Source organism: Embiotoca jacksoni, unplaced genomic scaffold, assembly GCF_022577435.1.
Source record: "Embiotoca jacksoni isolate LCO1_2020_lvr unplaced genomic scaffold, fEmbJac1.0.p SCAF_3, whole genome shotgun sequence".
NCBI classification, from domain to species: domain Eukaryota; kingdom Metazoa; phylum Chordata; class Actinopteri; family Embiotocidae; genus Embiotoca; species Embiotoca jacksoni.
Genome location: NW_027185381.1, coordinates 10,965,534 through 11,093,800, shown reverse-complemented (window position 1 = coordinate 11,093,800; position 128,267 = coordinate 10,965,534). Strand labels below are relative to the sequence as shown.

The following is a 128,267-nucleotide window of genomic DNA, read 5'->3' as shown; positions in this document are numbered from 1 at the left end:
TGTACTTGCAGTTTGTTTGGATGGTGGCTGATTTGAGACTAAATACTAACACACTGGAATTGTAAATAGGCTAATCTAAGGAGCTAAATGCTTTAGTAAGTGGATGACATACATGTGTAAATAGTGTTATAGTTTGTTGATATTATTAAATTATCTGCCATTTTAACAACTTTATTAGATTCTCCGGGTCTTTGGCGGAATATCAAACCATCCTGTATGTGAAGCGTAACCACCCAGAAAGTGATGGTAGTACAACCAGCAGCCTCTCCGGCAAATCCTGCAGAGCCAACATGTCAAACTGTATCTTTAACAGTTAGAGCAGCAGATCTCCAGGTTTTTCCCTCACATGCTGACATTCTCCTCATGTACTGAATCTGTTACAAAACAAACTGGGCTAGTCTCTCGGCACATGGTGCTCCAGGAATAGCTGCAAGTGATAACTAGCTGAGGTTTTGTAGCAGGTGTCCCGTCACCTTCGGCATTATGCATGTATCATACCTGTGGGTGGAGGTGGTAATTAACTGTTTTGCCATTTTTAGAATGCTGCCATGACAGCTATCCCTGTTTCCTTTTTTTCTCACCTTTATTTTCTCAATAACTGTCACCTACTTCCAGTTCCTGTTTCTTCCTCCTGCCCTCTAGCTATTTGTTATTACATTTTTCTTTCTGTTTTCTTTATTTTATATAGTAAGCATGCAGTGTTTCCATAACATATAGTAGAGGTGCAGTTGACATAGAAACCGCTTACACTCATGTGTATGTTTGTGTATGTGTTCATGAGGTCGGGGGTGGTCTTGACGGGCTGACAGTAGCATCCATCATGGTCAGATCAGGTCACAGACTCTGCCCGGTGGGCTGTGGCCTGCAGGTAACAGCAGCTGCAGCACAATGTCTCAGCTGTCATCCATCTACAGAGTGTCAGCGTGACAAGTCAGGTCCACATTAGTCTGCAGCAGTTCACAGGGACACCTGCTGCACATAAAATCACCCCTGCTTTTTTGCTCTAAGCCTGAAAATGAAAGTTAAATTGTAGCTTGATTGAGGCTGATATCCTGGTCTGTGCTGATGGCACTCTGTTTTTTTGTCTTCAGTTTGTGCCTTACTATGTGTATTCACCACGTTTAGAATTTTTAACACAGGAAGGCAGGAGATGACAAAGGGTTGGAAGAACACCAGGACTTCCTGGAGGTCCAAGTCCGCAAGCCATGTAGCCACCATGTTTTGTCAGTGGTGATGGAGAGATCTCTGTGATGGGTCCCTTTTCCCTGAAGGAACAGAGACTCAGTCTTGTCTAGGTTGAGTTTTAGGTGCTGACCTAACATCCACCCTGAGATGTCAGCCGGATGTGACAGATCTGTTAGTTCACTGTGTCCAAAGCAAAAGACAGAGCAATGAGTGTGAGGAAAGTCGAGAGGTTTTCTAAAGCAGCATGAAGCATTTTTGTCACTGCAAGGAGAGAAATCTCAGTTGATTGGCCTGTTTTTGAAATGTGGAGCTTATTCTGTGAGAGAAAAGCAGACAGCTCGATCAAGTGCCTTGGAGAGAAAAGGAAGAGGAAGAAATGTCTTTTTTGATGCCTAAGGGGCCCATTGTGTGTGTGTGTGTGTGTGTGTGTGTGTGTGTGTGTGTGTGTGTGTGTGTGTGTGTGTGTGTGTGTGTGTGTGTGTGTGTGTGTGTGTGTGTGTGTGTGTGTGTGTGTTTTTAAAGGAAAGGAGTGGGACAATGCCCTGAGACTTGAGATGTGTTGATAATGTGTCTCGGGAAGAAGAAGAGGTCAGACTACACAGACTGGAGAAGTGAGAAGGAGGCAGGATTAAAGGAGCAGGTGGTGGGGCGGTCAGCAGGTCCAAGGCGAGGGTGGGGAAAATTATTGAATTGCCTCACATTAAACAGGTGTTATCTAATGTGCCTGTCCCCTGCATGCATGTCAAATTAAGATGATGATTGCCCTCTCTACTCCACTGCCAACACTCCCTGACAAATGAAGTAATAAAATAAAAATACTGCCATGGTGAAATATTTAATAATCAGTGTAGCAGATATTAATGTTTGAAAGTAGAAGTGCGATATCATCAAAAGGTGAGCGTTAGTTTAAGAGGGAGATGACGTTTGAGTGATGATATCTGAGGTCTGCGAAAGCTCTTCTCTCGGTCTGTTATTACACTGGAGATGAAGAACAGAGAGGAGGTAGACCAGACGTGACAACATTAACATGCTACTGTAAATCAGTCATGCTTCTGCCTCTTTTAGGGCTTTCTTTGATGATCATTTACAAGGCTCAATCACTTGTTATCTATAAATATCTTCCGCAACTTACAAAATATGAGTGTCTTAATTGCATCTTTGAGTATTTGCTTCAATTAATAATCTTCTGTGCTGAAATGCAAAGTGATGAAACACAAGTCCAGCTCAGGTGTCAGAAGAATAATTGACCAGCATGCTCGGCCTGTGCTGTGATAAATCTACCAGACCAACAGCACTGCAGCACATTTTAATTGTTACAGGGCTGTGGGTTTATGAATGTCGATGATCAACTTGGCCATAACGGATGTTTTATTGAATTAGACACACAGCACCTCAAGAGTGACACACTCTTGAATGACCCACTCCCACACACACATACTTCCCATGTCAAAGGTAAACGCTGTAACCTGGCAGTCAACTTGTGCTTCCAAACATAAATATGCCAACATGAGTGAGACACTGTCCTCACGTCATGCAGACTCTTATTCTGCGCCTTTAAAAGGGTGTTTGTGTGGTTTCCAGTGGAGCTAAAACAGTAAATCGAATGACAGTGAATAAGTTGCAACTATTGATGACTCTGTATATTTGCAAATACTTAATGATAGAAGCAAAAAAGCCAAACATTTACCCAGTACCAGCTTCTGGAGACAATATTTCTTGCTTTTTGTAGTTTAATAGTTCTAGGAGCTCTGTAACAAATATACAATAATTTACTTTCCTGCTATAGATATATACTGTATACAAATATTGCTATAAAAACCAACACTGCTAAAAAGAACACAACCTTTATGACAAAGTGTCAGAGAATTAGTCCACAAATTCAAGAAAGCGCTGCCTTTTGTTTTACAGACTGAAGTTACAAATGGAACAAACTTGGCAGCCAGTGTTGGATGTAATATTTACATGATGTGATGGGAAGACCAGATATCAAGGATTTGTCTATACTACAGGCAGGCTTAGAGCAGCAGCCTATTAGGTTTCCATTGATGTCTCCAACGATTCAATAAAAGATAAGGCGCCCAGATCCAAAGCACCGCTTGCTTCTTCCATGTCCTTGGCTCAGGCTAAGTCTCATTCATGTTGGCATATTTATGTTGCGAAGCACAAGTTGACTGCCAGGCTACAGCGTTTACCTTTGACATGGGAAGTATGTGTGTGTGGGAGGCAAAGAAAGTTCATCCACTGTTTTTGTTCTAAAGTTGAACAATGGGACAGTGTGCACTGTGAATATAAATGTGTCAGTCGTCAGAGATTTTTACTGGACTTTTTATACCCTATTAGCTGTCAAGGTCTTTGTGGTCAATGATATAAATCACTGAGCAGGATTGCTTTATGTCAATATTGGAGTTTTAGCCGTTCTAGGAATGTCTAAATTTGTCTGCCTGCCACTTTGTTCTAGACAAAAGCTATTGAATTGATAATTGGTCAATTCTATCCAGAAATTCACAGCTTTTTGAGGGTAAATCCCAAGGCTTTTGGTGATCCATTGACTTTTCATTGAACCCCTGAAATATCTCAACATCTGCTGTATGTGACAGATTGCCATTGTATGTACAGCAACTGTACTTTCAAGTTTCCCTCTGGTTAAATTAGAAAACCTTTGTCATCTTCTGACTTTCCTCTGGTGCCATTTTCAGGTCAAAAGCTCTGATTGTCCAATACTTTGGTTTTTGAACAAATATCTGCAGAACTAATAAAATTCCCATCAGCCTCAGCTGTACTTTTGTGTTTACATATGAGCTCATGTTAGCATACCTAAAGGCTAAACTAAGATGGTCACATGTTTACAGCATGTGTCATTGTGTGATGGTCACGTTTAGTTTAAAGCACTGCCGCCTCACAGAGCTGCTCGCAGGCTATAGACTTGTTTTATGATTCCTCACCGGTTACTTCCATCAACACTTTTAATGGATTTTAAAGAACCAATGTTGATGTTGGATATTTCTCGATTTTCCGATGCATTGCGATGTGGAAAATGGAAGATTCCCATGCATATACTGTACTTTGGCAGTCCACCCAGGCAGACAAAATCACTTGATTTAAATTAGAATTATGTCACTCTTTTCTTTTTAAACTCGCACATTTTTTTCTCTCACGTGTCTGAGTTGCATGTGTTGCAGTAACTTAGTGGGGACTAGCAGCTGAAATACTCACAGCTGCCATTCTGGTGTCTACTGATAGTCTCTGTGTAGGGCATTGAGGGAACATCGTATGAATTGTAGTATCTACTGAAAGTCTGCACATCATGGCGCTTAGGGAAAACCGGTAAATCGTAGTGTCTACTGATAGTTTGTACATGAAGCGTTTAGGGGACATCTGTAAATTGCAGCCACAGAAAATACATAAATTAACAGTTGTTACCTTTTCCCCTTCTAAACTACATTGAGATACATTGCACAGTCAAACTTTGACAGGTGACTCGTAATCAAATTGTTCAACCAGATATTTACACCTCTAAATATTATATCCCATCATGATATAAGTATATACATGACTTTGTACGTACCCCAAAGTTATTGTATCTCCAGAAGTATACAAACAGTCATAACCACTGACATTCTCCTTGTAATTCATATGTAAATTGCTCGGCCCTGATTAAGTCAGCATTAAGTTAATGAAAGTAAATAGTAAATGTTCAGAGATGTTAATAGTTTTTGGGATGAGTGTGTGAAGGATTTATGGGAGTTTGTTGACATTAATATGTGGGTGTGTCAGAGCAGCAGTATATTTAACCCGTATTGTTGACCTTCTCTGCATCTTCCTGGGCTCTTGTTTTAGACATTTAACGCTTTCATGAACATATGCTCTTCTTTAAAGACTAAAATTATTCCCCACTGCACAGTCACAGTAAACTGTGTTACTGCTTCTTAGCAGTGCAGTCAGTCGGTAGTTTGTTAACTAGTCCATGACCCATTATCATCGCTGTAGTTGTGTAACTTACAAATACAAGTAATGCCCATAAAAGCAAGTCATACTCCCAACAGAGCTGCAGTAAATCTCATGGTAGACCTGTTGGCTTCTCCATTTTGATGAATTATCCAGCTGCACAATTTCAGATGTCGTTATTGGTCTGCTGATATCACTGCAGCTTACATCAGGCAAACAACTCCGACTACTCACGAAGGCTCCTGAGCAAATAAGAAGGCAATAACATTAGATGAGCATGCGGCCATGGTTTAATGACAAGGATCTAATTATCTTTTAATTTACCCCAAAATATGTGAACAATCAATGAGTAATTTCCTGTTGAGATCTAATTTTACCAGCATTTTATGGCACCCTACAGAAAAAACATATTTATTAAGCTCCCATTTACTCTCAGTGGATATTGGAACATAATGTGAGTAAGGTCAGGTGTCTGACTCCGTCTGCCTCTCTCTGCTCCTCTCTCTGTCATTTCTTGTGTCTCATTAGGTGCGTGCTCTCAGGGCTATTGATCTCTGGGAGACGTTAATTGCGTTATCAGAGCTCCAGTTGTATCCTTCAACATAGTAAACACAGGAAATGAGGATATGAGGCTGATTATGTTTACCGTTTTCAGTCATGTACCGGCTCGAGCCTCTGTGCTCGGAAAATATCAATCAATTCATGTGTGGGCTGTAATAAAAGCTCAATGCACCATTTTCTCATGGGGGACAGTTGTTGCTTTCTGACATTTTTTGTATTTCTATTATAATGTGACTAACCGTTTTCTTCTTTGTCGACTAATGTGACAAAAAAAAATGTCAAATAATCTTTCAGTCCATTACAGTTTCAAAGGATGCATCGTTCCAACTTTTGTATTTCAATCCCAAATTCTGCATATGTTCTTGAATAGACATGTTGTTAACGCCCAAGTGTTGAACAGATTGAGATTACTTCTTTATACAATAAAAAAAACTAACATAATTTCACATCACTTTGTAAATGTAAATGGCCTGTTCAGACACCATCATTTGTTTTAGGTTTGTGAAAATATCAATAAAAGCAGGAAATAATCCCATTTTAAAAGATGCAACCAGGATTTGTTATGCTTGCTGGCGGCATGGCTCTAGAGCTGGCAGTGTTGGCCTGTCATTTAATCAGGAGGTCAGCAGTCCATCCAGATATTGACTGGATTTCATTGAAATTTTGCTGTGTACATAGAGGATCTTAATTACTTCTGTGATTTTCTGATTTTAATCTACGCCTCCAGCATGTCACAGTTTTTACTTATCCTTAGAAATAGCTCTCCATTTACTGGTTGGATCAGCACAAAATGATGTCACATACATTCTTGATCCTCAGAGGATGAATATGAATGTGTCTAGCTGACATACTGTCATGCCAATGTTTGGTAAACTTAAATTCCTATTGACTTTCCTATTGTCTAATTATAACAGCTCTACTTTATCTTGTATTAAAAAGTCATGTCACACAGTTGTGACATTCAGTTGACTACAAAATCAGTCACTTAGAAAGTGACCTGTGTTACTGACATTAACAACGGTTGTATGTAATCCAGGGCAGCAGCTAAACTTCAAGCATTAGTCTGGATTAGTACGACAGGCAGTAGTTGCTACAGCTTTGTTTAACTCTAAGGTGATTTCTGTCCTCTCGGCTGCTCTGTTGTTCAGCTGTCAAAGTGCAAATTCTATCAGCAGGAGTTTATTCAATCCAGTTCTCACCAGCCTGGAACCTGTGGACCAAGAAAATGGAATGATTTCCCTTCCTTTCACAGTGTTCACACACCATCCAATTAGAGCAGCGAAACACAAGGGAGAGAGCAATGGGCAGGCAGCGATGTGGGCAGTACAAAAGGACAAAAGAAGAACGGTAGTGTGACAGGTTAAAGAATATAGTTGGAGAAAGAAGAAGACAAAAGAGGAGCAGAATACGGTGTCTTTGAGTACCATCATGCTTGCTTGTCCATAGAATTCCTTGAGTGCACGGTTGACCTGAATTTATGTATAGTTTTTAATCACTCAATCACAATTAATGCTGATATTACTCTGCATTTACACGTGTTTTCTATATTTTGCGAATTATATCTCACCATCTCTACTAGAGCGAGGACTCACATAGTGGCCACAATTACCTCTCTGAAGTTATATCTGTATCTGTGCATCTATCTACAAGAATTTCACATATAGACACACTAAAGATATGTTTGAGATCACAGTGTCTCCATCATACAGAGCACTGACCAGTTTAAACTTCTAATATGTATTGATATCAGTGTCAAACATCCAGGTTGGGCTGTAACCTGTGCAAGTAAACATAAGGAGGTAAAACTAGTTGCACCTTTTTTTTAATGCGTGGGCATGTCCAACTCGCATGAACCTTTTCATGATATCCATGTTTGCTGAGTTTTCTGATCCACAGCCTCATCATTGAAATTAGTGATCGCCTTTTAAATTAGTTTGTTCTTTCAACTGCATGAGGGCTGAAAAAAAAAAGAAATTTCGACCAAACTCATTTATAATTTATTTATATTCACTGTGATGTGCAAATCATCAATCAAGTTACAAGTTTCAAATCTCTGACAAACTGGCTTCTTTCAAGCGACATTATGCAACTACTTTACCCAAAAACAACTGCTTCTAAATGAGCCTGATGATACACTTACTTGTAATGGGGAGAATGGGACCCTTGAGCGGCTATGATCTCCCATGAGGAGTGTGTAATGGTTTATGACACTTCGTCACACACCAGCAGCGATGGGCTTTTAGCCAGCTATTAGAAGAAGCTATCTCTGTATTCTCTGTGTGGACATCAAGGCAGATTTGGATTTACAACAGAGGTGTAAAAGTGAAGTGCACCCTGAACCCGTAGGGGCACCCAGTCGCAAATAAAATACTAATTCTTTTATAATATGGCTTTAAAGGAAGGAACAAGCCGTATGTGTGTGTTGAAAAATGTCCAGTGGTAAGGTGAAAAATAGGTGACTTGTGTGCTTGAATGTTTTTTCCTCTCTGCATCAGAATCTTTTCTTCAGCTTCATCTGTGTGCCATCAGAAAGATTTCCACCAACATCCTGCCAATGCATCAACAGCTCCCACCTGAATGCAGGTTAACCTGAGTGAGCAGAGATTTTGTTATGATAGGTGTTGGTCCTTCGCACACAGCTGTGATGGGAAGGATTTACACCTTTCTCTTCCTGCAGTCGATTTTAAATCACTGGGTGGCTCGGTTTCTACTCGACTGATCGAAAGTGACAAGATAACATTCACTGTTCTTTGCTGGTCTCCTAACAGGTGGAACAAAAGTAAAGCATTGACAGATATTTTTTTAGGTTAAGTGCCGAGCTGTCCATAATATTGCAGCAGAGCTGAAAAAAATCTTACTGTTCAGCAGAATTAGGGTTTAAGTTATAATGTACTTTAGGTCATAAGAGGGGGGAAAAAATGTAATCTGCAATAAAGGAAAAGAAACCATGTCAGCCACACAAGACTTTTGATCGCTAAAATAAACAAGCTCTCCTTCAGTCTTTAAATAACTTGGGGAAAAAAAGGGAGGTTTCATCCTCCAAACTACCTTTTAATTTATTGGGCATAAACCCATCTCCATTCTCACTGATCAATCAGGAGCTGTTCCTCAAGGCCTTGGAGTGATTCTGGGGCTTGTGATAGCGTTGCGATTTAAAACCAACTATCAAAATTATTGACTATGAACACACACAAGTATATTTTCTGCAAATGAGCCACCACGGAATTCAAACACCAAACGCATCGGGACATGTGGACTGTTAGGACATAAGTGGTATAAGATCGCCTTAAATGAGGGCTTTTGTCTTCACATATTTCCTCCCTGTGACTACTGACAGCACAGTGAGCCGTCAGATGTCCACGACTCTCTTCAAATGTCATGGCAAACGTGAGCTCCACTTATCTTCTCTACCGACAATCATGGTGTCAGCTTGTTGTTGTTGTTCTTTTTAAATCGTCACAGTATCTTGCACCGTGATCTGAGACCAGTGCCAAATCGGCGTGCTACATTTGATTGAAAGGGTGCTGATAAAATCAAGACAGGCACAGGTAACGAAATAAAGACAATCATGTATCCATAAGAAAAAGCAATTTAGATATTACCGCCAGACACAAACACTGTGCTCTGACAAAAGCACAGTCTGCCTTCTCCCAGTGAATTACCAAAGCTAATTGCCCCTAATTAGAAAGCCTTGATTAAGGTGCAGCTTCTTATTTAGGAGGAAACCAGCAGTGATGATCCCCCTCTTAGTTTCTCCATTCAAGTTGTTCATTTTAGTATTAATTCCTTCTTTATTGTTCCTGTCAAAGGTCCTTATGCATAAATGCAAAACCTTCATCTAAAAATAAGCTTCTTCTGGATGACTTGCTGAAAAAATGGCTTCAATAACTTCCAAATCGAACTTGCTGCAGCTTATATTAATCACTGCTTCATGCAGTCTTGATATCTTTATATGTTCTCTGGTGCTGTTGGCTGAGGAAGCATCTTGGTAAGATTGTTTTTAATCCTCTATTAAACATTGGACCAGCAGCCAATCAGACACAACTGGTGTGTTTTTTTGGGGGGTTTTTTGCTGGGGGGTCGGTCATTTCCTCAGGGTGTCCACACTATAATGTTCATAAATAAGACAACTGTGCTTCCATTTTGTGAGATCCTGTCTTACAGCAGTGACACATTGTTTTAATTTACACAAAGGTGACAACTTTTAATTCTCCATTAATCTTTACAATAGTGTTAAGCCAGGAGCACTACTCCTGAAAGGCTTGCAGGGTGTTGATCATTATTATTTTATGACGCATGCAACGCTGTAACTCCCATCCTTTCACACTGAGGATTTTCTACCAGCAGCCAAAAGGTTTTCATCAACATGAAAGTAAAACCTTCTAAGTGTCTATTTCATCATTTGGAGGATCTTCCTTTTTTCCTCATTTACTGAGATGAAAGGCCAACCGATTTCTGCTATTTTTTTATACAAGTTTTTTTTTTAAACACAAATGCTGCATTATCAATTCTATCTTTATGTTTTTATTATAATCCTATTATCTTTTACCTTTGAGAGACCGTTGAGATGTGAGATGTTTGTCATCTCACTGAATAAAACTGGAATGATAGCGCCCTCTGGCTCTAACAATCTACATTACATCGTAAAATAATTGTTATATCATCAAATTTAGTTGTGATTTCTTTAAACCTGTGGATGCATCATCACTCTGCATGGACCTGAAGCAAATCCTGCACATTTACCTACATCTCCACATGTTATGTGAAAATCGCTTTGGACATGCCATCTCCAGTTAAAAGCTTATGACAACGTGTTCTTTCATTTTCATTTCCTTTGAGATCCATTTTTCATATCAAGGGGAAGGGGCCAGGTTCCACTGAGAATAAGATTCAATTCAAAACCTTTAGCGCATCATTTAGGCCAAGAGGGAATAATCCTACCTCTGTAAAATTGCTACTTTAAAAGGCTTTGTTAGCCTCTGTGCATAATGGTTTTGATGCCGCAGACCAGCAGAGAAACAGAAGGATAAAACGCACTTTAACTGTGTTGTTACCTGGAAACATCGGACTTTACAGGTTCGACATCAAGATCAGTGGCTATCGAGAGCTCTTAAAGCTGGAGATCAAACGTTCCTGGTTCGCCGTATCATTTAAAGACACGCACTTGCTCATGTGTGAAACTGATAATTATTCAAAGCATGGGACAGAACAGGATAAAGACACGTTAACGTGTCAACCACAATGTCTATCATACACTTACTTGGATTACAGATTTAGTAAAAGAACCAAACATTTGCATGAGAAGTTTAAAAAATTATTTATAATATGATACAAGGATATTTTGTGCAAGAGGTTGTTGGGGCTGTGAAACCTGTACATTATGAACAAAGCACTTGAAATTCAATAGCAACCTGAAAGCCGAGCATGGCTGTTGGGCCATGATTGTGTCAAAATGGCTAACTGTCAAGATACAAGCTGTATTATACAAACGGTTTCTACCGGTATACAATGGCTGTATAGGATTAGATTACATATTTATATAAAGTGCAGAAGAAATAAACACTTGAAGTGCTTTGTGACTGAATGTAAACCCACCACCACATGCTGAAAGCCGTCCTATCACATGGCCAAGTGGTTGGGTATAAACAACTTAAAAGACTTGGCAGGGCAATATCACAAACTGTTGGCCATAGCTCAGCGGCAGAATATATACTGTAATACAAAATGTATGAAAGGGTTACCGACCTGTGCAACACATTGACTGCTACAACTATCAGTTTGAACAGTCGTGAAATATGTTATCTGAAATTCCCCTTTTTTTACAGTTGCAAATAGACACTTGTTTGCTGCTTTTTCTACGCGAAAGCATAGCACCACAGGCTCTCCACTTTGTTTCTCCACCACTGGATATGCAATGGCCTGAAATAGTTGAGAGGATTTACTTCTATTTCAGGGGAATAAGACATCTTTGACATTAAAGATATAAGAAAATATATGCACTGTTAGTGACTAGATTACATGGTTTGTATATAATAATTCTGGTTTGTCACTATAATGTTTCAAGGTTACAAAAAGCAAGTGAATTCAGCATCACAGTTGAGTATCAAGAATACAGGAGAGCAAAGAGGCATCAAGCGGTCGGTCAGACTCTGTCCAGCACCTCTCCATGCTAAAACACCAGCATCTGGGGATTCTGGGGGATTATCTAGGTCTGCTGGGAACCCTGCGAAAGACAACAGGAGTTGCAGGTATGTAAGGGTAAACCATAACATTCAATGTCAATGTTGAAAGTCTTTTTTTTCTTTTTTAAAAGCTACTGGATGTTAATGTTCAGTGACTTTGGTCCTTACCGAGTTGGTTCTTTTACGTTTCCAGCAGTCTGGATTGAGTCTTTTCTGCTCCTCAGCCAGAGCCTTGGCCTCCATGGTGTACATCCTCCTCTCCTCACTCTTCATCTTCTTCCACTTGTCACCCAGGATGACACTAATGGCCCTGGAGCGAAAGGTTAGAGACAGAGCGAGACTGTTTTTCAGATTATTTTTTTTTACTTGATAAAATCTCTTTGTTTTCCTTAATCATTTCATCTATTTCCTTTGTTGTTCAGGGAACATGAACAGGTCCTAGTTCCAAATGAAGAAGTAAAAAACAACATTCAGGATGTAATATACCAGGAAAATGAAATTGCACGAAAGGTTTTACAGACTGTTGTACTGGTGTTACTCCTGCAATGAAACTACTTATGTTGGCAAGCAAACTGAAAGAAAAATAGCATCATAAAAACAACATTCACTGTCTTCTATCTTCTGGGAGATAAAGTGATCTAGGGCTTGTTTGAAATAAGTGCATTGATCTCGGGCTCTTAAATAGTGTTTGTTAAAAGCATTAGTCCTTCAGGTTCTTTGACCACTAGTTCACAGTTGATTCAGGCATTATTACTGTTCATGCCCAATTTCAGAATCACTTCTTTACAAATATTCTTAATGATCTAATTGCACAACTGACAGCATGACCCAAAGAGTCCCCATGCACAGTTTCTTTTTCCAAGTTCCAGTGTTACTTTATCCTCACCCTTGGGGTTTCAGAGGCTCATGATGAATTCTCTTTGTGTGATACTACAAAGCTGCACATGCTGTATAATGTCATGGACTTTTAATATGTAGCTCTGGGCCTGACAGCTCCAGCCTGATCTACTTTATTCCATCGAACACAAAGAGTGCCTCTTAGTTTTTATAGTGGGTTAATCCACGCTTTTCCAGTCATTCTGTATCAGGGAACTTGGTAGATTCCAGTCCTGAAAAACACATGAAAACTGAGGGACATGGTAAGATACCCTGGAAAATTATTTTGGCACTCTCGTCTTTCTCTTTTGCTGAAAGAAAACTGTCAGATCTCTGCGACGGCCGGCATCTGAAATCACAGCTGTGTTTGGGAAACCAGATGAAGTTCGAATGGTTGAATGTACCCTGAATCATGTCAGGTTATTGAGAGTTGGAGTTCAATGAATGGGAGCCTGGTTAGACATGTCTGTGTGTTTGCATGCGTGTGAAAATATTTTCTAATTTCAATTAAGGTTTAACTTTCATAATATTTGTTATGGCATGACCGCTGAATATAGTCGTGGATGAACATAGTTCACCATGTATTGTCAATATAGGTAGTCTGCTGTTGTAGGTTGTTTGCATTTCACCACTATTTGTTTTTGACACACTACACTGTCTTAAAAACCTTTTTACAATAGTAAGTGAATGAAAAATTGTTTGCTTGCCTCCGCCAGTACTGAACACGTTACTTTATTTCCCCACAGTAACTGTCCTTATATTCTGTCATTTACTTTGTATAGTTTGTCATTCAAGTCTCCCTCAGCCGCTGACCTAAGAGCTGTAAATCAGAGACTAACTTCAGCATTGTGTTGCGTTTTTAAAGATCAGGCTACTACACTGGCCCTCGTAATACAACAGTCAATGTGACTCATAAGAAAGGGGAATTTACATTTTCCCTACAGTCAACAGTTGTCCTATAATTACAGAGCAACAGATTAACATCCAGCACTGCGTATCATTTTAAAAGGTACCAAAGCTGATTTATAGTTGATGGGATGGGTTAAGCCTCCGCCAGTACTGAACACGTTACTTTATTTCCCCACAGTAACTGTCCTTATATTCTGTCATTTACTTTGTGATGCAGGTCGACATTGAACTACACACAAATAAATAGCACTGGAGTTCCATCTCTAGTTGCACACTCTCACCTAGTTGCTGAGGCTTTGTACAAGGTAGTGTGTTACTTGCATGCTTGAGCAATGTGGGTCGTCATATTATGGTAGCATTAGCGTAGCATCCTGTGAGTCATCGAGGCGTTGGATTGGTGGAGATTGGTCGTATCATTGAGACAGTCGACCCTTGCGGTGTGTTTCTGCAATATTATGGCACTTTGTATGGACTAAAAAACTAACTCCTAAAATTATTTCGCAGTGTCTCGTTACTGAAAATGACAATGGCTGTGCTAATGTTTACTCATTATTATAGTGATGATCGCTGTCGGCAGAAGCTTTGCAGTGTAATCACTTTGTTAGATGAGGAGTACTGCAGGTTGTTATCCTTAACTTCCTGAATGTTAAATTCACTCTCAACAAACTGGAGTCAGAAACATGTTGTTCAAAACACAAACAGCCAGTCACAGTCTGAAAGGCCCCACGTGAAATCTCTGTTGATGGCATATCTCTAACATGTTACATTTTTGTGCTGCCTCACATTAGCTTTGCAAAGTATAAATACAGCCCTAAGTGCACAAAACAGACTTTAACAAAAACACTGCCTTAAATCACCACCAGTTCTCTCTGCTACTCTTATGCTCGGTTTTTAAGATACTTGGCAGGTAAATTATTTCAAGCATCTTGAAGTACCTGCTACAGTTTCTCTTTGGATTTAGTCTGTCTCGCTGTCCTCTGTCATACCAACTTGTTCTAATCGTCACTAAATATACTTTAGTTCTTTATACTTGTATATTTGAGATTGTCGTCATGCTGCAGAATACATTTGGGACCGATCAGACACCTTCCTGATTATCCTGCGTGCAGGGTCAGAACTTAAACCTCTACAGTGCCGAGAATCTTTGCACAGTACTGTGTAGTTTAAGGGAGACATCCACAGAGAGGAATGTGAGGTCCTTATACCCATCTGACACACATCAGCTGCATGTCATCAGCTTTATGGGAAAATGTCCTGGAACATTATATCTTGAAAAGAAGAGTACATGGAAAATCATATAACTCGACTACTCGCTGTAACATTGCTCTCATAGTTTGTTTACAGTTTGGCAACTCTCCGCTTCATATTTATTTACATCGGAAGAATGACATCACAACCCCTATCAAGGCCCGGTGGAGGGGGATTGTGTTAAACACATGGCTAATAAAAAATAAAATGTGACACTGATAGAGACATTAAACACCAGAATTAGAATTAAATTCTGCTTTACAAAAACCCCCAATAAGAAACACATAAGTAAACTGGATCACATTGACTGTTGCTCACCTGTTGTCCTTGCCGGGATACATTTGAGTGTACTCCACTCTGTACTTCTTTGCGAAGAGCATGAAGGCATTCATTGGCCGCTTGCATTTTGTAGGCGTGGCACCACTGGCCGTCCCCGAGTTGTGGCTCTTGTTTGATTTGCTACTGGAGGATTGTGGCGAGCTGGAGCGCTCAAGTTTATCACAGTCTGGACTAACAGCACCCCCACTGGACAGGGAGGCCCTGCGCTGACGAGCCATGCTGCTGAGAACATACACTGCTGAGGAATCTAGTGGGGTGAAGTCATAACTGCAGGAGACAGAAAGAAAAAGAGAGACATGTTAATATTGCATATATTTAATCTGTCAAATTATCCCTGTAATTTACTTTTTTTCTCATGTTTGTACATGTGCTGCTTGTTACCAAAAGTATTACATAAGTAAGTACATTGTTACCTATAAACTCGTTTTTCTATTTAATTTCTCTTGCTCCAAAGAACATTTTAAATAAAGAATGAAAAAAGTTCTTATTTCTGTGATGTTTGGTTCATTCAAATTTATTTATAGACAGGGGGAAGATTAGATTCTCCTTGTGTGGTATAAGTTTGCCCTGCAAAGCAATAGTCACATTAAAAAGATGAGTTGCTCAAAAGGAGAGGTAAAAAAAAAATACACAGCAGCAATGTTTAGATGTTTAATGTCATTTCTAGACAGACAGGAATATCTGCCTCAAGTTTCATGAAAATTGGGCTACATTGTGAATAGGAGCATCATTAAATCCAAATTAAGCTGTTGAGGAAATTATTAAACACTATAAAGTTTATATCTATGCATTTTCTAAAAGGAAACACGGCTATAGTTAATATCAAACTTCAAATCCGATTAAATGCTTAACCATGTGTTTACAGACTGACAGTTATCCACATGAGGAAAACAGTTGTTCACACAAATAGACAGAAGTGCAGACCTGGTCGACCCTGGCAGTGAAAGCCTACTCTGGATATCTCACACCAACCTGTCTGAGAGCAGCAACGCCACATCAGTGTCCGCCCTTCTCTTCTTTCAGCGCTCTCCAACGAGAACAACGTTTACTTTTTTTTTTTTTGCCTTACTTCTTCCTCTGAACACCAATGTTCTTTTTTTTATCAGGAGTATCCACTCCAGAAACATTTCTTGGGTGCTTATTATGTTTTCCTGCCGTACTGTTAGCTGCTGCAGCCTACTCCTCTTGTCGCAACTGTTGCTCCCCTACATACAGAGAAAATATATATCCCCTAAATACAGAGACATTTACCCGATAGGCTTGATCAACACTGTGAACTTATTTGGCAAAGGCTTGAACGTAACGGACTTTCATTTATGTGTAAAAGTCACTATGTACTTCAGCATGAAGTCTTAATTTGAGAGTGTACCTTCTGAAAGTATCAAAGACGACTGAGTCGTCACAGTTAATGGCATCCGGGTGGTTTGGTGGCAGGCACACATCTCCCAGCTGCATCTCATAGCAAGGGATCCCATGGTGCACCACAGTGAGGCTTGGATAAAATGAAGACCACCCTAAAAAAGACAGATGGTATATTACATGCTTATTTGAACACAAAACAAGATGGTCTGCATTAAGCAAATATTATTTGTCAGTGGAAGCCTCAGTTGGCAAAGACTGACAAGACTTGCAGCGGCATATACTGCTCAACAGGAAGGAAAAAGGTTATCATACCTTTATTTTTGACAAAAAATGGGTGATCCAATCGGCATTCAGCTGTTAGAAGACCTTCATCCGGAGAGCCCGGGTCAAAGGTCAGTTTAAGAGCTGCCTGACCAAAAGAAAGCGTCTCTTCGTGGCTCACCAACTTCAGTCCATCTGAACCATATCTCTGTGAATTCAGCAAACCAAATTCATTATTTAGATGAGCAATGCAAAGTCACTACCAGAGAGGAAATAGTGTGGCGACAAGCAAGTGTCTGATTGGCTGAGAACTTGGGTTCTGTCATATTTAATAAGACCATCAATTCAAATTATCCATCAAGACTCATTTTTGCATGCAGTTCCTGGATTTCTGTACTTTCACTGTCAGCCATCTTGTGGTCCGTCCAAGCAATTTTAATGTACAGCATACAGACAACAACAATAATTTCCTTATCTAGTCAGATTATTGTTAATTAATAAATTACATTATTTTAAGACATATTAAAGTCACTATTGTTTGCCTTGCCTTGAGAAAGGATGAGGATGGCATCATGGTTTCATCATCTGAGTCATCATCTGAATCCCGGAGTTCATCAGCCTCCTGCCACTCCACATTAGGACCTCGATGGAAGCGCAGGCGTGTTCCTGAATATCAGCATAACAATGTAACATGATGAATAAGCAGATGTATGTTAATGCTGCTGAGAGAGTGCTAGAAAATGGATGTAATACTGCTGTTTGAACACCAGTGGGAGCATTTCTTTACAAATCTTTGTAAATCCTGCTTATCTCAGCTGGGAAAAAATGTTAACAAAACAATGGTAATCAATCAGTGTGGCTTTGACATCCAAAACTCATCATTAAAGAGTCGGACCTACACATGCAAAAAAAAAAAAAAACATGTGTGGCTCTCAAGTGATCCAATTTAAAACAGAATGTGTAGTTTGTATTTCTGTTTAAACATTACTGAGTGACTTCACTGTTTTCCAAAGAGCTGTACGTGTTTACTCCAGGCTGTGAGCCTTCATGCTGTGAGACATAATTCCAAGGCTGCTGTTTCAAGTAATTCCTCAAAAACCTCAGGGTTAACTTTAACACGTGTGAGTGAAGTGAGGTCGGTGTGTGCATGCGAGCACTGGTGGACGCCTATGTATACGAGTGTGTATGCATGCACCTTTTAGGAAGCAATGCCAGGCTGTAGAGGGCCAGGAGTGAGACCAGGCCATGTCTTCGTCATCAGAAAACGAAGAGGACATTGAGAAAACCCCAGACTCAGATTCACTGCTGGCCTGTTGTAGATAATAAGGAAGACTCTTATAATGACATCAGTAAAGTGAATAGTTTCAGACTGCATGTTATACATTATTTATTAGGACACCATCGCAGAGCCTACAGCAGTGGATGATTTTTTAGTTTTTCAGAGGTTGGAAGTGAAAGGTTACCCTGACACGCCTGCGCTCCCTGAGGTGGCCTCTGGACGGGTTGGGTGCGCTACTGGCTAATGGGGGCCGGGCGTAGGAATGTAAACTATTACTGTTGCCAAAGATGTGAACTGGAGACGACCTGAAAATACATTTTAAATCAATTTAAGTCAATTGTTACTTAGTAACAGTGGTGATACATTTGTCAAACATGAACATTATTGTGAATACATGTATTGGTCATATTGTATATTTTAAAAGTGATATTTTACCCAGATCAATGTACACCTGTGAAAGGATTGCTCACCCAGGATTACGTGAAACTGATTTAACAAATTCCTGGTTATAATGACGTAAACATAATGAGCTTTTTTTTAGTCAAAAACTGCTAAAAAAAAAAAAAAAAAATCAACACAATTTCTGGGGATATTTTGCAAACACGTTTTCGAAATTGTATCGCTAACTTGCCAATCCTGCTTTGTGAAATCCCCCCAGGTGTACTGGTATTGACTTATGTTACAATATGTGTCCATTTGTCCTTGTTTATCTCATATTATCTTAATATTTATTCAACGTTGCTGATTTTCGAGTTACTAAGTATTTGTACAAACCTCTTGTGTGGGGTGTCCTTCAGCAGAGGGCTCTGAGGACTGGTGGCAATGTTGGCCAACTCAGTGAGCCAGTTGGTGCTCGGGGAGCAGCTGAGCTCCTGATGAGACACCGCTCCGACCTGAAACAACCCTGGAGACCTCTGGTCCTCCTCCACCTCCTGCAGCTCTGGCATGTCATCTGCGTAGATATCACAGTTGTTTTCATGCTAAATATTGTGCTAAAGCCCAATTTGATTACCAGTAAATGCTGCTGGTTTAACATTTTACCATAATCCATGTGGCACCCAGGTGAAGGCAGGTCCTCGTTACACTTGAGCGGATCAAAGGACTCGTCCATTCTCACAATGTTCTGCTGGTTCCTCTTTTTTTTATATATATATAAAAACAGGCTACAGTTCAGCTTACTTAGCTTCCATCATCATAATCTGACACATCAGCTGGTTTTTGGCACAAAAAAAAAAGAAGACAAAATTAGAGCTCTCACAGTCAAAGTTAAACTGCTGCTGACGTCTGTTTACAATTACATTTTGTTTAGAGTTATGAAATTACTGAAAAAAAATGGTGTCTTTGTAATTTCATACATAAGTAATATAGTGGTACATGGATTCTTTTTTTTATATATATATATAGTAATATGGTTTCATTGGGACACTGGAAAGATCCATGGAATTAAAACAGAATTCATATAATACACATATAAGGTGCCAAAGATTTCTGACCGCAGTAAATAAAAAATACCCTGAACATGTCGTCATTTCATGTTATAGCGTCAATATAATGGAAAAGGTTGGCAGTCTTTAGGGAATCCTTTGTCTCTGAATCGACACAGTAAACCACGTCATGTGACTCGCTGCGTGGAGGCCTTGTTTATAAACTTCAAGAGGATTTGGCGCATGCGTACCAGCACTCATTCATTCATAACTGCGCAGCCAAAGTGAAAAATAGCAGATATCCGTGTTGAAAAGTGGCGGATAGAAGCTGGAAAACACCAAGTTTTCAAAAAAACGTGTATGAATATCAGTAAAAAGTTCAAATATTTTACGTTTATTTAAATTTGATGGTTTCTTTGGCGACGTGCAATGCAAGAAAAATCGATATAAATGTGTTTTTAAAAACGCTGTGAGCACCAATTGATTCCAGGTTAGAGGAAGAACCGATCGGTGATTGTTGTTCTGACAGCCGATAAAAGGTCGCTGCTCGTTCTCACAAAGCGCCGCTTCGACTTCACCAACGCGGATACGATGATAACATGTCGTTAACGAAAAAGGCTTCAAAAGTACGCGGTCCGACCAGCCGGCCTGAAGGCCAGGCTTAATCTTTCCCCTCTCCTCAAAATCGGCAGCGGAGTCCTCAGCTCAAACAACACAGGCTTTCGATTCTAACACTGTAAACAAAAGAATGTCAACAAGTTGAGGCATGACGCAACCTCTCTGCCCCGTTCAAAATGAATGACACCAAAACCTCTGCAAGTCCTCAAAGGACCCTTTCACGCGAACCGCGCCAGCTTTTACGCACGACAGGATTTTGTTTTTAGTGCACAAAACTGTTGTCGGGCGGCTTTGGTATCGCCAAAACAACAAGCGTCGTAGCGAGAGAGGAGAAAAAAAAAAAAGAACATTGTCGACCTCAACCTGTCGGTCGACGTCAAATAAAGGCGTGACAACCTCCCTAAAACACCTCGCTGTAATTGCAACGACATGGATCACACCGAGATTGAGTTAAAAATTTGTTTGAAGCTTTTATTTCTTCGAAAAAAAGTAGTCAACTTCCCACTTACCAGACCTGTCGCCATCAAGAACAAACTCTGGCTTTCACTCGAGGGGTGGGAATGAATGTTTCCAGAGGAAGCCTCCTATTGGTGCATAAGAACGTCGATAATTAAAATCCCGGTATTCTATTGGCCAGTAAACTTGAGAAAAATAAGGAAGGCGGGGACTAGTTTGTTGATCATCGTATCATTGGATGAAAGTATATGCCTGTTACTACCCAGTAACAGCTGATTGGCAATAACAGGAACAATACATGGTTATTTTTTAATCTGCAATGTTGCAACTACAGCAACTATACCCCCTGCTTTCGAGATTAATTTCTCTATTTTGCAATGAAATCATTGCTTTAACTTTATACAAGATCTGAAGAAATTCAGGACTGTTTGGCTAATGAATGAATGAATGAATGAATGAATGAATGAAGGAATGAATGAATGAGTGAATAATGAATGAAAGGCTTTGAAAGTGTATCTTTCCCTTATTGTAACAAATAATTATGTGACACACACATATAAAATGTCCTTTATTGACATGAAAAGTGAAACATACAGTACTTTTAGCCAGGATTGTGGGATTTGCCTTCAAAAATTACCACCAAGAGGGGAATAAAATCATTGTGTTTTAATGTCAACCCAGTTTTAAACATCTTAAGCTGCAGACAAAATACAGAGGACCTCAATTATTGATTTAAAAAGAGAGGGAATGAAACAGAAAACCACTTTAGAGTTCTGTTGAGTGGGAAAACAGTATAAGTTGTTGGCAGAGGTAGACAGCAATAATGGATGTCATATTAATGTATGTTTCACCTACACAAAAACAGTATGACTTAGATTTTACATTAAAACACAGCAAAATCAATTGTCTCAACACATTGCCTATAATGACTACAGTCTAGCGGGGCAACTTATTAAGTTAAAAGTGGGCCTATATAATAACGGTAAATACTCAGTTTTAAAATTGTACAGCAATGTGTTGTATATTCTTACAAAACTATCAGCTATCTGTCTGAAGTTAGCTTCTTTTTTGCAAAAGCATAGTATAAGGCTAACAGCCACAAACACTTACCAACAGTGATATTCACTTTATGAGCATGTATTCAAGGGATTCAATCGTATGATAAACAGAAATGCATTTTTGTAAAAAAAAAAAAAGAAAAGAAAAGAAAAAAAGTTAAGGTACTGCCAAGTCTACAATCTGTTGTAATGAAAGTGTGAGATGTTATTCAAACCAACGCCCTTGAAAAATTGTTTGTCCTTTCTAATGTTGGGGCTCTTGTAGTTGGGGACAGTGTGACCCCAACTGTGTCAAGAGAATGTGACACATTTGCTCAAGATTAGCCGGTAAGAAATTAGCTTTGGCATCTGGTTTTAACAAGTAATGTTTCGAAATCTGCAAAGAATATTATACTGTAGGGTGTAGCGATAACACTGTGGAGAAAAGGTGGAAGTTAATTAAAAAGTGTTCAATATACAAACAAATAATGCACCCGACACCGACAAGTAAAATGTACACTTACATTTTTAAGGTGAGAGTCGTGGGAAATGTAATTTAAACAAGCTTTAAGCAACTCTGCTTTGGCTTACTTCAGTCATAACGCACTGTGGCATACTACTAAAATGAGACTTGACTCAAATGGGAATCTGACGTAGTCTGACTTATTCATCTGACACTCGAATGTTGTCATGTAGTGGATATTCACATTTTTTTTTGTAAGAAAAGCTGTTTAAATGGTTAAGGGCAAAACATCCATACAAGCCTTTTTTTTTTTTTTTTTCCATCCACCCATTCATGGTCCATTGGAGCCACCTCATGCACTTTGTTGCTCAATCTCAGGGCTACTTCCAAACAGGGTCACCAGCTGCTCCTCATAGTTAGCAATGTTTCTCTTCATGATGTCCATGCACGGGCCCAACAATCTCTCGAAGGCTTGAACGTCCATTACTGACAAAGAACAACAGAGGCAGACATCATTTAAAGAGGATTAGACAGAGTTATGTCAACTAATAAGTGGTATGCTAGGAAATGTACATGTTGGACACACTATGGGAATGAACCTAAAATTGCACATAATGTACCCAAGCATTTGACTCTCCCCACAGCATAGGCGGATGCAGCTCTGGGCTTGTTTGTAACAAGAGCCAACTCCCCAAAATACTGGCCCCTGGAGCATGTGGCGATATCCACCTCCTCTTCCTCCTGATCTTTTTTTGTCTGGCAAGAAAGAAACACAAATTGTAAGACAACAGAAAGAAGCTCCAAAGTACTTATTAGAAGTTTGTTCACACTTAATAAATATAAAAGAGATGCTGTGCAAAAAATACCCGGCTTCTTTTCATGTTGATTCTAACTTGGCCAGACTCAACAATGTAGAAGCAATCTGCTAAATCACCCTGTAATACAAAGCAATGATGTAAATGTAAATGAGCAACAGAGAAAAAAAAAAAGAGTGACTCAGTGTTTCTAAATGTGAAGCAGAAAATAAAAAGACCAATCAAACAGATTCCTCACCTGAGCAATAATCCGCTGTGCATCGTTGTACACCTTAGTGGATAGCACGTCTACTACCTTCATCCTCTCTGACAGCTGTGGGTGACAGCATATTTAGTTGGCAGTTGTTTTTGTGTGAATGCGTAGTGTGCTTTCTTAACACCAGAGCATAAAGCTAATCTTAACCTCTAAAGATGTAAGCAGTGGTAGTGTTTCGATGAATGCCTCATACAGCTTCCTCTTCTTGGCATTGTTCTTCACTATGATCCTCCTGAATGTCAGACGATCCTGAAACAGATTTCAGATGAAGAAAATCAGTTTAATTCATTTTTAAAGTCTCAGTGTATTCTGCATTGTTATATGTTTGTATATGCACATATGACAAGACAAATATTATTCAGTATTTTTATATCAAAAGAATTGTTTTTCTCTTCCTGTAAAATTTTAAAGAGCATTGAGGATGACTCATCTTGAAACTGATATTGAGGCTCTTGTATCAGTGCGCTATACATGATAGAGATGTGATAATAACCACATACATTATGGAGAAAGAATCAAGAAATGCCCAGGAAGTCTGGTATTGTCATGATTTCTTTACATTTGCCCTACAGATCTGGACTGTTCTGCTGCCTGATCACCAAACAATAACTCACATGAAACTACAATTTGAGGTGGGGACAGTAGGGGTCACTGTAGGCCTGATTTTAAGTAACCCAGGCATCTCAATAAAATAAAATAAAAAAAACACCAAGCAGCATTCATATGCTGGCTCTCTACTTTGAATGACAAACTTCAAAAATCTCTGTTGTAAATCATTTTATAAAGATATAAACTCTAAATTATAATTTCCGGATAACACGTTTAGATGACAAGATGCAGTGGAAGACACAGGAAACATTAGCAGCTACCAAGGGCGCCCCCTAGCTGGAAAAGGTTTCCTTTCACCCAAACAAACAAACAAGGATCAAACCTCATGGTAAAATGGTTAGTGGAGTCAGGGTGGGCACCTGGACTCAGAGCTCCTACCAGGCTGCCACAAATTTGTTTACACATTTAATTCCATTAATTTAATTCCAAAATCTGACTTTAATTAAAGCTCCTGCTAAAGTCTCCTTTTTTGTCAGAGGCCCTTTGGCAGCACTGTCCTTCCTGGACCTCAGCCCATCGTTGGTTTAACTGGGCTTCCTGCTTGTTCACAGACTCAAACACACACTGCAGTTGCTCAGGTCAACAAGGGTAACCTGCCCCATCTGCACACACGATATGACATAACAAAGCTGTTACACACACTTTAAGGACACGACCCTCACTGAGTCATTAATACACAAGCAGCTTCACAGTAAAAAAAAAAGCTCAAGTAGCAACTGAATATTCACAACAGCAGTTCTGGCCTTAATTTATAAAACAGTTCAGTGTTGTTTAGGCAAAATAAAAAGATCACAGCCAGGCGGGAAGAGCAACTGTTTTCATCTCCATGATGGCGTCAGCACTTTCCACACTTTGCTTAAACAGACAAGATTAGCCTTGTTTGTTTGTGCTGATTTGATAGCTGAGCTCAGTTTGCACTTTCACTGGCTTAATATATGCATTAATGAACATTTAAAATCATCCAGGGGCATGACTGGCGCGCTCCCACTTTTCATTGAATCCGTCAGGTTTTATAGAGTGTGTAACTCTCAGTTAGACAACATGATCTCACTCTGTGGCACAAGGCAGCCACACCGCCATTGACAACCCAGGGTGTTTATTAAAATCATGACAACTGACAGCACAGCATGCTATAAAAACCTGAGTGCGGAGCCAACTGTGCTCTTGCAGGAGGATGTTACGGTTTACTCACTAGGCACCAAAGGGCTCCAGGCGAGGTGGCGATTATTGTGGCTGCCCTGGGGGTGTTGTACATCAATGCCAATTCTCCAAAGCTGCCTCTGTTGTCATAGCAGCCGACCAGCTTGTCCGTGCCCTCAACTTTCACAAAAATGTTAAACGTCCCACTGAGAGAAAATACAGTGGAAAGATAAACAATAAGAACAAATAAAATACATAGCAGCCGCATGTTGGCATCTCCTAAAACCTTGATTTTTAGGTATTACTTTTCAAATATTTCAAAAAATCTACAACTGTAGGATGGGTTCAAAAGATACTGAGGCGGTAATGTTGTGAAAGGGATGTGAAAGACCACCTTTCAAGAACATAGAAGTTGTCCCCATCATCATCCTGATCAATGATGTGCTCCCCTTCTGTGCAGAACTTCTCAAACATGGCATCCAGCACCTGAGATATCTCTTCCTGTGATGGAGAGAAACATCAAAGCACAGACATTTAAAGCAATTGTGCAGAATCCAATCTGTGCTCTGTTTCCTCTACTTGAAAATAAATCAGGCAGAGTGCACTGAGCATGTGGCAAAAAGCTGCTGGCATCAGGCCATGTGCTCCTTTGTGTAATTTAAGAGATGGCAGGGCACAAACTAGAGGAGTGTTTATGGAATAATGCACTCACTGGATCCAAGTTCTTGAACAGAAGAATGTCCCTACACGCTTCTTGTAGTCTCTGTCTCTGCTCATCGGTTTTTGGGTGGGTGACCTGCAAAGTAAAACACGCTGCTGTGAAGTAGCCTAATGATGTCTGACACACAGAAGATTGTTGACCATTTTATTCAGATTCAGAGCTACAATCCATGATGTTTCTAAAATTCAACTGATAATGACAACTAGATCATTTCCTCCACCAAGGAGGTTATGTTTTTGTTGCAGTTTGTTTGCTTGTGAGCAAGATTGTGGAAAAACTACCGCGGAACTTGGTTGAAGGGTGTAGCATAGAGCTGAGAAAGAGGCCGTTAAATATTTGAGTAAATCCAGATCACAGGGTGGAGCCACAAAATATTTTTCACCTTCATTTTACATTGTGAGATACGAAATGCCATAATCCTAAAATCCAGTAGATAACGGTAGAGTTTAGTAGTAGTAGTAGCAACATGCGCCATTCTAGAAATACAAAGACTCCATATCAGACTCCATATTCACAGGTACCAGTAAATCTCTGGATACACGTGTACTAACTGAAACTTAATACAACAAGCAGTCATTATGCAGCACACAGGGACAGTTGTCCTTGTTGAACCAGTGCAACAGCTGAGATGTGAGACTTCAGCGAGGCACAAGCATATTTTGACGTAGTTTTGGAAATATATCCAGACATATGTATTGGTTGAAGTTGTGGATTTGCATATCATAGAGGAGTGGACTATTGGGCTTGATGGATGTGTGAGTGCCATTGTGGTATGGTTTACAGTTTACCCATGATTCTTTATCCTCCTCGTCTTCATCAGGATTGAACGCTTCAGCACACACTGCATGAAAGAGATCAACAAATGAATGAACTTCTCTTGCTGATAAATATCATTTATTTTGTCCATCCAGTATATTTTCTAGTTTTGGGGGTTCTACTGTATTCTATGGGTTTTAGAATACACTGTTTGATTTTATTGATGCATTTTTATCATTTAGTGACACTGTAAACGTCAAAGCTGCTTGTAATGTTTGGATTGGTTGCTGCAGTCTGTCGCTCATGTTGTTCATACTGAATGATTTGTGCCTGTCTAAGAGCTATATCTGGGTTTTTTTTAGTGTACTGTGGTGACGGACAGTGAACGGGTGCCCAACACCTTCGTTTGCATGATTTCATTCGCCAATACACCTGTTCCTATGTGAGTCGTAAACAATATACACATTTATTAAAACAGAACTTTTTGGAGGCGAAAAAGACACCTGACACAACCTCTGAAAAAATAAATGTTTATATTCAGGGGATCTATGGCACAGATGTCATCCCAGTCCAAAAAAAAGGCCAAATTCCAGTGATGATTTAACACCATTTCATTCTTCCTGTCTAGTATGGGGATTTGGGGGGTAGATAGCACTCCTACAATTTTTCTCTTCTAAATTTTAAGAGCAACCTGTAATAACCTATTTAAATCTATTTTTAATACAAGTACACGTTCTTTGGTTTAATGTTTACTGTCATTGTAGTGTCCTCTGTAGAAGATGTGAATTTTCCATCTGATGTAATAAAAGGTACAAATAATTTCAAATGTTACTGAGTAATACTCAGAAAAACATGCAGCCATCAGTCCTTGTACAGAAAAGCTCACCATTAGCATGAGCAAGAGATTATCATTAGTAGTACTAGTCCCAGTCTCCCCACTTACATCACACACTGACATTATTGACCAGGTGCAAGACAAAGAGGTTCCACACGCTCCAATAAATCAACCTTATTATAATAAGTGGAAGACAGTAATAAAAGACAGATGGAAAAATACTTCCATATTGCCTGTACTGGACCAAATCCAACGCAGCTTTAGTGTTCATGATATGATAAAGACGTTTTTTTTTTTTTTTTTTTTTTTTTTTTTTTTTTTTTTTTTTTTAATGCTTCTTGCACTGACACTGTTCAGAGTGTTTTCTTTTGATACAACAGGCTTTTATAGGCAGCAAATGGCAACTCACCTGATGCTCTTCTGATGAATCTGCTCATCACAGGGGCTGCAAAGAATAAAAAATACACATGAGCATGTTAAATTTCATCATGATGTAAATCTGTCTGGCAGGAACTCGGTTAATACCGTGTACATCTACAGCAGCACATGTGCAGTAGCCTATATCCTCTGAGCTCATTAAGGGTCCACATTCATCAGGATAAACCCTGAATACGGGCAGCTGCTTTGAAGTGGATTTGGGTCTTTGAATCAAATTTAAATGAGAAGAAAATTCAAATGTAAAACACTGCAAAAAAAAGTGCCAAGCTCCTGCACAATAGGTTGGTCTGAAATATACATTAGATAGGAGGTCTCATCTATTGACAGCCTGGCAGCCAGAGTTGATCAGGGAATCTCACTGGAACATTAACACACTGGAGGTGTGATGGGGCACAATTGTGACCCAAAATCACGACAACAGTAAGTTTTACAACTGAATATGGTGCATTTGTCCTCATATAACCACTGCAGCCAGCCTTGCAGACCCCACCACTCATTGGGATGCTGTGTCAGAGCGTGTGGGTTGCTGCTACTTGCTGCACCTCATCACAATCCTGCACTGGCAATTGTGTCCAATACGATCACACTTAAGTAAACACTAAACAATAGGGACGTCAAAGTCATGTTTACAAAGCAATACACAGCATGATCATCATGTAGTAGGCTTTAGCTTATATACCTTTATCTGCTTTGTCATATATTTTTTTTGCTACATAAGCTAATCAGGGTAGGCCCATCGGGCCTGCACCTGGACCAGAAAATATTCAAATGATCCAGAGGTGCGGCGTATTTATTAGGCAGACGCATATAAGACAGACAAAAACACAGTCTCATTTAACGCCACAATAAAACGCGTGTTCACAGATGAAGAGCAGGACACGTTTATGATCCATCATCAGCCCCCGTGACCATATATGGCAAATGACAGGGCCGTGGTAGATGCAGGGTGGCGAGCGCCGGAGCATCTCTGCGCTGCGCTCAATGTGTCTCTCTTTCGCGGAACAGAAGCCGAGCACCCGGCGACACATGCTCACAATTCAAAATAAATACATCTCATCCACATCTACACACAGCATCCTCCTGAGTTAATCGTTTTGGCCCACCTATGAATTCCTCGTCATCGTCGTCCTCCTCCTCCTCTCCGTTTTCCGAATCGATCTGCATGGCTTCGTCAATGAAATTGACCGCTTTTCCAGGTCTTGGGGCCGAATTTTGGTCATTGCCAAATGAGGCCTTTTTGGTCTCGCTGTCCTTCAGCTGGGTGAAGTACTGTAATGCAAACTCGAGCAAATCCCTGGGCTGATTCCTTAACACTTCCACGGTAAAGCTCTGTAACAGCTCCGTCAGTCCTTCAGGAATTTCTATACTCATTCCTGTTATCAGTCTATGGATGTGGACAAAACCGGTTTGCTGCGAATTTGAAATAATCAAAAGCCCACAGTGAGATGGAAAGAAAAAGCCGATCTGATCAGACGGGTGTAGTCTGGTCACCCAGTCAGCAAGCCTTCCACAGCGGATCCTCTCTTTTTCTTGAATGAAAATGGCTCTGGATTTTTGGTCCAAGCATCTTCTGCTGCTTCTGGCTACAGGAAACCCACGCATGTGACCCAGGAATCCATGGCAACCACCTATCCAGGGATTGCGTACGAGCAGCAGCAGCAGCAGCAGCGCAGAAACTGCAGTCAGTCGCAAAATACAAATTATGGGAGGGAGAAGCCCACGGGTATCAGTCAGATCAGAGATCGATTTTCACGAGAGATGAGACCACATATCCGAAGTCCATATTGAACCTTTTTTTTTTTTTTTTTTTAAGGTTTCTTTGTTTATTCTTACAGGCTTATTTTACAATAATTAAAAATATAAGAACATTGTGAAAATGATGTAGGCTACTTATGAAAATACAGAAATATATAATAATAGCCAGGCTAAAGACAAAAATATGCTACCATAGATTCATAAATATTAAATGTGGATTTTAATAAATTAAAACCATTTTATTGGGCCCATACATACTATATATATATATATATATATATAATAAGACTGAGTGAATTCAAATTATTCATTGGATTTATTTTTTAAGTTTTAAGACAAAAGCTCATTATAATAATAATAAAGCATAGAGTTTGCAGCCCATTTTTGTTCCAGAGAGGAAAATGTATAAATCTGCTTCATTTTTTTTATGACACAGAACATTGCAACTCCCAGGCAGATACACCAGAAAGTTTAATTACGGAATGAAAAATTCATGTAAAAAATAAACAGACAAACAAACAACTGTGACAAAAAAATAGTCTTGGTCTGAAACTACAGCCTGATAGTCATGACTTTTGGTAAACTTTTTACAGTGAAAGGCTTCAACAAATGATGCAGATCATTTTGGTTTTTAAAAAATATTGATGTGGGTTCAAATTTAGCTCTTCATTTACACTTTTTCGCAACAGAAGAAAAATATGATTGGATAAACACTCAACTAAACTTTATATAGAGTGGATAGCACTTTAAACACGTCATAACATAATTTAAAGGACTTTACAGCACAAGAAATCCAGCAAAAGTGACCTTATATCTGTTCATGGCAGCGCACAGAGATAAACCACAGAGGAAACAATGCATAGCTTCAGAAGAAATGCCAGAGAAGGTGAAGTAAAATACCCGTCTCTAGCATTTAGTCTTAGATTAAAGGACAGGGAAAAGTCTTTGGTTAGCAGATCTGAGCTTAGCGTTGTGATCAGGACTCATGGTGGTACAACTTCTGTACGATGACTGCCAAAGAAGCCTCCTTTGTGCCATGTTGTACAGATCAGCGTGTTGTGCTGGAGGAAATACAACCTCGTAAAGGAGCACATGCTAGATCTGCCATCAGCCCTCTGTGACTCCACTAGGAGACACCCCCTGCTGTGGCCCATATCTGTCACCTTTTATTAAGAAGCCACAGCATTTTCTCACTCTGGAGAACATATGGGAACACATCGATGGACTGACCTGTAGTGCCACAATGCTGCTGTTTAGTAGCTCGCTCTCAAGCTCGCCAGTCAAAACCACCATGAGCTGTGTGAGTTTATGTGGACGAGTACAGTACGAAGCCATCTTACAGTGTCTACTGGAAGAGTCAGCTGCAGAAAACAAGCTCTGCGCATCAGCCCTGCTCTCTGAACCGTGGATCCTGAAGGTTGTTTCTGCTTAATGCTTCTCAACAGACCAGTGGAGCTTGCAGCTGTGGAGTTATTAGACTTTAAAATGCAAAGAATTCCTGAACTGTCCTCATAGGTTGCAATAAGGCTTTTAAGACTGCAAAATGCACAATAGAACACGCGGCTCCTTACATTAAGGAACTGGCCTCTGCTGACGACCCTAAAGAAACCTGAATTAAGATGTTAGGACAGAAATTATGGGGTAACCCACTGTGCAACACTACAAGCACCGAGGAAGAGGCTGATAGCTGTTGCAATTTTTCATTAGCTCCATCACGAGGACTTAAATAATGTGTCAGGTGAGGGGATATCATGCAGTGTTCATTTTAAAATATTCAAATGATGCACATTATGAGCCAGAGGAGGTCCTCGTACTGCTTCATTTATAAGTTTGGAAATTTATATGTAAACTTTGGAAGCTTTAAGATGTAACGCTAAATAAGATCATTGTTTCAGCCTTGGAAAAGCTGTATAGATAATTTTATTCTACGCTTGCAAAGTCAAAAATTTTAAATAACTACATCAGAGGCGTCAGTAAATACTGTATTGCTGATATAGTGTGTGTATCTTGCTTTAAAGGTTGTGTTAAAACTATCTCCCTCAGATTTTCTAGTTGTGGGTAACAGTGTCACCTACTGGGCAAGGCATTACATTACAACGTATGGTTACAATATAATGCAGTGTCGCGTGTTTCAAGTGTGATTAATCATTTTGGAGTTTAGTGAGATCATCTATTAAGTGAAGGTAAACCCTTTCCTGACCTTTGTGTTGCCACCGGCTCACAGTGTGCTGGAAGACATATGTTCCATGAGGGCTTAAGAGGGAATAAAATGTGGAAAACAATCAATTCATTAGATAACTGCAGGGGAGAATAGGTCTACATCATCACTCTTAAGGAGATGCAGTGTGTCTGTATATTAAATGTCACACATCATTAGAAATGTGTAAAACAATATTTACCATAAGTAAAAAAAAAAATTCTTTCTGTGGGTTTAGTAGGAAATATATTTTGTAAATCACGATAAAGTCTTTCAACTTCTCACAATAGATGCATTCTGAGAGGAGCCCATTCTATTTGGCCTTATCAGATTTCTGTTACCAAACCACAGAGGAGCTGCTGATAAGAAATGTCTACCATAGAGCTTTCACAACAACTAAGTTGAGATAAAACTCCTTCGTTGCATTATTCTGATGTTGCGTTGACTGGAAAATAATTAAAACTACTTTAATAAAGTTGTGTTTCTACTATAAATGTAGATTTTGGTCTCCTATAGGCCTCATACTGCCCCTCTCCTCTGGCCTGCAATCAGTGCCGGCTCTCTCGGTCGATGATTGGTTCTGGCCATGGTGATCCTGGAAGCTCCCAGTCTTCTGCTGGATGGAGTGTCTTGCCAACACCTGGCTGCAGACTCCAAGTTGTATTCACACATCTGCAGTAACTACAGTAACAAAAGTAAAACCACAGTATCCTACTATTCTGTCAAGCTCATTTCCTATAAATGAAAGAAAATGAAAAGCTAAACTGCAGCATGCCCGGTGAAACGGCTCAGTGGAGACATACTGTGCAGTAGGAGCTGAGAAAACCATCCTTCAGAAGCTTCACCAGTAAGATCCACGCACACAGCCTTCAGGCCTCTTCACAAAGACACACTTCTCAGCAGACCAAAGTGGAATGATGCTCAATGCCACAAATCGTCTGTTTTGTTAACATTCATCTCTGCATGATTCCTCAAATCTTTTCAGTCTGAAATTATGTAACACCATTAATGAATAACCTTCACCACAAGAATAGAAAACTGTGTACGATTCTTACAGCTCTGCTTTCTCTGCCTCTCGTCTAAGTCAGCAGCAGCAGAAGACGACAGGTCCAGCAGGCCAGGACAGTTAGTAGCAGCACGGCACCATGGGTAATAACAAACCAAATACACACCACAGACAGAGCAGGAGACATCAAGGCTAAAAGCTTTCTCGGTTTGAGTAATGTATGGCGGATGAAATACTGGACAAGTGATTAAGGCATCCCGGTGAAGTTCAGTGTACCAATGCTATTAAGTTTTAACAAGTAACTTCATCGTTAAAGTCGAATATATCCTACTTCCATTGTATATCTTTGTCAAGTGGTTGATATCCATATTTCAGCTGATCTATTGATATAAAAAAATGTTTTGTTTTTTTTAACTCCCTTATATTAGCCCCAAAATCCCAATATTAGTTATGCTCTTCCCGCGTTGCTTTCACAAAGTACTGAATGACAGATACTGTAAGTACATTGCAGCTGCCCAATGGCTGTTGGGAAACTTCTGCACGCAACTGTACAGGTTCTTCTTTCAGTCTTTTGTCAGTTGTTTAAATCCATCCAAATGTCTGTTGTCACCTCACCCATGATCCACGATGTAATGTTGCTTATTCCCAATTACTTCTAAAAAACAACACATTTAGTTATCGAATCCAAGCACCTTCCATTCAGTTACACCAACACCAGACAGAAAATAATGCATGTGGTTTTTCCAGGAAACATTTATTTCATCAATAGACAGGATTCGCATCTTTCCATAAACAGGTCAGTTAAATATTAACAAATTTACAGTCATGAGGAATGTAATAAAAAAAAATAATTCAAAAACAAACAATGCTCGTCTTAAAAAAAAAAAAACCACGCTACCCAGGGACCCCACCCAGAATAACTTCGACCACGGCGGCACTGGACCGAGACTCAGGTCCAGTTTCCAGCTCCATTGTTACTCGCTCTCCTGTTCAGTGCTTCACAGTTCATCCTTGTCTGTTTTTGCCTGCGAGGAAAAAAAAATTAAAAAAAAGTTAAAAATTAACACCCAGAAGAGTCAATATGCCAACATCAGAGTTCTTCATTCTGCATCCTCAACATGCAACAAGTGTTCTCACTGTTTCTTCTTCATCTTCCTCATCCATAATCTCCTCTTTATCTTCAGAGTCATCCTCTGCTGGTTCTTCAGGCTCCTCCTCTGGCTCCTCCTCTGGCTCTTCTTCAATCTGTAGAAAAGTCACATGATCTTTCAAAAAATAATCCAACACAGTCTCCAACCATCATCAAGCTGATGCTTAAAATGTTTACAAAGACAGAAGACACTACAAAAAGGGAAGTGGAACAATTTCCGAAGCAAAAGCAGCACCAGGAGGAGGAGGAGCTGAGACATCCCCCCACCGAAATTAAAAGCATTGGCTATGCAAAGTAGTACAGGATTTGACAGCTGGCGTTGACTTGCCTGTTCGTCCAGGGGTACATTCATGCTGAGTCGGAGCATGCGCTCTATCCTGTCTCCATAAGCCTTTGTGTCGGCCAGCTGGTAGCCCGAGCGCAGCGTGGCCGTCTCGAAAAGAACCACAGCCAGATCGGACGCAGTCTGGTCCTCGGCATCGTCCTGAGAAAACAAAAATCACACAGCTCAGCTCCAACTGCTCTAATATGTTCAAAAATTTGCTCTGAAACCACATCTAGCAGGATGCTAAAAAAAGCAATAAATTATTTTATAACGTGCATAATATGGCATCATTAAAGCAATAGATGTCACAACGGTCAAACTTACATCAAGTCTGCTGAGCATCTGCTTGATTAGAGGATGTTTGGGGTTGATTTCTAGTGTCTTCTTCTGGCTGGCATAATAACTGAGGAAGGAGAGAGAGAGAGAGATGAATTACCACATAAGCTTAGAGTGCATTAGTAGTAGTGGCAGTAATAGTCAGACATATCTCTGCAATAATGAGCAGAGCCATCACTGGAAACGCTCAGGATTCTCATTACTAACTTTGTGGAAATGTCTTTTCCTGTCTGGTAAGCTTGTGCCTTCATGATCCTCTCCATGTTTCCTGACCAGCCGTACTGACTGGCAACCAAGGCGCATGGTGAATTGGTCAGTCGCTGAGAGAGAACAGCCTTCTCAATCTGTTGGAAAAGAAAAAAAAAAAAAAACTTACTAAATAATGTAACTGAATAGACAAAGCTTGGCCGTTGCAGTCAAAATTAAAAAAAAAAAAAAAAAAAAAATGCAGCCCTCCCGCAGCTGGTGTTTATTTCCCAAGCCGTGAATATTAGACCATGACTGGCTCTCTACCTTGTCCTTGAGGGCCTTGTCCTTCAGCCACGTGGTGAGAGGTTCATACTCCTTCTCCAGGGCCTCCCTCGTCTCCTTGGCCTTGTCGCTCTCGTCAAACTTGACACCCTCCTTCGCCACGTTCTGAAAGCGTTTCCCGTCAAACTCGGGCAGCGCCTGGATGCAGTACTCGTCCACAGGCTCCGTCAGGTAGATCACCTCGTAGCCCTTCCTCAGCAGCCTCTCTACGAAGGGAGAAGCCTCCGCCTGTGGAGGGAAAACAAGACGGATGATTTCAGCCCACCTTGTACGTGACGGCTTACGCTCCTTTTACCATAACTGAGCATTTCACCCGACCAAACATGTTCCCTCACCTCCTTCCTGCTGGTTCCAGCCATGAAGTAGATCTTGTCCTGCTTCTCCTTCATGCGCTCCACATACTGCTCCAGGCTGGCCAGGATTGTTTCACTGTTGGAGGTCTGGAAGCGCAGCAGCTTGGCGAGACGGGTCCTGTTGGAGTGATCCTCGATGACACCCAGCTTGATGTTGGTTCCAAATTCTTTCCAGAACTTATCGTTGTACTGCTCCTCTGCAATCTTCTTGATCATGTCCAAAGTCTTACGGACCAGCTTCTTACGGATGACCTGCACAGGCGCACAAGATAACAGTCTGAGTCACCTGATGGCGAATGCGGCTATAAAAATCGGTCACTGACCGACTATTTCAGTCTACATCCTTTTCCACTATGTGATGTGTGTGTTTGCTTTGTTCAAGTCCCCGCTGCAACAAGAGACAACAATCTGCAAGCAGCAATCTACATGCTGAAAATTACAACTTTTGAGAAAGATTTTGATCATGCAATTAGGCAAGCCTGCTTGGTTGGTCTTTCACTGGAATTTTAGGGCTCGCCTCCCCACATGGCAATGTTCCACTAAAACAAGGTCCCCGCTGCCGCTATTCTTCAAGGGTACCATCAAGGCATCCTGCGCTGAAGGCCACTCAAAAAGATTGCAATTGGGTTTAAGAAATAAGAGAAGCAGGAGCGTCTTCTACAGCAGAATGATGAGTGCAGCCAGACATACAGTACTGGAGGAAATCAATCTGGCTACGCAAGACAAGATAATCTCATATTCCCTTTAAAATATATGCAAGATTTTCTATTCCTAACCTTTCTCTTGAATTTACAACTGTAACCTGGTTGTAACCACCTCTATGTCCCCCTTTCTTGCCCTGAAAGGACATTCTGACCTGTGCCCTACAGAAAGTACGACAAGTTAAGCTTTCTTGCCTATTTTCTATTTGCATTAATTACAAAATTACTTTCAAAAATACTTCAGACAAGACAGTAAACTAAGGGTCATTAACACAAGTATTAAACTACAATGTGACATCTGAAAACAAAAATAAAACCTTGGTAATGAGACAGTGTTGTGTGTGTGCTGCATGTTGGGCTCACCTTGAGCAGTTTGTGCTGCTGCAGAGTCTCTCTGGACACATTCAGAGGAAGGTCATCAGAGTCAACCTGACAAAATAAATGTCCCTTAATCAAAGTGCAGGTGATGGTAAAGCAGAGGCAAAGCAGTTTATATTAGGACATGTTGTTTAACTAGAGTTAAATATAACCCACCACTCCCTTGACGAAGTTCAGGTACTTGGGCATCATGTCATTGAAGTCGTCTGTGATGAAAACTCTCCTGACGAACAGCTGGGGATAAAAAAAAAAAAGAAAGAAAAAAAGGCATTTATTTTGAAACTGTTTAAAAAGACTTCCTGAATACATTTTCTCTCAAAGCAAAGACAACTTAGCATAATACTGAACGCTGCTTAGGGTGCACCCACCTTGATGTAATCGTTCTTCTTGGAGCCATACTCGTCAAACAAGCCGCGGGGAGCTGAGGTGGGCACAAACAGGATGGACCTGAAGGTAACCTCACCCTCAGCTGTGAAGTGGATGTGAGCCAGAGGGTCATCACTGTCCTGTTGGGAGACAAACACAGTTCTAATTTAGAAAATTAAACAAACAATGGCAACCGCTCTACAGTACTGTTTAATGCTGGGCTGTTCATGTGCCTACCTTAGAGAAGGTCTTGTAGAAAGCCGTGTACTCATCCTCCTCCACTTCCTTCGCTGGTCTCTGCCAGATGGGCTTGATATCATTCATCAGTTCCCAGTCCCACACAGTCTTCTCAACCTACGACACACAAGAAAACAGTTCCAAAAATAAGACGAAACACATTCCTTTTAAAACAAATTGGACAAATCAGTTCATCAACTTGAGGCTGGGTAATAGTCTTTCAGTATCATCTTATTGTGTCAATATAATAAAGACATGAAGTTACCAACTCCTGTCTGAATAAAAAAAGCAAACCAGAGACTTTAAAACAGGATTTAGACCAGATAGTGTCAATTATTTTAAAATAAAATGTAAATACAGTCCATAACAACCACTTCTCCATTCACATCCTACCTTCTTTGTCTTTGGCTTGTCTTTGTCCTCCTCCTCCTCCTCTATCTCAGCCTCATCTTCAGCAGTCTCTTTCTCCGGTTCCTCTGCTGCCTCAGCATCTTCCTCGATGGGCTCCTCAACCGTCTCAGTCTGGTTATTGAGAAAGAAATGATGTAACTGCTTTTTCATTTCCATTTTTTGCCAAGTTTCATAATAATAAAAAAAAAAAGTGCATTGGGATCAAGTCTGAGTCAAAGTGTGGAAGAAAACTTGAGTAATCACCTTGCTGGCCCAAACGTAGATGGGGAAGTTGATGAACTGAGAGTATTTCCTGACAAGGTTCTTGATGGTCTCCAGCTCTAGGTAGTCTGAGGCCTCTTCCTTCAGCACAAGTCTAAAATCAGATAAAGATAAGCAGGGATTTAACTTCAAAGTCAATGTTATTCTAACATTTAAGAGTAGGGTGCTTAAAAAAAAAAACCTACATCCTAAGTCTAGGCCGATAAAAGCTGTAATTTAATAACTTGTCATTTATAAAGACAATATATGGACAGTTGTTCCATAATTGCAATGACATAGGTTTTGGGAAACGTTGAAGTAAATCCAACAGCAGTTTTTTTTTCAATGTTTAAAAAAAAGGAAACAAACTGGTGTATTTGTAAGTGACTCACGTGATGGTGGTTCCTCTACCCAGCGTGTCACCGCGGGGGTCTTCAAAGACGGAGAACTGGTTGGAGTCGGACTCCCAGATGTGCTGGGTGTCATTGTTGTGCTTGGATGTCACTATGACCTTGTCGGTGACGAGGAACGCAGAGTAGAAGCCCACACCAAACTGTCCAATCAGCTCTGAAGTAGACTGTCCCTCTGACTGCATCTCTGTCATCTTGTTGAGGAACTCGCTGGTGCCCGACTTGGCGATGGTGCCCAAGTTCTTTACCAGCTCCTCTTTGGTCATTCCAATGCCGGTGTCAGTGATGTGGAGCATGTTCCTCTCCTTATCAGACTGTGGATGGCAACAATACAGTTAAATAACAAACGGATGAAGAGGTATTATTTCCACCAATACAGATTGCCACATTCAAGAAATGTGAACCCCCGCTGTGTTGTGTCCATACTTTTATTTTGATGGTCAGCTCTTCATTAGCAGCCATTACATCCTCATTGGTCAGAGACAACAAGCGGATCTTATCCAGAGCATCCGAGGCATTGGAAATCAGCTCCCTGAGGAAGATCTGAAACAGATAACCAAGTGATGATGTTGAGGTGTGTAAGACATGCCAAACATCTATAGTAATCATCTTTCAGCACTACTGACTGCATGTAAAGATGCTGCGTATTCCTGCTCACCTCCTTGTTCTTGTAGAGAGAGTTGATAATCAACTTCATCATGCGGTTGACTTCGGCTTGAAAGGCGTGCTTGTCAGACTTTTCCCTGATTTCCTTAATCTGAGCTGCGTTCAAACCATCCAGCTGGATAGCTTCTTCCTCCCTGAGGGTGGACAGGCGCACATACAGGTGAGATGAGGAGGAGTGCACTACAGCAAATCACAGCTGTCCACAAAAAGCCTGTTCTCCCCACTGGGGATCATGATTTAAGTTGAAGGGAAGCAGACACACAAAGGTCATTCCTCTCATTGAGGCATGTGCAGCAAACCCTGCAGAGCTCTGCCCTGGCTTCAAGTCCTGGGTTGCTGCGAGAGTTTGTGTGCACAAGTTTGGTCACGTTGACCTTGTGTTGTAAAGTTAAGGTTTAGGCGATCTTCCCTGATACAACAGTTACAGTTCACTCAGCAGGCATGACCTAAAACAGATATTCAAAGCAGCACCTACCTCTGCACCACCTCATCGTCTGTTCTCGAGCTGTCCCTGCTTTTACCCAGGTCCTCTTCTACTGTCCCGTCGACGTCAAGTTCATCATCTGCCTTTACAGAAGCTGGCAAGGGACAAAAAAAAAAAAAAAAGTTGTTAGATTTAAATCGTCTCTTTCAGTAACGGCTGCTGGTGTTTCCATGGAAATGTTGACCATTTCGGATTATTTTAATAAAGAAGTACACTCTACAAAACGCACGGCCGAAAATGCTCATTTTAGTCGGTCGGCCTGCTTTATTTGGCCAGAATTTGTGGACATACATCTCCGGAGCAGCAACACTTTTCACGGGCGTGCGAGCTAACGTGAGGCGGCTTCAACAGACGTTGTAACTCCCATCAGAAACTTCTGGAAACCCGATTAGGAATAACGGACACTAACGGTCCATTTTAAGATACACGGTCAACGTAAATGAATCGCGCTGACGTTCATTTAATACGAGATCAAAAACCAGGCTCGGAAAACTAAGAGATCTACGAAGGCTCCCCTGTCACGAATAAAGCGACGGACACCAAGTTGACGCTAGCTTCCTGGCTAGTGATTGCTGAAATAACGAAAAGTGAGACGAGGTAGTAAATCTCTCCGCTACTCACCAACGGCTAAAAGTGCGAAAAGAAGACCTATCAGCCAAACTCGTTTCATGTTGAGAGACTGCTTTGAATGACGATGTGAGTCTTCAGCGCCTGAGACAAAAGCCGGGGGGGGGGAAGAGCAACGCGTGCTGTACTGGGTTTTACTAGAGACTGACAAGCTGCCTCTCCCACCAAAAGAGCCCACTCTCTTAAACCCGTGATAACCGACCAATGGCTGCGCACCACGCACAACCTTCGACCAATCGCAGCAGAGCATACGGCCCGTGTCGTCCAATCAAATTCTTCAACATAAGTCGGTACCCGAAAATCGTGTCTCGACACCATTGGCTGAGAAGGAGTAATCAGGCACATCACTTCCTAAAATGTACCTTTCATTCTGGAAAATAAAAATAATAAAAAAAAATCTCTGCCCACACCTTAGTTAAAGTTTGATTTTCTTGTGCAGTGTCACAGTTAAGTGACACCTTTAAAGCCGGACAACATTGAAGATGACGAACGCGTTGGTTTGTGGCTCTGCGGCCATTACATTTGTGTCTGTTTCATTATATCTTGCTATGAATCATATCATGTTTATTTATGCATGTGTTTATGATAGTCCTATGTTATTTTGGCTTTCAGACATACAATGCATGAGAACATGGTATATGCACCACTCATCTTTATTCACAAGGTGGCACTGTTCAGTTAGTGAGTTCAAATGTGTACACGATGACGACATTTTTATTCCTCCATTATACTATATCAAGATCAATTTGAGAAAAGTGAGATTGTGTCATACCTGTGGTGAATAAACCGGTGGTGAGTAAACAGGATGTCAAGGTTGCCATAATGTACATAATACTGTGTTATTTGCTTCGTTTGTCTTTTGGGTGTGTGTCTGGTTATGTGGGTGGGCATACAGTATCAGGCCACAGGTGTCAAATAGCAGTCATTGTTGTATTATGTGTGTCTATGTTAGGGCTACTGTTAATATAGCTTGGATGAGTGTCATTAGAAAATACGTGTTACATACATGCAGTATAAAACATAAAAGATCCAACATTTTAAACTTTGACATGAGCACTTTGTCAGCTGCTATAAATCCATAAAGTATGACACTTTTCCAACTAGAATTCAATACCTTAAATCTAAAGGCCTTCATAATGAGTTAGTTCATTATTATTACCCAATGTTACCTAATTTGTATTTATTTATTTATTTACGAGATAAGAGACAAATGTGATACTAAGTCAGAATAATGAGATACTCGGTCAAACATATGAGTTACCTCATAACAAACCGTGCCCCGCTGGTGGGTTGGTCATTACAAACCTATGCTGGACATTCAACCCTTGTTCAAACCCACAAAACAAAAGGCAATAATACAGTCTTAATGTGCAGATCCCAAAGTATGTCAGGCTGAATGTGGCTGAAATGTATTTAAAATGATGCCTACTATTTTGATGTACTTTTACATTACTGAAGTATTACCTTGTTATGCTACTTTCTACAAATTGTACTCCGTACTCCACTACATTTATTTTAAGACACTAGTTACTTTGCAGATTCAGGTTATTAATATGAAATGTAAATCACCTCATAAATGATGTTGTATTATTATAAATTAAGTTGGCAGTATATGAAGCGATTAAAATGAGCTCCAGTTGCAACATTAAAGTAATGTAGCCTATATATGAATTAATCAACACTTACAAGCAAATAATACATTAAATGGGTCATTCTGCATAGTGAGTGCTTTTACCTTTGGTATTCTAAGTACTTTTTGATGCTGATACTTTTGTACTTTTACTTAATAGGATTTTGTACTCCAACAAAATTCTTATATCAAGTTATAATTGTGAAATATTGCAGGTTACCTCATTAAAGTGTCCTGTTATGACTAAATTATGACTCATCTTACTACAATTTGTATTTATCATGATTTTTTTTTTACTGTTAGAAAAAAAAAAAGCTCTTCTCATCTGTATCCTAAAAAGTATAGTTATAAGTTATGTAGTAAGAATGTTGTCTCATTTACGACGTCCCCGTGTCCTTATCTTGTGACCTGCAACCGAACTGGGTGTTATCTACGAAATCAGCTACAAAGAGGATGGGGGTGACTGTCAGCTGTTTGTCACACTGTGTAAAAGCTGCCCTGCGGAGGAGTGACGTTGAGCAATGCTGGACATCCTTCTTTGAGTGGACATGTATTTATTTGCTCCTTCTTGCAAGAATAAATGTCCGATATGTTTGATTTTGAATCCAGCCTCTGAGTAATTTTTCTAACACATCTTATGATTTTGAAGTTACCAATGTTATTTATTATGTTATTATACTAACATTTAATCTGATTTAGGTTTCTGGATTGATATATTAATGCTGAAAGAAGGAGAAGCTCCTGTTGCCCTGAACATTACAGTAGTTCTGCGTAATGGCGGGTCGTTTTCTGGACTGCGTGTTCATACCATTTATATAATATATGTATCAGGTAACCTGTGCGAGCTGGTTCAGGGACAGCAAGGAGCTACTGAGCAAGACGCACCGGCCTCTGATTCGCTGGTTGGCTGGGGGGGGGGAAATAAATAATACAATCATCAAACACGGAAGTGACGCAAGAGCCACATACAGGGAGCGACTGTTTCAGTATTTACACGAGACAACTCGCGTGCAGTAGTCAAGGAGCTCATCGCGACCTCCACGTGGACCACCACGTAAAGAACAGAGCCATGGCGCCCATGTCGTTGTCTCTCCTGAAGCTCACAGACTGCCTGCAGAGGGCGAACTTGTTCTCTCATGTCTTACAGGGTTTGCACCACCGACCGGTCCGGTCCCGCTTATGGAAACGGGATTTCGGTGCGGTGCCTCGGGGTGTCGGTCGACTCTTGTTCCGGCAGCCCGGAGCCAAGACCTACGCAGAATGTGTCCGCAGCAGCTCCTCAGACGGCCAGGACACGACGGAGAGGCTGTGGGCTGTTTACAATGAGACCAAGAGGCAGACTGACGGTAAAGAGCGCTGTTCATTCATTAAGATGCAGCGACGCGGTAAAACTGCTGTCGCTTTATAACCCTGTCACGACTCATGTCTCCACAGCCTCGTGGTACTTGTTGTTTTTGCCCACCTCCTTAACACCAAATCAAAAGTACCGTCTTCAATGTGCTGAGATGTCGGTATATAGAAAATAGGTCAAATATAATGCGAGTCAATAGAACAGCCATGTAATTAATCCACAGTGAAGATTATAATGTCCTGCATGTGTTGAGAACGTGTCAGAGAAGGGTTCATTCAACTTTGGGACCAGTGTGTTGGATTTAGGGAGATTGTTGGACTTGGGCTCCTGCTAAAGTAACCAAAATGTGTCAGCCCCCAGTCCTGCGTGTTCTTTAATGAGGCAATAGGAGAATATGTCAGGCTCCAAGATATTTATTTAACAGCAGCAGAATAACCATTTTACAGAGCTCTGGGTCCAGACTATGTTTCACTGACCGCAACAGAGTATGTGTCAGTTCAGGAAGTCTGAGCTCCTGACTTTCCCTCACCCAGTCTTCTTATAGTCCAGACACCAAAAAGTCATGTGTATTGATGTATCCTTTGTTGGTTGGAGGAGGTGGTGGTTGTCTTCCACCAAAAAGTCATGTGTATTGATGTATCCTTTGTTGGTTGGAGGAGGTGGTGGTTGTCTTCCTTCACACCCTGGAGTCCTCCAGACAGCCGTCTGTTCCTGTTTATGCCTCAAAGAACAACAGTATGTGACCCCACAGTTGCAGACCCCCTCCTGTGACCTTTTGGTTTGGCACAGTACTCTCACTCTCATTTACAAACACAGCCTTTTGTCTACACCTTCATTCACAACCTTTCGTCTACACCTTCATTCACAACCACACCCTGTTGTCTACACCTTCATTCACAAACACAGCCTTTCGTCTACCCCTTAGGATTAATAGTTGATAATACGACCTATATATAATTAATATGATATGGCATATATGTATGTTGTATTATTGTAAACATAACCTAGCACAGAATCGCACAAGATCTATTGGCAGAAATGGAATTTCATATTCATAACTTTGTTTTCATTAGTTTATAACACCTGAAACTAAGAATAGTTGTGTTTTTGTTCCCTTAGAGTGAGCTGTTCATATCTGCATAGGCAGTGGGTCCACTTTCACAAGAGTCTGGCCTGTGTCATTGCCATGTCTCTACCGTGGCCCAGAAATGATCACCCAAACACTTTGTTTTGTGGCCATGGTAGATTCTCCTGCATGCTAGGGTGTTCAGCTGGTTGCAATCATAGCCTGTATATAAAAGTGGATATGGCTTCCGGTCAGAAAAAACGAGACCGATGTGGAAGTGCCTTTTAACAGTAGCATCAAGGGCCACTAGATGTTGGCTCCAAAAAGTCTCTGGCTCCATCGACTCCCATTTAACTTTTCTCATGAAGTACAAAGTCAATAAAAAATTTTCCGCGAGTTGTAATGGTCTCGATTGCTGAAGTCACTCTTTCTTATTAGTTTTGTGGGTGTTATTATCTTATAATAATCACATAATTAATTAGTAATTAGGCTTCAAAAAGCAGCATTTTTGGGGGGCATGTCTGTTTGATAGACAGGCCTGCGGTGCAGTCAGCAACTTATCCATCACCTTCAAGAAACTTTGTTATCTGATGTTCTCCTGTCCCAAGATGCAACATACTGTATGATATTCCCGAATTCACGTAAACTGCAAAATGAGCTGAGGTGTTTTTCTCTCCTCTCTAATTTGATCCCAGTTATATCCACCAGCTTCGTCAACCCAGACACCATATTTGCCAACAACGAGATGAGCCTGCAAGACATAGAGATCTACGGCTTCGACTACGACTACACCCTGGCGTTCTACTCCCGCCACCTCCACACCCTCATCTTCAACATAGCACGGGACATCCTCATCTCCAAACACCGGGTGTGTGCGCGACTCTTTACAACCAGGCACTTCAGACTAATCACTCAATTTTTGTTTGCTGTAACAAAAAAAAAAATACAAAACAAGATCATGTGTAGCCCTGTGCGTGTGTGTTCCTTGTTTGTTATTGTATAAATTAGTCGTTAAAAAAAATCAGAGAAGCATCTAACCCTCAGACGTCTTCCAAACTGGGCTGTGACTGTGTTTGAGCATTTCTTCTTGTATAGGTTGATTGTGGATTCAGCTTTGTGGTTTACTTCAGTGATGTTGCTCAGTTTTTTTGTACAATTCAGTCAATCTAATGCTTGTGATGTCACTTAAAACCTCAAACTAATTTTTTTATTATATTTTGTTAGTATCCAGAGGCTCTGCGGAAGTACGATTATATTCCAAATTTTGCTGTCCGGGGACTTCACTATGATGTCCAGAAGGTGAGAAAAGTTTTTCTTGTCTCACTAAGAGAAACAATTTTGACAATATTTTGCACATGTCGCAACGTGAGGATCATTGTGAATGTTTAATGATTTGCAACAGGCGCTGCTGATGAAGATAGATGCTTTCCACTACATCCAGTTGGGAACTGTATACAGGTATCTGTGCACTGTGTTGCTTCTCACGTCAGGGTGGTGGGAAATAAATAAAACACTGTTGAAAAATGTCAAATTAACGCTTTTTCACGTCAGCTCAAAGCTCTATAATGTCCAAATGCATTTCAGGCTACAGATCTTACAGCCTTTCTGTGGGTTAGCAACAGATGAGGCTCTCTGAATTCTGTCATTGTCTAAAGATTTGGGATGTTTCTTGTTTCTGATTCAGGGGTCTCCATCCAGTCCCTGACGAGGAGGTAATTGCCATGTATGAAAGCTGTCACGTCCCCCTGGAGAACATGAGTGACTTCTACGGCAAGGTGATGGTCACATCCAACTCTTAACACGGGAAATGTTAACATCAAAATAAGCAACAATAACTTAATGATGATAATGTCTGTCCTGCAGAGTTCACACGGCCACACCATGAAACAGTTCATGGACATCTTCTCCTTGCCTGAGATGACCCTCCTGTCGTGTGTCAACGACTTCTTCATGAAGCACAACATCGACTACGAGCCAGTGCATCTCTACAAAGACGTCAAGGTGATCTGCTTTGTTATCGTGGTTTGATCAGTGTTGTGTAAATTTGTAATGAGATGATTAAGCAGTCCTCGTCTTTTCCCTGGCTGCGTCTCCCATGGCCCACTGTGTGTAAGCACATGAAAACTAACCACACGTGCATATGAATGTTAACATATTTACTTGTTTGCAGTGTGCTGTGATACTCCAGCCATGTTAATTTTAGCTCTGAAGAGCGGAGTCTAATTTTAGTCAATCAAGCTCGCCTGCAGCTCGTCTGCTCTCTGGGGGCTCGACTACTTCACAGGGAGAGCGGCGAGAAATCAGTGCCGTGTTCTCCCTCAGAGGCCAGCTGTCATGCTGCTCCCGTCTATTCTGTGTGTTGCTGCGGCGTTTTTGACAGATTGCTGTCTCACACACGCTCTCTGTTTCACAAATGGCTCTCGTATCTTTTCAAGGACACCGTCTTTTATCTTTCTGTCTTTCCAAGTATGCTTTATGATGCAGTTTTGATCTTATCATTTCTAAACTTTTATTTCCCTTTGACTTTTCTATGCTTCAGACCTTCTTTGTGTACAATAAATGCCCGAAGTTTCCCTTAAAAGGAAACTTATTTAAAAGTTCTTTTTTTTTTTTTTAACCTGGAGTCTGTTTTTGAATGAATCTGGGTTGAAAAATGCCAAAGTTTGCCTTTTAATGTGCAGGTTTTCAGTGGGGAGTCGATTCACTCGTTCGCTGATTCGAAAGCTTTCTCACTGTGTCACCAAAGAAAGGAAACTCTAGGCGCTGCTTTCCTCAAATTGAATTTGTATTCAGAGATGCACTTTCTTTGTGCTTCCAAGTCAACTGTTTATTTACAGAGCAAAGCTGGCGTTGGAGCTGAATGTTAACATGATGTCACTGAAGTCATGACTTCCTGGCTGAGGGCTGTTTACTTTCCCTCTCCACAGGAAGCTATTAGAGATGTTCACGTCAAGGGCATTATGTACCGAGCTGTGGAGGCGGATATTGGTAATGTTCTTTGATTTATATTACTTCATCAGGGCTAATGAAACAAATTATGTGGACATATCTCAGAAATAAAAACATGATTTAGGCATAACGAGGTGTTGATATAACAATAAAAAGCAGAGGTTTTTTTTTTTTTTCGCTCAGATCAAATCATTAACCCCCACTCTGACCCTACTATCTCATCTTTCCAGAGAAATACGTTTGCTACGGTGAGCAAAGCCACGCTGTGCTGATGAAGCTGTCAGAGCATGGAAAAAAGATGTTCCTCATTACCAACAGCCCCTTTGACTTCGTGTAAGTGGGAGCAAACAGAGTACAAGTGTTTGTTGGCACAATTAATTTGAAAATGTCAATTTGTTGGTGTGCTGATGTTTAATTATGATATACCAACTTTTATGGATGGGCAAACACACATCAACAGCCTAGCATTTGTAATTCCTTGTAAGTCATTGACTATGAAGTCTTGTGAAGTCGGGGTTGTTTGTTCAAAATGACCAACAGTGCGTATCCGACCTCAGAAGGCTTTCCAGAGCCCAATACACAGAAATGGTTTCCTAATTTGTTACGTTGAGTTGTCACGGCAACAAGGGGCTGCATGCACATTGACATTTTTCAGTTCCCAAGTTTATATTTCATGAATATTTTAAACTGCAACTGTCCTAAATGTTTTAATAAACAAATGTTAAAATGCACCAATGGAAATATTGAGAATCTTGTAGAGTTCAGTTTGCAGCTTGAATTAATTTACAAATTAACGTGGAACAGCCAGTTCAAACATGACGGTTGTACAGTATTAGTGCTGTTGTATAGCTGTGGCCTCAGCTCAAGTGTCATTGCACCCTCATGTCGAGATTTAGGACGTTGCTGACCAAGTGAAGTTTTGAATCTTTGTCCTCGTCAGGAACCGAGGAATGACCTACATCGTAGGGAAGGACTGGAGGGACCTGTTTGATGTTGTTATTGTTCAGGCCGACAAACCCAGTTTCTTCAACGACAGGAGAAAGTAAGTATGCTTCTGTATGCAGCTCATACTGTCTTCATGTCATGCCTTGGACATCCCACTCGGGGGCATCATGAACATGCACAGTATGGCTGCACTGTGCATAGTTGTACTGTATGTCCTCTTTGGATCTGACAGTATTGTAAGTGGGTCAGATTTATGTGTCTGTATATTGTCCCAGACCTTTCAGGCGAGTGACGGACAAAGGCGCGTTGCTATGGGACAGAATTCACAAGCTGGAAAAAGGGCAGATCTACAAACAGGTGCTGTACCAGGAAATGATCCAGACAAGCCAGTTTAATATGTCTAATAAATTACTCGGGGTGCACTCAGTGATATAACACATGGTTGATTCTTTTCTTTTTATGTATGTGTTTGATCTGCAGGGAAACCTTTACGAGTTCCTCCGACTCACCGGCTGGAGAGGATCCAAAGTACTCTACTTCGGAGATCACATCTACAGCGACTTGGCAGTAAGCGGCTTTCAGACATATTTACAACAAAGGATTCATTATCAGCACTGCAGCATGAGAAATTATATTGTGAATATGAGCACTGCTCTGACCATGCTTCATCTAAGATGTCATTTAAGATAAGTGTGTTTTCCCTGAACTTACAGGGCCGATCCCGACCGAGTTCATCTGTACTGCAGTCTTACTACTCTGTTAGGCTTAGAGAGAACTGAGTGAATGGCTGAAATACAATCATGTACTGAGAAGCTAATACTTGCTGCATTAAAGCCCAGTTACTGAAGCACTGCATTAAGTTTGGTTGACAGACATTTTGACGAGGATCACCGCACCTCATTTTACCTTTTTACACCTCCAGCCCAGCAGCTGTCCGTCATCTGCATCAAACAAGCTAATAGAGTCGTGTTTTTTTTTTGTAGCTCCTCGGATACACGCATATACATGCTTGATCAGCTGTATAGGGTGATAAGAAGACAGCGTTTACATCTCTGGCACGCTGCCTTGTCGATGGCAGGCGGCCAGGAGTCAATTATGTTGTCTTGCTCATTTAGAGAGATAGAACTTGGCGTTTGTGGTTTACACTGACTGCAGTCAGACTCTCCGGCTGCAGGAGATCGTTACTGCAAGTGGGAGCAGACACGTCTCTGAGTTACCCAGGAGTAGATTCAATTACACAGAGTAAAAGAAAGTGTTCTCGCTACTCAGGATGTGTTTCAGATGTGTTTTCAGATGTTTGTTGTGGCCATCTGACAGGTCTGTGTTTACTAAAGCTTTAGGTGCAGAACTGCAGTCAGGGGTGTGTGTGTGTGTGTGTGTGTGTGTGTGTGTGTGTGTGTGAGAGAGAGATGGGGGAGGGGAGGGGATTAAGGCTTCAAGTCTATTTTCTTCTCATTTGCACAACTACATCGATTCTGTATTGGGCTGTGAGTGCTGTCAAATTTGACTGAGTAAGCAACAGTACTTCGACTTCACAGTCCAACTGTTGTGTTGCTGATGAACTGGTGATTAATATGAGTGTGACATTGTAGTAAACTAACAATAATGCACTCACATTTAAGCTGTACTGAATGATATGCTTAATCCCACAAAGCCTGTTCATGGTTTCACTCCCCCTGTGTGTATTATTGCTTGCATATTTATTTCCTGCTTATTGATCCATGAGTCAAACCTTCAGGCAGAAATCATTGACGGATCACGCAGCGCACAGTAGCGCGTGTTCAATATGAATCTCCTGATCCTTTGCTCAACAGGATCTAACGCTGAAACATGGCTGGAGGACGGGCGCCATCATACCTGAGCTGAGGAAGGAGATCAAGATCATGAACACGCAGCAGTACGTGCACATGACGACGTGGTTACAGGCGCTGACAGGACTGATCGAGCAGATGCAGGTCGGGAGATTCAGCTTTTGTGTTAGTTTATCTGTGCGGCGCTGTTTCTTTCTCCTTTTTTTGCATCAGTTCCCACATTTTTGTGTCTAACTTGTGTGTATCGTACCGCCTCCAAACAGGTGCACAGGGATCCAGCATCTCGAGCTGTAGTCGAGGAGTGGATCAGAGAGAGAGAAAGCATGAGGTAATGAAGATCATTCTTTTGGCAAACACAAGCAGTTTGGATAATTTACTAAGATCTTATGGAGCTGACGTAACCCTATCTCAATGGCCTGTGTTTACACGGCAGGCCGCAGACTAAGGACATCTTCAATGCTCAGTTCGGGAGTCTCTTCCGGACGTACCACAACCCCACCTACTTCTCACGCCGACTGTCCCGCTTCGCTGACATCTACATGGCCTCCATCAGCTGCATGCTCAACTACGACTTCCAGCACACCTTCTTCCCCCGCCGCACTCCTCTGCAGCACGAGTCTCCCGTCTGATCCCGAATACAATCCTGCTGGCTTGAGCGTCTCCTCTCCTGCCTCTCAGGGACAGAGCAGAGACTGATCAGAGGGGGAAGAAAGACTGTGACTGAATCATCTCCGCTCAACTTTATTTTGTAATGAGAAATAGTATTTTAGAAAACACGTCATATTTAAATGACGTGTAAGCGGTAACAATCGTGTAAACTGTTGAGGTTTACTAAGCTTTAAACTAGTTACATATTTATCCTTTCAAAGAATTCGGTGTGTGTGTGTGTGTGTGAGAGAGAGAGAGAGAGAGAGAGAGAGAGAGAGAGAGAGAGAGAGAGAGAGAAGTTGGATTATACAACTAGATGTATTTTACCCAGTCTGAACAGCAGGGGGCAGTCACACATCAAGTTTGTCATGTTATTCAGTATTCTGAATTGTTTTTGCCTTTTGTCCTGTGCATCTGTTGCAGGGGAGAATTCACGTTCACATACACTCCGTTGCCTTCATCTGTCGTTCACATCTCTGCATTGATATATGTTTGTAATAGCTAGATGTAATTTATGGTAATGAAGCTTTTTCAAATTTTGCCAGCCAGCATCTCGGTTAATGTCATTATGCGCTGCGCATTGTTGCACACGTTTCACTTTGATGTTCTGAGACCTTTGAATATAATAGTTTTTAGCCCTTTTCATACACACAGCCTATACATCAGATTTTTAGCAGATGAGAAATATTGATATTTCTCCAGAAAAAAAAATGGAGCATCATTGCTATATTTAGCATGAATGCTGCTATTTGATCTGTCAAAGAAGCAGCAGTGAGTTTTTATGGTTTGCAGGAATTAGTTGACATGTTTTCACGTGCTGTAAAGAAGGCTTGTAATTGTTACATAAGCTGAAATCTATTTAAAAAAAAAAAGGGAAATAAGAGCAGCCACAACCAAGACCTCAGTTTATTTCTGTCTCTGTAGTTTAAAATGTGTTGAGGAAGTGCAGTTTTACCTTTCATTTCTGTATTTATTAAAATAGTGAAGGCCTGATCGTATACCAGTGCTTCTGTCCTTCATTTAAAGCAACATGTTTTGTATGATAACTGCTGCAATTAGATTTAATTAGCAGGTATGTTTATTGAATGTCTGCTTCTGTGCTATTTTTTGTTTATTTTATATTATTGGCCATATAAACAACTAAAGGTTTCATAATTTGAAAATACATTTGGAGCACTAATTGATCTCTTGTTAATAACCACTCCAATTTCCACTTACAATTATCGCAGTGGGTTTATTGGGATTAATCCCCCCCAAATCGTGTTACCAACCAATTTCCCGTATTACATTTGGGGCTTTCTCCATCTGACAGGTGCACAATCTGAGATCTTGGAAAATAAGAAAAGCCGAGTGGTTCGACAGGGATCAGGAATGATAAAAATCGATGACGTGGGCTGCTGAGCTAAACAGAATGTATGCGGGTTGCGTCTCTGGCCTCACAGTAGCTTCCCCGGAGCTGGATCATTTGGGCACCATGGACGGCAGCTCTCCTCCTCCTCCATCCATCCACTCCGAGCTGGTAACTGCAGCGCCCACCATCTTCCCCCGGGTGGGCTACAGCATACTCTCCTTCCTCATGTTCATCACCACAGTGCTGTCAGTCTTCAACAACGGGCTCGTCATAACCGTGATGCTGAGGAATCCGTCTCTCCTGCAGCCCATGAACATTTTCATCCTGAGCCTCGCTGTGTCTGACCTCATGATCAGCCTGTGCGGCTCCCTGGTCGTCACCATCACAAACTACCACGGCTCCTTCTTCATCGGCCATGGAGCGTGTGTGTTTCAAGGCTTTGCGGTCAATTATTTTGGTAAGTCTGAATATGAGAGGGGAGTTGTTTTTTTTTATGACTTAATGCCCAGGAGGACTCTGACTTTTCCTTCACTTTGATTAACTGTAGTTTTAAATTATCTTCTGGGAGATCGTTTTCCCATTTGTTTCCTCCTTGAAACTTTCATTAAGTTGACAGTTTAGTACAACAAAGATATTGTTAACTAACTCAAGCTTTTCAATAGCTTTCGAGCACTGTCACAGTCTTCTCAGTGGATAGAGTTTTCTCTCTTGTCAATGACCTCTGGGACCTCTTGAGAGGTCATGAAAAAGAAAAAAAAGTTCTCTGAGTAAAGTTTATTTTTCTTTTCTCAAACATGTTGATTTGCCCCTCTCTCCCAGGTCTGGTTTCTCTCTGCACTCTCACCCTTCTTGCCTACGAGCGGTACAATGTGGTGTGCAAGCCAAAAGCTGGTTTTAAGCTGAGCATGCGGAGGAGCGTCATGGGGCTCCTGTTTGTCTGGAGCTTCTGCCTGTTTTGGGCCGTCGCTCCGCTGTTCGGCTGGAGCTCGTACGGACCTGAGGGTGTCCAGACGTCCTGCTCTCTGGCCTGGGAGGAGAGATCTTGGAGCAACTACAGCTACCTCCTCCTCTATACACTCCTCTGCTTCATCCTGCCGGTTGCTATCATCGTCTATTGCTACTTCAGGGTGCTGACAGCCATGAATAAGGTGGGCTCACACTGGGCTTCTACACTTTTATTGTACTTTTTCATCCATCCCTGTCTGACTGCAGTCTATCACGTACACACTAAAGAGCAGTTATTGGCTTTGATTGTGGGTCCAAATGTACTTTTTACCAGCTGAACCGGAGTGTGGAGCTGCAGGGTGGGCGCTCCAGCAAGAAGGAGAATGATCACGCCATCAGCATGGTCCTGGCCATGATTATAGCTTTTTTCATTTGCTGGCTGCCCTACACGGCTCTGTCAGTGGTGGTGGTTGTGGATCCAGAGCTGTACATCCCTCCGCTGCTCGCCACCACTCCCATGTACTTTGCCAAGACCAGCCCTGTTTACAACCCCATCATCTACTTTCTGTCCAACAAACAGGTGAGCTGCCAAAATGTGGATCTTCAGTTGAATCGAAGATAGGAAATTCATGTTAATTGCTTGTGAAATTATTGCTTATATTTCCTGACAATGTGTTTATCCGCCAGTTCCGTGATGGCGCTCTGGAGCTGTTGTCGTGCGGCCGCTACATCCCTCACGGGCCCGCCACTGTCAGCATCCACATGCGCTCCTTGAACAGGTGCAGCCGGCTGCCTTCCTTAGGGAGGAGCATCAACACGCACAGCAAAGTGTTGCCGCTGTGACTTTGGCCCGCACAAACAAAGAAGCTGCCAGGGTTGTCAGCGTCCAATGGAGCTGCACCAAGGACACACACCTGAACATCTCCAGGCTGGTGTCCTTCACAGAGGTCCTCACTGCTGCCCAACGAGAGCTCAGAGACTAAAATTCAGGACGTTGACAATACTGTAGAATAGCCTATGCAATAATGCAATCCAATATAATGTATTTGAATCTCTTTTTGAGACTAGTTTGTTTTGGCATTTCTTTGAATTACGTTATATTGCTGGGTGTTCTTGTAGTCTTTGTTCATTTGTTTTAATCTGGAACAATGACAATATTCAACAAGACAGTTTTCTCTGTGATTGTTTTGTAGATCACTCGACTCTTACCTTTTTCATATTGATGTTTGCAAGTGTGTATGAATGTAACAAACGAAAGGAGACCTTGAGCGGGCTGAAAACACTGACTGAAAAGAGTGTTTTCTGAGAAATGCGGTTTCCATTTGCAATTTTCCTCTTGTACGCATTTTTAACACAAAGTCAAACAGCCAGACTGCAGAGAGACACGGTGACAAAGTGAAGCCTTTCGCCCTTGACTTTTTGTTCATAAATAAAAAGCACCGGAACTGTTTTCATGTCGTGTGGGAGGATGTGTCCTCATTTAAGGAAGTTTTTATTTTCAGGATGCTGGGTAATGAAATATTGAGTCGTACATATAGTAGGCTCTGCAACCTTTTGAACTCTGATTTGATGTAATATACAGTACACTGAAAAAGAAAAGGATCAAAGCCATCAGTAGCCAGCAAAAAACAATGCTGCAGTTAATGTCGGCATCCTTTCACTCATAAGCACCTGTGTGACTTCACCATACACCCAATTATTGTTTATTTGCAGGGAAACAAATTCAACAAAATATGCAAGAATCAATTATTCACTGCCCTCACTAGAAAAACATGAGAGATCTGGGTGCACTTGTTAAGCAAGCCTGCAGCACAGCTCACCTTGAGCATGCTTCAACAACAGGGAATCGGTCAGTCAGTAAAAGACGTTCATTTTTCTTGGTTAGCCTGCTCTGGGGTCTGGCAGGTTTTTGTGTTATTTTGTATTTTTCATCATTATAGACAGTTCAGAGAGGCATTAGACAGTTCAGAGAAGGATAACATAATATCAACGTCCCTGGGCCTGATTCAAAAGGCAGGACATCGTGTCTCACATGGTGCACGCCTGAGCCCACAATGAGTCATGAAGCGTAATGTGCATCATTGAGTAAAGTAAAAACACGCAGTTGAGGAGAGTTTTTACTGTTAGGTTGCTGCTAACGAACGGGATAATGAATCTAAGTTACTGAATCCTACAATCCTTTTTTTTTTTTAGTAATAGACATTAATGGTCAGATTGAAATCCAGCCATCCAGTCCCTGACATCAGAGAGGACTATAAGCATCAGGGAAGACATACTGTGGTTTGACGACTGCACTGTAACAGCATCATGCAGCTTTCATGATGTGCACACACAAGTGATTTCTGTACAAAGTTAACAGTCTTTCTGGAGACATGCTGTTTTTGATTGGTTTGGTTTTGTTAGTAAAAATCCTTTGGCTGAATTTGTTATCTTCTTTTGCTCCTTGGCACACTTAATGTAAATATTGTAAATTGGAATCAGCTCCAAACTAAAGTGTTTTTAGCCTTTGTCATTTCAAATTGCTTTGTCTCATCTGATGTTGTGGTGTTTCAGCACACTTCTTCCCCCAGAACTTCCACTTTTTATCCGTCTGCCTTTGAGAGACATTTGATCGCTCTAATATGTAGGATGGTCAGTAGCAAAATGTATTGTGTTGATCTAATCCCAGATTTGGCCTAGTCCATAAGCTTACACATTTGAAGCAAAGAGCATTTCACACTTTATCTTCAAACAGGATTACACAATGTCATGCTATAATCCTGCAGCATTGCTCCCTTTATTTCCGGAGCCAATTCAAGAACTCCCAAGTCATCTATTTGGCATGATTAATGTAAAGCCTTTAACCTTTTGCAAGGTACTGTATTAAATGAAACGGACAGCTGTTCGGCTGGCTTTTTAAAGTTGTATATCAGGATTGAGACAATAGTGACGTAACTGCTATTCAATTAACAGCCATCTTTCTTATTTTTTTCCCCCCAGTTGTCTCTGCTGTGAAGACGCTGCAGAGTTTTTAATGAATGTGAACAGTGAGAACTCCCAGGTGACCCACTGCTGCTGCGGAGTGATAATGAACAGGGCGGATACCTTGGCATGACATGTCCAAACTGCGGGCTTATCCATTAATAATATTCATTCAGCGGAGACACACGGTGACAGAAGAAGCAGATGTAAGTTCAGTCTGAGCAGAGGAGAATGAGGACACAGAATTAAACGCTGTGACTCTTTGAACCTGGAGATGAGCGGCCAGCATGTATCTGCACGGGACTCTGGGAACAGCACCGTTTGGGAGGAATACGTTGACATTGCCCTTGTAGTGGCAAACAGCTTGATTCTGTTAATCACTTCTGTTGTGGGGATTGCAGCAAACATTTTTGTCATACTGGCAGTGTATTACCAAAAATCACTGCAAAATGCCAACAATGCACTGGTGGTGAATCTGGCTGTGATAGACCTTCTGCGATGTGCGATCGACTGCCCCATCCTTTTATCCATCGTTATCATTGTGTATCAGAGAGGACGTGTGGGCGACTTGATCTGTGATACACAATTGGTCTCTTTCTCCTTCAGCTGCTGCATTCAGTTGGTAACACTGGCGTGTATAAGTGCAGAGAGATACCAGGCCATTGCACAACCCTTCAAAGCAAGTAACAGAAAAAGGCGGATTATGGTACTGATTCCCCTCACATGGACTTTGGCTATTCCAGTGGCTGTTTCTTGTCTGATATTTTTAAAGGACTCACCCGTGCATGTGAGATGCCAAGGACGACAGCGAGAAACATCCTCCTCCTATGACAACTTTGGACTTTATATGCTGTTCCCACTGTGGGCAGCTTGCTTTGGGGTCATCATTGGATTCTATGCTCGCATATTTGCCCTGGTGAGATCACACAATCGCAAAATATTTGATAGAGGTGCTTTTCCTCTTTCTAAAAAAGACACCACAGACGACAAGGAGAAAAAAAGAGAGACCACGGTCGTGGAAGATGGACGTGAAAAATCGGAGCAAAACCTTACCCTGAGTGTAAGTGTTGCTCAGTCACAGGCTGAACCAAATTCATCCAGGAAAATGTCTTTGACTGCTCTGCTGACCTCAGCAAAAGCTCTGCAGTGTGTCTCGCTCAGTTCAGAGAAAAATAAAGAAGTACACGATACGCTAGAGATAAAAGACTTAAAGGCAGAACAGCCTCACCCTATTGCAGTGCAGGTTGCAGTGAAGACTGAAGAGAAATCTAATAATGTTAAGAGCTCAACCACACATACATGTATGCAGCAGGTGTCAGGCAGTTTGAACACAGGAAATCAGTCCAAAGAAAGACTGAACTCGGACATAGCAACCACAGAAACTAACCCCGGTGTTTTCCCATCTGCACAGTCAGAAAATCCACAATCTGCTTCTGCATTACTGATTGAACCAAAACAAGCGAAGAGCAGCAGTGGAGGAGAAACACTGGCTGCTGCACCACCAGGTGAAGTGTCTTCTTTACCTCCAGGCTCAAGCAATGTCCCTGAAACAGAAGCTGTAAAGCAGCACGTGGAGGTCGAAGGTGCTGTTTGCATGATGCCTTCAAAAGCAAGCAGAGAGCGGGCAAGCAAAAACAAAGAAAGTAAAATGGCCAGGCGTGCTGGCTACATAATCGTAACCTTCCTCTTTTTCTGGCTGCCACTGATCACCACCATCCTGGTGAATTTTGTTGTTCACAAAAACAAGAACACACAGGTAAGTCATGATGGCAGCAGCTATAAAATAATAAAGTTTGACATGTTTTTAACTTTATTATATACTCTGGAGACATTTAGATGACCTTGTCGGCATTTCAGGTGACCACATGTAGGGGTCCGGACCCAAGGTTGAAAACCTCTGTTCTATTATACAAAGTTTATCAAAGGATCTCTATTTAAATTCTCTTTTATTTTTTCAGATAATGATCATGCAGGACGTTGGGATCCTGTCAGTGTCTGTTGCCTGCATAACATCACTGAGTGACCCCATAATATATGCTGCAGTGAACCCTCAATTTCGGACGGAGTTTTATCGGCTGAAAACTAGAGTTAAAGCCATGTTTGATAAGAGTGATAATATTTAAGCTTCTGTTTGATTTTCTTTGGCACAAGACCAAATGACTATATTTCTATTCACTATGTGACTGAATACTGAAATGAATAATGTTTGTCTAGTCAGTGTCCAAATATGAACTAAATTTAATCGCAGTTGTCAAATTGTGACTTTTTATTTGAGCATAAAGGTCCATTATTTAATACACTGCTGTGTTATCTTAGATTTTATTCAGGCTGACTTCTCAGCAGTTACTAAACAGTGTAGGGCAGCATGCTGGGAGAAGCTGCCCGGACCAGTGAATTCAGCTCAGCAGGGACTGCTGAGCTCTCTGTCAAACAATCACTGAGGGCTGCTTGTCTGCCTCCAGAGACCCTGCAGCCAGGACCCACCGCTGGGCCAGTCAGGTCCTCGCATGTCCTCCAGCAGCACCTAATTATTATCCCATCCTGTGATGCTCTTTCAGTGATCAGGGAAAACATTATGAAATCCATCTAATTATGTTTTAGCTAAAAAAAATAATAAAAAAAAAAAAATAGAAAAGACATGGGTCATTAAACGGACATTTCAGTAGAGCTACAGTTTTTATTCTAATCACTGCACCAAATGCACAATGTGTGATTATTTGTCCCTTTTCCTCGCCCCTTACATATGCAGTCCATGACAAGATTTTTGTATTTCATTAAAAGCAAAGTGTTGCAGAATTTACATCATAACATACCAGCCTCATTGTGTTTCCTTCCAGCAATCTTTTTTTTTTTTTTTTTACTGACAAACCTCCAACAAGAAGCAGAGACATACTTTAATAAACAGAATTCTGCAATGACAGCATGCAAGTCCTTAATTCAACCAGTTAACAGACAAAAATAGTATGGCAACAACTGTCAACTAAATCTAGAAATAAGAGGAGCCAACTTCAAATGCGCTTGATAAAGTCCTAACTGAGATATTTACAATATGAAAAATTTACAAAATGGCCCTTTAACACAGTGAAATCTACCAAGTCTCGCTTTTGAAGATTATAATTTATGAGGAAGTCAATATGGAATTAATGTTCAACACTCCTTCATATAGGTTTCCAGGTCAAATACTATGTGTCCACATCAAGGTTGGTATTAGTTCAGTTTTGCCAAGAACATTCACTTACATCTCTACCTTGTGACCTAACTAATCTATACCCTGTATAGTTCTCAAGATCAGCTGGTAACTAATGACGGTGGCGTCCACACGGATCCATATCAGGATGTCAAATATGTGAGCTAACATAGATTTTTGTCATTTTTGACTTTCACTTGCACATTTCACAAACATGTCAGGATGCTTAGTATATTTTACTCATCAAGCGATGACATCAACCAGTTAATGAGTCAGTTCATGAATATTCACAACAGTGATCCATTCCAGTGGATGCATGTTTTTCTGAATTTACAACAGTGAGGGGGAAGATCAGAAACCTTTTCGTCGAGAGGGTTTCAAAACAATCCATGAAACTGGACGGTCAGTGAAGTGGATGTCTCTAATGTATAAGTGGTCTGATTGAATATTCACAAAGATGGCCTTCAGGTCATGAATATGTGTGCTTTGTCATCAGAGGGCGTCGAGAATGACCTTTAGACATCTGCCTTTCCTCCTCTGAATCAGAGACAACAGGTACGACTACATTACATATTCAAAAATAAAGTTTTTTTTCTTAATGTGTTTAGGCAACAACGATGACCACGCATTCCCAACACGTCCTTGCTCGGCTGTGCTTAATGGAGCAAGATCTGCTGGTTCACTTTTCACTCCCAAGGCAGCTGTCCACATCAAGTTAATACCATGCAGAGTTTGACATCAGATGAAATCACAACTTCAAAAAAAACCCGACCTCTGCTAATTTTATAATCCCTCTAGATTATGGCAGGTTGATGCTCGGTGGTCCCTCTCCTTAGCATCTGGTGCTTCTTGAGACCAGTTTGCTGATCAGATAGGCATGACATCTTACAAGGCAGATACTCGGACAATGTTGCTCTGAGAGTATGCTGTGGTGGTGGAGCCGTGCCCGTCTGATGAGGTAACCACCGGGGCAGATAGGCTGACCATGGAGGGAGTGATGTAAGGTTCATCACATTTGAAGGGCACAGTCTCATTGAGTTTGGCGTTCAGGCTGGAGCGGCTACAAAAGAAAACATGGGATGAGAGAGCATGAGAGGGCTGACCTTGCAAATGTATTACACAAAGCACCTTCATACATTCTTTTGCTGTGTAAAAGACACTATTAAAAAAAAAATTCCGTCTTTGTGCAGTGTGAATTCATAAACGAGCTTTGGCTCACGTTGCTCATTCAGGAATATATCTGTATAAAGTTTGGACTTATTGTCAAAGTCAGTACAAACGATACTGAATGTGAATATGAAATCAAGGGTCTACGCTGAACATACTGTATCTTAAACTTTATAAATGTGTTTCATGCTGTAATAACCTGCATAATAAAGAAACAAATTTGATTATTGTAATAGTTCACCCAATCTGTGCAATTATGTTCTTTACCACTTAATCCTTGAAGTATCAAGAAAGGGTATTTAATTCCTGGTAGAAAAATGTTATGTTCCTGTTGTTGGATAATCCTCTGAACATGCTGTCAACAGTTTTCATGAAAACAAGTAGCTAAAAACTAGTCGGAGGAACAGAACATGAAGAACAATTATAAAGTGCATTATCAACACAAATGACAAAGTAAGACGTAAAATAAAAATGAAAATGAAGTATATTTCATAATACAGGATAAGATGTTTGCATGTGTATATGGGTATTTATCCATCCATCTGTTATCTATATCAGCTTTATACCTATTTAACAGGGTCATGGGGGGCTGCAGCCTGTCCAGGCTGACTTTGGGGCCAATCACAGGGCCAACAAAGAAAGACAGAAACATGCAAGCATTAACACTCACATTCACCCCTACGGGACATTTACATTCACCAATCAACCCAACATGCATGTCTTTGGACGGTTGGGAGGAAGCTGTAGTACCCGCAGAAAACCCCACACAGAACATGAAGAACATGCAAACTCCAACCCTGAACCTTCACACTGTGAGGTGACCGTGCCAACCACTGCACCACCATGCTGCCCTGTGTGCATTTAATGCGTATGAAAAAAAACAGAGACCCAGGAGAGTCAGACAGACTACCTGTTGGCCACCGGCCTCTCTCGTATCTGTATGGTGCTGAGCTCCTGGTTGTTTGTGCTGGGCAAGCTGAAGCTGCTCTTCTTTCTGTGGCGTCGAGAGCAGCACGAGCTGAGGCCGTGTGGAGACGAGGACAGCGACGAGGCTCGCGAGCCCGACTTGTTCATCACGGAGATCTCCATGCAGTTGGCCTGGAATGTCTGCTCGTCCACAAACTCGTGGTTCTGGAGCGGAGGAAATTTGGATTGAGCGTTACTTATGAATCACTCTATTACATCAATGATTGGCTCTGCTAAATAATGAGTGAAGATGTTTCACAGTAAAGACTAAACAGACTGAACAGAATCCACAGCAACATTTTTAATAATTGGAAAATGAATCATCAAGGGAATAGAAATATATTGGCCCAGATGTCCATATTAAGTGCCATCTGTGAAAACATTCACAACTGTTATCCCTGTGACAAATGAGTATGACGTGAAGGTCAGGCCTCGAGTGTGTTTCCGGCCTTGCCAGCAGGTGGCAGAGTGACACCGTGCAGGATCTGATGCCTTGAATCATGTCTCTGTTGCTGTACCTTCCCTCTGTCACTTTTGCTCTCCTCTCTGTGTGGTATCTATAATGCACACAACTGAGGAGAGGCCTGATGTAAACATTTGCCATCTAAATGGTATGCAGTCTTTATGGAGCTTTTCCCAAACAGGGATCATCTGAGGAGGAACACTGATTTACTGCCTGTCTGTGTCCCTGGATGAGGTTTAGAGCTGCAAGTGTAAAACTCATGTCACAGCTAAACATTAAAAAGGCTCTTACATCTTTAAATTATACATAGTGTAAAATTAAGTATGCCGGTTTGTTTGGAGGAAACAGTGTTACTGGCAGGCAGAGTCACATTATCTTTAGCATGTTACGGGCGAGGGGACTCAAAGTCTCCCAACTCCATTTATGGCTGTTTTTAAACTTGTGCCGCATATGAAATAGATCCTACAGTTTGAGCAAGGATGAAAAAACACACTTTGTTTCTATTTGCAACTCACTGTACCCGGCTGCCACTGCTGATGATACAGAGCAGGCTGCAGGAGTGACGCAATTTTACATAAAAGGGACTTTTACAGAAAGCTATTTTAAACGGTCACTGTGATGGTAAAACTGAAACATGTCAAAGTGATTGTTTTCCACTGGACATGGCTTTTAAGATCTGTAGGAAAAATAAAAAAAAAAAAAGAAAGCTTACCGTGGTCTTCTCCAGGCAGTGCAGCAGATGATGATGCTGGCTCTCAAAAGGAGGGGTGGCAGGTTTTGCCAACAGGGCTTGTCCTGCCTGCTTGGAGGCCTTGAAAGACATAAAGATCAGCAGTGTAGTTGAGCAGGTTCAGACTCTGCATGGAAACAGTCTCAGGCAACAGCGAGTAGCTCGGTGATGTAGTGGAGAGTACGCAAAGCACTGAGAGTTGAAATGCTGATCTGTAGCACGGCAGCCAATCTACTGAACCTAGTGAGATGGTGGATGTTTTAGAGATGCATAGGGACAGTGGCGGACAGCAACATGTGTCACCGATAGGATTGAAGTTTTTACCATTCGTTCACTGATTTGGTGAGAAGGGTCAGAAAATTCAAATTCGCACCGAGATCATTTCAGTGCTTCAGCAGTGGCACACCTAGACACAGATCGAACAGATTGTACCAAACACAGCACAGATTCTGGACCAGAACAACACCACACACTGGACACACACTGGATGGAGCTCTGCACGGCTGTGGGATGGAAGGTATGTTGTATTAGTCGACACTACATCCTGGATGCTCGAGAAATAACACACGGGACACACGGCAGATCAGAAACAGAGTTTCGAGGAGATGCAGGCTGAGCAGAAAACCTCCTTAGGCGACCTACTGTCCAGTAAGCCGTCGGTCCCCTCCTTCCCCTCCAAACCCTGTTGGACAGACATGCAGAGCTTGGTCATGAGTCAGTGTGACTGTAATGGCTGTGCTCCACCAGAAGGCAAGTGTGCCTTGCCTGGCCCTCCTGCTGTATGGACAGAGAGAGAGTGTTGACGAAGCATGTCAATGCTGCAGCTGAGAGGTGTGATGTAAGAGAGAGAGGACGATCACACTGAAGCACAGGAATGACAGCAGCCCCCTGTGTTAGAGCATGAGAAGCTCCCACCCCCCACCCCCTCCCCCCCATGTGTGCGTGGCGGCATGGCCCCCCTCCCCCCCCCCGAGCAGAGCGGCATGCAAGCGTCAGCGAGGCCCCGGTCAGTCAGCCCCCAAGCTGCTGCTTGGCCCCGTTACCTCCTCCAGCGAGTCGATCAGGAGCCCATTTTGTTTGTAGCGCATATAGGCATTAGTGCCTCGAATCTTCACAGCACGGATTCTAGCAAGGCGCGTTTTCTGTTTGAACAAACAGACCTCTGTTTTAGCCTCTGACAGTTTGCCTGTCACACTAATTGGCTCTGTCTCCCTCTGGCAGCCGCAGTATTTAGTAGGGAGAGGTTATGCTTAAATCTACGATTAGGAAATTCTGCCTTAGCAAACACTTTCAGGAAGAAATGCACATATTGCTATTGAAAAAGTTGCTGACACAAAACTCTGAAGATCATTTGTTCAGTCATTGTCATTCCCTCTCTTATTCCTTTCTCCCACTGAAATATACTCATGCAAGTTTAGCCCACCCCATACACACATACACAGAAGCACAATATAAGATTAATATTCTGGGAGATAGTGTTTGCCCCTGTCACTCTGTTACGTGCGGATAAGACAGGGACAGAGAAAGAAAAGGGCAGATAGATGCAAAATAAAGAGACACGGAGAAAAAGGAGGAGAGAGGCAGTCAGTACCCTCTGGGCTCGTCGTTTCTCCGCCCGCTGGCTTTGGTGGTAGATTCGGCTGAAGTTTGACACTATGACAGGGACAGGCAAGGCAATGACCAGCACCCCACTCAGAGAGCATATGGACCCAAACACCTTCCCCACGATTGTTTTTGGCACCATGTCACCGTACCTGAAAACACAGAAAATGGATAACAGTGAGCATGCTGGGTGGAAAAACAAGCAGAAAAAAAAAACAACACTTTTTAAAAAAAAAATTTAAGAATCCACCCTGGAGTCTTGTTTTAGCATGTTTAGTTGTTGTGTGTTTAATGTTATTTTGAATATTCTTGAAATAGTCACGATGACCTTGGAATATTTCACAGCTTCAAATAAGAAGTCACACATTTGAAGTGGGTAAGGAATAAAAAGGACTTCTCTGAAGTCTCTTATTCTTGGCCTACTTTTCTACATGCCACCATGATGTTCCTCTTCTAAAGCCCTGTTTCATATATAATTACACACCTGCTGGCACTCGCTAATGCTTTCACGTCGTGACCAAATGCGCTACATATCCTTTGTGACCTCTGTTAGCCAAACAGCTTGTGAAAGATACAGGGAGTCGTATCACATCGAGTAAAAGCAAAAAGGGGGAAGGAAACAGTGTGACGGCGAACCCTGGAGAGATCGTTTAAGTCAGTGGGCCACGGCAGCAGCGTTTTGTTCTTCTTCGCACAACAAAATGGGCCTTGAATATGGAGCGCAGATGCAGAGTGAAACCAACAATTTTGATTCAACACAAAGAGAAAAAACATAATTTTGGAAATCCTGCACAACACCGATCTGATAGTGGACCGAAACACAAGTAATAGCAAGTCATTTTTTAAATGTTGAACAGTCTGTTTGCAACATAAACGCATTCATGGTTGACTGAATCGCCCCCCGTCTGCGATTAGACAGTCAGACCTGTGTGTGCTCAGGGTAAAAAAAAAAAAAAAAAAACTGTCTTCATGACCTCACTTTCTTTAGCAGACACCACGCTGTAGCCACGGGCGACGCTGTGATTTAAAAACCCAAACGACTCAGAGCATGTGTGTTTCCCTTGTCTTGTAAACATCCCTTCATGTGCTGCGGAGGACCGGCAGTTCACAGGATTGCAGGTGGGCAAGATGAATGATCGAGAACTTAATGCGCAAATGACCGAAGAAGACCATTACCCCCAGAGAGGAAGATGAATGCAGGTAGGAAGGGACATCAGCACTGCTCGGCGGCTGTGACAGCAGCGCGTCTCTCAAGTGAGGCACGGTAATGTGAATGTATCGCTACACGGGAGGTTGACTATTTCATAAATGAAGTTGTCTAATGCCCACAGCCGTCTGCCTGAGTCATTAGCTTCAGGTTTCCATCACGTTGGGCCCAGCAGCCGGGGCTTTTACTGAGCCTGGGTGGAAAGATGTAAAAGTGGACATTTTAATATCACGCTTGATGGGGCTTCATGTACAACAGTTTGCTTTCAAGTTGACTAATCTCACGCAGATGTCATTAGTTTTACACTTCATTACAGGTCAAGACATATTCCTATGTAATCACGGACAAAGCCTGGTAGCAGCTGTCAATTATACATCCTGGATGTCCAGTTGAAAGCCTATAAAAAGATGTGATATAAAAAAAAAAAAATGCAGCTTTCCCTTTACATGAGTGTGACTTCTCACATATGTTTAATTCCAATGGGAGGAGTGGCGAGATGCTGCCACGTCAGGTGGGCGATACAATGTACTGCCGCCCTTTTAGTGCAATGTCGCCTTTCGAAAGCAAAGCGCAGTGGTGAGCAGGTGGGAAAAAAAGGAGCAAGAGCACTCTGGAGAGAAGCACTAACAGTGATGGATTGTTCATAAGGGGGAAGCTGAGATACACAAAGCGCTGCCTCCCGGATGATGGCAGAGGTAGGAATTAACAGCAGCGACAGATTAAAGTAATGTTCCTTCTTTGTTCTTGTTGTCTCTGACTACCAGGTACCCACGTTTGCTACCCCAAGCTGACATGGGTGAGACACAAAGATGGATGGCCAGATTCTTATCCTCACTGCAGAGGGAGGAAGAGGAATGTCGGAATGACTGAGTATCAATTCCCCAGTTCCACCCACCTGAAACCACACTGTGCTGGTGCTCGTGCTCGTGCTGCTTTTGAAAGCAGCGCATTCGGTGAAATTGTCCTACAGTGAGATGACAGCATTGCAGATGAAGCCCGGCACGGTGACGGAGTGAAACTCAGACGTCGTGGGAGAAATGTCGGACAAAAAGGAATATTTGAATTCCAAAACCGGGGGATGAATGTCCCCGCCTCACTTGGATAATAGACCAATCAAACATTCATGAGTCCCTGTATCAACCTGCGCGGCAGAGTTTTGTGCGGTTGACCTTAAAAGCGGTGCGCTATTCCACCAGGGGGGTGCGGAGACAGATTTCTGTACATGACCTCACCGCCTCACACCGGACGCCGACACCCGAAAACATGGACACGCCTGTAACACACACATACATATATATATCTATATATATCTATATATATATAGATATATATAGATATATATATATACACACACGCGCACACACACACACACACACGGGCAGACACGAGAACATGCACTCGTTTGTTTGTGTGCATGTGTATGCGTGCGTCAGTGTTTGTGTGCGTGAAAGGGCCTTTAATTTGACATCTAGTTAAACCAATACCCCTTCCTGAAAAAGCAATCTTGTTCCTTGATTGTCTTCCAGAACCCTGTGTCTGAAATCTGAATGCCATCTGGTTAGTGGGAAGTGAAGAAAAAAAAAAAAAAAAAAAAGATATCTGGATGACTTTACAGACACGTCATTTGTTTATTTCTATTCTCAGAGACCGGGCAGGTCCTTCAGTTTTAAACAAAACAAAATGAAATCTTTGCAGGTAAAGTGAACTTAAATTGTCGACCCTGACCCCTGGTGACTTGCACCGCTGTGTCTGCTGCACACAAATAAAGTGTTACAGGAGAACGGCAACATTATGAAACGTACAAACCCCTCTTTACTAAGCACAGGTTCAAGTTTCTGATGTAAGCACAGAGGTCTAAAGCAAGTCTTGCTGTCCCATCAACTTACATTCCAGTTGAGATCATTGGCAACAGCTTAGCAATGCTGACAATCCAAGAGGGATTGTGGCAGATCTCCCAGCTGAGGAGGCTTTGTCGACAGCTTTAAAATCCAGTCATCCACTTCTGTCATGCTACCCCTAACTTCCACTTCCCGGGTTTAACCGTGAAACTATAGCTCACCTCCTGCAGCAGTGACTGTACTAAAAATGTATTAATAAAAGCAAAGGGAACGGCTAATACTCAAAACGCCTCCCAGGACTCGGTTCCACTGATAAGCGATCAAGGTCAAGGTGCAGAAAAGAAGAAAACTCATGCTGAGGATCCTGAAGCTGCTGGACTGTGCGGTGACATCCTATTAAATCTGTCACGGTAAAGACATACAATTTCTCTTTTATCAAATTGCACTTTGATCTACTCCACTTTGATATTTCCATGAGAAGCAAGTGGAATGAAACTAATTAGATTAATACATTACCCATTTTGATTCATCAGCTGATTAGAATGAAGATGAATTAAGCACACTGTCCTATCTCACGCGCCATCTATGCATGTTGTTTCATGGCAATAACTACTGAGGGGAGCGCAATCGGATCATCTCAATCCCAAATTAAATTCAATTGCACCTTCTTCCACGATTCAACTTCACATCCCACTCAGCATTTGTATTATGTGGAGGTATATGAATAATCGTACTGAGAGCCACAGTGAACTTGCTAAAACAAGACATTCACCTCACCAGAAAGCACCTCATTGAGAAAAATATGTCTGCGTCAACCACTTTAAGACTAACATGATGTATTTTAGCATTTCAGAAAAATGAGATTGGTAAATTACAAACATGCTCTCCGCATCGAGTGTCCTCTGTGTATCTTTGATAATTCTGTGAATGCAACGCTTCTGTCTGACCTTCACCGCACATCTCATTGCAGAGCGACTCCCAATCAGTGCTTCCTGAGGTAATTCACTAGCTCAGTTTCACAGTTCAATGGCTCCTACAGCACAGACAAGCCCTCCAAACCTGCGAGACCACAACCTGTCAATTATTCTGATACTGTCACTGACTGTACCAATCAAAAGTTGATAATGACACGGGGAGGCATTAAAACTGTGCTGGGATGACGGGACAGTGGCAAGGTCGCCAAGTATTTGATACCCCGAAAGTGATGACATCTCCTGCGGGGTGTGATGTGACGTGTAAAGCTCAAAGGGTGTGAGGGGTGAACACGGCATTAAAATCTTTTCTAACAGAGACTGCTCTCCACATTGCTCTGACCAACCGAGAAAGGCTCAATTTTTTACAAGTCATGACAAGGAGCAAATGGAGCAATGCTGCGCAACAATACGGCCCTCTGTACCTTCTCCACCAGGCTGAAAGAGCACAATATTCATCCTTGCTGACAGTTAAATAATAGATGTACCGGGAAAAAAATGTAATTTTCCTCCAGAACTCCATCACGCAATGAACTATGAATTGAGAATTCGAAGAAAATGGATTATAGTGCCCTGCATGTCATGAAGGCATACTAACATGAGTGACAAGAAGATATAAATTTTCTCGGGTTGTATTTGTGAAGACTGCAAGATTTATGGAGTGCTACAGGAGAGGTCCCGAGGGTGGTTGTGTCATATTAAGAGCCCTCATAAAAATGTAGTTGGTAAAAACAAGAGAAAAAGGCTCTGATCATCCTTCTCTGAGCTAAAAGGCAGAGAATCTGACCACGGAGTGAGAAAAGAGAGATGGAAAATATATTATTGCTGTGCTTACAGATAAACAAAGGAAAACTCTCTCCGGTGTATCATATATTTATTATATTAATGTACCACATGTGCATCTGTTTTGGTCAGCATGTTGAAATATTAAGCACATTCTGTATGTATCTACCTCCACCATGAACAGACTGTAAAACAGTGAAAGTAAAATCTTTGTGATGCCAGATAGACTGGCAGCATCACTAGGGGCTACTACCCTGCAACAATGTTTCGGTGCAGTGGTGCAGCTACCGGATGTACTGCCGCAATGCTGGGAGATATACCACGAGGTTTCAAGCATCTGAAACACAATAAATGGACATGATCTCCAACATGATCCCTAAACACAAACTATCATTCTTGATGTTCTGCGCTGCATCTCTGGCTACAGCCCGGCAGCTCAACATTCGAAATGCTGCCTCTCTTGGGTTTGGACACCAAAGACTGATGGGATTAAGAGTGTGTGGGCTGATAGGACTCTGCTCTGATGCTATCCTCTCAGATATACATCATTATAGAGAGGGGAATCCCACAGGCGCCTGGATTAGCCCGCTAGATTTTCACTGCAGGTGATAAGGGAGAGAAGGAGAGGCTGGCAGAACTACACAACATAATGGGGAGATGGGAAAGCAGAGATAGGAGGGAGCCAGAGGACCGCACTGACTAGTGTAACGCGTGTGGTAGGAAAAACAAGAGCGCTGGAGTATGAGGAACTGTGAACAATAGCTACAGGGAAGGACAACTTTGAGATAGGTGAACGCCGCAGACTACATTGTTCTGACTGGATGTTGAACTGCAGTAAAAATGAAGTGTGGAGGAGATGTGAAAGATCCTTTATTTAAAGCTTTCCACAATCCAGCTGAGACGCAGCCTCAGCAGATTTATGAGAGGAGATGGGTGCAGCTGAAGGTTGACATGTGAAGTTCATGGAAACATCCATAGAGTGCACATGCCGGTCGGTGTTAGTGCATTGTAAATGAAGACTTTGTGGTGCAGCAGTGTCAATGAAGCTTTGATATTGCGGCTGAACGTTTTCCCCCGGAGTCTCAGGAACTACATAGACCCAATAAAGACCAGTGAAACTCCTCTCTTTTAGCCATGCAGACAGCGATAGACCATATAGAATAATCCCTCACGTATAGTTCTGGCAAAGGCACCTCAGCTCCGTCTCGCTCACATATCAAACATGTATTCCCTCAGCCCTCCAAATCCCAGCTTAACCCTCACCCCCTAAAACCGGGCGGCCAGTTATCACGGCGGCTTTGACATTAGCATGCACGCCCTCTCTCATTTGGGAGATCTTCTTAAGAGTCAGGGATGATAAAAAGCTTTCCTCTCTGCCGCTCTACCGTTCCTGACTTTGACTCACCCTTCCTCTGCCTGGACCTGCATGCCTCTAACTATGAGCTGGAGATGAAACGCTTCAATCTCTTTCTTTTTCTCCTCCTTTTCTATTATCATGCAGTGCTAGCACAGCCCTGCTTGACATTTTTCTTTTCTTCTGCTCCTCTCGGTCTACACCTGCTGACACTTGAGAACCAACTGCTGTCCTATGCAAAAAAGCAGCCCTACTCCCCAGCTATTATATGCCAAGTCACCTTTACTTCAGCTCCTCATCGTCATGATTGCAACCATTTCCTTGTGGCACTATCTTTGAATTACTAGATGAATGGATGCTCTATATCAATAGAAGTGTTATGAGGGTTGAGTGTCTACATGGACCCACAAATTCACATGTTACCCAGCAAGCATGCAAATATAAGATCCATAATGTGTGTGTCAGAGGGAAGGCTGGAAGATGCGAGTCTTTGATCAGTCAGAACAGGTTGAAACCAAGGTAAACTGACTCAAACATGGCTCGGGGTCTCATTTGTCATTCCATGTTTAGATTTCTGCCCATCCTCTCTTGCATAACTTCAGAAAGCCAGGGGCTAAAAATATATTCCCATAACGTCAGTATAATACTTTGATAATGCAATTACACTGCTTCGTGGCTGAATGAGGAGGGCAAAGGAACATGAAAGAGGGGTTGGAAGCATGAAGGGGCGCCAGAGCTATGGATTATAAGAGAACGTGATAATAAAATGAAATCATCAGGCACTCAAGCGATTATGCTAATGAACTCATTCCGTATTCATCACGGGTTAATCGGCATGCAGGCGATAGAGCAGTGGCATTTTCTTGAACACAGCCAGCTTTGATCGAGCAGGCAGCAACTTGCCTCACCTCTGGCATGTAAAGGGCTGAGGCGAGGTTAAAGGTGACAACTAGGAATTGTAGAGATGATCAATTAAAAAAAAAAAAATCTGTGGTCAGGGTTTTTCTTTCCATTATAACACGTTGGCGCAGCGTGTTTTAATGGCACTGTGGTACTGTGACAGTGAGGCCTGCGACGGGAGTACAGCATAAAGTTAACAGTACAGCTGCGTGATCGTCGCAGTGCAGTGTGTGGATAGTTTAGACTGTTTCTCTCTGAAAAAATGCTACAGCTTCTCACGACCAGATCCATGTTCCCACCTGCTGATTAAAGAAGAAGAAGGTTAGCCTCGATTTTAGACACGATCTCAGAAATGTCTGGCTGTTGAGTTGAGCTTAGTTATAATGTTTATTAAAACTGGTCAAATTGTTTAACCGTATTGGCTGAGACAGCAGCCCCCCCTCCCTCTACCTATAGCAGAGGGAAGGGGACAGAGGACAGGAGGAGCGAGAGTGGACAAGATGAGGGAGAGAGGACAGGAGGAAGGACAGAGGACAGGAGCAGGACAGAAAAGAAGATGAGGGAGAGAGGACAGGAGGAAGAAAGGACATATCTTAACTGCTGTCTGTGCTCTTTATTGTTTCTAAACTTCACTCGGTATTTTAAGGAATATTACTGAGATATTATTGAGTTTAAGTGACTCTGTTGTAAACGTGACTGTTGCTTCTGAAGATACAATAGTTATCCTGCCCAAAATTATTCCTTTTTTAAAATGATAATATAAAACCCAAAACAAGTATTTTGTATTGAAAAAGAGCCAATAAAAGTATGGAGGACAGATTAGAGTATGGATTAGATAAAACAAAAATTGTATCCATGCCTGTCCCCTACAGATGATGGATACAGACTGACTTAGGGAGTCTGTTCAAATCCATTCACTATAACCTTCGCCATTGTTTAAAGATTCTTATTTTTATGGCACACATCATTTTTTTTAAATAACTATCATCATCGAAAAAAGTCCATGTGAGAACAATAGTTTTTTTGTGAAATAACTGCTCTCCACCCTCTGACCGCCACCGCTACTACTGCACTCAGGTCCTCCATAAACCTATAAGCTTATACCCTTGGTAATAACAGTAGCAGCCTAGTAGTAGTATTCGTACACTTAGTATAGTCAGGATGCTGACAAATTTGCCTCTTACTGAAACATAATGTGCACAAGAACGTGTGCTGCTGCTCGACCAGTATTGACCATGAGATTTCAAAGTGACCCCTGTGACCTTTGTTGTCTGGTCAGGTGACAGACAATGTGAAAATAAAAACGTGAAAGGTTGTGTGGATTAGTGCCTCTGTGTTGGAAAGGGGGAACTGGTCCAGGAGCCTCATCACACTGACAGCAGATTAGTGCTCGGCAGTGCCAGAGCAGACGGTGCAAGATTAACTTTGATGTGCGATTCCACACAGAGCAGCCGCTGGATATCAGCTTCCTCCACCAAATGGCTCCTTAACTCTAAGTCTGCAGCGTGTGCATTCACGAGCTGCAGTATCTCAAAATCTGCTTTTTAATGGCAAGATACAGTGTCAACGGATTTGGGATGAATGAATTTGTGCTCTTGGTAATATTGCACCAGGCATAAAGAAACATTTATATGTTTTATAACTGAAGCACCACTTTTAGGCCTATATTTAATTATTATTTTCAGCATCACTTAATCGCTTGAGTGTTTTACTGATTAAAGGGGCACTCCACCAATTCTACAGATGAAGACTGTGTTTCTTCACAATGTTGTGTAACATTTTCTGTGCATCTCGAGGAGCTTTATCAAGTATAACCCCTGGTTATGTCACACGGGTGCCATTAGGGTCATCTGTGCTTGGGCACGGAGACTTTATAAGATAAAGCCTTGAACTGTTTGGGGTTTGAAAGAAGCAGAAATTTACCAGTCAATTCACCAGAGGGGGTTTAATGAAAGATACTTTTGAGTTGTATTTATGGGAGTCGGGCAATTTGGATCATTCTTTTTTTCAATCTGTCTGTCAAAAGTCCCCCAACTGTAGGGAAATGTAACACTAAATAGAGCAACCATTTAATTTATCAACTGTTTAAACTACTGAATGTAAAATGTCGAAAAATAATTGAAAATGTCCATCAATATTTACCAGAGCTGAAGGTGATGTCTTGACCAACTGTTCAAACCCCAAAGGTTATTTAATTTCCAATTACAGAACACAATGCAGCACATTTGAGAGGCTGAAATCTGTCAAAATGTTTTGACATCGCAACTGAGCTCACATATCGACTGATCCATCGTCATGACGACTGAAAAATTCGCTGGGTTGAAAGCTCCAGAAAATGTGATTAACTATTTCCATATCCAAAAAGGAACTTTAATATCTGACTTTTTATTTAGGCATCACTTTGCGACCTATGAGCAGGTTAATGTTACAACAAAAGATAAAAAAGCAAAAACAAGAATGCTCAGAGTTTGGAGGAAAGGCAAAGGTCTCCGGAGGATACTACATGTTGGAGGAAAGGACCACGTTTCTTCACACACACAACACCAGAAAACTTTTAAATTCTGTTTGAGCTGCAACTTTAATTTGTCTATATCAGCTTTTTACGCCAAACAGCTGCAGCCCCTCACATTCAGGTTGGCTTCCTGTACTTACAAAGACACACACACATTGAGGGTAGTTAACTCAATGCAGAATTGGCCTGAGAATATTTGTCATAACCACTAAAGTAATTTAAATTCCTCAGAGAGTGTCTTTGAAACAAACATCAAGGTACAAATTCCAGGTGTTTAAAAAAACAAAAAACAGCGGCGAGTTCAAAGGGACACTTGAAAATCTCACAGTGAAACGGAGGGGAATAGCGGAGGTTGGGATGAGACAGAAAGAGTGGCGAAGCGTAAAAATGTACTGAGCGCTCTCTCAGGGAGTGTGGACAGCAGCCAGACTGGCGACAGCAGCGAGCCCAGATAACAGCGGGTACCAGTAACCAGCGAGAACCTGTGGGGAAGTGTTGGGAAGAGTTGCATCTCCTCTAACAGCTGCTGACTGGCCTCTGGGGCAGAGCAGAGCTACGAGCTGCAGCCCTATCTACCATCACCCCACCTGCACCACGGCACTTCATACGCATGGGGACATCATTACTTTTTCCATTTCACTCCACAAGACTTCGCCTGTCAAATCAAAAAATGACATGAAAAATAATAACCACAGGCCACGACAACAACAACAACAACAACAACAACACAACCAAAAGGTCATTTTGCCGGTGAAAATTGGTCTTGTATCCCTACAATCTACCTGGTCATCAGCGGGTTTATTGCCATGTCTGCGTTCACAGCAGGGGTGGCTGTAGCCTGAATTAAACTGACCCTGGGCCAGTGCATACTTCATGACACAACTCCCATTATTTATAACTTCAACATCTTCATCACTGCAGAGGACAGGCCCCCTGATGAATAATGATGTAAAAACTCTGAGGACAGGCGGAGTAAAGGCACCACTTTGGCCCCCACCACCGACAGCACATTCGAATACCGTTAACAATCATGACTGAATGAAGGTTATTCATTTTAATCACACTACAGCACGCCCTTCCTTCTCCCATCCCAGGGGGTTGCTATATTTAAGCATTTTTTTCATTTCTTCTCCCTTTTTTTTTTGGTCTTGGCTGATGGCAAGGCAATTGCTTTGTGGGACATCTGCCCTTGAAGAATCAGACAACAGAAGGAGATATTTATACATACTGTAGATGTAGAGCGAGCAAACTGTATCATGTTCACTGTCTTTTTCTTTGACTGTGTAGTGTTAAGAAATCAAATCACAGCTCCACTCACACCACCCCATATCCTTTTCATCCTTTATATCTCTCTTTTTTGGATGTTTCCCTCCCAAACATGTGATGTTGGTTTGGTACCTGTACTGTAAGATTAGCTGTCTGTCCTGAGGGAGAGAGAAACATTCATCTCCCATTTTTTCCCATCCAGTCACCCGCTTTCTAATTGGACTTCTCCATCTGTTGAGCTTTGAAAATTGTCTTTTGGGGATGCTCCCTCTAAAACATCCTATCAAACACCCAAATACATCGGGGACACTCTTCTTGGAGCTCTGCCAAGCAGGCACTGAAACACTAGTCTGTATGTGTTTGTGTGTGTTCATGTTTTTGGTACCTTTTCCAGTATAAACACCCACTTTGTCGGGATCAGTAGTCCTCATGGGGACCAAATCTCAGTCCTAATGAGGAAAAACATCATTTCTGGATCCTGGTTAAGGTTAAGGTGTGAGTTCAGGTTGGGTTAAGGTTACGCTGCTCACAACAAATGGAAGTCAATACAATGTTCTAACAAGGACATCTGCACAAATCTGTGTGTATGTGTGTGTGTGTGTGTGTGTGTGTGTGTGTGCATCTGTGTGACATATAATCAGAAGTCCAGCAGCATACAGCCTGGAGATAAGTAGATATTCGACGCACGCTGAACTCTTGATTTGAAGCTGGCAGAATCTGCTGTTTGGGAAACTAATCTATCTACCGCACAGCAGATCTGTCGGTAGCGAGTGACATACTTTAATAAGAATTATTTCACAAAATGACAATGTTGATGGGCGCCTGAATCACTGCGGCAGTAGTATTGACTGTGTGCCTCACGCGCATCTAATAAATGTGTCTCCTCTGCAATCCCCAAAACTGTTGAGAAAACAAGAGTCCAAATCTGAAAAACTTTTTGGATTCTCCTCTAATTCCCACTTGGAACTGTTAATGATATGGGAAATTGTGTTCCTCATGCTTGTCACTCTTTACATCCCATTGACTGGAAGTTGAATACTCGGGAGCGAGCAGTGGGACGTGTGACAGTGTATTTGTGGTGATGATTACAGCCCATTAACTTTGATGGATGCCATTTCATAGAAAAGACGATAGGAGTTGGAACAACGGCACCGCAGCTTGTTTTCTGTCGCTAACACGTGTACACAACGTCGTGGAGGAGCAAACTGCAGGAAAGTCCATGCAAAATTGATTTCTGGAGCCGAATGAGGCCACTTCACCTTTGGAGGTAATTGAATGTCACATTGGAGAGGTTGATGCCGGATCAGTCTCCCTGGATGCTGAGGCGTGATTCCTCTGTGACCTCCAGAGGACAGCAAGGAGCAGAGCATCCAACACCACCACATACGCAACCAGCGGATACATCAGTAATGCAAATGGCGTGTGTGTCACGAGTGTTTCCATACCTGTAAGAGCGATTCAGTATGTGCAAGTAAATGAGACCAAGCTGGATCTGAAATTGATTGCAGTGTCCGGCTTTATTAATGTTAACTGTCTGGGCAGCTCTCTTCTCTGCTCAGCTCACTTGTCTTTGCCTTTTGGCCTATAAGTCAAAGCGAGATACATTCCATTTGTCTGTGGCCGTTGTGTAAAGATAAGGCCGTGCATGCCAGAAATCTAACTCTTAAGCTCTTCCTCAGGGATTACGGACAATTGGCCAGGGGAAAAATACAAATAATAATAAACTGTTTACGGTTTTCCTCTAATACCTTGAAAAAGAAGCAAAAATCCCCACATGGAAATGCAATCCTTAAGCAGTTACGATACTCTTGTGTAGGACAACTGCAGTGAGACACGCAGGCAGGAAATCCTCTAGATGGGAGCTGAACCTGCGCGACAGCAACACCTAGACAAACATAACAATCTACAGGAGCTACCATGCGTCCTATAACAAATAAAGCTTTTAAAATGTTGTCATTTTAAGTCTATGAAATCCAACCAGAACAGCATCAGAGGGTATTGATAAAATAGGATTAGGATTTGTCATTTTGCTTTTTTATCTTCAGCTTTAATGTGCTTACCTGGTGCGACCTTGTCAGTTGTAAACCTAACTCACCCCCTGCAGTGTGTCTTTCCTACCTGCATGAAGGCTTTAAAATAAAATTATGACACTATAAAAAAAAGTTTTTTTGAATTTTGAAATGTTCATGTCTACAGTTTGGGAGGATCTGGTCAGATGTTTAAAAAAAAAAAAATGTAGAAGATAATTCAGTCGTCCCTCAGAAATTGTTATTGTTATGTTTTTTTTAATCAGTGGAATCGAATTACTGATACATTAATGTGTGAGCAGTATTTTAATGTTGCTGGGGATGTGGGGCTATTTTTAACATATTTTATACGCTGTGGGGTGTATTAATCTGTAAGTGAAGTACAAGTACTTTAAAATTGTACTTGAGGACAATACCTGACCCTTTTTACTTCCCTCTATGTGATCCTGTTGTATGACATGTAAGCACATGGTGGGTGTCACAGGTGACACATCAGCAGGGGAACACCGGCATCCCACATGGGTACTTTGAATAAAGCTCAGCAGAATGATTAATGCTTCAGTAATATGTGAATGAATCAACATTCACAAGATGTCTTTTAGCAGTGACGATCAGTGACAGCGCAATCATACGTGGAAGTCATTCAATGATATTAGAACCAGAAATTAAAGGTCTTACCATTTATAAGCATTTACACAACAACCCAAACACATTTTATGTATTTTAACATGTATTTTCATTGCACAACTCGTCAGCACGCTAACATGTTGGTGTTTAACAGCTAATGTTACTGTTACGTCACTACAGGGAATGTCTGTCACATCACACCACCATCCATGTCCACACAACAAAACCAAATACTACACACATCCGCCCACTTCAAGTACAAGGATCGAGTGTGATCGTACTCTAATTGGACCAACTTTAGATTCTGGTATTTGCTCCTCCGACAATCGTGGGGACACTCCTGGTTTGAGGATGGTCTGAACTGATTATCTGCTACCAAGGGTTTAGAGACGTCATCTTAATATTACAGACTGGAGCAGAGTCTCCCTAATAATACGATTTAAAACCTTTGGGTGTGAAGAGAACAGCGAGGGAATACAGAGCAGAAAAATGTAACAGCCAATGAGAGCCAGCTGACCCGGGAGTATCACTAACATTTGTACAAGCCTAAAGCTCAGTACTATTAATATGCATCGATATCTCCATGTGGAAAGTCAGAGAAAGAAGACAAATGATTACATTTATAATGAATACAGGCGTCACAGAGGGGGAGACCCTCCACCTGTATACGGATGACAGCAATGTTAACTTGTAGCAGTAGCTTGCACTAACACCGTTAGAGACTAAAATGAAACTTTATTTCTAATTCACCTGCGGCTCGTAATGCAAAATGTATAAGCAATTCTGATTCCATCTTCTCAGTCGTTATTTTATCCACAGGTTTGTTTCTTGTCTTTAGTTTCGCGGGGCAAAACATAGCGCATGCAGGTGCAAACAGCTACGGAGGCCCTGAAGGGTCACGGGAGGATCTTTTTCAAGAACAACTTTTGCGTTACCTCGCAATAGTTTTCTTCTTCTTCCGTTCGCTGTGAGCCATTATGTCTGTTTGCATCCAGCTCCTCGTGAACAGCAGTGTGTTGGTCCATGCCAGCTATGACTCTCAGATATTACGTGAGTTAGAGATGATGTGACACGTTGTGCATTGAGTGCTCGTTCATGTTAAAAGGCCGATCCCCAACAGTATTCAGCTTCTCGTTGTGAGCAGAGCTGCAGCTGCTCTTGTCTGCTGTGATGGTGAAGCTGGATTTATATAGGTTATTGTTTAGACTTTTAACTGCTGCTGTGGTTCAGGCTGGAGTGTTATGGATATTTTTAGATGTTACTATTTGGAATTTGCGACGCTTCTATGACAGTAGGTGTTACAACCATTAAAAACGAATGTGTCTCGGCCGTAATCGTAAAGACCAAGGAATGAAGTCAGCTTCTCATTCGTAGCTTCGGAATCAGCGTTTGCGCTGAACTCATGTTTGAGCTCGCGAGTTTCTGTGAGATCTCAAGTTCCTGGAATCGCTACTCTGAGATCGTATAAACGCCTAGTGGGTGTGTCTTGGCGGTATTGTCTAATATTCTTTTGAAAAAAAAAAAATTAAAATCTGTCATCCTGGGTGCGGTCTCCTATGTTTCTAAAATTGTTTAAGATTTAAAAATCCTTGAGCACAAATAATATCTTGCACGCAGCCACTGCAAAACTGCTTGTGAGTTTTTCGTGATTTGTAATTTTTAAACTCACACAAAGCATGCACTCGGTCCAAAAACAGAATAATTCTCATAGTTCAGGTATGTGGGTGAAGGCAGTGGTTGAGGGGCTGCAATCCAGTCTTGGGCTGCCAGTCACATGGATCTATCTACAGTGTTTATTGTAGCCTCCTTAGTTTTCCAAAATATCATTGTTTTACATTGCAATTTCATTTCTCCCAGCAAGGTCCTTTTTCTGTCTCTGCTCGTTGCTTTATCTCTTTCTTCCCTATCAGATGTAACCGATTTAAACTTTCAAATGAGCTAAACATTTAATGTCCATCCCACCATAGTGATGTTTCAGTTTGGACCAAAGTGGTGGGCTGACTGACGGACCAGCTTTGCCCTTCATGAAGCCACACATAAATTGGCTTAAACAATGTTTGCTGTTTTTATTTAGAAACCTGACAGAAAATATTCTTGGTTTATCACAGCAGGAGAGTAAATTGTGCTTTAAAAACAGACAAGAGAAAGACACTGATATGTGATACCACCCACCTGTCATGAAACAGCTCTGAATTTACAACAGGCGGGCACAATAAAACCATCATCATTTCTCTTTCTGAAGATTTAAAGCTCAATTCTTGAGGCTATGACACTAAAGTGTTGATTTAACACTGCGGTACTTTTTTAAGACCATAGTTTGTGGTAATTTAATTGCACCATAGGGTTATATGTGATTGAAATTTTGATCAGAACAAGCAACAAACACAAAACAATCACACAAAACTAAAAAACAATGCCATTTTTTTTTTATTTTTTATTATTGGAATAGTTTATTTACTGTCATCACTACCAGGATACAGGGACCTAAGAAGTAACTATTTGGTAGTAACTGGCTTTTTTTTTTTCCTTACAGTCTCCCATCTAAAATGATCGATAGCAGAATGATAGCTAATAATTTATACTATTTATCTTATAAGGACTCTTGCACTTGCATTAGATCAGCTAAAATGATCTGCTGAAGATGTGTGAAGGTTTCAACTTGACATAAAATAATGGCACTATAGGATCACCACTTAATATGTCATCAATCCATGTGAGACTGCATGGAGACAGTTAAAGAAGATAGAAAATATTAAGGCTGCATTGATGACACACCTGTACATGAGAAATTAGTTTGAGGTGAAAGAGAAAAATATAGCCCCAGAGCACATGCCCTGTTTAGTTTCTGTTTGACCAAATGGCCTACATTAGGTGATATATTTGGCTATTTATAGAAGCTGGGGCAGGCAGGAAACAGCTGCCATGCGTCAGGGTGACAGGCTGACATCCCTCATCTCAGCAGGACCACCCTGCCAGGCAGACAGGAGGAAGCTCTTTATACCTAAACTGAAATGGGACATAGCCTCTTATCATTCATACCGCATACTGAAACTAATAATCTATGGAGCCTGTGGCAAAGACTCAACAATGAAACTGGGTTAACAGTGGCTAGTATGGGCAGCTCGATTCAAAGCCACACTTGTGCGTTTTACAGAGCTCTGTATACTTTTTTTTTTACAGAGACTACTATGGATTTCATTCAAGTGGGATCAGTATTGATCATGAGAAGCTTTTATTGTGGCATTCCGGCGCTGTAAATTTGCACAAAATTCCTCAGTTCCAACAAAAAAAATGAGATGGTTCATGACGAGTAAAACAAGGCTTCAAGCTGACATAACAGGCTGAATCAATATTCATGACTTTGCCACGAATCTGCTCGTGTTCAGGTATTATGAATGGCTGTAAACAAAGTTTCAATTAATGTATTTGTATCAAAGTTTCATTGTTCTCTCTGAATCTAATGACGAGCTGTGCCTTCTGTTTGTCTCTTGGACATGAAAGTCTGTATTGATTTCCACGCTCTCACAGGATACAAGACAGTCACCGGTGTAAACATAACACGTTGTTATACAATGAAAGTCTGTCTCTGTGAAATGAATGTATGCTACGCAGCATTTCAAGGAAGGTACTTTCAAAACTAGGGTAACTGTCAAATGAATGGATTTCTCCCATTTCACCTTTTGCTGAGAGGCTTTAAAATCAGAGCAGCTTTCCTTTTAAAACTGTATCTTCAGTTAAATCCTATCACTCCTCAAATGAGGTGTCAGAAAGGCACAAGCCACATCAATCTTTGAATTCTTTTGTTTCTGTTTGGTTCACACAGCAGACTGGTGATTGCTGTTAGCTATAATCTCTGAATCTCTGCTGATCACAGATGTTAGCTTGTTGGCTGAGGGGTGTTTTTGATAAAGAGACAAATGTCAGGGGGAGGGATACTCACACTCTGGCATTATAAAAGCTGGCACCATTTCAAGATATTGTGTTTGCTATGCTGTCCCATGCGCCTGAGAGAAATAATCGGTGGAAAGAGCAACACGCCATTCCCAAACTCCTCGCACTGGTGGGTGAAACCATCACCACATTCGTCACAACTTTTTCATCCCTTTTTCATGTGTTGCAAAACTGGATTTCGAGGTCAAGGACGGGGCAAAGGCTGGTTAGCATCTGCGAAATGCATCATAATGAACAGTATTTACCACAGCAACAGTGGAGTCTAAAAATAAAAGAACAACTGCTTCTCTCTTAGCCAGCATTCATTACATGCCAGTGTTGGGAGTAATGTAATAGTAGGCATAGTGGACATTAAAAATGTTAGAGCTCACCATGGAAACAAAGGCAGCTTACTTGATAAGTTCAAAAGCTATACAAAAACAACAAGTGCAAGACCAATTACTTGCATGCATTAAACTCTAAAGTTTAAGTGACTTTTTTCTTAATGCCAATGCATGACAGTCAGTTTTGAGCCAGAAGTGATTTGGATGAGCTGGGGAGGAGCAACCGATGGATCTGACTCTATCTGATTGGAAACCTGACAATAATACGCCCCGCTCACCGATAGCAGAAACCTGACTGCACCACAGGCTTGTCAATTAAACAGACACGTCCCCAAACATCCAGTTTTTTCAGGCCCAATATCCAACTAATGATGGGATTATTTTCAGATGGACTGACCAAAAACTTATAATAAAGAGTGATTTTACCAGATGAAACTACAATAACTTGTGGAAAAAATTTATTGACTTTGTATTTAAGAGTTGAATGGGAGTCTATGGAGCCAGAACCTTTTTGGAGTCAACTCCTAGTGGCCCTCAGTGGTATTGTACTTTAGGCACTTCTGCATTGACCTAATTTTTCAGACCCGAAAGCTATGTCCACTTTCATTTACAGTCTGTGGTCCATACCCTCAAGAAGATTGCATTTCTGTCTATTTCTGTCGTTCATATTTGCTGATGCATCTATCAGCAGGACAATATCATTTGTCTGTGTCTTTTAAATAAATCAGTTTTATTATGTGGCAATGCTATGATTTAGAGACAAAAAAAAGACTTGGATTCGCAATTGGAAAGTTATACTTTTGTGAAGATATAAACACTTAAATACAGTTAAAGGAACATTGAGGTTTGGGTCAAAATGACTACTTTTTTAAAGTTTGAGAATGATTGTGGTCGTTGTCTTAAAAATGAAGACAATGCTCTCTCTCTCTTGTTTAGTGGCCCTGAGTGAAATGACTGATGCTGTCATAATTCTTGGGAAGAAGGTCTCAGATGAGAAGTCTGGAGCTGGTTAGCTTAGCCGAGTGTAAAGAATGGAAACAGGTTGAAACAGCTCGCATGGCTCTGACCAAACGTGACAAAAACCAGCTCCTCTCAGGTTCACTGATCAACACGTTGACATCTCTTTTCTTAATTTGTTTTAAAAACCGCATGTGGTTTTATGGTGTTTGTTGGCCAGACACAGTGATGAAACGATTGCAGGAAGGAAAACAGACAAACTATCCTGTAAAAAAAGGGAGCAGTACAGTTCAGTGCTCTGTAGTCTTCAAGGCTTTCATCATTTAGAAGGCTCACACTTTAAGACAAATAAAAAAAAACTCTGCAAACAAATAAAACATTTAAATCCAGAAACATATTGACCAATTTGACAACACTCAAGTGACATTAAAAAAAAAATACCCAAGGGACTAATATTACGAACACTAAGTCTTGTTTTGGGTATCAATATGTGCATCAGTGGGATCAATACAAATTGAAAATGGAAAAACAAAGTCGTTTTTGTTTTGTTGTTTGCCATTAATAACTTACTTACATTTGATATTGCATGAGAGTCAATGTACAACAAAAAATAGAAAAAAATAAATGTGTAATTTTGGTGATGTTGAAAATATATTCAGAAATATATTCACCTCATCAGTCATGACACATAGTCCTCCGCTGCATCTTACATTACTTCGTTTGATATCACCACATTTATCATGAAAGGACTGATATTGGTGATTTTGTCCCCGGTGTGACACAGTGTCATATCAAAACCACATTTTCTGGTGTTGCATTCGTGTGTTTGCGTCTCTTAAATATATCTTTGCAGAACGCATCTTTATTGATCCAGATATGATAACTGAATTGATCCAATGCTAAGCACAGTGTAATCAGAACTAAACCTCCAGCGACTGCATTTAAAACACGGTTGTACATTTTAACAAAGTGATGAGGAGGCATTATGTGTGTCTGCATACCAATCTTCATGACCAGACGAGCCGTTTTCATCTGTATGTAAATGCTGAGTATGTAAATAAGCCATGCAGCACTAAAGGAGGAGATAGCTGTTCAACTTGGGTTTATCATTTGCACACTATTTGATCCACTGATCTTGTGGCATTCACTTTACATTCGATATCTTTTACAACATATCAACTTTCGAGATAGGACACAGTCACATAAGAGGCAATATTTCCTCATTTCATTCATTCAATCAAGATGGGTCAGGGTTTCTGGGCCGTTAGATTGGATGGAAGTGGAGCCAGGCAGAGCAAATGCTTTCTAACAACAATGAAATCGAGGTGATGTGTTTTCTCACATATCTCCTTATTTCCTAATGCAGTGATGCCGCATTCATTCTGAGTAACTTTAATCTTGTTCCGGAAAATTCCATTAATCTTTGACGTTGCTCGCAATAGAAAGAAGATAAAAATGCTGAGCAGAGGGAAAAACACTGGTGCCATATTTTACATCCTCACACTACGTTACCCAGGCCCAAGTGCAGAACATGCTAGTCTATTTCCCCACTTAATGTAGCACATACAGAGTGAATTAATGAAAATCCCCCACGTGGAAGGAGTGTTATTGGTGCTGCCTCGAAGACGGGTTGTCAAAGAAATCGAATCAAATGGGGGGACAGCCATTTTGTCCTTGCCATATAGATTATTTATCAATCTGACCATCCGCAGTGACGCATGCCTGCTTTTAGAGTCAGTTCACATACACAGTAACCTCACATCAACCTTCCAGCTGGCCATAATCTGTTTTTCGGTTCAGGGTTGACTGACCGCAAATACATTTTCTTTCTGACATTGTATTTTCCAGGGAAAAAAATATAATAATATCATTAAATCGAATTTAAGGTGCATATACAAATCTTTGAAGTTTCCACCTATAGAAGATCAGACAAATGTGATGTAATAAATCTGTAACATGTGAATGCCCATAAAATGTTAATCAATCACTCTACTCACACCTCCATAACACCCTTTCAAAGCTCTAACTGCCGTTGTGAAACTGTTGCAGCAAACAAAGAGGATGAAGAAAACGCAGGAGCTTGTGTATTTTCTATTTAGCAGAAAAAAAACTGCATTTCTGTCTTTTTTTTTCTTTCTTTCTTTCACAATGATCTTAATCTCCTGTGAAGAAGGCTGCCTGTTACCGCCCCACGCTCTCACTCCTCTGTCTCAGTCATTTGCATGGGCAGAAAGGAGCTCGTACAGAACACATTTCAGTGCCAGGTTCCTCTCATTAAGTCACCTGTCACTTCAAGACCATTATACCAGCCTCATATTAACATCACCTCTCCTCCCCAATAAAGCACCTGGAGGGGCGCTGTGAGCCTACAGGCTAATGGCAGCCTACACATCTCACATTAGCCACTTCTGTTTTACACAGCAATACATCACTTCACTCATAATGGATTGCTGATTTTCATAATGTGCATAACATACACAACGCCAAGTGGTGTAATGTATTCCACTGAACACAAAAAATTACACCCATTGCGCTACATAATCAAACACACCAAATGTTCTAGCTGACTGTCGTTCTCAGTAGGAAGAAAAACAAGGGAGAAGATTCTCTGCATTGCCTGCCGGGCATGGTAACCTATCCAACGCACAACGACTACATCATCAAGAATGCATTTGTTATCTTTTGACTACGGATAAAGTAAAAGACCCTCCATATTGTTCCTGTACATTTTTCAATTACATTTGACATGCAGTGAAGGGCTTGGACTTCAAAAAGCTTTGCTCTGCACCACATTGAACCATGAAGTTAATGCTTTGCATTGTAGACTTTGATTGCCATGGGGCTGAGGTGTCAAAACTGGCAAGCATGATAATGGTTATACTTCTGGTGGTTTATGGGCCCTACAGTGACCCTCGTGTCTGTTAACCTTGCTTCCTCTGTCTTATAAATCCTATGCTGAGAGGTTTATAGGGCTCACTTGTCAAGCCTTTTCAGTTGTATTTGGTGGGTGGAGCTGCAGCACAGACAAATGACATGGTGATAAATTTTGCATCTGTTTAGTGGCTGTGTACAGGCATGTTTGTTGCACCATGGGGCAATAGTAAATGTCACAAATAAATCACGAATTACAATGATCCTTTCTCCATTATTGGAACTAAAACTAAACTGAACTGAACTGAAAAAAAGGATCCTGAAGTGAGGAAAGGGAGGAAAAATTGTGTGCACTTTGGAAAAGAGCTTGTTTGTGTCAGAGCCGAGACCTATCGTGTCTATCAAAGGTAATGTCGGTCTGTGTCCAGAGGAACATGTGTGTCTCTCTGCCAGACTAAGCCCTGTCCTCCACACTCCTCATCCCTTGTGGGTTGCGCTTGACTTGCACCGTTTTCACAGCTGCTCTCAGCAGTGCACTCCATTACACCTTAAATCACTTAAAAGATCTGAAACACCAAAAACTCCCTCTGCAGCTAATTCACTTCGACCATGTGGATCATTTCGAAAAAATAAGAGCAAGAAAACACTGCAACATCTGATTCCAGCCTAATAAGTGAATCGCCATCTTTACATTGGAATCTATTGCTGCCTTAAATGGCCAATGTTAAATCCAGTCACAAAATTATACTCTCAGACTTTATCGCCGTTTTCAGAGATACTGCAAAGCACAGCCCCGCAGATAATAATCTCATATTTTACACCCAGTCACCCAATTCTTGAAGATCTTACCAAGAGCATTCTGACAGAAGCAGATTCCTCTTTGTTGGGTATCCAAAAGCAGCCACAGAGATTGGGCTCAATAAATAAGAAGGGATAAGTGGGTCTTGTCCTGTGTTTGGTGGCACAGAGCAGTAGACACACAGAGGCATGACACGCAGCTGCACAGAGCTATTGATTCTCCGCTGGTCTCTAGGCACCCTTTCCTTTCATTCAGGCTGCCTGCCAAGTGCCTCTGAACAGGAGCCCCTGCTCTCCCAATGTCTGCACGTCTGCTTAAGCACAATCAATGGGCCATCAGCAGGGGAGAGAACACACGGCACTGTCTTTACTTCCACAGGGTGCGAGTCAGGGAAATTGAAAATATATGTAGTGGAAAGGCATCACGATAGCATGCAGGCATAAAGCATCATTGACTATCAGAATGAAATCAAATGCTTTCAAAGGCTTCAAATGGAGGTTCCAGCCAATAGCGCCCCCACTAGTCTTTAAAGAGCTTATTTGCCGCCGAATGAAAAGACTACCCCATTCATATCGGCCTAAATAACTATTTGTTAGACATGGATCAATTTTTCTGCACGCCCGGTTCCCAAACAAACCGTCGGAATACCTCATTTCCCCTGATAAGATAAGCATTTGAAGGTTACTGGCGGAGAGTAGGCTACAACAGTTGTTTTCCTCTTTCCAATGTATCTGTAGATAATGACAATCATGATTCAGCTCTACAGGCTTGTTTAGGATATATATTTTTAAAAGCACACCTCAAGACAATGACGGATCGTAAAAAAGGGACGACTTTGTCTTTCAGTGATGGGTATTCAGCCTCTCCCTCGGTGGTCCACTATGCAGCATTCTGCACCACTATAAGGCTTCAGTTCAGGTTGCAAATCTGTCAGCCAGGCTGTCATGGTTCACAATGGAGTGACAGAGACGTCCCCATTACCAAGGACATTTCAGTTTTGTTCTCGCACGGCAAAACATCTTTTTCAAGTCCATCTTGAGCAACACAAAGGGGACTTCGAGCTGAATGCAGTAATATCTTTGTTGCTCCCCAAAGATAAATAATGCACCCTCTTACACAACCCATCTCTCATCTGCGCTTTGAATCGAAATGGAAAGCATGGCCAATGCAGCATCACATTTGAGGTGGCAGCTTCAATCACCAGATCGTGCATATAATTACGCTCTCATTGGTCATTTCGAGGGTGAGTGCTAGTTCGACTGGTATTGAGAAAGCTCAGGGGGAAGCGCTGTATGCCATTAAGAAGACAGGAAATCCACAGCTCAGTGTCATCCACCGCATGAGAGCAGACAGAGAGAAGTTAGCAAGACAGACAATATTTTAAATATTAATAATAATAACATATGCTGCCTGCAGAGCTGTGAGGTACCAGGTGCAGAGCGGCTGCATCAATGCAGATGTGAGGAAAGACAAAAAGAGGGAGGATTGTTGGATCAGTTTGTTTGTATTGTGAAGATCCTGCATGCAGACAAGATCACATTCAAACTTTATATTCACAGTATTTTTTTTGCCTGACACATCTCAAGCACACACTTGTACACATACTGCAATTCATTTACACTCATACACAACTGCAAACACAAACAAAAACGCACACAAGCACACACACAGCCAGCAGCATTTTTGTTTTACAATGGTTGATTCGCGACGTTATGACTTTGAAATTAAAACGCAGCGTTATATCAACAGGACCTCATTTCTGTACCATCGGTGGAGAGGAGGACGTGAGGACTAACGCTGGCTGAGTGGGTCGATATACGTGCAGCAGTAATGAAGAGGAAGCCTTTTACACACAAATCAGAAATGCTCTGATTATTATTTCGTATAATTTAAAAACTCCCAAATTTGTTGATTTATTTGAACGAATAATACAAAAAAAAATTTAAAAAAAAAAAACCAATTGGCAACCAAACGGTCTCAGTGTCAAAAGTTGTAGCACCTTGGAAAGCACGTCGTTACAGGGATCTGGAGTGAATAATGGTAATAATAACAACAATAATGACAACCCACTCCGAGCAGCTGAGCGGTTGAACGCGCTCATCAATGCGAATTAATTTTATGTAATCGTCTTAACGGTGTTTAATTAATTTATGCTACATCAGCACATAGTACAGCTGACGTTGTTCATGAGCATGAAATTAGCACTCAAATATTTACTGTACCTCGCTGAAAGGAGGAGAGAGGAGCTGCGAGAGAGAATGAATGAGAGGCAGAGAGGAGGCGGTGCTGGGAGAGGAGAGGAAAGGTGTGTGTGTGTGTGTGTGTGTGTGTGTGCGTGCGTGCGTGTGCGTGTGTGCGCGTAGCCTATACATTTTGCACAGTACTTTGGCTTCAATTTAATCACCGCTCTTGCCTCTGTTTGGCTTATAAATGCGGTATGCGGTGTCTTGGCTAGTTAGGAGCCATCCTTTGTCCTGTGTTCTAATATAATATCCTGGGATGTTTACAACCCTCTCCAAAAAAAACCAGCACAATGAAGACCCTTGAAAACGGGCAAGGGACGAGGCTTAACCTTCAACACGGTGATGGATGCTTGCGAGGTGTGGGCTCGTTGATAAGCAATTGATTGCGCACAGACGCTTTCAATAAAGCAGCTCGTTCCTGCCCTCGGATTTGCTGAGCGGGGCTCGGAGCCCTTAATATGCCCGACAGATGCACACCTGTGGCCGCGCCACAATCAGCTTAAACAATGGCCAACCAATTTGTGCAAATTAGGATCTAAGAGCAAACGAACCTGCTCTTCAGGAGTGAGCAAAATTATGAAGCAGTAATTCGTTCATTAGACTGTTGTCGTCATTAAGCAATCGGGGACTTATTTTGCATCTCATTCACAATAAACATGGAGGTTTCATATACCCGGGCGGTGATTTATGATGTGCTGAAGAAGCTTTAAGGTTTTATGAACATATGCAGCCACCTACCCCAGTGTTGTCATGGTGACAATGGTGTACCAAAACGCTGCGGGGATACTGGTGAACTTGCTGGCTGTGGAGCCTTTCTCTGCATAAAACATGACCGTTGCAAAGATAATGATGGCCATGGTGAGGGAGAATAGAAGGAAGCCCAGCTCGGAGGCGCAGCTCTTCAAGGTGTAGCCCAGGATGCGCAGCCCGGCGGAGTGCCGGGAGAACTTGAAAATCCGAAAGACTCGGAAAACTCTCAGGGTGACGAAAGCACCGCTCACCTGGTCATTATCGGTCATCACCAGGCCGATGTAGTAAGGCATGATGGCGACCACGTCAATGACGCTCATCACACTTTTCATAAACTTGTAGCGGCTGGGTGCTGCGATTAAACGGAGGAGATACTCAACAGTGAATATCATGACGCACGCAGTGTCTAAACAAAAGAAGGCCAGTGCGTAACGATCTCCACAGGACATCTCCTTTGACCTGTTGGGCAAAGTCCCACACGGAACCGTCTCCACCACATTGGCCATCACTGATATGGCTATGAAGAATCCTGTGACATAGTAGAAGACCAGCGCTAAAGTGCTGGTGTGAGGGTTTTCAAAAGCCCGCCACAGGTACTCCCGGGACGACAGGTTCACCGGCGTGACGTCATTGCTCTGGTCCATCTCCTCGTCATCTTGAAGCCTCTCTACATTTTCGCGCCTTCGGTCTTTGTACTCCTCGTAACAGCAGTCCCCAATGATTTCGGGGATGATGCCAAAGAAAGCGAGCTCCTCGTCGTACGCAGAAATGCATTCTTGGCGTGGATAGTGTAGTTTCCCCGTGCGGTAAAAATTGAGGATGTGTCGGAAGATGTCAGGGTCACGGTCGAAAAAGTACTCGTTCGTCTCCTCGTGGAAAAAGAAGTCTCTCTCCGTGCTCCCCAGCAAAGTGTCCGGGTACCTCTCCAAAGTGGTTCGCCACGTCTGAAACTTGGACCCACTCACGTTGAGGATGATGAGTCCGTCCTGGGCTTTCCTCTTGTCTTGAGGAGGGATGGGCATCGGGGTGCTCGCCACGGGCATCCATCCTATGGCTGCTGCTCGGGCGAAAGGAAGCCACGCCGCTACACCTGCTGCCATGCTGACCTATAGCGTTTAATACGACCCTGCTCCGTTTGTCACAGTGCTATGGCTCAGAGATGAATTGCATCTGCAGGAAGAACAGCAGACAGAGACACTGATGGTTAGAGGCTTCTGAAAGCACCTCGGCTTAACAGAATGTGACAAGAAAACGCACGAGCTCATTTACTTATACTGATAATGCGCATAGCACTGTTAAGTATCACTCTCAAGCCTCATCCACAGGGTAACTGTTCAGTAATAGGAGCCCACTTTGCGGCAGAATATATGAATTGGATTTCGAAATCTGCACCCATCAATAACCCGGAATGTGTTTTTCTTTCAATAAAAAAAAATAAAAAAAATCGAAGTCAAAGAAAAACACCCACCTTAGAGAAGGTTGCTCTTCAAACTGCATCCGCGATGAGTTCAATAAAAATACCTATCCTCGGAAGAGAATACTTGCGATTCCGCCACCCATCTATTTGTCACTGCAGCCAGACGATAGAGGAAAAAACAAGCTACGATAACGTTGCATCAACAAGTTAAACAATTCAAGAGGCAGTTTCACAGCAGAGAGGGGTCATTTGTCCGCGCGCGATCCTGTCTTTTTCCCCTCCTCTCACCATCCGCAAGGCTCATGTGCATAGGTTTTTTTTTTTTCCTCCCGTTGCAGCTACTCCTCAATAAACTCCTGTTCCTCTCGTCGACTGCAAGACCACCCTCCCCCTTCCTCTCCACCGAGCCCCGACTGTGGAGAGAGGAGAGAAAATCGTATGCAGAGAGGCAGAGAGAGGAGTGGTCCTATCTGCACCCACAAATTCCTCTGCTGCTTCACTGTGTGTGTGTGTGTGTGTGTGTGTGTGTGTGTGTGTGTGTGTGTGTGTGTGTGTGTGTGTGTGTGTGTGTGTGTGTGTGTGTGTGTGTAAAGGGGTTGTAGGGGGGGTTGATCAATGCGTAATAGTCTAACCAAGCGGCTGACCAGAAGCTCAAGTTAATTCTTGTCTGTGCGGTTCCTCCTGTTACACAAATATCTTAAATGAGGTGGCATGCTTTCCGTTGAGGTCGTAATCAATTGGGCTTTCAAGACACAAAAAAACCCCATAAAGTCAATTTCAGTTGTCCTCCTTTTTTTCTCTGGAGAATTCCATATTTTACAAAGACAGAGAAAAAAAAAAGTCTAGTTTTGGGATTTTAGACAAGCTATTCAAACCGTTACATGATACCATGCGCATGGTGTCGAAGTATAGGAGATTATTTGTAATATTTAGCCTTATTTTTTTTTCTAAATGAAAATAAATACGGATTTTAGATCTGCAACAAATCACGATCAATATTGTTTCCTGAATTGCATTGTTCTGCAATTGCGTTGAACGGAGTTCCATCTTAAAAGGTCAACATATTCGGCCTACACTGCTCTACTGACATTTTCCAAAATAACCATAATCAATGAGATGCCTCTTGTGCTCCATAGGGCAACAACACTGGCATCTCCGAGGGGATCCGAGACAGCTGTGTCCACTGTGAAGCATGTGTTGCTTCGTGGACCATATTTGGCGTCAGATTCAAATAGATTGGCCGCGTTTCCGCTGAGTTTTGTGCAAATGTACGTCCCGTTTTAACAAATTTTTTTTGTGTGTTTCAGCACCATGGACAGCACCCGAGCGATCAACACTGCAGCGCGAGTCGGTGTCTCGTGCCACTGCATGCGTGCAAGTTGCTGATTCCTGACGTGTTTTACACGGCAGTCACATAGCCGTGGATCTTCTCCAGCTTCAGCTAAGCGCACAGGGGTTCAGAGTCACGCTTAAATTCACACAGCCACTGAGCTTCTTGAAAATCGAGATGAGATGTAAATCCATTCTATTTAGGAAATTTACTGCAGCTGTTGCTCCAGTCAAAAATACTGTAATTTGTAACAAATGAGCAGGAAGGAGCTCTTTGTGTCGCCCAACGACAGTTTGACAGTATAAGTGGCCGCTGATGGACACATTAGATGTTGCACCAGTCAGACCTGTGGCCTTTCATTTCTAGATCTTCAGCCAGTGTACTACATTCACACCCAGCCACTGGTCCCCTCTGGCACTGTGCCGGGGTTTTTGTAGGATGAATGCACAGTACTGTCAGAAGTCCCATTAGTGTATGCTGAGCATGTCAGAGCACACTCAGTGTTCAGTTTGAGCAGTCTGGCCCAGGGGCTATGTATTCATCAGGGCATTTAAATAATCCAGTGGTTGCCAAATGGCACCAAACACAGGCATCCCAGCTGAGTTGGATGCCAGACTCGCTGCAAGCTTGGTGTTTTAATCTAAAAGGTAGTGAAAGTGGTTATTTAGCATTTACATATCCTGTAATCTAAATCAAGCTGAGCTTTTGGTCCAAATTTACAATATTTCTAAAAAAAAAAACAAGGTTTCACTTACTCTGTTAAATGAGTATGGGTGTGTGAAGTGAACACAGTTTGCATATTTCATTTGCATTTGCCTTCAGTCAAGAAGATCTTTCACTAAGTGAAATAAGTTTCACCCTGTGTCCTTTTCCAAAGAACCATATGAACTTGTTACTATGCATGGTGCATGATACATGATCATTAATGACATCATCCGAGGTGCTGACATACTTTATGAATACGCCCATTTCCAAGAAGTTCCAAGGTCATTTCAGATGATTGGTGTTGACGCAGAGCTGTGCACATGATTTAATTACATTGTCTGTGTGTTTATGGATTTAGTCTTTGGATCAAGTAATTAGCATGTGTCCTTAACAAGGTTGAACACCTCATCCTGGCATTTTTGTGGTATTTTGTGTGGACATCAGTTCAAAGATGGAAATCATTGTTCTGAGTCTGAAATAAATTCCAAAATCTATTAAAGCAACATGCAGATTTTGTGGTTTTCAGTGGATTTTACTAATACATATAATCAAGCTCTGGTTCCACATAGTGCTTGCTGATATTTTGAACTTGTACCACTGAAGTGACTTTGAAGCTTTTGGGATTAGGTTGTGTAACAGGATAAATTCTGTAAACAGGTCCTTAAATTGTGCTCTGTGTTGTAACTCAAAAGCATGCAGCAAAAACAAACACGCACACTGCCTGTCTGATAAACCTTTAGACATTCATGTGGGCTCAGATATACACAGAGCCATATATATATATATATATAGATATATATATTTTTGCATTTATCCATTGACAGCAGCAGTCTGTCCACTGTAGTACACTGATGCAGCCCACACAGCTGCCTGTTTTCTGTATTCTATATTTAGTCAGGTCCTGCTCAGTGATTGAGATGATTAAACAGATGAGTCCCCTTCACTGGAGATTTGCCAGGGCTTGTTAAGGAAGAAGCGAAGGGCCAGCCACCATTTGATTCAGGTCATCAATAAAGAAACTCATAATATTTGAAACTGTTGAAGCAATCTTATGAGTTTAAGACAGAAATAACAAGTGAGCATGATGAATCATGGACGGTACATATACTTGCTTCGATGCCTCTGTTGTCTCTAAAGACAATCCCATAGGCCAATGCTCTACAACGGCTTGCTAGAGGGACAGATGTCTACTTCAACCTCATTATGAACTTTATTTTTATGGAGCACTTCAACGAGATGCAAGTTCATGACAGGCGATAAAAGGGTAATAAATAAAAATAAAAAAAAACAATAGAATGAGCAGTAACAACCCCAGAAAGGGAGCAAAAAAAAAAAGTTTGAGAAGAATAAAACAGGCAAATTACATGTAGCACCTTATTTCAGGCCTGGAAACACCTTGGCATGTTTTGTGAAATGTTGCTAATGAAGTCATGAATCGTCCTCATGACCTCTGGGCACAATGACATGCTGATATCCTCAGGTGAACAGCTCACCGCCACACAGCCCATCTCCCACCACGTCATCTCCCTCAGCTGCCTCTGCCTCTCCTTGGCCCTAATGAGTTATTGACCCCCTGCGGATGTGTAAAATAGAGTAGGTCTTCTTGGCTCTTTATTCCACATGGCAGCTGGTGTGTTTGTGTTTACATCTTTATGTCTGTGATGCGTGTGTGTGTGTGTGTGTGTGTGTGTGTGTGTGTGTGTGTGTGTGTGTGTGTGTGTGTGTGTGTGTGTGTGTGTGTGTACACAATTGCACGCAGTCATGTGTGAAGCTATTTATATATGTGTTAATATGCTATGTACCGTATGGAAGGGAGTTGCCCGGAGTGGGAGGCTGATGCTTGGGGATTGTTTGACTAGTTTTATCCCTGTCAGGATTGCTGGGATAATCTGTAATTTAACAACTGCTGGTTGTCAGAAAGCTGCAAATAAGACATGTGTCCATGTGTGGTTCACAACACTTGTAATTCTACCTGCATTTTTTTTTTTTTTTTTTTTTTTTTTAATTAAAAGCATATAATTGTGTTACTTCACTCACTGCTGGCATTAGAGACACCCGAATATGTTAAAGCATTTCAGACTGAAAGCATACATTTATTGTATAAATACACATTAAATCAATCTATCCTATATATACAGCACTTTCTGGATGGGATACAATAAGATGGGGACAAGTGTTTCACCCATCGCAAGTTATTCAAGGTTGTTCACCTGGCTCCTTCTCACTGTGTCTATAGTGAAAGTAGCTCTTGTCAGCTGGTGAAGAGGTGCAGGAGGGATTACAGGGGAAAAGGAGGTGTCTGTCACAGTGAGTGCTGTTGCCTATAGCTAAAGCACATACACTGCAGCGTGTGTCTGGGGCTTTGAGTAAAGTACAGTACATCACTGCATGATCAGCCGTGAGTCCCTCAACCAACGCTGCACAAGGGCACATCAGCTGGAAAATGTAAAGCACGGCCATGAAACTAAGCAGAAGCACTTTCCCCTTACCTCACCTTGTCTGCTCAACCTTGTAGTTTTTCCTTTTGGCCTTGTGACGCCTAGAGAAATGCTGTATGTGTGTTTGTCTCATATAGTGTAATTAAAAAGCAAAGACAGCATGAAGCCCGACTGGCAAACCCTCATTGAAATAGTAATTCCTTGCAAGGACATTGCGTTGGTTACCCGCCTCATCTGGTGAACACATTCCCTATTGCAGAGGTGCTGAGCAGATGCTTTGTGAGAAACTAAACAAGGCTTTTAACAGGTTCACACTGTCTCAGTGTAGCCGCAGACCCAAATTGAAATGAAGCTTCTTCTTTTTTTCAAACATGGCAAGTGTTGAAACCTTTATGTTCCAGCTGCTTCTTTGCAGAGAGGTGATGGCTGCGAAAAGACTGAAATTAGCTGCTTGAGTTCAGCTCAGAATCAGATCAGACATTAACGAGGACGTTCAGAGTTCATTGTTCATCACTAGTGCGCATGAATTTGTATGACATTTATGTTGGAGCACACGGGATGGCATCCAAAATAGAAAAAATACAATTGAATCTACTTTACCATTAAAATCATATTTGTTTGGCAGATGTGAGGAACCATTTCAATGGATTATATTCTGAATTGCATTGCCATTTCCACTGATTGATACTTAAATGTCACTGGCTTGAATAGAGTTGGCTCAGACAAAGGTATTCAATCCAGTTTTTTGGATCTGCTGTCTGTTGTTTTTTTAGATGATCTGACTGGGGAGACAGCCCAAAAATACTCACAAGTTTAGGCCATCTGTGTATTTTTTTCAGACTCCCCAAAGTTCTCAACACTCCCCAAAGATAGATTTTTCTTGTGTTAAGGATTCAGCTCATTTCCAGAGGGACTGTCATTGAGTACCACACTGGGATAATCTTTAATTCCTAGAATACCATCACCATCATTACAAGCAAACCGACAGGGAAGCAAAGGGTCAGGAGAGGATCAGACTTGGTGGCAGGGTTGTTTGTTCAGGCAGTGAAAGTGTGGGCTTCTCCTGACGTCATTTGTCGGGACTTGGCATTGGCTAGCCTGACCAGTGACATTTGCTTTCCCACCATGTGGCCCCTGTACTTTGAGGCCAGATGGCAGATGATGCCTCCGAAGCAGACGACACACAAGTGTATCCACACACACACACGCACAGACAAGCACACATTTACATAAACACGCACGTACACACACAGACACACACCGCTCACAATCAAGTTTCCCCTCTCTCAGCAGCGAGAGAGAGAGAGGGGGGCAAAGCAACAGATCGATTTGTCACCCAAAATAATTTATAAAGTCCTGATAGAATGCCAGAAAGTAAACTTGGGGAAAAGTGGATGTATTATGATTGGAGCCGGGTAGATCGATGCCTTCCTCTCTGTGTGAGGCTCAGCTTGTTTGTTCAGGGTGAAATATCATCATGAAGGCACAGCGCAGCTCTCACACCTCCCCCTTTATGTGGACTGCAAAATTTGTTTCTCTTTTGCTCTCTGTCTTATGTCCCCTCCTTTTTTGGGGGGCTTATATCTGTGTCTCTGTCCCATTTGGAGGAGTCGCCAGTCATCTGTGAATTGGGCTCAGTGGAACAACCAGTGAGCAGCGATCTGTGAAGCAGGTATCTTGTGCTTTAGTTCAAAAGCCGAGGGAGACAAGTGTTGAAAGGCAAATTGAACACTTGAGTGTTTTTGAGTGTATATAAGTGTGGCCTATTAACCTGCCAGGAGGAGGAACATTAATTTACTACCTTTGAAAGTTTTAGCAATTATAAGCATTACAGCTCGGAGAAATACTAAACAAAGCAAGGATTTCTCTAAATACATCCTATCAGTAAATTGCGATAAGCATCAGCACTTTAGTCTAAAGCTTCTTTGAACTGGTTTTATAAAATGATTTCTGCTTTACTAGAAACAGAAAATTACATGGTCAAAGAGGCAATGACAGCGATTGCATATGGTAATCAATCATTAATAAAGTCAATAGAGAGCTACTTTTCTGAGCATATTTTATTATTGTCTTCCCACAATTAACAATTATATTCTGAGAGAATTCGAACTCAAGCAATCCAGAATTTAACAGAACAAATGCATACTACAGCATCTCATAGGAGGACGGTGTTTCCAGCAGAGACAGATTAAAGAATAGTTGGACATTTCGGAAAGACATGAAAAGACTGATACCACTCTCATATCTCTCTTTAATATTTTGCCTGCAGACAGTTTGCTTAGCTCAGCATAAACACTGGAAACAGAGAGAAGCAGCGAGGCTGTTGGTGTCTAAACATAAAGTCTGTACTTTTGTCCTGTTTGTTAATCCATCCAAAAACACAGTTAACCAGCTACTCACTGAACAGATATGAGTGATGTTATTCTTATATTGTATAACTCCATCAAGAAAAAAAGTGTTTCCTCCAAACTGTCTATTATGTCTCATACTATTCCTTAAATTTTTTTTTCTATGTTTTTGAGGTATCAGAATAATGTCAGGGGCTATTTTCAGAGTTATGTACCAATATGGGAACCTTGTAATCAACATCTTGAGCAATGAAAGTGAAAAGCCGAATGGAGGTATATGTCATAAACTCAATTGAAATTCCACCAAGGACACAATTGTCTTACCCTTTAAAGAAAATCTTTACATGGAACAGCTTGATACAAAGATAATGATGTATTTCAGTCTTGCAGAAAGCGCAATATAGCAAGTGAATGGGTGAGCTGCAATGAATAACTAGATAACCTGCCTATTAAAGATAAAGTGGAGGTGTTGAGGTCATCAGCTCCAGAGCAGCTGCTATTGGGTGGCAGTTCAATTTAAGAGGGGGTGGACCATCCTTTGAGAGTTTTGTAATTAATCAAAGTGCCCCCCTTTAAATTCAAACTATTTCACATTCAATTTTATCTGCTCGTCTCCCACATGGAAAGCCCTTGTGTGATGTGAGCCCATATCTTAATTACTCTCAGATCACTGATACCCCCCCACACACACTCATAGTATCTCTTGAAGAGACAGAAAATCATTTTACAGCTGAGCAGATAAGTCCCTGTGCTCCTTTTAACAGCCCCCCCTACCCAAAGCACATCTGACAGTGTTGTAATGACAGACAGGCAACGAAGGGCCTTGTTCCGATAATTCCTCAGCTACATACCATTAATGAGCCCCCAACACTCGTGATGGATTTAAAATTGAGCCCTTGCAAAAATATTATAATTTCAAAGCAGACATACATCGTTTAATATGTTATTAATGGCAATGGCTGCTGGAGCTGGCCTACTGCCATATACGTTTTTCAAGTTGAGTGAAAGATCATTATCGAATGTGTGCTTGAGCATGGCTATGTACATTTGAGAGCGTTTACTGATGATGTGTCCTGCTTTATTACTGACATGTATGAAGGCCACTTATCACTGATTCTAATCTGATGCAAACATTTGATTGTGTTTGGCTTCCTGTAAGATAACAGTGGAGTCAAGTTCAAATGTCAAGTGTTAAAGCTCACAAAGGCTAAAATAGAATGTGTGTATAAAGGTCATTTTTATTCTGAGAGCTTTGCCTTACGTGCAAATTAATTTCAAAGTCATTATCAGTTTTTCACATCAAAGGTCAAAAATCAAGTTCACTGTAAACTCAGTATCACATTTTTGTGAATTTCTTCAAATGTGATATAAAAATGTACCTGGACTCAAGGATGAACTGATTAGGTTTTGTGTTTGAAGATCACACCTCACATCTTTCGCCATTACTCAAGAATCTGATGAGCTTATTATGACAAACATTTAATTAAAATGTCTAACAGGATAAAATGATGAAATTTCAACATTTTTATATCTCAAAGGTCAAAGGTAAACTTCAATGTGATATCATAATGTATTTATGTGTTTATAATGCATTTTAGGTTTAGAATTGGTTGCTTCTTTGCAGCAGTATCTATATTGAAAGCATATTGTCTGCTGTCAATCACCTTTATTGGCCAAGCGTGTGAACATAAGGATTCCTTCACAGGCTTCACTACATATAGCTATTGTATGAGTCTGGACAGATATGGATGTAAAGTACAACTCACTGTTCGGCAGAGGCAGTAATTCTTTGGTTGGATTTAAGTACTTAATTTATTTTAAATTAATATTTGTATCCAAATTCAGTCTTTTTTTTTTTTTCAATAGCTTCAATGTCATGTGACCCACTGACTCCAAACCAACACAGAATTGTATTGCTATACTGGAATTTGTTCACGTGACTACATACTAAAGATAAATAACAATAGTTTTTTTTTTTTTAAAGGTTCTTATATGTTATAATCAATGTTAACAATTGTCAAAAGGTTGTTGAATTAATACAGGGTTTTTTTGTATAGGTAAAAGGTAGCATTTGGTCTCATTTATCTGCGCAGTATATGGAACATGATATATAAAGTACATATTCATTTATGTATTTATTGTATTCATGGTATTTAGTGGTTGAAATAGGAAGGGGGGCACCGCCAAACACAATTTGCACAGTGCCCTCAAATAGCTAGAAACAGCCCTGGCCATAAATGTTTTAATGTATAGGTGATTAAACATTTGTACACCCACAGTGGTTGAAAAAGTGATTGTGAAGGGATGTGTTTCCGCTCATGAATATCTAAATGGAGCAAAGTTTGGACAGAGAGCATTATTGAAATCTCACAAAAACACTGTCAGGATTGGACTCTTATTCACAGTACATGGTAAAGTGCCTGGAGCTGCTTGTCAGATATTATGATGGAAAGCAGTACATACAAGCTGTAGAATGACACAAAGCGTGTCTTTTGATGCTAAAATAATTATAAAACCCTCATTCTATAAATAAACCTGCCATATTAAAGTGCAATATTTTGATTTGCTAAGCCATGGGTTTCTTTATCTGCAAAGGGAGAAATGTGCCAGAGGGCAAGGCTGGGGCTTTGAGAGTAGCTCAGGGGCTATGTTGACAACACAAGCATGTGGTTAAATTAAACAACAGCCTGAAATAAACACAAAGTGAGCGACCCAAACTGAACTGCTGATATTAACTAGATTTCCACAGCCTGAGCAGGCACAGCATCATAAAAGCACTTCCATTTCACTGTACCTTGGTGTACCTTCTGTTCAAATTAGAGTAGTAAAACCACATTTTATTACAATTTAAGATTCTCATTATGGTTGGACTCACCACCATGAGTATAAACATCATTAGAGCAACTATTACTGCATAAAGCAACACAAAAATTCACCTGCAGTGGGTTGGTTTTTCCCACAGGCAGATGAATCAGCATACAGTTGTCTTATCACCTCCTTTCACTCTCCCACCTTGTTACTGGCTAATCTTGTGCATTTAAATGGCTCATGTGTAATTACCACTGTCAAGCAGTCCCAGGCCTAACAGGTCAGCTTGCTTAGAGGGCCAAGCCCATTATGGAGCCATTAAGTTATGATCATAGCTATAGGCCAGCTGTAGTAATACAACCCCGGGGAACAAATGCCAACCCCTCTCATTGGGAAAATAAAGCATTTGTTTAACATGGACTGAGGTGTGTGTAGTGTGTAGTGTGTGGCTTCAATTAGTGTCAATGACCATAACTCATTTATGGCTCATCAGAGGCTGCTGTTTTCCAATCAGACCATTTCAGTGAAACTCAGCAGCTCTAATGAAGAAAACACAAAATGTACACTTTTGTTTTTCTTCGAACAGCAAAAAGGTCTAAATTAGGTAGTGAAACCTAATGATGATTAAGTCATGATTAAGAAAAAGTCGTGAATGTTGATTGTTAGTGTTTTCTTGTTTTTTCAAGGCTGCATGAGCAATTGTGGAAGGGACAGGAAGTGTGTGTGAGTGTGTGTGTGTGCGTGTGTGCGTGTGTGCGTGTGTGCGTGTGTGCGTGTGTGCGTGTGTGTGTGTGTGTGTGTGTGTGTGTGTGTGTGTGTGTGTGTGTGTGTGTGTGTGTGTGTGTGTGTGTGTATGTGTTTGGTTTGGTTTTTTTGGGGGGGAGGAGAGGGGTAGGAGGCAGTCACGTTGTGAGAAATCTGTAATTACCATACAAAGGATGTTCTTATTCAGGATGCGGAGAGTGACACTCGAAGGATTAGCTGTGGCATTTTCCACAAAGCAAAAGCACTCTCAGGACACCTTCAAGTCTTTTTCACTTTGCCTTTAACTCCCTGTTTCTTCCTCACACTTTTTTACTCCATCGCCACACTCCCAGGAGGGGAAAAAAAAAATCTGCCCTGAACGGAGAGAAAGTGAGAACAAGGTGAACATAAATTCATGAGGTGTTTCTCTATGATGTGTGTGTGTGCTGGCTGCATATGTGGGAATACACAGACAGAAATCTGGGGATGTCCTGGTTCCTGCGGGCTGTAAACCACTGTTAAAAAGCAGTGCAGCTGTACAGAACCAGTGTTTATGGACTGTGCCCATCCAATCAGAGCACTAATTAAGCAGCAGCAGCAGCGGTGGACTGGTGAAAGCGTGTTGTTTACTGTAGCTAAATGGACTCCACTGAGTGGACGCAGCGGCGCCATGTTGACACGGACGGTTTGTTATGAGCATTATCATGAGTGTTTTTTCTTGCATCTTCTCGGCTCAAAAGAGTGTTGGCGAGACAGACCCAGGAGGCTGTACATTCTATTTCATTTCCATTTGAAAAACAGTGCTGTGGAAATGACAAATGTGTGAGGCCTATTGAGAAGCCTTCAGGGCAGTAATGTAAATAACAGAAATTAATCATCTTCTCCAAAGAAACACACCTCACAGTCACAACAAAGGTCACAAATCCGGCCTACGCCTTCACATCTTCCAAACAAGAAATGACAGACTTCTGACACGCCACTAATGTTTGACTGTGTGGTCTGTGTGCTTCTGTGTGTGTTTTCCTTGTTTGTGTGAGTGTGTGGAAGCATCTTTCTGTGCATGCTTTTTTTTGTGCATCTCTGAAGCTGCCTTTGAATTTCCTTGGTTTATTTGCGTATGAGTGGCAGGTTGTGCGTGTGCATCTGCATCCACATGCATCCAGGATGCGCATGCCCACACCTCTATTGTCTGTTTGAGTGAGTGTTTGGGCGCAAATTCGCAGAATACCTTTTTTCTCTCAGGCTGAACCATCTACTTTTAGCTGACAGCAAATAGTTGAGCAGAACCAATTTAATCTGTTTTTTCAGCCCAGGATGACATACAGGAGAATAAAGCAGTGAAGCTTGTCCTAACTCTCCTGATGGAGGCAGTCACTACAGGCATCCATGCACTGAGGAATAGATGGTAATTGCAATGTGTTGATTTTGAACTTTATGGGCATCATGGGAAGCTATGGAAACAGTGTGGTATTACCATACACTAGGTAGAGACATACTGCAACCCTCTCTTAGTTCGTCTAACAGCTCGGGAAAATACTACCTGATAGATCGATTCACTAGTTGTACCCACAATTAATGGACGACTCACTCTCATGGAAAAAAAGAATCCTCTGGGGAGATTTATCACAGGAGAAAGGGAGCACAAATGTAGCTCTCCTACATCTCATAAATGTCACAATTAAAACCAACCACAAGCTCTGTGTACATTACAATACCTCTCAGGGGACAGCTTGACATTTGGACAATCATGTCGAGTTTCTCCCCACAAAGAAAGTTGGATTTTTATGTACCCTGAAGAGCTTGTGCATTGCAGCATTATTGGACTCATTTGGAGAGAAAGAGGCATTTGCATTGGAAATAAACCACGGCAGAATGTTGCGCATATATTCATAGCAGCAAGAGGCACTGAAATAGGCTTTTTCAATGACAGCAATCTATACATAGAGCTGGTCTGAGCTGAAGTGTTGCTGGTGAAGAGCACACACCAGCTGTCAGTGTGGGGAAAGAGAAGAAAATAGCTTTCATCACAAAGGGGAGAGGACTGTTGGGCCACAGGGAGGCAGAGACTGAATCAGTCATATATTTTCAAGTAAATTCACATGGGTAAACCAGAATTTGACTGCAGGAATCCAGAGTGGTACATAACGCAATCGAACTGCTCATCATCCCCAGAGATTCTGCAGCTGAACAGAGTAAAGCTACAAACAACAAATCCTTTCAGTTTCTATGAAATCTACAGAGTCCAAACCAGATTAACAGTAGCTTTGCACCAAGGAAGTCGATGAAAATATAAAGCAAAGGCTTCACGATTGTTTTACATAACACCAGGGTGGATGTGACTGGAATTCGCGTTGACTCTATCTTGACTTCCTCTTTTCGGAACGGCTGAAACAGGGTAGCTTAATCAATGCCCTGTTGCTTATGTTTTTGTTGATGGACAAAATTATGGGATTTGACTAAGAGGATTAAAATGACAGCAGTTAATGAGACACAGCTGGGACTGGATCACAACAGACAAAACTGTACTGCACCACCCACGATCATAAACACATAGACCAACAACACATGCACACATGGGCATACACATTAGCACACGAGCACATGTGATCCCTTCTCTCGCTTTCCCTCGCTTTCCTCGCTTTCCAACACTTACCTAGAGGCCAAACGACAAGCTGCCAATCATTTTCATATAATACTTATTACACAGGGTTTATTATCCCATTCAAATGAACCAGATTAATTGTGTCTTTTCTGATGGATTTGAAGTGTTTAGCCTTAACAGGACACACTGGGAATAATAGCACAGTTGTAAGCTCTCCCTTACCCCTCCTCTGTTGTGTAAATAAAAAATTTTTTTTAAATGTTCGTCATAGAGAGAGAGGCAATAAATGCACATGACAATAAGGCTTCTCATGTTGTAAATGAAAATCAAGGTCGATCCACATCTCATTACCAACTTGATCCATGTTATTATGCCTTTAGTGTGTCATTCATTTGCTCTGCTTTGATGTGAAACACAAACACTTAGGGCAGTATCAATATTGGCATATTATCATCTTATAAAGTTAATATGGTGAGCACGAACAGCTGTCTGTTCACATAAAGCAGACCTGAAGCAACATTAGCCTTCATTGAAGCTTTGTTTCAGTCCACTCTACCAATGCAATTCCTGTTGCCTGTGTCCTTGGCGGGTAGCCAGAAGTAGTTAATTTACAGGCTGTAAAACCAAAACAACGTGCTAAAAGACACTAAAAAAGGTCCATAGAACTGAGGGCAGCTACAGAATCTGATCATAATTATCTGTGCGCTTGTTTATCACTCAGTGACTCCTTTCACACACACAACATATAGTTGTCTGACCTGTTGTGGATTTTTGCAGCTTTAAAAGCACAAGCTCTGCATAATCCAAAACTATTCAGAAATGAACACGACAAGGTCAGTCTATCATCAAAATTTAAAAACCGTATTAAAACCTTCCGTGACTCCAACAGTGATTACTTGGTCTTTTAATGCACTGGCTGATGGAAAGGCAAGAGCTAACTCAAAGATATCTGTGTTTTCTGATGGATCGGGGCTTAGGGTTAGGACTAAGGGTTTGTCATGTTGGTGAACACGTCAGTAAAACAGGTTTCATTTAAGTTATCAAACACTTTATTCAGTTAAAAATCATCAGTTCATGAATATAATATCTAATTTCCATGGTTAAAAATGACACTCTCTGCTTTTACTGCTTTTTTATAGGCACAGCATCGTCTCGTATCTTCTATGTAAATGTCAGCATGGGATATTTAATGCGGTAATTATAGCACCCTAGATATGGAGACGAGCTTACTTTCATTAAAAGATTAGGGATTGATTTCCTATGATGATCACTGTCATGATCACTTCTGTTACTGGATTTGTCCTCCAGTCTTTCCAATAAGTCAATCTTTCCTCCCTTCCACCTTCGTCATCCCACTTTTCAGGGATGACAAATCTACTGAATGTATCTAATAAAGACACGGGATGCCTGATGTATGTAGAATATTAACAACATTCTTGGACATGATGTCCTCTCCAGCAGCCTGCAGCTACCCCCACACACTAAAGGCAACATACTCAATTAAATTCATGGGGACTGTGATGGTCCTACATGACACTAATGTAGCCTGAACCTACATGATAATGTAATATGCATGTTAATGAGGAGGCATCTAGTTTAAAGATTCAAAATAATGTAAGCAACACATTATTAATCATGGCTGGGAGCACGTCGGGAAAACAGAGTGCCTCCAATGCATGCATTGCGTGCTTGTCTGTGCGCACATGTGTGTATGTGTGTGTGTCCATCTGTGTGGGTGTTTTAATCTATGTACACCTTGTGACTTTCGCACAGCAGTGATGCATTATATTACATTTTCTCATACAGCAGTCAAAAATGACATCCCCTGCATCTGTATGCTGCGGCACATTTATTGTGATTTCTCTCATCTTCCAGTCTTACAGAAAATCCAGTGTTCGCTCGGAACAGTCAAAGCTGGAGACTGTGTAGTAATCAAACTTTGATAAAACTCACTGTGGCTCCTGTATTTAAGTGATCCCTGTTAGTCAGCCAGATACAAAGGACAAAATGCAAAGAAGGTTGTAAATCGGACTGAGATCACAGCAGTAAGATTGTGCATACGATTTCCAGTTACATGATGCGATGTGGGCCGAGGAGTAAGCCAGCAAGATCAGAGGGAAAATCCTTCGGTTCGCAGTATTCCTATGGTCAAGCCTGCATGACTGACACATTGTCTCGCCATGCAATGCTGCCTGCTTTTATTAACATTCAACAATTAAGTCCAGCACTTGTTTAGGCTGCACACAGTCAATCTGCTCCAATATTTGGAATCACGTCACTCTTTCAAAGCTCAAGGGCCACAGCATTATTTAGCTTGGCCTGATGCTGTGATGAATTAGTGAATTTCTGCAAGAGTGCTCTGAATACCATTATGCTAATGTTACCTGACGGCCATCTGCAAGGAGCATCAAATAGATTGTACTCCTGTTCTTCCCAGCTATTTCTGCTCAGGGAACCTTGATTTAACCACCTGTATACATATTCCACTCCAACATTTCACAGAAACTCTGTAGCCATGACCAAAGAAATATTCTGTAATAGGAATTGGCATACTCAGTGAAATGTAAAAAGCAGTGCAGGTGGTGCCCAATGACCCACACGCTCCTATCATCTCTAGGTTAAAAGCTGATTGAGACCAATGACTTTGACTCTTACAGTAAGAGGGAACAAAAAGTTATGCTTCCATTTCAAATCAGCCTGAGTTTCAGCCCACACACAGGACATGCTTCAGTGGTCTGAGAAATTACAGGATACCACCCCTTCCAATTTCACCATCGCTGGACCAGGCTGTTGCAGGCTTTTCAAACAATTACCCCAAGGGGACCAAAGCAACCTTGTTTATAGCTCATTGAGCATCCACAGTTCCAATTCAGCACAGGTAATTACAACATTGTTATCTCCTCCGAAATCTTCACCAAAGGTGTTATCACAAAAAGCTACCTTCGGCTCTGTTCATTTGCCATTTGGACATTGATTGACTGAAACACAGCATCAGTATGCCCAGGCATTTCTTGGACAGGCTTATGTTCGTTCTGCAGGTGTCGGTGACCCAGCACAGCCTGCTCACCTAGAACACATCAGTCACACTAACACACATCTGTCGTACCAATCCAACCCACTCCATCACAGCACATGGCTGGTCTCTCTCCTTGAATGTCCCGCCCCGCTTGGAAAGGACAAACAAATCTTCTGATTTGCCTCTAATCTGCAGTCTACCCTCAGCATGGCTGCCGTCAACCCAGCACATCAAGGACAAGCACTCCACAGGTGGGCTATCCATTAGCCCAGCATCCTGCTTCCACCATAGTGTGATAGGGACAGGTCAGAGGGATGCGCTCCAATTAGAGATGGAGACATGGGGACTTTGCCCCTGACATGTCCCTGCTGCTCCACAAAATAAGTGTGAACACACCTTTCTCACACAAAAGGATAGCTTTTCTTCCTGTCATTTCACCTGCCTCGGGCTGTTGCTGTTCATAAGCCTCATGAAGCCAAACCATTTTTTATTTCTTTTCATGTGTGTGGTGCTCCCCGATTGTGTGAGCCTGTGAGCATGAATGGCTGGTCAAGCTTATGTGTATGTATTTGTCTATGGGAGAGATGTGTATGATCTTGTGGATCTGCTTGCTCTCTGTTGCCGGTGTAAAAATGCCTTGGCATGCATCTCTCGTCCGAGGCTTCCATCAACAGAAATCCATCCCTCTCTATATTGCAGCATGTTCAGCAACTGGGTTGAGGTAGGTTGGACCAGCTTCATGCCTCATGCATTTGCATGCTGCATGAACACAATCTGCTGACGCCCAGTGGGAACTCCTTCCATCCATCTGCATTGTTTTTACACTCCTACACGAAGGGAACCAATTTGCGGCCATAGACCATTTGATTATTAATCAGTATTTGTGTACATGAGAGGTACGAGGCACAGAACAAAGCATAGCAACAACGCTCAGGTATGAATATTTCATCTTTGTTCTATATGAATAAAACACAACACGGTCCTGATTCAACTACAGGACAGCATACCTCTCACTGGTCCTGTGTGTATCTGCCCATTCTAAAGGAGAGAGATGAGCAATCAGATATGAATGAGCTTTCCATTACAAGACACCCAAATCCTAACTTTGCCAAACGCCTGCAAAGTGCAGCTTTCTACATAAACACAGAGAAAATCTAATGTATTTGGTTGATTATGCAGTGTATCAACTATGCATGAAGCAATTACATACCAGAGCCTTCGGGCTTGGATGGAAATCGAATGGATGAATCCCTACAACAATCCCTCTCCCTACTCTCTCTACATGTCCATTCATTAACCCAGTCGGGCGGCCATTTGTTTGTGCAAACATTCGTTTAGCTGTTTGTTTGTCTGTTCGCTCAGCCATGAAAGTTTTTCCTTTTTTTTTCTTATCGGCTTCTGGAGATGTCAGTGCCTCATGACCCAATCTATAGGGATTTCCAACTGAGTTGAGGAGACAGACCGCATTGATAAATAAAGGTCAAAGGTAGAAGAAGCTGGTCCGGGGACAAGGCTTGTGGTGACAGAAGAAGTGAGACGAGAAATAAACCACTGGATCTGCAGAGGCTTAGATTGATTGGAATTTAAAGAGAGGGAGGAAAAATTAAATTGGAGGAAGGGAGGGAGAGACTGGATTAGAATAGATGGAGAGAGAAGAGAGCAGGAGTCAGCATGATAGGGGAAAGCTAGAGAATTAGATTTTTGCCCTGAGAGCACCCACTTCAAAGATTTTGGGGGCATGCATTTACACAATTTTACTCTTAACATAATCCAGATTTCTTAGTGTGTGTGAGAGAGAGACAGACAGAGAGAGGGAGACAGAGCGAGGATGGGGATGAGAGAGATATAAGAGAGACAAAAGCATCTCCATGCAGAACAGAATTAATAACTGATCACCCGTTTCACTAAGTCCAACACTGATGATAGCTTTGAAGGTTAAGATATACACTGCATTGGCATGTTCTAGATGAATTTGGGGAAGTGATTGATTCATTTACAATCTGTATTTTTGTAGGTTGTCTCAAATGTACTTTTGCTTGTCTGTTTCTGTGTTTTTGTGTGTGTCTGTATGCCTGTTTGTTTCCCATTCTTCCATCTGGATTCTTTTAATCCCATTCTCTTCCTCTAATCCATCTTCCTCGCTCTCTTCCTCCCACACTCTCCTCCCCTCTCTTTGCCCTCTCCTCCCTCCTCTTGCCCCCCTTCTTCTCTATCTCCCTCTTTGTCTCTGCTTGCTTGGTCGCTGCTGACTGCACGCAGAGGAGCAGTACGTACATTCCACGATTCACTTGGCAACCACTCGAGATAAACATGTTGTGGTGGACAGACGCCTAGGTCCCAGTCCGGAGGAGCAGGATGGGGTGGACAGACTGACGTGGGTGGGCCCTGCCCTGCTCCCAGCGTCACCACAGACAGCAGCGGGCAGCGCCAGCCACTTGGCCAGATGGTCCGGAGTCGAGCTCTCGCCACTGTTCATCAGATGCACCCGCTCGCTCTGTCTTGCCTCAACATGGCCCCCAGCATCATGTCACTGTGGAACCAGAGAAAATTAGCACCTAATTATAGGCTCCTCTCTGTGAAGAATGGTACTGGTGCTGGTGGAGTGTGTCACCGTGTGGAGGCTGGGTGGTTGACTCACTGTGGGACTGAGGCCTGCAGACCACGCAGAGGACTTACAAGACATACACACACAGGTCTGAGAGACGACACAAGTGATTACACACACATATGCACAGGAACACACACAGGCAAAAGGCTGAACCTCCCCACTTTATGGTTGATTTGTGCCTCAGCAGGTCCCCGCTGCCCCCCATGAGGATACCACAACAGAAACCACTTGTGTTCCATCGCTGATCCAACAGGATTAATTACACACACAATGGAACCTGATGCCTCTGGTTTCTATGCTCCATGGGCTCCACTGTGTTACCAACGGTGTAGTTAATCTTCACTGGGAACAATGGAGATTTTTGTTCTGGTGTATTTGGTGGAGATGTAGATACAGATGTGAGTTTGACTATGCTGCCATCTTGTGATTGCATCTGGATAACTACAGGATGTAAATAAGAGGGCTTGAGGAAGATCCTGGACTGTTTTATTGATGTAATACTCAATAAAAATAAAAAAAAATTAAATTACAGATAAATGAAGAGCTATAGTCGTCTCAATATCTGACATTATTATGGGTTCTCTGGGAAGAAAGAAAAACTCGAAATCTAACTACTCACAGGATACAGCCGGGAGCCTCTGTGATCAAGATAATAAATCCTGACAGCTGCTCAGACAGAAAAACCAGCAATGGTCAGAAAAAAGCTGCATGATGAAACTATGAACATATAAAAGATAACAGATGCCTTCTACATCTCTTATCTTTTAAGAACTGTCTGCCAGTGTGACAAGTATAAATATGAATGGCCTCTTTTTAAAATGATAACAGGTCTGTTATCATTTTAAAAAGAGGCCATTCATATTCATAAATATGAAATATTTGAGGTTGAAATATCGAGTGATGTAGTCATTGTTTATTTAATCTATTTTTGTGTTCAAAATTCATTCATTATTGTTTTATCAATCATCCGCTAAGTAGCCTGATCATCTATCCTGAGATCGATTGCTTTTGTCTTCGCCTGCAAACCAGGGGAATTCGCGGTGTTCCCGTCATTCCAGTAAATGCCTTCATTGGGGAAACATCACCACATCACTTGTGATTATTTCTCCCCGTTTTCAGGGGCGTAATACCAGCACTGAATGAAATAAAATAAATTCAATCATTTTTGTTTGGAAAGTTAGCAATTAAATCTTTATTAGGTCTGCAAAGACTTACGAAAAATAGGTTAATATAACAAAAAAGTCACTTTCTCATTCTTAAACCATACAAAACCATATTGCATCACACTTTAATACTGTTGATCACTTCAGCATCTCTTAACATTTATTTAATGTATTATGGCAGGAAAAATGTTATGGGCCGAGCATAATATTTAACCATCATCACTCAATGACTGGTAAACCACACAGTTGCTTTACTTCCCTCTGAATGTGGATGAATGCTCGTGGGTCTAAAATGCCATTTCTGGAGTTAATTCAAAACTTTGGCACAATAGCTATTCTGCCATCAGTAAAGCTTCAAGCAAATGTCCTTGCAGGTTTTCGTGCTTGTTGAGTATATTGCGATCCATTGGGGAGCAAACAGCGGTGCCGGAGAAGAGGACCGGGGAGTTTGACAAATTCGTGCACATGATGAGAAAAGCGAGCCACGGCAGTGGAGGAAAAGGGACGTGGCGTTTGTGCAGTTTCTTTTTATGGTACAACCATTTTGTAAGGGCTCCCAGGGACGTTATCGTCGCCCCATTTGACGATGACGGTGTAACTGCCCTTGTCCTTGACGGTGTAGGTGACATTATAGAGCTTGTTGCCCATGTGCTTGACGTACACCTCCTCGCAGGGAGCGTGAGGTCCATGCACGCCAACCATCAGCATGTTTGTTCCTGGAGGGAGTAGCAAGGGGTGGGGGGAGGAGGTTGGAGGGGGATTGAAGGGAGGGAGGGTTTAATGATTGTGGTGTACAAAACTTGTGGCTGTGCAAGCTACACTAAACAATTTATTTTGACATCAATTAACACTCGATTTTGCAGTTGGCCTCAAGCTCTACATCACCATCTTAGTGTCTTTTAGCAATTTGTGTTGGTTTTATAGCCCAACTTCAATGTTGCAGGCTGCAACTTTTGTTTACACCCAGTCATTAACCTTGTTTACAAGAGAACAGGCAGCTGTTTCCCAAAAAAATCTCCCTGTATGCAATCAACTTAGCAGTAAACATCACACTTTGCAACCAGCCAGTGAGCATAGAGAAGGTTCTATCAATTACCAGGGGTGGATGCAGTTTATAGGGTAATCCACTGCATCTAAGCAGCCAAAAACCATTCAGTCCTACTTTACTTGAACATATTTATCGACTATGTGTGTTTTATTAAAGTTTTACCGTATGAGTGTAAAATCTGTGTTTTATCTAAATCATCTCACCTGCTTTGCTGCAGTCAACAGTGAAATTGTTTTTCTGCCCGACCGATGCCTTGGACACCCCTGTTCCACGACAAACTACCTTGCTGGCATCAGATGTCAGTTTGGTTGAGGTGGTGGAGGAAGAGGAGGAGGAGCTGTAGGCACCACCCACTTTGGAGGTTTTGGTAACTGTTTCGACCAGGACAGAGGAGGTCTCATGGAGGCTGTGTCCTCCTGACAGCCTCGTGCCTGCAGGAGAGGGAGATAAAGACAAAAAAAAAGAAGGTTATTTTAAGTCATCACGGCTTAGTCCAGACATTACATAACACACTCAGTGTTGACAAACATATGAGGTGAGTAAAGATTCTGCTGCTCGTGGGGAGAGTTTCTCTACAGAAAAGACCAAGTGGACTATGGTCTGAGCTCAGATAGGCAAATATTTTATACCACTTTCAAATAAAGCGAACTTCTGGAATTCTTGGGATTGCAAGCTTGAGAGTATTTTCATGTCACATTATTAAAAAAAAAAAAAAAAAAAAAAAAAAAGGAATTTTTTTTTTTTTAATGTACCAAGTAGTGACAGGATTAAATAACTGCAGGCAGCTTTTATTGAAGATTTACCCTGAGCAGCACAAACATGGATGACATAACATTTTACCAACTTACACCCTTCTTTCAGAGGAACATTTGTTTCATAATCGAGACACTTGTCATCCACAGATCAGATGGGAGAAAGACTGTCAAACAGACCTGTGATTTTAGCTTTGAAAGGGCTGCCCACTATGTGCTGTTGCCCGCCGTATTTGATGGTGATGAGATAGTTGCCAGGTGCCATGGGTGTGTAGGTGATTTTGTAGCCTTCAAGACACTCGCAACAGTCCATCTTGACCTTGGATGGCCCATCGATGTTGACTGATAGAGTGCCAGGGCCCGCGTTACAGGTATTGACCACAAACTCTGAGTTTACACCTGGACGAACAAGGACAGAGCAGAAAGAGACACAGATGGTTACGGTACTGCTCACTGCCGCACATTATATTATAAAAAAATAGAAAGATATATAAAGATCATGCAAAGTTATCAGCAAATGTGGTGCATATGTTAAGTGTTGGTAGTGGGATGTACCTGTAGTTCCTCCCTGCAGTCCAAGGCCGTGTGCCGTCACCATGCCTGGGTCTCCAACCAGACCCGGATCTCCCACCCGCACATTGAAGGGGCTCCCAGGAATGTGGCATCCATTGAACTTGACATCTATGGCGTGAACTCCGTTCTCACGGGGAATGAAGCGGATTGCACTCTTGTCTGAAAACACAAGAGGAGATGATTTTGACTTGCTCGTAAACGATGCTCCAACTTTGTACCAGAGAGTGAGAGCGGTGCATACCTGTGTCGAGGTCAGAGACATAGCATTCCTCAGAAGAGCCAGAGGGGGTGTGGACTTTGGCGTCAACCACACCTCGCGCCCCGTTTCGCTGCACCATGAAAGATGCTTCTTGGTTTACCTTCAAGTCCTTCTCCTACAAAAGACAGGGAAAACCATGATCAAAATATGTGTGTGTGTGTGTGTGTGTGTGTGTGTGTGTGTGTGCGCGCCCACACCTTGAGGGACACAATGTGTGTGACTCATCCGGCCTGAGCGAGAATAGATAGAGCAGTTGTGTGTGAGAGGCAGAAAAGGTCAGAGTTGACAGCGAGGCGTTTAGTGTTTTTGCCCCAAAAGCGGACAAGAGGTCCAACCAGACAGAGATAGCGTGACATTTTAAACGTTGCTGCTGCTCTTCACCTGGCTTCCAGTGGGAGAAAAGCGCTCTGGAGTGGCATTTCAGTTAACAAAAAATATATTGTTTTTGCATTGTCGGCAGCTGTAATGCAGACTGTGAAAGCAAATAAAACATCTGTCAGTAATGAGACTAATATCTTGAGCTGTCACTGGTATCTTTATCCTCTTTTCTTTCTTCCTTCCTCTCATGCAGAAACACAATCACACAGACGAGCTGAATGCCTACATAGCACAGCTTGTGTTGCTCCACATTAGCAAGGGACAGTTAATCCAGCCCTTCATCACTGGCCAGCATCACAGTATTATAGTCGTGGATACTGCTCCAGCACTGGCATTCAATTACACGTCAAGGGCAAAGTGCTATTAGACAGAAATATCTACAGCCAATCATTAATTTTGTTAAATGCCATCTGTTATCCAACCTTGATATTTTGCGATTGCATATGTTTTTTGTCCTGATTGCTGCCGATATCGTACAAACAATCAACGTGTGTGTGTGTGTGTGTGTGTGCGTGCGTGCGTGCGTGTGTGTGTCTGTTAACCTGAAGGCTTGTGACAGTGAGCCTGCGGGCTTCGTCTGACAGTGTAGCAATCGGAACGATGAAGGGGCTGTCAGGGATGTGCTCATTGTTGAACTTGATTGACACCTCATAGTCACCTGGGGAAAGAGACAGGTTATTTACTTTAACCTTCAGATGAACTGCAGGGAGTCTAGAAGAATTACTGAAAAGCTGAGCAGTTCAGGGAGAAAAAACACTCAAATAAAACATGTAAACGAGGGTGTTTGTCATTGACAAAAGTTCTACCTGGTTCTTTCACGATGTAGGAGACGCCGCAAGAACCATCCTTCCTGTCTTCAAAGGAGATTTCAGCCTTGCTGGGGCCCTCTACAGCAATAGACAGGCCACCAGCACCTGCCTCTCTGGTCCAGATACTAAATTCAGCTTAAAGGTGGTAACAAAAAAAAAGTTAGATTAGAAGAAAGTTCATCTAAAATATCAACATTTAAAATCAGTTTCCAAAGAGTGAACTTACAAGGTGCCCCAGCAACGCCTCTCTCCACGCCAGGACCTCCTGCGCGGACCTTGTGTGCACCTCCCTCTCCCATGGGGCCCACAGTGAACTGGAAGGGGCTGCCAGGGACGTGCTGGCCTCTGTACTTGACGTTGACAGTGTGCGGTCCCATTTCCTGGGGGATGAAGCGCACACTGTAGGTGCTGCTCCCCCCATCCACAATGTCAGCATCCACTGTTTTCCCACTAGGGCTGGTCACCTGAGCTGTCATGGCCTGGGAGCCACTCTCAACTAATGAAGCAGAGCAAACCAGGCAGTTAGATACAGTAAAGATATATCAGATTGTATTGGTCAAAAATGCTACAACTTATATAATTGAGTAGACAGTTGAAACTAAAGTCTGCACGTTCTGGGTGCAGATCTGGACCCACCCTCAGGTCTGGCAGTGATGCCAGCGAAGCTGCTGAGGCTCTCTCTGCCCAGAAAGTCCCCGAACACATCTCTGAACGGGCTTCCTCCTCCTCCCATCTGGGTGCTCTCCTCCACTCGCACCTCCCTTTTGGTCTCTCCGCCGCGGATTTTGCTGATCTCTGTGCGCTCAGTGCGGGTGTAAGTGTGGCTGCTGCGGGTGAATGTCCTGGTTAGCCTTTCCTGAGCGGAAACCATCTGGAACCAGTTTCCTGTAGCAAAGATAAAGCGGTGAGAATACAAATGGAAGCATACGGCTGCTGTATTTATTTCAAGATGGTTGATGGCTGCCCTCTAACCACTTCTGACTGTCTTTTGTTCTCACCTGGGATTTTGAGGTTAAGACCACATGTGCTGCCCACTGAGGCAATAGAAGATGCCTGTCTCTTCCTCGTAATACTCTCCTTGATCCTTCCTTCTCCAGTCACCTTCACTGTGAAAGGACTTCCTGGAGGGAACACACACACACAGATTTAATTTATTTTCAGATATAACATTTTTGGCAATCTGGAAATTCTCCAAGTAAAAAATTCAAACCTGGGATGTGCTTTTCTGCAAACTTGATGTTAACAATGTAACTTCCAGGTTCTGTTGGGCAGTATGTCACCCTGCACGTCCCGTCCTCCACGTCTTCACAGTTGATATCCACTTTGCTTGGACCCTCAATCGACAATGCTAGACCTCCATAACCTAAGCAGAGAAAAAAATGATTGTTTATTTTTTCCATCTCTGCTTGCCATAAAGATGCTACATACCGTTCACAAAGATTACCTGCATTCCTGGTATCCACAAAGAATTCCGCCATTTCGAAAGTGTGTGCCTCCACCAGGCCCTTGCCGAAAGCCTTTACTCTGCTGGCCTCACCGATCTCTGACTGGCCGACCATGATTTTGAAAGGGCTGTTGGCCACGTGCACGCCATTCTTCCTCACACTCACTTCATGCTCACCAACCTCCTTAGGGGTGAAAGAGATGCCTGTGAACATAAAAAAATGAGGAAGGGAAAACAATGAAGACAAAGGAAAATGAAATGTAAGTGCATTAGATGAACCCAGCGTTGTCTTATCGATGTTCTACTCTTCTTGTTATTTTGTGTATATGCCAAGTGAGTATCTCACCGAGGTGTCTGTTGGGCAGTCTCTTCAGCAGGCAGGGCTCTTCATTGCCCGATGGAGCTCTGATACTGGCAGCCAGAGAGCTCAGATCAGTCTCTGCAATCTTCAGGGACACATCGGCCGCTGTGCCGACATTCAGCTGGGACGTCCTGGTGATGGAGTCATCCCCTGACATAATAAAGGTTGTTTAGATGTTTGTCAACTCATAAAAGCAGATTTATAGTGTAAATATGTAAAATTAAAGTATTAAAAAGTCTGTCTACGAGATACACAATATATTTCCTCACCAGTGATCTTAGCAGTGAAGGGGCTGCCAGAAATGTGCTTGTTGTCAAACTTGACAATGATGTTGTAGTCTCCAGGAGCTGTGGGCAGGTAAGACACGGCGCAGGTGCCGTCTTTGTTGTCCTTACAGGTGATCTCGGCCTTCGAGGGACCCTCCACTGCTAGTGACAGACCACCTGAGGGGGACAAAAAAAAAATGCCCAAATTCATTCCTTTTTAGCTGTCTGGTGTTGACAACAGTTTTGAAATCCAAAACCTCACTGGAAATAAAAGTTATTTTACCTTCTCCTGCATTTTTGGTGACCACCGTGAAAGTGGCAGCCTTGTTGACCATGCCGTAACTCAGACCTGGACCATAAGCAGTCACCACTCCACTGTTCACAGCATCCACGTAGAACTGCAGAGGGCTTCCTATAGCGCGCGTAATCAAACAGTAATACGACTCAGAGTATAGTTTTGTTACAGTAGCAGACATGTACTGTATTTTGACAATAAAAACAAGAACAAAAGAACCTCCTCCCATCTGAACACGGTGTGTTGCTGACCTGGAATGTGGTTTCCATCATACTTGATGTCCATCTCGTGCAGGCCTCTCTCTGTGGGCTGGTACTTGATTGTGATGGTTCCATCTTTATTGTCAGTGATGTGTGGGCGGGCAGTCTTACCAGAAGGCATCCGCACCTCACCTGAAGTGGTCAAATGGTTAAATGTCAGCGACCTAAAAACAAGATATATTGTATGTGTGTGTATATGTGTGCAGGATTTTGATTCTGCAGGAGTGTTCGTCACACCTGTGATTTCTCCTTGCTGTGGTGTGAAGGGGACGAGGAAGTTAACAGGACGGAAGAGCGGATCCACAGTATTGCGGGGAGCGACTGGCTCATTAGTGGCCTGTCAATACAGGAAGAGGAGAAATTATCGGTTTCATACAACAGCAGCAGAGTACAGCGAGCACACAGCTGTAGCAGCTATTAATACGCCTTTACTCACCATCACGTGGAAGGGGCTCTTAGGGATGTTCTGTCCCCCAAAGCGGATGGTAATTACATATTTCCCAGGTTCAGGGGCTGTGTAGTAAATGTCAAAGGTCCCATCGTGATTCTCCACCACATCCATGTCCAGTTCCATCCCCTGTGGGGTCAGCACCTTACAGGTCACCTTGCCTTTCCCAGCAGCTTTGGCATCCACTGTGATAACTGTATCCTCAGAGGTTTGCAGCTTCTGAAGACTTGCTGTTAAGGACAGAAAGAAAAGAGAGACAGAGGGTAAAAAGTGCTGCATAAAAACACGGACTACTGTAAGATCTGGCAATGTAGCACAGACATAATTAAAAAAAACTGGTAACTCACACATGCCATGTCCTCCAATTGAAACTGCAAATTAAAAGAGCATGATAGTGAATATTACATCAGAAATTACAACAATCAGAGATAATATAATATTCATCAGACCCATTATGGATTCACGGGAGTATTCTTACCTGTGAGGAGACACTTGCTGGCATCTCCTGTAGGCAGAGACTGGATGCGGTAAGGGGAATAAGGAATCTCATCTCCTCCATATTTAATGGTGATAGTGTAGGGGCCTGTAGAGTCAGGTACATAGGACACCGTGTAGGTGCCATCCCTGTTGTCCTGGATGGTTGCATTCTTTGGCTTGCCCTCTGGGTCCTGTGAATGGACAAGTTATTTTAGATAGTGGCTTATGGCTCAGAAATTACCGTGTAAATGGTAGTGGAACCCACCAGAATCTGCACAGTGAGCAGTCCCTCTCCAGCATCGCGAGCATCAATGGTGAACTCAACAGGCACGCTGGCAGACACACCTTTGGTGTCTAGACCAGGGCCACTAGCGCGAACCTTGCTGGCATCGTGCCCAGGCTGAGACATTACCTTGAATGGGCTGTTGGAGAAAGAGAGAAGTGTAATTAAAAAACTCAGTCTGACAAAAGACAGAGAAAGGAGCAGGAAATGTGCGGAACTACATTCTTTCTTAAATCCAGCCAGACAGAGGAGAGTTTTAATTAAGACATATCTGAACATACTGCCTGGCTCTAAATGTACCTGTGTGGAACTTCCTGATCTGCATATTTGACTGTTACAGTGTAAGGACCATCCTGAGCTGGGGTGTAGTGAACTGTATGGGTGCCATCTCCATTGTTCTTCACGCCAACAGGTTCCACGGTACCTGGAAATAATGACATACAACATACTTACTGCTTACTGTCAGTCAGTGTGTGCAGGGTTTATTGGCTTTCATATTCATACATTGTCTCCTCACCTGTTGGGCCATAAAGTTTGACATCCAGTGGGGCCTGTCCAGCCTTGGTAGAGTCTACTGTGAAAGTCTGAGGGACATGTGCTCTCACTCCTTTGCCCAGACCTGGACCTGAGCACTTCACCTTGCTGGGGTCCACAGGGTCCTTCACAGGCACGCGGAACGGACTGCCAGGGATCGGGTGACCTCCGTAGTTAATGTTTACATCGTAGTCTCCAGGAGTGAAGGGGACATATTCCACACTGCAGCTGCCATCTTTATTGTCCTTGCAAGATATTTTGGCCTCTGAAGCTCCCTCAATGGTCAGACCCAGGCCCCCTGTACCAGCACCCCTGAGAGAGAAGCCAAAATTTTAATCATCTAACTCAGAGATTCCATGCTGTCCTCTCTCTCTTCCCTTGTTTCCTCAACACAGTCCTATCCACTTCAGGCAAAAATGCCAACAAAGAAAAACATTTTGGAGAATATGCAAAATTTTTACAAAAGTCTCCTTTATATATGTTTCGGTAGTACCTTGTCTCCACAGTGAAACAGTTGGGTTTGTTGCTTATTCCTCCCTCCAGGCCTGGTCCATAGGCACGGACCCGGGTTGGATCACATCCCTCCACCACACACACTCTGAAGGGGCTTTTCGGTACAGCCGCATCATCGTAGAGCACTTCAATCAGATGCATTCCTGTATACAAACAAATACATCAGCTGAACGTCTGATATCGTACCTCTTTGTCTGTGTGCTCTCAAAGCAAGCAAATATTTTCTGTTATTGCCTCTTGCCTTTAATTATGGGCCAGACAAATTCCCTTTTAGGGAGATAAACATCTGTTTATTTAGAAAAGACACTATCTAGAGGGCAGACGCTCTGGTGAACGTACAAGGCATTACATCTGTTCCCTATTCATTATTCTGTTACAACATTTTTCTGACAGAGCCCTCTCTGTAGGCCTATATGCCAGATTCCCAGTCACACTGCTCTGATATTAGAGCATGTCTGGTGGTGGGGAAGTGCTCTGTGATCTATTTGCTTTGTGTTATAGGTCTCTATTAATATCCCCTGTCATTCCCCTACTGTATAGCTGTGTGCAGGCAGCCTTCAGCACACATACCTGCCTGGTTAAGAGCTTCTGTTCCAGAGCACACTATTTATAAAACAGAGCCTGTCTGCATCTCTGCTCTCTGCCCCTCACATCATTGCTCCACTGCATCATTCTGTATTAATACCCCTATCTCACTCGCTCTCCCTTTTCCCACTCTCCTGCTTTATTCCCAAATGGCGCCCAACACAAGCACCTGTTAGTGATTTTTTTTTTTTTTGTCTGTCTGTATTCACTCTTTCAGACACCCTGTCTATGTAAAACTCTCTCCTTATCTGCATCAGCTGAGGTTTGTAAATGTTACAGTTCCGCATTGTTGTTCAACATTGATATCTTAACTGCATGAATTTACGCTATTGAATCATTTTTCAGTGCTCCTACCATCTTCGAATGCTGTGTACTCCACTCTGTAGGTGCCGTCTCCTTTGTCAGTAATGTAGGTGTCTGTATTGGTGCCAGAAGGGTTGATGATGTGAACCTTCACATGACTTCCTCCAACCTTGTTGAGGGCTCGGGCATCAATGATGAAATGGGTCGTGACTTCTCTGAGGACCCCTACAAACAAAAGCCCTTCAGGTGATTTGTTGCCAAAGACTTGACATCAAACAGACTCCGTCCCGACACTGAAACTTCTTTTCTGTAACTGATTTATGAGCTGTTCATGAAGTGCTTAGATTAAAACATACAACAGTGGTAATTACCATTTAAATATTTCCAACAATTAATAACATTATTTTTTACAGCGACTTCAAATCCTCACATCTGAGAGCTCACAAGCATTATCAGCTCAATAATTCACACTTTATTCATATTAAAAACCTAATATAAAGTGTGTATTCATTTTGATCTGAGGTGTTTGTGCCTGCTGTTACCTCGGGGCTCCACTCCAGGTCCATAGACATGCACCCCGCTGGTGTCCACCGAGGGCTCGACCTGCAGGACCTTTGGGAACTGGGGAATCATGTGGCCACCGTACTTGATCGTGATGGTGTGCGTGCCATGGAAGGGCGGGATGTAAGTGACAGAAAAGGTTCCCTCTGCACTTTTCTGGATATGCACTTCAGCCTTAACTCCAGTGTCTGACACAATCTCAATGGTGAGCTCGGCGTCGCCTGCTCTGGTGCAGTCCACAGTGAAGGTTGCTGGTTCTCCTGCCTTAGCCCTCTCCAGACCTGGCCCGCTGGCCGTCACCTTGCTGGGGTCTAGGGCCGGGCGAACTGGAGCTTTGAAAGGAGAGCCGGGGATGTGCTGCTCTGCAAACAGGATGTTGATGGCGTACTCTCCAGGCTCGGTGGGCAGGTAGGACACTGAGCATGTGCCATCACCATTGTCTTGGCACTCCATTTTTGCCTCGCAGGGACCCTCGACTGTCAGGCCAAGCCCTCCTGCACCAGCTCCCTTTGTGTCAATAGTGAATGGAGCTGGTTTACCCACAATGCCTCCCTTCAAGCCTGGGCCAAAGGCTCGCACCTGTGATGTGATATGGTATTAAAAATTTTTATTCAGAAACATAGAAAATGTTTTTCCTGAGCTCCAAGTATGGACAAAGTGCAGACCTCCATGCAGTTTGCATGAACTTTTACCTTTGAAGGATCAGCAGGCATCACTGCTTCAACCCCAAAGGGGCTTCCCATCACAGGGTTCCCATCATAGCTGACTTCAACCTTGTACTGCCCCTCCTCTGGGGGAATATACTTCACACTATGAGTGCCTTTGGCTTTGTCTGATTCCAGCTTGCATGGGATCGGTCGGCCAGATGGGGAGGTCATCTTCACACCTACATTGCCCTGCCCACCAGCACCCTTTGTGTCGACTGTGAACTCCTGATCCTTTCCAACCTCCACTTCTGCAAGAGAGATTCAAAGGAAATACTTGACCACTGCAGTTAACTATTCACATAGTGTGTACGCAGGAGAACAGATGTTTGTGACTTACTGGTGTCTAATCCCTCCACTTTAACCTTCCCAATATCCATGGCTGGTGCCACTGTGATGTGAAAGGGGCTCTTAGGAACAGGATCTCCTCCATGAGTCACAGAAATTGCCATGTTGCCCTGAAAAAAAAATATATTTATTGATGTGGTGAGTTTTCATGAATAATTCCGTTCTAATGTTCCTGGTCTTCAAACAGAGGCCGACTTTACCTGTTGAAGAGCCGTGTACTTGACAGTGTAGGAGTAATCGTGGTTATCGATGATTTCAAAGTCACGAACCGCCTCTCCTGGGCCCGATGCTGCAAAATGCACCTCAGGCTTGGCCTTGCCAGCACCTTTTGTGTAGATGGTGAAGTGGGTTGGAGTGCCCACCTCCACACCTGAAACACACGTGTATTTTGTCAGTGTTAGTCAAATCATCAAATCATTTCTATGACATTAAGCATTAGAGTGGGATCTTGCTACAAATGTAAATGTGAATGTAAACATTTGTGTGTTGGTGATTTTACCAATTATGGCATTTAAATGTCAAAGAGTCTCACCTGTCTTATTGAGTCCTGGACCCTCTGCTCTCACCTTGCCAGCATCATGGGAAGGGTCCACTTTGACTTTGAATGGACTGACTGCAATTTCCTGAGAAAGCCAATTCACAAGTAGTCAAAACAAAACACAAAAACAATCTGTCATTTCACAAGTGATGTAACGCAACCCAACTTCCATTGCAACCTGTATTCTTACCTGGTCAGCAAACAGCACCATAATGGTATATCGGCCCGCGCCGGGGGGAGTGTACTTGACAGTGAAGGTGTCATTGTCATTCTTGATGATGTCAAAGTCAATGTCAGCCTCGGCAGGGCCAACCACCCCTGGGGCACACTTGATTCCAATGCTGATGTCCCCTAATGATGCATGACAATGAGTACAGTTCACAAAGGTTACTCAAAAGTAGACAATCTGAATAAATTGAAATAGCTCTCAGCTTTTACTTAAGTACAATTATACGTGTTGAATAACTTGACCTCACACTGCAAGTCAGCTTCACTGATTTACCTATTCTGTTCGTTCTGTGCTTCATGTGTTTTAAAATTCACATGATGTAGCACCAACTTCATTTGAAGTCAACTAAACTCAGGAGTGTTTTTGTAACCACCCACATCATCTCTGCGTGCACACTAACCTTGACCGGCCTCACTGCAGTCCACAGTGAAGTATGTTGGCTCGTTAGCCTTGAGCCCCGTCTTCTCCACTCCAGGCCCATAGACCTTGACTCTGTCTGGATGAGAACCCTCTCCGACCAGCACCTAATGAATTCACAGTGTACTTGAAGCAGAGGCAGTTGGTTGAAGTACTGCTGCTCCAGTCCTCTTACTTTGTCCACATTTGGTGAAGTATCATTATATAAAATGTTAACTTCGGAATAGCTGTGTGTGCGTGTGTGCGTGTGTGTGTGTGTGTGTGTGTGTGTGTGTGTGTGTGTGTGTGTGTGTGTGTGTGTGTGTGTGTGTGAGTGAGTGAGTGAGTGTGTGCGCGTCTCTTACCCTGAAGGGGCTGCTGGGCACATTGACCTCACCCCAGGTGATGATGATGGTGTGTTTAATGGGCTTGACAGGAGTGTATACACACAGAAATGTGCCGTCTCCCCTGTCAGTGATCTTGATGTTGATGGTGCAGCCTTCAGCGTCCTGAGTGGACACAAAGTCCTGTCAGTTCTGGTCTGTACAGCCACATGCAATATAATGATGCGTTCTTATGAATAAAAAAATGAAGGGTCCACAAACTCCATACCTGTGCGTAGATCTTGAGGTGACCCTTCCCAGCCATGCGGGCATCAATGGTGAATTCAGTTGGTTTGTTCACGATGATACCTGTTGGCTTCAGGCCGGGACCGAAGGCTTTGACCTGCAAACGTTTTATTTTGAATATTGTTAAAACAGAGAACAATTGTAACCTACTTTAAATTTGTATTTATGGTTTGTAATTCATTGACTGGGAATTACCTTCTCAGGGAAAACATCATTGGCTGCGGGGAGAATGTGGGCCATGAAGGGACTGTCCTTGATGTCTTCATCATCACAGATGACATGGACAGCATAGTCACCGGGCTCAGTGGGCCAATAGCGTACGTCACAGGAGCCATCACCTTTGTCATCACACTCAATTTTAGCCTGTGATGGGCCTTCAATGGAGAAGCCTGAGCAAAGGGAGCATTCGCGTGTTTAGATTTCAAAAACGTGAAAAAATGTCACTTTTCTTTTGTTAGAATTTGTATCACTTTTCTCACCCAAAGTTCCAACTTCAGTGCCGATGGCCTCCACCACAAAGTCAGCAGATTTTCCCACCATGCCAGTCTTGAGACCGGGACCCCAGGCCCTCACCTTCTGAAAACCTGCCTCCTCACCCACCTCCACCTCAAAGGGGCTGCAGCACAAAACGATGCAGAGTAATACACAATATTACCGAGTGTGAATATGATTGTGAATTGTTAATGAACAGCTAAAAGCAGCAATAGGACCCTACCTGCGTGGGATGGGCTGGCCTCCCCAGGTGATGCTGACAGTGTATTTACCAGGCTTAAGGGGGTAATATTCACACTCATGCACACCATTTCCTGCATCTCGCACTTTCACTTGCTCCTCTGCTCCAGCTGAGGATGAATAATACTGTCAATATGGATTCTTATCAACTCAGACATAGTTTATGAATTCTGTTGAATTATTTATTGTATGCATATGTGAGTGCAACCTGCAGACCAACAAAGCCAAACAAAGGAAATCATTTCAACACTGTACGAGTAGGAGTGAGGACTGATTCAGGTGAGAGAGCTGTCTGACTCACTTGGTCCTGTGACTGAGACGTTCAGAGCACCGCTGCCAGCTCCCTTGGTGAAAACTTTGAAGTCTGCTAACTCCTTTACTCTCACGCCTTTAGGCTGAAGCCCTCTGCCAGTGGCTCTGCAAGCATTTGGGTTCATGGCTGAAAGGAATAACAACAAGTGTGAAAGAGAATAATATTGAGTGAAGCAAAAAGCTGAGAGTGGCCAGCAGTTGACAATGTTAGTGGCAAATTGCAATGCAAGTTGGATTCCTTAAAGGTAGACGAGCAGAACCTGTAAATGAGAATAATGCTTTTTGCTGAATATATCATACAAAGTAGATCATGCTGAATAAGATATTGATCCATTAGAGTGCATCACAGGAGCATCTGACAACATTTCAGTCTCTCCGAAATGTTGAGGGCAGGCTTCAAACTCAATGCGAGCTGATGCAAATTTGGACATGATAAAAACAAACATGTCAACAGCACAAGCAAAGATATTTAACAGAGGAAAACAAAGTGATGCAAGAACAGACCGAAATACAAACTGGGACAATCTGTAAACTATTTGTATAACGCTGCAACTCGTCTCTCACTGAACATAACTAAATCATCAAGCCGCAGGACGCAAGAAGATGCAGCAGGCGACCAAGCATGGCATCGAGCCACGGCACCCTAATCTCAGAGAAAGCACAGACGGGCATCTGCAGGGCCCTTGCATTGGGGCGATCTGGCTGAGCAATGGGCACAAACTCCTCCTATCAGACAATACTAACTTGGACGGCCAGGCTTTGGGGGAGGGGCCCCCTTTCCCCCCTTCTCTCCAAGAGGGGTGCGTACTGACTGAGGAGCTATCTGCAGTGGAGCTCCTGTGGGAGGAGCAACGGTTGGAGCTAGAAATGACAGATAGGAAGGGTTACGGTCTGTACAGGGTGGCTGTTCCCAGGGAAAACAAAGTTGACTGTAGATTGTGATGGATAGATCACCCTGACACTAACAAGCACGCTAAGAAATCAGATTGGTCTGACAGTAATTTACAACACAGACAGATGGCTCACCCTCTGCGATGTTGACAGTGAAAGGGCTCTTGGGGATCTCTTGGCCTGCAAACAGTACGTGAATGGTGTGAGGCCCCTCCAGCATGGGACGATAGGTACAACGGAAGACGCTGTCGCCCTTGTTCTCCAGGATGAGCTCCACTGTGTCCTTTTTTCCTTGAGGGTCAACGATGAACACACTGACGTCGCCATTACCAGCACCTGAGTGTGCCAGAAAAGTCATTGGTTACCAGAGGATGATGTTGATGCCGTAACTTAGTGATTCTTTTGACTTGGCATGGTTTAAGATGCCGCAAAGCTTTCATTAGATCAACTTTTTGTTGGCTGCATGTTGGTAAAGAGGCTCGTGTTTTTTCGTGCTTACCAGCTGTGTAGATATCAAAGTAGGTGGGTTTGTTGGCAATGTTGCCTGTCGGTTCCAGACCTGGTCCCCGGGCTTGAACTTTGCTCGGGTCACCCATAACCTTCGCCACATTCACTGTGTACGGGCTCTTGTCAATGTCCTGACCTGCGAACAACACTTTCACCTAATGTTGAAGAAAAGAGAAAAACAAATTAAAATACAGTGTTTTGGCCGTGGTGTGGTGAGCAGTGTATCTACTTAAAGTATACAGCAAATATTGGCAGTTTGAGCTTACCTTGTGGACGCCCTCAACCCTAGGAAGATAGGTGACAGTGTAGGTTCTGTTTTTGTCGTTGTTGGGTTTAACTTTAGCCTGGAGGAGAGGAGGTCAAAGTAAGAGAGTGTTTAATAAAACATAAAAGGCTATACTTTGAGACTTACTGTAGCCGGATTATGTGAGTTAGCTAGCAGGATGTATGACAACATCCATTGACTATCATGTATGACTTGCCTCCTCTTTGTGTCCCTCAGGGTCCTCCACATAGACCAGGACCTCACCACTGCCAGCTTCCAGAGTCTCCACAGTGAACACGGCTGGTTGCAGCACCTTGTTACCATGAGGCTCAATGCCTGTGATGTAGATATAGAGGCGGTGGTTTACTCAGAAAGGTTTGGGATAAAACAATATTCTTAGAAATAGGCAACAACTAGACAAGCCTAGAGTACTATTATCCACGGTATTAACAGGGTTGAGTTTACATGCAAATGTAAGGAATGGATGTGCAGTGACAGTACAGGAAAAAAAAACGCAGGTAGAATATTGATTTCTTCTAGAAAGGTTTGGGGCAAAGCAACACTCACAGAGAAAGGCAACAATGTGATACATCAACAATAAAGTATTAAAAGGTTTCCCTGCAGGAGGATGCTTGTACTGTTCCTAAAACATCTATGATGCACTAGTGCCTAACATCGCTGCTTTTATATTCAGGACTGAGAAGGTGAAAGAAATCCATTATTCATTTCATCATGTTTGTTTGAACTGTTGTGAGCAGTGCAGGCATTCATGTTGGGCAACCCACCTGGCCCATAGGCTTTGGCCTTGTCTGGAAAAAGCTGTTTGGGGCGAAGATCAGCCCCAGGCTTCAGTTTTGCCTTGGGGAACTGAGACAGGTAGGTCATCACTGAGTGCTCATCCACATCTGGGTCCACAATTTCCTCAGGGGCAATCACCTACAGAACAGAAGGCCAAGCAGCATTACAGGGGTTAATCGCACACACTTACTGGGCTTTTCTGTGCGAAAAAAGATAAGTAGTCATTGGTGGATAATCAAAATAAATGGTAAAGTTCAGCTTTTACGCAACAAACAACGACAACCACGACCATGAAAAACAAACACTGTAGCTTAATTGATGCTTAAAGCAACACCAATACAGTATAATGGGATTGAACAGGAATTAAACTTGGTTATTCCTTCCACCTCTGATTCCTCTCAACTCAAGAACTTGTTTGCCTGTCAATCACACAGTGGCACAAAGCCATGCTCCACACTGGTTATATTTAACCTCAGGACAGAGGGGTTAAGGATTGTTGTCCTAAATAAGCCAGCCAGGGGGGATTTATCCTGAGCCAGACCTCTCCCACATCTCCTTAACAACACCACACTGGAATCCAGCTCCCCAGTCCTGCAGAGCCATGACATACACCCCCCGGCTATCTCACCAATGCTAAGCCTCATGGAGAATAGCTCACCCTGTGTCTTAGACAAACAAGAAAACAACCTGCATGGTGAAATATCGCACTCTCATTGTGTTCACATTGTTATTCTGATGAGCGCAGGCATATTTACACCTCTGTTTCAGCGGCTGGCTCGGAAGGTGTTAAGAAATGTCACACCTCCAAAAATTCCCAAATTCTACCAAATAAAAATCCTTCACACTCACATACTTCGAGCTAAAATAAAGTAAGTGAAAGTATTAGAAAGTGAGCTGGGTAATAAATATTTCATGGCGCCCTCCAGCATGATCTCCCTGGAAAAACACTGGGCTCCATATCATACATAGCACTGCTTTTTCAGCTCAGCGTTGCCTCACAGGTGTGTGTGCTGAGCTGAGGTGGGTTTGCATTTACAGACTTGCTTTAAAGTCCATGGAGTTGATTTGTGCTTACTGAATGTCCATCCTATCAGTGCAACGAAGTTGCCAATCAGAAAACTAAGGACAGTCTGCTTTTTTTTTCTTGTTGCATTCTCTTATGAGATCAGCTCCACCCAGGTGAACCCCATCAAACTAAAAAGCACTCTGCAACTAAAGTCTATCATCCATCTTACCTGAGGCACACCCAACCAGTCGTCAGCTTGTTGCATGGCTTCTCTGGCATTCTGCACGGGCTTGTTTGGGTCCCACTCGGCCCAATCAGGACACAAACCTAAAAGAATGCAAAAAGGCAATTAGACAGTTCTGTGCGGACCAATGCAGGCAGTGTCGAGCTGCAGGGGCTATAATAAGACCACTTGGGCTGTCAGTACTATCTTTCCAACACCTCCAACTACAACATTGCATGACCTTACCCACACTGCCGTGCGCCTGTGGGCTCAGTATCCGTAACAATGAACGTCTCTCTCAACTGTTCAAAAGAAACAGCTT

The 128,267-nt window shown here is 42.2% G+C and overlaps 9 protein-coding genes across 11 annotated transcripts in view; 4 read left to right on the top strand and 5 right to left on the bottom strand.

The window, feature by feature from the left end:
* Window positions 1-10,992: 10,992 nt before the first annotated feature.
* Window positions 10,993-20,739, bottom strand: hbp1 (HMG-box transcription factor 1). The gene is made up of 11 exons (XM_069162850.1): window positions 20,699-20,739; window positions 19,189-19,358; window positions 18,922-19,099; window positions 18,332-18,452; window positions 18,064-18,178; window positions 17,416-17,534; window positions 16,920-17,076; window positions 16,615-16,759; window positions 15,225-15,512; window positions 12,042-12,183; window positions 10,993-11,914 (listed from the first exon to the last, which is right to left on the bottom strand). Exons 2-11 carry the CDS (start codon window positions 19,256-19,258, stop codon window positions 11,897-11,899), a joined length of 1,353 nt encoding a protein of 450 aa, XP_069018951.1. The 5' UTR covers window positions 19,259-19,358; window positions 20,699-20,739; the 3' UTR covers window positions 10,993-11,896.
* A 461-nt stretch (window positions 20,740-21,200) lies between these two features.
* LOC138206747 (cAMP-dependent protein kinase type II-beta regulatory subunit) lies at window positions 21,201-29,341 on the bottom strand. The gene is made up of 11 exons (XM_069163708.1): window positions 28,819-29,341; window positions 27,687-27,722; window positions 26,475-26,527; window positions 25,678-25,761; window positions 25,360-25,466; window positions 25,018-25,171; window positions 23,364-23,465; window positions 23,199-23,273; window positions 23,012-23,080; window positions 22,766-22,901; window positions 21,201-22,631 (listed from the first exon to the last, which is right to left on the bottom strand). Exons 1-11 carry the CDS (start codon window positions 29,315-29,317, stop codon window positions 22,498-22,500), a joined length of 1,449 nt encoding a protein of 482 aa, XP_069019809.1. The 5' UTR covers window positions 29,318-29,341; the 3' UTR covers window positions 21,201-22,497.
* A 4,067-nt stretch (window positions 29,342-33,408) lies between these two features.
* On the bottom strand, window positions 33,409-40,014 carry hsp90b1 (heat shock protein 90, beta (grp94), member 1). Its single transcript, XM_069163707.1, has 18 exons — window positions 39,883-40,014; window positions 39,253-39,355; window positions 38,770-38,911; window positions 38,538-38,654; window positions 38,094-38,425; window positions 37,705-37,816; window positions 37,444-37,572; window positions 37,051-37,167; window positions 36,816-36,953; window positions 36,604-36,681; window positions 36,433-36,498; window positions 35,351-35,620; window positions 34,998-35,243; window positions 34,692-34,828; window positions 34,473-34,551; window positions 34,152-34,307; window positions 33,811-33,918; window positions 33,409-33,698 (listed from the first exon to the last, which is right to left on the bottom strand). The coding sequence occupies exons 1-18, from the start codon at window positions 39,929-39,931 to the stop codon at window positions 33,672-33,674; spliced, it is 2,406 nt and encodes an 801-aa protein (XP_069019808.1). The 5' UTR covers window positions 39,932-40,014; the 3' UTR covers window positions 33,409-33,671.
* Window positions 40,015-42,436: 2,422 nt separating this feature from the next.
* nt5dc3 (5'-nucleotidase domain containing 3) lies at window positions 42,437-51,286 on the top strand. Its single transcript, XM_069162920.1, has 14 exons — window positions 42,437-42,864; window positions 44,631-44,803; window positions 45,160-45,234; window positions 45,338-45,393; window positions 45,620-45,710; window positions 45,799-45,936; window positions 46,863-46,923; window positions 47,115-47,217; window positions 47,825-47,926; window positions 48,105-48,186; window positions 48,310-48,396; window positions 49,644-49,784; window positions 49,904-49,968; window positions 50,074-51,286. The coding sequence occupies exons 1-14, from the start codon at window positions 42,588-42,590 to the stop codon at window positions 50,267-50,269; spliced, it is 1,647 nt and encodes a 548-aa protein (XP_069019021.1). The 5' UTR covers window positions 42,437-42,587; the 3' UTR covers window positions 50,270-51,286.
* A 476-nt stretch (window positions 51,287-51,762) lies between these two features.
* parietopsin lies at window positions 51,763-53,427 on the top strand. Its single transcript, XM_069162921.1, has 4 exons — window positions 51,763-52,096; window positions 52,459-52,787; window positions 52,919-53,164; window positions 53,272-53,427. Exons 1-4 carry the CDS (start codon window positions 51,763-51,765, stop codon window positions 53,425-53,427), a joined length of 1,065 nt encoding a protein of 354 aa, XP_069019022.1.
* A 2,392-nt stretch (window positions 53,428-55,819) lies between these two features.
* LOC138205947 (5-hydroxytryptamine receptor 1D-like) lies at window positions 55,820-56,741 on the top strand. Its single transcript, XM_069162333.1, has 2 exons — window positions 55,820-56,605; window positions 56,712-56,741. The coding sequence occupies exons 1-2, from the start codon at window positions 55,820-55,822 to the stop codon at window positions 56,739-56,741; spliced, it is 816 nt and encodes a 271-aa protein (XP_069018434.1).
* A 107-nt stretch (window positions 56,742-56,848) lies between these two features.
* LOC138205946 (uncharacterized) lies at window positions 56,849-57,668 on the top strand. The gene is made up of 2 exons (XM_069162332.1): window positions 56,849-57,301; window positions 57,504-57,668. The coding sequence occupies exons 1-2, from the start codon at window positions 56,849-56,851 to the stop codon at window positions 57,666-57,668; spliced, it is 618 nt and encodes a 205-aa protein (XP_069018433.1).
* A 530-nt stretch (window positions 57,669-58,198) lies between these two features.
* LOC138206057 (A-type voltage-gated potassium channel KCND2-like) lies at window positions 58,199-90,952 on the bottom strand. Of its 2 annotated transcripts, XM_069162513.1 has the most exons (7): window positions 90,508-90,952; window positions 89,028-90,209; window positions 63,650-63,812; window positions 63,102-63,200; window positions 62,041-62,139; window positions 60,810-61,030; window positions 58,199-59,792 (listed from the first exon to the last, which is right to left on the bottom strand). In XM_069162513.1, exons 2-7 carry the CDS (start codon window positions 90,137-90,139, stop codon window positions 59,618-59,620), a joined length of 1,869 nt encoding a protein of 622 aa, XP_069018614.1. In that variant the 5' UTR covers window positions 90,140-90,209; window positions 90,508-90,952; the 3' UTR covers window positions 58,199-59,617. The 2 variants fall into 2 exon arrangements, with proteins under 2 accessions (XP_069018614.1, XP_069018615.1); XM_069162514.1 differs by lacking the exon at window positions 63,102-63,200.
* A 19,265-nt stretch (window positions 90,953-110,217) lies between these two features.
* Window positions 110,218-128,267, bottom strand: part of LOC138206049 (filamin-C-like) — a 23,565-nt gene continuing 5,515 nt past the window's right edge. Inside the window, exons 3-47 of one of the 2 annotated variants that reach the window (XM_069162503.1) lie at window positions 127,952-128,049; window positions 126,704-126,854; window positions 126,136-126,254; window positions 125,920-125,997; window positions 125,646-125,808; window positions 125,282-125,482; window positions 125,000-125,116; window positions 124,245-124,382; window positions 123,927-124,053; window positions 123,691-123,827; window positions 123,407-123,600; window positions 123,195-123,308; window positions 122,948-123,091; window positions 122,587-122,710; window positions 122,148-122,308; window positions 121,952-122,042; window positions 121,620-121,789; window positions 121,412-121,529; window positions 121,060-121,322; window positions 120,349-120,946; window positions 119,858-120,031; window positions 118,899-119,061; window positions 118,389-118,717; window positions 118,172-118,295; window positions 117,854-118,010; window positions 117,590-117,779; window positions 117,459-117,482; window positions 117,100-117,341; window positions 116,901-117,000; window positions 116,655-116,795; window positions 116,392-116,520; window positions 116,112-116,285; window positions 115,828-115,992; window positions 115,482-115,685; window positions 115,248-115,400; window positions 115,036-115,158; window positions 114,674-114,922; window positions 114,264-114,533; window positions 114,035-114,172; window positions 113,771-113,886; window positions 112,833-112,965; window positions 112,574-112,750; window positions 112,199-112,417; window positions 111,470-111,697; window positions 110,218-110,934 (exon numbers count right to left, since the gene is read on the bottom strand). In XM_069162503.1, coding sequence (XP_069018604.1) covers window positions 110,747-110,934; window positions 111,470-111,697; window positions 112,199-112,417; window positions 112,574-112,750; window positions 112,833-112,965; window positions 113,771-113,886; window positions 114,035-114,172; window positions 114,264-114,533; window positions 114,674-114,922; window positions 115,036-115,158; window positions 115,248-115,400; window positions 115,482-115,685; window positions 115,828-115,992; window positions 116,112-116,285; window positions 116,392-116,520; window positions 116,655-116,795; window positions 116,901-117,000; window positions 117,100-117,341; window positions 117,459-117,482; window positions 117,590-117,779; window positions 117,854-118,010; window positions 118,172-118,295; window positions 118,389-118,717; window positions 118,899-119,061; window positions 119,858-120,031; window positions 120,349-120,946; window positions 121,060-121,322; window positions 121,412-121,529; window positions 121,620-121,789; window positions 121,952-122,042; window positions 122,148-122,308; window positions 122,587-122,710; window positions 122,948-123,091; window positions 123,195-123,308; window positions 123,407-123,600; window positions 123,691-123,827; window positions 123,927-124,053; window positions 124,245-124,382; window positions 125,000-125,116; window positions 125,282-125,482; window positions 125,646-125,808; window positions 125,920-125,997; window positions 126,136-126,254; window positions 126,704-126,854; window positions 127,952-128,049 — 7,616 coding nt within the window. In that variant the 3' untranslated portion in view covers window positions 110,218-110,746. The remainder of the gene's footprint in view (window positions 110,935-111,469; window positions 111,698-112,198; window positions 112,418-112,573; window positions 112,751-112,832; window positions 112,966-113,770; window positions 113,887-114,034; window positions 114,173-114,263; window positions 114,534-114,673; window positions 114,923-115,035; window positions 115,159-115,247; window positions 115,401-115,481; window positions 115,686-115,827; window positions 115,993-116,111; window positions 116,286-116,391; window positions 116,521-116,654; window positions 116,796-116,900; window positions 117,001-117,099; window positions 117,342-117,458; window positions 117,483-117,589; window positions 117,780-117,853; window positions 118,011-118,171; window positions 118,296-118,388; window positions 118,718-118,898; window positions 119,062-119,857; window positions 120,032-120,348; window positions 120,947-121,059; window positions 121,323-121,411; window positions 121,530-121,619; window positions 121,790-121,951; window positions 122,043-122,147; window positions 122,309-122,586; window positions 122,711-122,947; window positions 123,092-123,194; window positions 123,309-123,406; window positions 123,601-123,690; window positions 123,828-123,926; window positions 124,054-124,244; window positions 124,383-124,999; window positions 125,117-125,281; window positions 125,483-125,645; window positions 125,809-125,919; window positions 125,998-126,135; window positions 126,255-126,703; window positions 126,855-127,951; window positions 128,050-128,267) is intronic. The other variant, XM_069162504.1, reaches the window with a different exon arrangement.

Excerpts from the sequence above, each read along its gene's own strand:
- parietopsin (XM_069162921.1), top strand. The coding sequence starts at position 51,763 with ATGGACGGCAGCTCTCCTCCTCCTCCATCCATCCACTCCGAGCTGGTA. Across the intron at positions 52,097-52,458 it reads CTTTGCGGTCAATTATTTTG|GTCTGGTTTCTCTCTGCACT; the intron begins GTAAGTCTGAAT and ends CCTCTCTCCCAG. Across the intron at positions 53,165-53,271 it reads ACTTTCTGTCCAACAAACAG|TTCCGTGATGGCGCTCTGGA; the intron begins GTGAGCTGCCAA and ends TTTATCCGCCAG.
- LOC138205947 (XM_069162333.1), top strand. The coding sequence starts at position 55,820 with ATGAGCGGCCAGCATGTATCTGCACGGGACTCTGGGAACAGCACCGTT. Across the intron at positions 56,606-56,711 it reads AGCAAAACCTTACCCTGAGT|AGAAAAATAAAGAAGTACAC; the intron begins GTAAGTGTTGCT and ends CGCTCAGTTCAG.
- nt5dc3 (XM_069162920.1), top strand. The coding sequence starts at position 42,588 with ATGGCGCCCATGTCGTTGTCTCTCCTGAAGCTCACAGACTGCCTGCAG. Across the intron at positions 46,924-47,114 it reads AGCTGTGGAGGCGGATATTG|AGAAATACGTTTGCTACGGT; the intron begins GTAATGTTCTTT and ends TCATCTTTCCAG. Across the intron at positions 49,785-49,903 it reads GACTGATCGAGCAGATGCAG|GTGCACAGGGATCCAGCATC; the intron begins GTCGGGAGATTC and ends GCCTCCAAACAG.
- LOC138206747 (XM_069163708.1), bottom strand. The coding sequence starts at position 29,317 with ATGCGTGGGTTTCCTGTAGCCAGAAGCAGCAGAAGATGCTTGGACCAA. Across the intron at positions 26,528-27,686 it reads ATTCATCAGAAGAGCATCAG|TGTGTGCTGAAGCGTTCAAT; the intron begins GTGAGTTGCCAT and ends TCTTTCATGCAG. Across the intron at positions 22,902-23,011 it reads TCAACATGAAAAGAAGCCGG|ACAAAAAAAGATCAGGAGGA; the intron begins GTATTTTTTGCA and ends CTTTCTTGCCAG.
- LOC138205946 (XM_069162332.1), top strand. The coding sequence starts at position 56,849 with ATGCAGCAGGTGTCAGGCAGTTTGAACACAGGAAATCAGTCCAAAGAA. Across the intron at positions 57,302-57,503 it reads ACAAAAACAAGAACACACAG|ATAATGATCATGCAGGACGT; the intron begins GTAAGTCATGAT and ends TTATTTTTTCAG.
- LOC138206057 (XM_069162513.1), bottom strand. The coding sequence starts at position 90,139 with ATGGCAGCAGGTGTAGCGGCGTGGCTTCCTTTCGCCCGAGCAGCAGCC. Across the intron at positions 62,140-63,101 it reads TGATCGACTCGCTGGAGGAG|GCCTCCAAGCAGGCAGGACA; the intron begins GTAACGGGGCCA and ends ATGTCTTTCAAG. Across the intron at positions 61,031-62,040 it reads ACTGCCTGGAGAAGACCACG|AACCACGAGTTTGTGGACGA; the intron begins GTAAGCTTTCTT and ends CCTCCGCTCCAG.
- hbp1 (XM_069162850.1), bottom strand. The coding sequence starts at position 19,258 with ATGGACGAGTCCTTTGATCCGCTCAAGTGTAACGAGGACCTGCCTTCA. Across the intron at positions 18,453-18,921 it reads AAGGACACCCCACACAAGAG|GTCGTCTCCAGTTCACATCT; the intron begins GTTTGTACAAAT and ends ATGTATTTTCAG. Across the intron at positions 16,760-16,919 it reads ATTTTTTGTCAAAAATAAAG|GGTGGTCTTCATTTTATCCA; the intron begins GTATGATAACCT and ends TGTCTTTTTTAG.
- hsp90b1 (XM_069163707.1), bottom strand. The coding sequence starts at position 39,931 with ATGAAACGAGTTTGGCTGATAGGTCTTCTTTTCGCACTTTTAGCCGTT. Across the intron at positions 37,168-37,443 it reads ACAAGCCAAAGACAAAGAAG|GTTGAGAAGACTGTGTGGGA; the intron begins GTAGGATGTGAA and ends TGTGTGTCGTAG. Across the intron at positions 36,954-37,050 it reads TCTACAAGACCTTCTCTAAG|GACAGTGATGACCCTCTGGC; the intron begins GTAGGCACATGA and ends GTCTCCCAACAG.